At 38.7% G+C, this 126,508-nt stretch overlaps 1 protein-coding gene and 1 pseudogene across 4 annotated transcripts; both read left to right on the top strand.

Annotated features, from left to right (window-relative positions):
- Positions 1 to 62,229: 62,229 nt before the first annotated feature.
- Positions 62,230 to 63,029, top strand: LOC112631157 (annotated as a pseudogene). The gene has a single exon (XR_003121082.1). The product of XR_003121082.1 is annotated as a cytochrome b5 pseudogene (transcript).
- Positions 63,030 to 87,148: 24,119 nt separating this feature from the next.
- CR2 (complement C3d receptor 2) lies at positions 87,149 to 125,946 on the top strand. 3 transcript variants are annotated; one of them, XM_025396274.1, is made up of 20 exons: positions 87,149 to 87,385; positions 101,907 to 102,296; positions 103,903 to 104,091; positions 104,176 to 104,275; positions 104,525 to 104,607; positions 105,074 to 105,481; positions 106,122 to 106,298; positions 106,379 to 106,469; positions 106,804 to 106,880; positions 108,464 to 108,871; positions 109,239 to 109,415; positions 109,495 to 109,579; positions 109,930 to 110,012; positions 110,500 to 110,892; positions 111,941 to 112,126; positions 113,587 to 113,772; positions 114,964 to 114,987; positions 115,690 to 115,765; positions 121,187 to 121,295; positions 125,191 to 125,946. In XM_025396274.1, the coding sequence occupies exons 1-19, from the start codon at positions 87,328 to 87,330 to the stop codon at positions 121,275 to 121,277; spliced, it is 3,282 nt and encodes a 1,093-aa protein (XP_025252059.1). In that variant the 5' UTR covers positions 87,149 to 87,327; the 3' UTR covers positions 121,278 to 121,295; positions 125,191 to 125,946. The 3 variants fall into 3 exon arrangements, with proteins under 3 accessions (XP_025252059.1, XP_025252074.1, XP_025252064.1); XM_025396279.1 differs by lacking the exon at positions 109,239 to 109,415 and having other exon boundaries at positions 87,215 to 87,385; XM_025396289.1 differs by lacking the exons at positions 109,239 to 109,415; positions 111,941 to 112,126.
- Positions 125,947 to 126,508: the final 562 nt, after the last annotated feature.

The raw sequence follows: 126,508 nt of genomic DNA, 5'->3' as shown, positions 1-126,508 counted from the left end.
TTGCCAAAAATCGTAATCTGAATCAAAATATGAGAGAGTATTAATCAATATAATTCACCATATTAGAATAAAGAAGAAAAACCATATAATCATTTCAATAAATGAAGGAAAAGCTTTTTATAAAGTTCAACACTAATTAGTGATTTTAAAAAATCTATCGGCAAACGAAGAATAAAAGAAAAATTTCTCTTAATCTAAGTAAAGGCATCTTCAAAAACCTACATCTTTCACTGTACTCAATAATGAAAGCCTCAAAGCTCAAAGATAAGGAACAAGGCAGGGATATTCTATTCTGCCACTTCTATTCAACGTTATACTGGAAGTTTTTGCTGGCGCAGTAAGGCAAGAAAAATAAATGACAGTCAATAAATTGGAATTGTAGAAGTAAAGTTTTTATTGGTAGATGACATGATCATGTATTAATACATAGAAAGCTTAAAGAGTCTACTAGAACTAATAAGTGGATTTATTGAGCTCAGAATACAATGTTAATGTACAAAAATTATAATTTTGTCTATTAGCAATGAACAATTACAAAATGAATTTAGAAAACAACTCCATTTCCAACAGCACCCAAAAACATGTTAGAGATAAATTTTACAAAACATGGAAGATACTTCTTTTCCTATGCAGAAGTTCTTTAGTTTAATTAGATCCCATTTGTCATAAAAAAGAATGAGATCACGTCCTTTGCAGGACATGGATGAAGCTGGAAGCCAACATTCTCAGCAAACTAACACAGGGACATAAAACCAAATACTGCATGTTCTCATAAGTGGGAGTTGAACAATGAGAACACATGAACACAGGGAAGGGAACACCACACACCAGGGCCTGTCAGGGAGTGGGGGGCAAGGGGAAGGAGAGCATACGGACAAACACCTAATATATGCAGGGCTTAAAACCTAGAGGATGGGTTGATGGGTGCAGCAAACCACCATAGGCACATGTATACCTATGTAACAAACCTGCACGTTCTGCAGATGTATCCCAGAACTTAAAGTAAAATTTTTTAAAAAGGGAAGAATTCTATTTTTAAAAAAAAGTATAAAATTTTGCTGAGAGAAATTACAGACAAGTAAATGTTATTAATATATCATTTTCATGGGTTGGAAGCCTCAATAGTGTTAAGATAGTAATTCTCCACATATCAATTTATAACTCTAATAGAGATTTTAAGAAAGTGATTCTAAATTTATGTTAAAATGAATTGCCTCTCCTAAATCTCCCTTGTAATTTTTTTAAAAAGATTTCAGAAAACAAAAGACTGTATTACTCAGACTCCATTGAAGCTAGGAGTCTAGGAGAAAATTTGATCTACAGTGTAACAAGCAGTTATGTGATATTTGGAGGTCAGAATTAAGGTATGGGCCAACTTCCCACTGCTCCTTCTATTTCCGGCAAGATAAGATCAGACATAGGTGATTGTTTGTGGTGGTCTTCTTCTACTTTCATTTATCTAGTCATCAACTTTATGGGAATAAAAATCTGTGGTAGGAAAGCGATTGTAGCAGCAGCAGATTCCTGAACTCCATGACTTAGATAGTGTGATCCTGAAGCCAGTAGTTCAAAAAGGCAGTTCTCTAACTTCTAATATTCCCAGCTCTTTCTTTCAAAGCAACTAAGAGGGATTTTTTGTTTTCTTCACTGAAATGTGGCTAATCAAATATTCCACAACTCTTAACTATTTTTATTTCAATCAGTTTCCTTCCCCTTAGCTAATCAATTAAGTTAAACCATTAAGTTCATCAGTGCCTTCCAGTCCACTGATTCTCTCTCAACATTCACTTTTGAAAGGGCCATGGAGGAAAATGAACCAGGAAGATCCTCCTGGGGCAGAGCTACCACACTAGAGGCACACAGTATTCAGTACAATGAGACTTACAGAGAAGAATATAGCAATCCGGGGAAAGCAGACCACACATACTGAAAGTAGCACGACAGAAGTAATGCTTATTAATTTATATTGTAATTTGAAATTGCCACATTATTCATTTCTAAGATTTCAAATTACTTTATATCTAACAGTTTGTACTTCAGACCTGCCTATTTTTGTTTTACTGGTCCTATTTAGTTACTCATGGATATTAGTCCTTTATTTCCCAGATTTATTTTGATATCTTTATCACATTTTTTCTATTAAAAGAAATTTCACTTAGAGTCAGTTCCTTTCCAAAGTTGATTTTGTTGGCTGTCTCTCATGGCATTGCATTTCTTCACATTTTACAGTTATGATTTGCAATTTTTTTTTTAAGTAGACTTTTTGGTTTGTTCCATTCTTTGGTAGATTGTATTAATGTTTCCAATTCTTTACTCCTTCCCTTTTACAGAATTATACCTGGACATCTTTTGCCAGGTGACTTTTCAGTGCCTTCCACTATAGTAGATGGAATATACTTCTGCACTCCATAGAGCCCACTTTTTGTTGGCTTACCTATAGTATTAAGATTGTAATTTTTAAAATCCAGTTAACTTGGTTGCTTTTATAGAGTGATGAGGCCCAATAACTTAGACCACCATTGTTTAAAAATGGAATTCCTAACCACAATGTGTTCACCTCATCATAGGAAGGAACACAAATGGGGGAGCAGAAGAAAACAGAAATGAATAGGTGACAGTATTTCAGCTTTTTTTTTTTTTTTTTTTTTTTTTTTGAGGCGGAGTCTCGCTCTGTCGCCCGGGCTGGAGTGCAGTGGCCGGATCTCAGCTCACTGCAAGCTCCGCCTCCCAGGTTCACGCCATTCTCCTGCCTCAGCCTCCCGAGTAGCTGAGACTACAGGCGCCCGCCACCTCGCCCGGCTAGTTTTTTGTATTTTTAAAGTAGAGACGGGGTTTCACCGTGTTAGCCAGGATGGTCTCGATCTCCTGAACTCGTGATCCGCCCGTCTCGGCCTCCCAAAGTGCTGGGATTACAGGCTTGAGCCACCGCGCCCGGCCTAAGTATTTCAGCTTTATGTGTAATGTTTTATTTCTTATATTACAAAGTAAAAGACATGAAGCATTTGACTAAAAATGTTAATTTATATAATTTGAATGATGGGTGCATGGGCAGTTGTTTTATTTATATATACTTTTATGTATTCTAATTTTTTTTCTCAAAATAAAAAAGAGAAACAGTCAAGGGTTAGTATTGTGTCATCAAACTCATTACAGACCTCAATTCATTTTGTCTTATTTTTTTCTGAACAACATAATTTGAGGAAGTACAGCATACTTTAAGGAAATCTGTAGAAGGGCAAAGTAAGAGCATTTTAAAAAGTCTCATCACCTGAAAAGGGCAGAGAAAAAAAGAATAAAAGGAAGAAGTGCTCTAGCGGTCTCATCTAGTTTGTATAGGAAAGAAAGTTGAGGTAATACAGCTGTGTGGGAAAAGGGATAGATTCATATACACTTGATCTTGAGAGCAGACATGTTGTTAACAATGAATGAAATGGAAACACACAACTCATCTTTGAAAGAATGGGATGAACCTGAAAAACAGCCACAAAAATAAGAAAAAAAGGAAATAATGATTTAAAATAGATAATGAAGAAACTAAGATACAGACATTAAATAAAATGTAAATAGATTATTTTATTTCACTAAAGCTTAAAGACATAGTTTGGTTTAGAAAACAAAAGCTGTGTATGAGGGACATGGTGAAATAGTAAAGGGTGGAAAATAAAAGATAAGTAAAGATAAAATGTAAGGTCACACCAATTATAAAAGGCAAAAATTTATGAAAAAGGTAACATTTATAAATATGTATGTATCAACCTACATGCAACTAGCTAAATACATAAAGCAAAATCATTAGGAATTTGATAAGGCTAATAAAATATAATTATGAATGAAGATTTCAATACATCTCTGCCAGAATCAAACAGATTTGGTAGAAATAAAGAAACCTGGGACAGGGAAAAACAACCTTATATTATCTAAAGACAATATGTTGGCTTTCCTCTACACTAAGACGCTTTGATACCAGTGCTTTCTTGATTTCTTGATCTTACCAGAATATGTCAAGTGAAGGTTTTACACAAGTGCAATGCCACTACTATGGGCTAACAGCTCTAAAGAGATGCACCCCAATTCTAGAAATGTTAACATGTGAGAAAAATGTTTCTTAGAATCAAAGATATGAGGGGTTATTCCATATATCAATGAAGCGTTTGCTCAAAAACATCATATACTTGGCCATAAAGTATATTCACTTTTTTAAAAGGCCATGTTGATAAATATGAAAAAGAAAGAAGGTGATCAACAAAATCTTAACCACTTAAAAATTAAGATGCTCCTAGATCACCCTTATATCAAAGATAAAATGTTAAAAATTAAAAACTATTTAGGAAAGAGTGAAAAGAAGTTCACAATAAGTTATTTGGAACACAGAGAACTTTTCAGTGGAACTTGAAAGCTTTAAATGCCTTCATTATTAAGGAAAAGAATGAAAATAAAGGAACTGGAACTCATCTGTGGAAACTAAAGGGCAACAAACCAAATCAAAAGTTTTAACATAATGTATTAGTCAAGATACATATATAAACATAGAATATCAAGACCTAAGACCTCAATCTAAGGTCTGTAAAAAACTTTAAAACAAAGATTCGAATCCTAAGAGTTACATAATGAAATATAGACATTTTTGACAATGCGAAAATTTAAATATAATGAATGACTAGAAAAACTGGAAATAAATTGCTAAAACACAAAAGAGAGATTAATGGTTTGTGTCTATAATGGACAAAAAGCTCTTACATTGATAGGTAAATGGCATAAAACCCAATACAACATGGACAGGTACACCAATAGAAAATTTTTAGCGAGGTAAATCAGATTGATCAAGAACATATGAAAAGATGTTGACATTCACTAGGAGTCAGAGTAAAGAAAATCAAAATAATTTTCAGAGGCGTGAGACATTAGAATGAACACACAATAATGGCATTTCAGGGCTAAGGCTGGATATGGCCCCTCTTAGTTGTCATGGGAACTGAGTAAACCTGGCCTTAACCATGTATTGGAGAAGGAATCGATCCACAAACCAGGGAGGTGTATGGGTGCGGGTTGGGACTGGGCTGACCAAAGGCCGCCAGAGGGGAGGAGGCCTGGGGATCACGAAAGTCTTGAGGATGGCACTGCTTGGGATAGGGGAGGAGGCCACTTGGCAAGGGGCGGGTAGGGGAACAAGCCTGGTTGGACCCCTGCGCCCTGGGTCTGTACAATATGGTTTCCCATAAAACTCAAAATCTTCTAGCCAAGGTAAGAAAAAAAATTACAAATTCAATGAATAACTACCTAGACAATCCAATTAAACTCTAACAAAATACATGGGATTAAACAATGGACCTAATATTAGGTAAATAGTGACAATAATAAATTGGATATGATAATGCAAAAATAACCCCGTTTATGAGTGGTAATCATTTTAAAATATCGAAGAATGTAGGTACCCAGAAAGAGTCTTCAAATATGTGAAGCAACTATTCACATTTCTTTTAAAATTATAAAAACAGCTCTGAAAATTTGAGGTAAATCATTTTCTTGTTGAAAAATGTGAAAATAACTAGTGATCACAAATTTAAAAATAAAATCAGTGCAATTCCAAACAAATTCCAATGAAGTTTTTGTTGAAGTGAGCTGGACAAAAGATAATCAAGGTTTGTATGTGTTAAAGAAATAATTCAATTGTATTATTGATTATATAAGGAAAATTCATTATTTCCAGAAAATTATAATTGACTTTAATCGTTAGCTTTTTAATCATAAGTGTTACTACTATATGAACAAAAACAGGTGAGGTCGTTATTCATAACCCCAAGAAATGACATTGAATTTTGTTAGTTCTCAAAAAAAAGTAACTTTTAGGAATGAAGTCCACGCAGTGTTCTAATTTATAAAACAAACATGGTTTGTTTTCAATCAACCATTGGCATATGACATGGTGCCCAGATATTCTAATTGTAGTAATTTGTTAGTGCTACATAATATGTAATATACTCTAAGATTGATGAGAAATAATTTAGAATGACACTGCTTATGTAAATTGTTAATCATTTTAGTTGAGCATATATATTAAATTTACATAAATTCAAATAGTATTATAGATAACATCAAATATTTATGTTTCATTTAATTTATGCTTTTTGATGAAAAAAAAGTCTTGGCACATACTAAAATCAAGACCCGACACATAATTTGTAGAGCCCAGTTCAAAATGAAAATGCAGAATCTCTTGTTCCAAAATCATTAAGAATTTCAAGATGGTGACTACAGGGCACTAAACCAAGGGCTCTTGTGAGCATGAGTCCCAGTGTGACTATATGAGTTGCATGCCCATGAAACCAGCCCTGACTAACACACCATGCATTGATTTTTACACTGAAACATCTGAGAGAATACCTAGAGCTTTTTCTCATATTCCAAATACATAAAATATAATTTATCCAAGGGTTTACCTTAAGGATATGATGAACTTGGATTATAAATGTAATTATGTTTATTTAGCATGTAAGAGTAAAGCTTTGTAATTCCTGGTTTAAAATACTTATTTCAGAAGTTTTCAGTCTTTAAATATACAAATTTAGGTTTAAAATTTATTTACCTTTTTACAGAAAAAATGGATGAGAACTTAAATTTCCATTTTTCTTGTTTAAATACTTTCTGAAGGACAGAAAGAGTTTAAGTTTGGGAAAATAAATTTTCAATTAATCATTTAGATGTTTTCATGCATAGACTTATGAGTATTTTTCTTTTTTCTTGTCAAAAATGTAACATCTATTTTTAACTCAATATCATTAACTAAAGGGCTTAAAACTCAATTGAATAATGTCCTTTTAAAATGAATTTGGCAGGAGCTGTTTCCAAGGAGAAAAGACTTTTCAGATACAGTTCTCCGATACATTAATTAGTCTATTTTATGTATAAAAACTACATTGACCTGGTGACTATAGAGCCTTTACTTTTTCCCCAGCAGGTGTGTTTTCTTATACCATGACCAAATATGAAGAATTAGAAAGTTTTGCTTTGTTTCTTAATTTTTTGCAAATTTTTATAGTCATTCTGTATTTGGACAACTATTAAGTGATTTTTAATGCCAATTAAAACAGGGATTCCATTATTTAAGGGACTTATCAGAATTATCTAAAAACACACAAACTAGTCTAGATTTTAAAAATCCTCCAATCACAACCTGTGCCTACCTTGGAATTATTTCATTTCTGGAGAACTCTGCAGTCATAGGCGCCTCATCATCAAATGGGAAATCTCTTTTTGGAGTTCTGGGAATTCCCCATTCTTCAGGGAGGATTCCAATTTTGTTGGAACTAAAAATTATACAAATGTTGAAGGCAGGGATAGTTTTTAAGAAAAAAAATACAAAACCATGAATTCAAATTTAGTTTCTACTGCCTTGGAATGAACTATACAAGGAAAGCCCCCTGCAGCATTAGCGTCAAGGGTAAACCTTCCTCTGGCCACATCCCACCCCTCAATTCAGATTGGCATTCATAAAGGGTAGGGGGTAATTACCCTTAATCAGTGTCTACAATACTTTTCTTCTACGGAAAAGAAGGAACTGTACATATTCTGAATAAGTTTAGGTAAGCTGATAGAAGTTGTCTTTCTGCCTGCCTGCTTGACACAAGGTTCAAGTGGGAAGCACATACTCAGAAGGAAAAAAAAAAAAATCCTTCCATTCAGCTACCCTGAGCTTCCACTTCTGCTCAACCAGACCTTCATCTGCCCTATTCTCCAGATGGTGGCAGTTCCTTGCAATGAGGAACAGCCATCGATCTACTAAGGAGAGGACTCTGCTTTTTACTGAAATGTCATATTGAGGTGGGAGAATAGAGTCTGGGGACAGGGAGCCTAAGGCCAACCCACTGCTGACTTTTTGGAATTGCACCAAAAGGAAAACCCCACCTCTTCATGCCCAAGCGATAAGGGGCCAGAAGTCCCCTTACTTTACAAAACCCCCTTTCCCCTTTGTCACTGATAACAAATGCCTCTAATTAGTCCCAGGCCGAACCTTCACTTCATCCTCTGATTAGTGGGGGGGCCAATCCTTCATTTGCATAGGGTGTAACCAGTTGGAGGCCTCTAAAGTGTATCTAGTGGTGTTACCAAATTCTTTTCGTTTAATAAAAACTAAAGAATATTGCAATTGGGGCTCTTGAGCTGCTTGTTTGAGCCCGCTCCCACTCTGTGAAGTGTACTTTCTTTTCAATAAATCTGTGCTTTCATTGCTTCCTTCTTTCATTACTTTGTCTGTGGGTTTTGTTTATTTGTTCAACACGCCAAGAACCCGTCTTGCAGTCAAGGCTTCCCATCCAGTAACAATATTTTGTTAGCTGACTTACTTATGTTAAATGTTGCTCACCTTCAATCCGTGAGTTTTATTTGACGACATTTTAAGATTCACCAATTTGGCAAATTTTTTAATTCCATTTTTTATTTTTGTTATCAACAAATGTATTTTCACAAAATTAATTTGATTGTTTTTCTCTTAAAATTGATTATTTAATTCTGTTCTAGAGTATATCACATGTATTTCTGTCAATAATAGCTTTTACTTATAATTTTCTGTTTTATATGTGTATTTTTATTGAATTAATCTTTCATTTTGATAACTATATTCTTAACAATAAAGGACTTTTGGACATTGCTTTTAGTGTATCACGTGTTAAAGCTAAATTTCTTATTTATTATACTTTTAAGTTCTAGGGTCCATGTGCACAACGTGCAGGTTTGTTACATATGTATACATGTGCCATGTTGGTGTGCTGCACCCATTAACTCGTCATTTATATTAGGTATTTCTCCTAATGCTATCCCTCCCCCCTCCCCCAATTCCACGACAGTGATGTTCCCCACCCTGTGTCCAAGTGTTCTCATTGTTCAATTCCCACCTATGAGTGAGAACGTGGGGTGTTAGAATTCGTTTTTTAGATGTTTACTGCTCCCATTGCAAATTAGTATGGACGTGAATTCACAGAGCTCGAAAGACTTCCAAGCTGCATTTTCAGCTCTCGCTCCTCAGCCTGCTCACCAACATCCAAATAATCCTTTAATTTTCATTATTTAGATGTCTGCCTCTTTCTTTTGTCATTATTTTATATAATGCTTATTGGATTGTGAAAATGAATAAATAATTGTTGAGAAATGATTTGTGGTGCTTTGTTTGATTTCAGTTTCCTATTGAATCATTCAGAAACAATTAAATATATTGGCTTTTAGTGCCAAAGTAAAATATCTGAAATTTTTCTAGAATTTTGGCCAAAGTTCCAGACATTTCTCCTAGCATGACACTGATGACACTAGTTCTCTCTGTATAGAATTCAGTGACATTTTCAAATAAATATTTCTAATTGACACCACTTTTTGTTTTAAGAATATGTGTGTGTGTGTGTGTGTGTGTGTGTGTGTGTGTGTGTGTGTGTGTTTTAAGAGACAGGGTATCACTCTGCTGTTGGAGTGCAGTGGTGCAATCATGCTCACTGCAGCCTTGAACACCTAGGCTCAAGCAATCCTCCCACCTCAGCCTCCTGAGTAGCAAGGACTATAGATATGAGCCACCATGACCCGCTAATTTTTTTATTTTTATTTTTATTTTTGTAGAGACAGGGTCTTGCTGTGTTGCACAGGCTGGTCTTGAACTCCTGGCCTCAAGCGATCCTCCCACCTCATCCTCCCAAAGTGCTCAAATTACAGGCATAGCCACCATGCACAGCTCAAAACTATTTTTATCAATAAATAAGTATAAATTTTGCTTTAATTCAGATGTTACATTAATTGCATTAATTTTAGCACTACCAAATCATTAAATTACAAGGAATTTTACATTTAAAGTACATAAAAATATATTTATGTCAAATAAAATTTAGGAATAGATTCAGTTCTATAAGAGATTTTAATATATGATGAAGAAATAATAGATTTTGGTATGGTTTGTTAATAGTGCTGCCATAATTAATAATTGATTAAAACAATAATCCCTTGCTTTGTAAGTTTTCATAAAAGTTATTTTCTACCCGGCTGGGCGCGGTGGCTCAAGCCTGTAATCCCTGCACTTTGGTAGGCCGAGACGGGCGGATCACGAGGTCAGGAGATCGAGACCATCCTGGCTAACATGGTGAAACCCCGTCTCTACTAAAAAATACAAAAAACTAGCCGGGCGCGGTGGCCTGCGCCTGTAGTCCTGGCTATGCGGGAGGCTGAGGCAGGAGAATGGCGTAAACCTGGGAGGTGGAGCTTGCAGTGAGCTGAGATCTGGCCACTGCACTCCAGCCTGGGCGACAGAGTGAGATTCGGTCTCAAAAAAAAAAAAAAGAAACAAGTTATTTTCTAATTTTAATAGACTATACATTGTGGCAAGTGGTCCACAACCTAGATAACAATGAAAAACCCATATCACTATTATTTTTTGAAATGATATTAAGTATTTTACTCTGAAATTGCTTTAGTCAAAAATACTAAAACACTAAAATTTAATTAAAAATAAAATTTGGTTAAACATGCTAAAATACTAAAAACACTATAATCATAGTGTTTAAATTATGATGGTTTATTCTAAGTTTTAACATTCTTTTCATCAATACATTGATGAAAGATTGTTTCAGAAATTTTATTTAAAATATTTTAAGGTAGAACTTATTTAATATGTGCTTTTAATTATGTCTCTTGATGATTATAACTATTCTTTATTTGAGCATGAGTTTTACAAAATTTTAGTCCTGTTTTGGTGAATCTATGAATGTTTCCACTTTTCATAGACATTTAAGTGCCATTTGCATCTATTTTCTTTTTTAGTATTTTTTTCCTCAATATGAAAGGATACTTAAGAGTTTTCTGGCATTTCCTGATGTTTCTGATTTAAGACTTTTACTGCACTTTATTTTTTATTTTTTATTTTATTTTAATTTTTTGAGATGGAGTCTCACTCTGTCGCCCAGGCTGAAGTGCAGCGGCACGATCTCAGCTCATTGCAACCTCCACCTCCTGGATTTAAGCGATTCTCCTGCCTCAGCCTCCGAAGCAGCTGGGACTACAGGAGCATGCCACCAAGTCTGGCTAATTTTTTTTTTTTTTTTTTTTTTTTTTTTAGTAGAGAGATGGTTTCACCATATTGGGCAGGCTCGTCTTAAACTCCTAACCTTGTGATCTGCCCACTTCAGCCTCCCAAAGTGCTGGGATTACAGGCATGAGCCACCGTGCCCAGCAACCTTTTCTACTATATCAGGTGTACATCTACTGTATCAGGTGATGTTCCAGGCTGTAGTACATTAATATAATCTTATTTTCTCAGAGATTCAGAAGATTGATATTAATAACAGTAAAAAGAGGAACATTAAGAAACATTCAGAATTTGTTGGATGTTTATTTTCAATATTAATACATATTATTCACTAAGTATGAAAGTACTACATATTTACTAGTCACATAAAAATCTCACTCTAAGAACCATAATATCAAATCAAACTAGTTAGAAATTGAAGACATGACATAAGCCAAGAATAGTGGCATGAGGATGCACTAACCATAGAGTCTGAAAAGAGCAAGCAGCTCCATCACTCCCTGCCTGCTGGGCCAAGCCCCTGAAGCACCCCACATCCTATAACCATTAGCTTAACAAATGGGGTTGTAAGAGAATTTATATATTATATAAATATATATATATATATAATTTACCTCTTATTGCAGGTCCAATTAGATGGTATTGTGTTCTTTCCCACTGGCACTGAACTATTTACATGTCTTATTGCTGCTATGGCTATGCTGTTGTAAATTGGTTCTCTGTAGTCATTCTCTTTAGTGTGACTCCTGGTCAAATTCACAACAACGTATATATTGGGTTGGTGCAAAAGTAATTGCGGTGTTTGCCATTACTTCTAATGCTGTTAACATTAATTATATTAACACATTCATTGACTCCTCTTTAGGGAAATTTTAAAATACCAGTGCATTCCTTTACCTTATAAGAAAGAGACTCAGATTCCTTTTTAGGGGAAAAATGATAATGGACCCCTCTATATCTACTGAATCAGGAATTTTTTGTGTCTGGTCCAAAAATCTGGTTTAACAAGCTCTCAGGGTGCCTTTGATGAAAGCTAAAGTTTGAGAAGTATCAAGTTTAGTAAAGATTAAAATTGTATGCAGTAAGTGTAACTCAAATGATACAATGTCAGGAGATAGTCACAATACATATGAGAGATAACAGATTAATATATCTAAAATTACTGATAAGTCATGGGCAATTTATTATGCAAAAGGCATAATTTTTAGTTAAGTGATATAGAACTTCCGAGGGAAATATAAAAGCAAATGACTGATAACTGTCTTCAGCAGTAAGAGCAGGGTCACATTAGTGAAGAATCTGAAGCTGGATGGTTGACTGCCCTAAATCAACTGTGGGAGCATTTTCTGTTATTATGGCAAATTTTTATTTTCTCTTACTTGATGTACTCTCTCCTTTGCCTTCTTCACTTTGCACAGTAGTTGCATAAGGCAGATGTATCTATGGCAAGCACTTTTTGTCAAATATTATATACATAAAACGAGCCATTCGTTTTTCTTTCAGGAAGTTAATTTTGTAATTAGATTTTCTTAATACCTCTATTTCTTAATAGATTCTCAAGAGACTTGTCTTTGTAAATGAACATATTGATTTATAAATTTACCTTCAGGTCACCAGACATATTTTAACTTACTTTTCTTTTTCTTTCTCCATTTGGGTTAGCCAGTATGTATTTGGAACAGTCTTGCAAATAAGTTGATTTAAGGAACTAGAGACCATGCAAATTTTTTATATTCAAAACTAATGGAAGACACCTAGAATTGCTGCATGGCTCAGGTATGAGCAAAAGAAGTGTTATGATTTAAATTATCATTAAAAAGACAGTAAATATGCATATTGGATAAATATCAACATTAGAACAATTTTAAGAGTGAGGCAAATTGAGTTTTAAAATTTTAACAAGCCATTATTTTATGACACAGGAATCTTATTCCTGCACCGAGGAGAAAGGAAGCTCAATTAACTCATTCGGAACTTTTCTTCCTTAAGTTCATGTGACATTACTTCAATTATATCATGAATTTAAAGGAGGACATCTCAAAATATTACTCATAGTTAACAAATTCCAGGTCATTGGCATTATTATATGCCTCTATATTCAATACAGGTTATTCTATAGATTTAATTTGCTGAAATGTTTTCACTCATTCAAAATAATGACACATTGAAATTAAATATATCTTATCTGAAGAGAATTGACCTATTTCCACTAAGGATTCTTCTTTTCCAAGAACAGGAATAAGGACAGCTTGACACTTTGATCTTCTTTAGCAATAACTGGTCTGTTAAAAATACCTTGGGTACTACGCTGACTACATGGGTGACAAAATAACCTGCACAACAAACCCCCATGACATGAATTTACCTATATGACAAACCTGCACATGTACCCTGAACCTAAGATAAAAGTTTAAAAAACAAATAGTTTCAAAGGCTGAGGCAGGTGGATTGCCTGAGCTCCGGAGTTTGAGACCAACCTGGGCAAAACGGTGAAACCCCATCTCTACTAAAATACAAAAAATTAGCCAGGCATGGTGGCATGTGCCTGTAGTCCCAGCTACTCAGGAGCTCAGGAGGCTGAGGCAGGAGAATTGCTTGAACCCGGGAGGTGGAGGTTGCAGTGAGCCGAGATCATGCCACTGCACTGCAGCTCTGGGTGACAGAGCGAGACTCCATCTCTAAAAAAATAATAAATAAATAAATAAATAAAAATAATTGGTCTGTTTACACATTTTTTCACTTCTTACATAAGGTTTGGTAATTTATTTTTCTTAGAAAAATCACTTTTGAATCCCAGTTTTTTCATTTATAAGAATAATTTGTGCCTGTAATCCCAGTACTTTGGGAGGCTGAGGCAGGCAGGTCACTTGAGGTCAGGAGTTCAAGACCAGCCTAGCCAATATGGTAAAACTCTGTCTCTACTAAAAATACAAAAACTAGACAGGCATGATGGTGCATGCCTGTAATCCTTGCTACTTGGGAGGCTGAGGCAAGAGAATTGCTTGAACTTGGGAGGCGGAGGTTGCAGTGAGCCAAGATCACACTACCACATTCCAGCTTGGGTGACAGAGAGAGGCTCCGCCTCAAAAAACAAAAAAACAAAAAAGAATAATTTGTTACTTTATAATTATTTCAATTTCCTCCATTTTTTTGCTCATTTGTTTTTCAGTGAAAATCTATTGAGGGCATAGCAAGTTTCTAGGTACTGTTCCAATATTTAGTATATATCAGTGAATAAAATGCATGAGGTTTCTTCTATTATGGGGCTTCAATGTTAGTGAGGAAAGACATGGGAAAAAGCAGTAAAGTGATTTCAGGTAGAGTAAGTGCCATAAAGGTAATATAGCAGTGTAATAGGAGAAAGAATAAATGGGAGAAGGAATTTTTTTTGGAGTGGTCAGAAAAGGATACTTTGAAAAAGTGACATTTAAGCTGAGACCTGAAAGATGAGGAGGAACCAGCAACACAGTATGGGAAGATCTAGTAAAATAATATCTCCAGAGGAAAGAAAATACCAAAAGCTCTAAAAATAAAGAGGTTAAATTATATTTATTTCTATATTTTCTTTGCTGATTCACTATATTTGTGGTTTGCCTCTTTTTTCTCATTGCTTGTGGTTTAATTTTTATTCCTAAGTCAGAGAGTTAGCTTTGAATTTATTTCTGAGTTCTACTACTTGTTTTCTTTTTATTTTAAGGTGTTATTAAAATGTGATTGACAAATTGCACTTATTTAAAAAGTACAATCAGATGCATTTTTACCTATTTATACCCCCATGAAATCATCATCTTCTGTTACTATGAAGATACCCTTTGTGCTCTTTTCCTAAGCAGTCCCTCCACTTGGTGCAATCAATGCCATCCACTCTTGCCTGCTCCAGGAATGTGTTCTTGCAATCATTCCTCCTCTTTCTCCTCTGGAATCAATTTCTTGTTTCTATATTCTCCTCCACTTGCAGCCCCAGACTTTCCAAAGCAGTTCTCTATTGTCATCATCTCTGATTTCTCACCTGCCTTTCTCTCTTGAATCCAATCTAATTAGCCTCCCTTTCCCATCACCTCACCAAAATGGCTCTTGTCAAAATTTCTGATAACTTCCATGTTACCAGACTGGATGGCCAATTCTTGAGATTCAACTCTCAGCAGCCTTTATTATATATGAATTTCTTTATTTGTTAGTTGTTACAACCCATAGAATATAAGGTCTTTGTATCATTCACTGCTATATTCCTAAAATCTATTGTAAAATCTATCATAGTTCGTAGCACATAGTAAGGGCAAGTTACCTATTTGCTGAATGAATTGAATCTCCTTCATGTGTAGTTTTCTAGTGTATAATCTTCTCTATAATATTTTATGTTCCCTTTCTCCATTGGGAAGGGGGTGCATGTCAATATCATTTCATAGGTCACATGAGTTTTTTTTTTTCCTAGTTACTAATATTCTTAAAAAGATTTGATCTTTAGGGCATATACTGAGTGGGGTGAGTCAAGGAGAGTGCTTCAGTATTGTTTGTTGACTCTAATCATCTCAGGAATTTTTTGTTTGTTTGTTTGAGACAGAGTCTCACTCTGTCACCCAGGCTGGAGTGCAGTGGTGCTATCTCTGCTGACTGCAACCCCTGCTTCCGAGTTCAAGTGATTCTCTTGTCATAGCCTCCCAAGTAGCTGGGATTACAGTAGAGATAGGGTTTCACCATTTTGGCTAGGCTGGTCTCGAACTCTGGGACTCAGGCATTCTACCCACCTCAGCCTCCCAAAGTGCTGGGATTAAAGGCTTGAGTCACTGTGCCTACCCTAATCATCTCAGTAATTGGACTGTAGGCTAACAGGAAGTCTTTCTAGGTCATAAAGTATTGTTGTACGGTATGTTTCCTCATGGAAATTTATATAACAGTTATTTCAAAGCTGTCTGCTCTTCACTTTTTCTCCTTCACTCTAATGTACTCAAGCCTGATTTTTGCAAAGAAGGCATGACGTTACCTTTTGTTACTTTTGTTACCGCTAAGTCCTTCTTCCCTTGATATTCCAAGGTCTTAAATGGGCTATTGATACTCCCTACTCCCAATCTATTCTATTTATTTACCTGAAATATTATATTTTTTGTTTACTTGCTATTTTATGTATCCCCCAACTGGAACACAAGCATCATGAGGAGCTCTGTTTATTTTATTCATTGCTGATTTCATTGTGCCTAGAAAAGTGCCAGGCATGTTATTGGCTTAGTAAATCAATGCATGAATCAACTTAAATATCAGGTGTTATGTGTGCCTCAGTAAGGAATATGAAAAGGCCACAGGTGTGAACCATCCAAAATTACTTTCTCTCATCAAAAATTCCAACTTGGCATCCATAGGTTTATTTGAGTTCTTTACACATGCATTTTTTTCAATACTGTTCATTGAAAAGAAAGCTTCAGTTAGCCTTTCTACCTTCTTTATTATCTATGAGATTTGTTATACTTCCACTTTTGGAGGAACATGGGTGATTTTTACATAATTTGTTACCCATTGTTTTGTTTTCAAAATAATGTTTTCTTTTGTTTCTTGATTTAAAAGGTATAAATAGGTTGGAGTTTAATAAGATGAACAATGTATATTTCTTAATGGGGGGAAGAAGAAGACAATTAAACATACAGGTATGTTTGTGTATTTCATGGTGTGAAAATGAGAGTATTCTTCACTGTTGCCTGCCGTTTTCTTAGTGAATTAGAAAATTATCACCTGAATGTGGGACATTGTGGAAAAGAATATGATATATTTTAGAAGAACAATGGCATGATACAGTAATCTAATGAAAACCTTAGGATGCATTGTCAATGCTGAATGCCAGTTTAAGGTTTCTAACCATTAATTCGTAGTGAAAACAATCAACCCAGATGTGTGGAATTTTTTTTCCAGCAATGTTCAGCCACTAGAGTCCACATATGTAGAAAGAGTAGATTATTGAATTCATCCAGGGTTAGAGCATATGTATGCTAGAGAGAAACTGAGACAACTAATGCAAGCAAATTTGCAAGAGTGACTATGATGTACTACACCATCAAAACTGAGAAAGAAGAGTGTGTAAAAGGGACTAATGGATGGTGAGTAAATTGCTGGAATCAATCTAAAAGTCTTGTTTAGGTTTTAAAAAATGTCTGAGGTGGAAAGTGTTTTATTGAATGAACTGGAAGTTTGAGAGGTAGTAGATGTAGGATGTTTCAGATCACAAGAGGTAAAGAGTCAAGAAACTTTAAGGTCAGGATATTCAATGGATTATTAAGTGAACAGTGAAAGCATAAAGATATTTCCTTGTCCGTATACAACCTGTCAAATCTTGCATGTTCTGGCCCCATCTCTCACTCAAGATTTATCTTAAGCACCTTATTCTTGCTCCATAAGCTTTGGCCACATCAGTTTATTCTCAGTTATTTCCCTCCTAAGCACCTTCTCACAAGATGCTAGTTTTATTGTACAGGTTTCTAGCTTAGAGGGCTTTTATGACCTGCCTCTCTCCCCCGCATCTTACCTCTCACATCTTTTCTCTGTGTCTCTTAATTTAAGCTGTGTCAAAAGCAAACTCTCACATCCCACACACACTATTTTCTATTCAACTGTCATATTACATATCACTTCTTATTGTTATAATTATATATTTTGCTTCATATAGATATTTGTGATATTTATCCTATTTTGTTGTTGACTGCATATGCTAGTTTTACAGCTGAAATTATTAAAGGATCTGTTTTAAATTCTTATGGTGGTAAGAATTAACTCATTATTTTATAAGCTAGTTTCATGAGTTATGAGTAAATTTTTAATTGTTACTTTATTTTTTTGTGAGATCCTGAATTCTACTGTTGGTTTCCTGATAAATATTTCTTATTTTATTTTTCAGATTATCATATCTTCCTTTGCATTAATTTATCAGACTTAGCCTCTTCTTCTGCTGGTAATATTAATCTCAAGGACAAAGTCAAAAGTATTTATAAGGATTCAAAGAGGTGCTCGTAGAGCTATTGAGAATTTTTTTATTTATTCCTAGCATTTAGAAATACTCTAAAAGGTAAGATAAATAAAAGAAGAGATGAGGCCAGGTGCAGTGACTCACGCCTGTAATCCCAGCACGTTGGGAGGCCAAGGCGGGCGGATCACGAGATCAGGAGATCGAGACCATCCTGGCTAACACGGTGAAACCCCTTCTCTACTAAAAATACAAAAAAAAAATTAGCTGGGCGTGGTGGCAGGCACCTGTAGTCCCAGCTACTCAGGAGGCTGAGACAGGAGAATGGCCAGGAGGCAGAGCTTGCAGTGAGCTAAGATGGCACCACTGCACTCCTGCCTGGGTAACAGAGTGAAACTCTGTCTCCAAAGAAAAAAAAAAAAAAAAAGAAGAGATGAAAAAGGAGACATTACAACCAATACCATAAAAATTAAAAAGATCATTAGAAGGTATTATGAGCAACTGTATGCAAATGAATTGGAAAACCTGGAAGAAATGGATAAGTTCCTAGACATATATACGTACTAAGATTGAATCATGAAGAGATAGACCACCTAAATAGGCCAATAAGAAGTAATAAGATAGACACAGTAATAAAAAGTGTTCCATCAAAGAAAATCCCAGGACCTTGTGGCTTTCCTGCTGAATCCCACTAAACATTTAAAGAAGAACTAATATCATTCCTACTCAAACTATTTCAAAAAATTGTGGTGAAGAGAGTACATCCAGATTCATTTTATAAGGCCAGCATTACCCAGATACCAAAAACAGACAAAGATACAACAACAATGAAAAAACAAAACGAAATGCCAATATCTCTGATGAACATAGATGGAAAAACTGTCAAAAAATACTCACAAACTGAATTCAACAACACATTATAAATACTATTCATCATGATTAAGTGAGATTCATTCTAGAAATGCAAGGATGTTTCAATACATGCAAATCAATAAATGTAATACATCACATCAACAGAATGAAGGAAAAAATGATTTCAATAGACACCAAAAAAGCATTCAATAAAATTTAACATTCTGTCATGATAAAAAAAAAAAAAAAAACAACTCTCAACAAAGTAGGTACAGAAGGAAAATACCTCAATTAGTTTTATCTAATTACGAACCAACCTGCTGTGACTCTAAGACTAGAGTCACATTACTAGTGCCAATAACCTTTCCATACCATGGACCACCCAGTCTGTGTGTATGCCCCAAATTATAAGTCTTGCTTCCCAAATAAAACATTTTAAATTTAGAGATTCATCTCTAGTTTTATTTGACTTTGACACTAGTCATAGATCCAGATCACCTGAGTTAGATTTTCCAGCGGTGAAAAATAAAACCCATAATTTGTAAAAGGTCACAGGTGACTCACATATAGCCAAGTGTAACAGCCACTGTTTTAGACATGAGTATATGCACAGAATGAGTAGCTGTTTACATGTAATGAGTATAGAATGAATAGCTGTCTAAATGAGTAGAATGTTTTAATGTCTTCTGTTAAAGTCTGAAATATTCTTGTAGGTTTACCAGAGGCTAACTACTCTAATTTCTGGATACAATATGCTGAATTACAATAAATCAGTATTTATGATGTCACTGTAATTGAGTTTGAAATCTAATTAACTTTACATTTTTACATTTTGCCAAATATTTCCAAGTCTGTTTTTAACATTAAATGCTCCTGGCTCAGTGATATGGAGAAAAATAGCATCTTAAATCATTCAGTACAACCTAATTATAATTTGAATAAATACATTGTCACTTTTATCAAAGTAGGTTATTCACTAAAATTTTAACCTTTATTAGTTTGCTTAGAATCATAATGAAATAATAAATCAAATGTAGTATTTTACATCTTAAAACTTTTAGTATTTTGAAAATCTTGGAAGCAATTAATATAAGAAAATTTTATATGTTGTTGACACCAATGCTTTATAATTATGGGATTTTATTTTTCTTGACTTATGATTATAATAAAAGAGGCTTAGTAGTAGTGATCTTCATTGTTGTAGTTGTGGATTTGTTAAAACTCATTTCTGGTAGGTGAAATAAATCAGCGCATTGTGGCTTTAGGAAAATTCAATGCATATGTATGTGAAGGGTGTTTTATAAGGACATAGGAGTCTCACAGGCCCCACTGAAGGGGGGGTTCTATAGCAGTGCTATAGCTGCCTTCAGATGGGCAGTGGAGCCAGGCCCTGGACGACAGTCAGGGTCTTCTCTCCATCTTTCTTCTTTTTTCTTTCTGGGTACCTGCTTACATTTTGGTTGTTTGTTGGTTTTGGTTTGGGTTTTGTTTTTTGATTTTTGTTTTTGTCTTTCTTTGGACTGTTCTGCTACATTGTCTGTATACAGCAGGAGACATAACCAACTGTTTCCAGGTTTTGCATTTCTATTCAGGAGATACATCCAGACAGAAGCTAGAATCTCTTAGACACAGCCAGATTCCAGGAATTAAACTCTGGTACTGGTCAGTTAAGGGCAAAGCCACCCTTAAGTCAGTTTCTATGGCTAGAGTCATAGGTCATCATGAAAAGATATTTCATCCAGAATCCAATCTGGTAACCTTGTAGATTGCCTAAGTCAGTTTCCAAGGAAGAAGATTACTAGGCAGAAAGTTTAGTAGATATCCACTTGTATTAGTCTGTTCTCACACTGCTATAAAGAACTACCTGAGACTGCATAATTTATGAAGAAGGAAGTTTAATTGACTCATAGTTCTGCAGGTTTAACAGGAAGCATGACTGGGAGACCTCAGGAAGCTTACAATCATGGTGGAGGGTGAAGGGGAAGCAAGCACATTCTCACATAACAGAGCATGAGAAAGAGAATAGGAGCAAGGGGGAAAGTGCCACACACTTTTAAAACCACCAGATCTCATGAGAACTCACTCTCTATCATGAGAACAGCATGAGGGAAATCTGCCCCCATGATCCAAACACCTCCCACCAGGTCCCTCCTCCAACACTAGGAATTACAATTCAACATGAGATTTGGGTGGGGACACAGCCAAACTATATCACCACTTCCAAGCCTAACTGAACGCATGTGGCTAAAGGGGACCTTTTCTTCATGTTTTGTGTATACTTCGTTATTTAATGCACACATTGATGCTGGATTAAGAGGTAGAACTTAGGGGTAGAACTTCAACAATGTTACTCTTATTTTCAGAACTTTTAATAAATTGAAGATTTCTCTACTTAAATCTCTTGAACTATCTAGAGAATAAATTTCAGAACTGTATCCTTATTTAAGAATCACTAAAATCTGGCCCTAGCCTTCCAATCAAGTACTATTTTGCACTCCTCCTTGATTCTTCAGCCAAACTGGAGAACTTCTCCTTAATTACAACCCACTCTCCATGCTTTTTGCTATCTGTTTAGTTCACTCAAGGGGTCTTCCCACTCATATACGAATATGCCCAAATCTTATACATTTTTCACAGTTGAAATGTCGGCCCCTACAGTGACCAACTCCTCACACCAAAAGGTGGCATTATTCTATCATTAAACAAACAGTAACTTTCCTACTGTGTACCTTAATGGCTGCACTAAGGAAACAGTACTGAAAATGATACGCTCCTTTCTTCAAGAGGCAAATGTTAGCCCTGTGAGCATGGGTTCAAGAAAAGGAGCAGCACATGCAAAGCCCTGGGGGTCAGAAGAAGCAAGCATAGCAAGATAACTCAAAATGTATGAACCAGGCTACAGAGTAGGTCAGAGATGTAAGCAGAAACTATTAATACATAAGTCACTAGGTAGTCTGTACTTTGTCATGAAGATAATGGTATAATCAATTATAGAATACTTTGATGCAGGAAGGTAAAATGTGCCCTTGCAATGGTTTTCAAACTATCTACACAAACTACTCTAACAATCATGCATATTCTGCAAATTATAGCTTGATCATCACTTTAAAATACTTAGTATGAAAATAATGTGCATTGTCACAATAACCATATTTGTCATTACAACAAAAAGGAGAGCTGGTAAATTAAGTGTGATTTCAAGTGCTATGACTTGTCGATAGTTTAAAACAGTCTAAATTTTGCAAAAAGAATGTTTCATTGACGGTGACCATCAAGAATATAAGATCTCCATTGAAGGCTCTTGATCAGGAATTATATGGAGCATTTTAAGCACAAAACTGTATATGAAAAGTCACATAGAACTTCCAATTTCTAGTTCTATATATAAGGAGACTGGAAGTTACCACTTGGTCCTAATAACAAGTAAAACATATCTTAATAAATCTAAAAGAATATAAATCATATAATATCCGCTCTCAGACTGCAGTGGAATTAAACTGCCATTCAGTAACAGAAAGATAGCTAGAAAATCCCAAAATATTGGGAGATTAAACAACACACTTCTAAGTAACACATCAAAGGACAAAAAAAAGAGCGCGGAAAAAAGACATCTCAAGGGAAATTTTAAAATATTTTGAACTAAATGAAAATGAGAGCATGACTTACCAAAAACAAGCCAAAGGCCTTACCAAATGCTTTACCAGAGAATATATACAGACAGCAAATAAGCATGTGAAAAGATGCTCCACATCATATGTCCTTAGGAAAATGCAAAATCACACAAGAAGTTGTCATTGCACACCTATGAGAATAGCCAAAATCCCGAACACTGACAACACCTGATGCTGACGAGGATGTGGAGCAACAGAAACTCTCATTCATTGTTGGTGGGAATGCAAAGTGGTACAGCCACTTTGGAATACAGTTTGGCAATCTCTTACAAAACCAAACAAACAATCCAGCAATTGTATTCATTGGTGTTTACCCAAAGGACTGAAAACATATCCACACAAAAACTTGCATACAGATGTTTATAGCAGCAGCTGTTGGAGGCGGAAAGAATGAGGGTTGTGATCAACTCAGTATGCCACTGGAGGCTGTAGGAGTAAGCAGCAAACTGTTACTCATAAATGCAGAATGTTGGCAAGCTGACAAACTGCATATGTCACCCAGAAGGAATGCTGAGGGCAATCACACCCCTAATCTTGTGATTAGGTACATCTGAAGTCTGTTAGTAATAATATGAACCTGTGATGAATTAATCAGCTGACCAATCGTTACCTTCTCCTCCCTGCTCTTGCTATCCAATAAATACGAAGGGCTATAGAAAGCTCAGGGTTGCTGCCTTTGCTCACTAGAAGCTGGGAGCTCTCTTGTTCTTCTCCTGGCCCCTGCCTTTAAAACAGTTTTCTTTTCTTTTCTTTTCTTTTCTTTTCTTTTTTTTTTTTTTTTTTTTTTGAGACAGAGTCTCGCTCTGTCCCCCAGGCTGGAGTGCAATGGCACAATCTCAGCTCACTGCAAGCTCCACCTCCCGGGTTCATGCCATTCTCCTGCCTCAGCCTCCCGAGTAGCTGTGACTGCAGGCGCCTGCCACCACGCCCAGCTAATTTTTTGTATTTTTAGTGGAACGGGGTTTCACCCTGTTAGCCAGGATGGTCTCGATCTCCTGACCTCGTGATCCGCCCACCTCGGACTCTCAAAGTGCTGGGATTACAGGCATGAGTCACTGCACCAGCCTACAACAGCTTCTTTTGTCTTACGTTTCCATTTCTACGTTGGTCTCTCTTCATTCAGTCTTGAAGGTCTCAGGTAGTAACAGTAGTAACTGTAGTAATGGCAGTCTCGAGTAGTAATTGTGGCAGTCAGCCACAAGGAGCTTTATTCATAATCGTCAAACTTGGAAGCAACCAAAATGTTTTTCAGTAGGTGAATGGATAAACTTTGGGACATCCAGACAATGAAATATTATTCAGTGCTAAAGAAACGTGCAGCATGAGAGTAAATGGATCCAAATCTTTGAAATGAAGGGTTTTTTTTTCTATCAACTAATAAGCAAAAATGTTGCTTTTCAACCATTTATATTCATTTCTGAGTCTCATAAACTTCACATGTTCCTTATGCATTAATTCAACAATGGTTAAAAAAAAAAAAAAAAGAAAAGAAAAAGTAAAAAAGGAAGGAAGGAAGGGAGAAATGAGTTACCAAACCATGAAAAGACATTGAGGAAACTTCATTAATTTAAAGACCAATTCGAAAAGGCTACATGCTTATGATTCCAAGTATGTGACATTTTGGAAAAGGCAAAACTACGGAGACAGCAAAAAGGTCAGATGTTGTTCGGAATCAGGAGGTAGAATGAATAGGCAGAGCACAGAGAATTTTTAGGGCAGTGAAACTATGTGATACTATAACGAAGGGTTTACTATCCGGTTTGCATGGTTTTGTTGGATCATTAGCTGTTGTCATGTAGATAGAGGCTCACATGTCATTACACATTTGTCCAAATCCATAGATGGTACAACACCAAGAATCAACCCTAATATAAACTGTGAACTTTGAGTAATAATGATATGTCCATGTAGGTTCATTGATTGGAACCAATGTACTACTCTGGTGAAGAATGTTGATAATAAGGAAGGCTATGGATGTATAGAGGCAGGAAGTACATGGAAACTCTCTGTAACTTCTGCTCAATTTTGCTGTGTACCTAAAACTACTCTAAAAAGTAAATCTTATTTTCCTTTTGCTATACAAAGCAAATAAAAAGTTACATAAAACTCTACGTAAGTGAGAAAGCTGATGCTTCTCATTTAAATTTTTTAAAATATTGGAAATTTTTAATAATTTAATATATGAGGCCTTTCCTAATTCATGGTTAAAAAAAAAAAGGCAGGCCGGGCATGGTGGCTCAAGCCTGTAATCCCAGCACTTTGGGAGGCCGAGGTGGGTGGATCATGAGGTCAGGAGATCGAGACCATCCTGGCTAATACTGTGAAACCCCATCTCTACTAAAAATACAAAAAAATTAGCCGGGCGCGGTGGCGGGCGCCTGTAGTCCCAGCTACTCGGGAGGCTGAGGCAGGAGAATGACGTGAACCCGGGAGGCGAAGCTTGCAGTGAGCCGAGATCGCGCCACTGCACTCCAGCCTGGGGGACAGAGCGAGACTCCGTCTCAAAAAAAAAGAGGCCGGGCGCGGTGGCTCAAGCCTGTAATCCCAGCACTTTGGGAGGCCGAGGCGGGTGGATCACAAGGTCAGGAGATCGAGACAATCCTGGCTAACATGGTGAAACCCCGTCTCTACTAAAAATACAAAAAAACAAAACTAGCCGGGCGCGGTGGCGGGCGCCTGTAGTCCCAGCTACTCGGGAGGCTGAGGCAGGAGAATGACGTGAACCCGGGAGGCGAAGCTTGCAGTGAGCCGAGATCGTGCCACTGCACTCCAGCCTGGGGGACAGAGCGAGACTCCGTCTCAAAAAAAAAGAAAAAGAGGCCGGGCGCGGTGGCTCAAGCCTGTAATCCCAGCACTTTGGGAGGCCGAGGCGGGTGGATCACAAGGTCAGGAGATCGAGACTATCCTGGCTAACATGGTGAAACCCCGTCTCTACTAAAAATACAAAAAAAAAAAAAACTAGCCGGGCGTGGTAGCGGGCGCCTGTAGTCCCAGCTACTTGGGAGGCTGAGGCGGGAGAATGGCGTGAACCCGGGGGGCGGAGCTTGCAGTGAGCCGAGATCGCGCCACTGCACTCCAGCCTGGGAGACACAATGAGACTCCGTCTCAAAAAAAAAAAAAAAGCTATATGTTATTTTTAACATAATGAATTTTTTCATCAAGCCCAAATAGGGGCGCCAAAACACTTCCAATTTATCCCAGGATGACATAGACATATCACTGTTTTCTACTTTTGCTCAGATTGAAAACAGCTGAAGTATTTGGGGGAAGAAAGAAATCCAGACCCAAAGGAACATACTATTTCATAAATATAGAATTAATTGATTTTGTTACTGAATAAAACAAATATGATTCAGGTGGAAATGCATGTAGGTAGTCAGCAAATGGCTACAGATCTACGGAGTATTGTCTGTTTTTTTAATACAAAATTTGAGTTATTTTAATGAACTGAACTCTCACTCATACGTGATGCCTTTCTCAGGATTCAAAACTCCTGGGTTTTTATACTGTCTTTCTCTTTGCTAATTCAAATGCAAGAAAGGTACATTCCTCCGACATCTTGCAGAAATCCTTAGGGCGTCGGAATCACAGCAGGTCAAACGGCAAATGCAGAAGCCAGAGACCGAAGGAAGATGGGTGTGTTCAGCGGCCTGTGAGAAGGCAGGTGGCTGATTGTCTCAGGTATTAGAGGGGAGTGGAGTGAGCCCAGGGAGGTGGTGGGGGCTTGAATGTCACCTTAAGAATTCTGAAAGTGATAAGAAGGTTTTCAAAGTCATGCAGGCAGATGAGCCCTCAAAATTGGGGCTTAGCCCAGGAAAGAATTCAAGGGCAAGCCGGTGGTGTTAGACAGCAACTTTTACTGAAGTGGCAGTGTACAGAAGCAGCAGAGGTACTGCTCCTTGCAGAGCAGGTCTACTCCACAGGCAGTGTGCCCACAATAGCAGTTCAGAGGCAGGGCTGCAGTCATATTTATACCTATTTTTAATTATACACAAATTAAAGGGTGGTTTATGCAAAATTTCTAGGATAAGGGCAGTAACTTCTGGGTTGTCAGGTCATTGCCATGGGAAAGGCTGGTAACTGTTGGGTGTTGCAGTGGCAACAGTAACTTGATGCACTGATGAGGTTCTTATGGAAAGCTGCTTCCACCTGGGTCCCGTTTTAGCTAGTCCTCAATCTGGTCTAGTGTATGAGTCCCCAACTCCAGAGTAGATGCCCACCTATTATCTTAAAAGGGATAGTTCCAGGGGGTTACAGGATAACATTTGACTTTTAGATTAAAAACAGAGGTTGTTCTCTTTCACCATATAGCCCTCAGATGGTGATTTCAGTGTCAGAGGATTGGGTCACTTGAGGTTGTTATAGTTGATTGTTAGTGTACTGGGAGTAAGGAGGTATTTAGTACACTGGCCAGTGAGGAAAAAGACCCCAGCAACAGAATGTGGGCTAGTTGAAGACTTTTTTCCTTACAAACACAACTCCCACCTCTCTTTCTTGTATGTAGAGTGTATCTGTAGACTGGTATCTTGGCCACTTTCTAGTGCCTGCAGAGAAACATAGCCCTGCCAGCATCTTGATCTTGGACTTCAAGCTTCTAGAATTGTGAGACAGTAACTTTCTGCTGTTTAAGTCCCCCAGTTTGTGGTACTTTGTTATGGCAGCCCTAACAGACTAATACAGTGACAGCAAACCACAGTACTATTTGCAGTATCTAGGACTTCGTCCTCAATATAAATCAGGAATATTTTTTAAAAATGTTCCAGGTGTTACAGATATTTCAAAATATCACTTATGCGTATCAGTACTTTGAAATCACAGTTATTAAACCACTGCTAAATCGTATTATTTAAGGTGTTAATAAAGGAGTGCATATATTATTATATCAAATACAATTAAGGCTACAGTGCTTATACATCATCCTAGTTTTAGTAAATGATCTGCAGATACTTACTTTGCATCAATGAGGCTTTTTCTGGCACTCTGTTCTTTTGTAATTCTTTATCAGGCTTGCTCTGACATTCTGTTCTTCACAATTCTTTATCAAAATCTCCTATATTTACCCCTGACAGTGTAGCTAACAGACATGATTAGTCATATCCTTCAACATTCCTCAGTTAGTGAAAGTTAGATTAATCTTCAATTTCACTACAGAACCACTGTTTAGGGCAGCTGCTCTGAGCCCAATTGCTAAGTGACACAGGAGAACAGGCTCAACTCCCTGATGTGGAGGAGCACCCTTCCCTGGAATGTGTCACAGTTTTTACCCATGGCTTGGTAATTGCCACAAACACTGTAGCCTACTGAATGAGGTGCCAGCAGCTGCCAGCTTTTGTTGACGTTTTGGAAGAGAGAATGCCTGTGGAAGCCTAGTAGGAATGATGCAGAGTAGGGGGAGCTGTAGCTCAAACATGCACAGAGACAGCGGTGAGGAGCCACTCTTCCTGGAGGAAACTACAGAGATTCCCATACTAGAGATGGCAGGCAGGGATTAGGGGACCGGGAAATGGAGCAGAAATCAGGCTGATCAACGAAAGGACTCTCCACAGAGCTTGATGCTGCGGTCCCCCTTCTCTACTGCACCGAAAATCAGTGGGGTAGAGACGCAGCATTGACTTTTCTGTAGACAGGGCCATCCTTAGGGCATGCAAGGCCCCAGCAAAGTGTGTGTGTGTGTGTGTGTGTGTGTGTGTGTGTGTGTGTGTGTGTGTATTCTTTGTCTATGAAAACAATTTGATTTAAAAATGCATTACAAAACTCATGGTCCCATGTGAGGTATAGTCATTTATAAATAAAAATTTTTTAATGAGTATCAAAAGACACTAACTTTTTCATTGCCCAATCGTTGCACATGAAGATTCTTCATAGTGTCCAGGCACCATCTCTCCCTTTTTGGAGTCTGGATCCTCCATGTTTTTTATTGTCAAATGTGCACAATGTGCTGTTCTTGGCTAATTTTGTATCTTCTCTGACCAGACAAAGATGACAACACTGCTATTACAATGCCATGGCCCTTTAGAACCTGTTTATACAAGTTGAAATGATAGAGATTTTCTTGCCCTTCTGGTTTCCTAATACCATGTATTCATTGTTAAGTATGTCATTACCCACAGTGTTGATCATCTATTGTACCACCACGAACAATGGCTTCCTTCCAATGACCCTCGAAGGTTGCTTCTGTGCTTCATTGATGAGAACCACAATTACAAATATTATCCAAGCGGGAAAAATCTAAATAATATTTCCTCTTCTAGTCTTGTTAAATTTACCATTTGGAATCTATAATATGTCTTCATCTGAACTCTTTAGGCCATAATCAACACATGGCTAAAATGGGATTTCTTTCCGTGGGGCCTGCATCCCTGCTTTCTACCCCTTGTACCCAGTGGGAGGTCAGATCTTGTGAGGAGTGATAGAGCAGCTCCATCCCCACAAGAAATGTCCACCCGTCTGTTGGCATGGCTTAAGATGAGCCCAGGAGAGTGCCCCATTTCTACATGCATTGGAGGCAGGGCATTGAAAGGAGGGGCCCACTGGTGTTTTAGAAATCTCTGGGGAGAGAACAGCCTGATACATGGGCTGGAGCCAGTGGTGGGGCTTGGGTTGGGAGTGGAGGCTGGGAGACTGGAAGAGGAGGTGACTGGCCTGGGTGCCATAGTAGGAGCACACAGTATAAAGGACATCTGTTACCACCCTCCCCATCCTCATGTGTCATAGTCCACAGGTGCCAGATGTGGCATCACAGTTGGAACACCAGGCAAGGGCTGTCACAAAGGCCCACACATATTTGCAAGCCCCAGAGTTGGGAATGAACAGTTGGTAGCCTAGAGCCCTGAACTGGAAATATGTAATAATCTCTAGTAAATCTAACAAAAAAAATAAAAAGAATCTCAGTTGCTTTAATATAGTATAATAAAAAGAAATACCATTTCATAAAAACCATACCCCAAAATAATTGGACCTTGGTGGATTCAGGAGGAGCTGCCAAATGGAGTAGGGTCATTTCATTGTATGTCAAAGTATCACTTGTAAGATGGCTGGGATAGACTGAATCCTGCCTCCCCCCTCCCCGACAAATTCATATGCTGAATCCTGAATCCTCAGTGTGATAGTATTTGGAGGTGGGGACTTTGTGAGGTGATGAGGCTTAGCTGAGTTCATGAGGGTGGGGTCCTCCTGATGGGATTAATGCCCTTATAAGAAGAGACCTAAGAACTTCCTCTCTCTCTCCGCTCCATATGAGCACACAACCAGAAGGTGGCCATCTGCAAGCCAGGTTGTCTGTCAATAGCTGTAGGATGCTTAGAACAGTTCCTGGCATGTAGTAAGCTACGTGTTTATTAAATTAAATATACACAAATAAAAGTAAAGTACCTTTTAACTGCCTTTTATGTGTATATTATCAGTTTAAATATTATTTTTTGATGACAGAAAACAGTTTAGATCTAATGCCTCAGGTGTTTTTCTCCTTTTCCTTTTCTGTACTATTACTGGGTTGTTGTTCATTTATATATTATTTTTCTCTGTCTTGTAATTCATCAGTGACACTGAAGCCTTTATGTCATAGTTGGTTTCCCTTTCCTCATCCAAAAACTTCCTAAAGAATAGAAAGCATTTATACTACAAAAGAAAAACATTCATTAATAATTTAGATTTTCCTATACACCTATGTGTAGGCATTTTATTTTTCCTTTTGTCAGAGGGAAATTTTATCTTTAACCAATGATATTATCACACAATTGAATAAGTCAGCATTTTTATTTAGAAGACAACATTTTTCAAGTAGAGAAAACTTGATCCTCTGAATATTTATTTCTTTATCTTAAATAAATAATGATTATCTTTGCAAACACAGTGATTGCAAGATATGTACTTCTGGCTTTCTCTTAACCTAGAGAAGTTTTGTTGTTATTTCATTGGTTTTGTTGTGTTTCAGAGATAGCACATTTAGAACATTAGGAATGTTATCTTGATTTTGTCCAAATCTTTGAAGGTCCTCCCGGATTGATATATGCAATTAGTGGTCTTTTTATACTATACTAATACTATGGAAATGGCATTGCATTTGAGAGACATTATTGCCTTTGTATTTAATAATTAAATATACAAACTGATCTTCATCAACTTTTTCTCTATGGAAACTGGGTTCTATTCAAAATATATCAGGGTTATTTTCAATATATTCATTTCCCATCTCAGGAAATATGGAGATGCCAAACTGCCTCTGTGCCTGAAAAGCTGTAGCCCCTGTTTAGGATACCTGGATTTCACTTGTACACCCCATTCCCCATCTTTTAATTCATGGGCTTTTATTTAGTGGAGAAGAACTGATTGTCTTTAGTGAGAGAATTTCACTAAAAGTGAAGCATCAAATGTTTGGGCAAAGTGGAGGTTATAGCTATCTTTTTTTTGTACAAGGAAAAGAAATAAAAGAAATAGTGTATTAGCCTGTTCTCACACTGCTATAAAGGAATACCCAAGACTAGGTAATTTATAAAGGAAAGAGGTTTAATTGACTCACAGTTCCACATGGCTGGGGAGGCCTCAGGAAACTTACAATCATTGTAGAAGGGGAAGCAAGCACATCTCACATGGCGGCAGGAGAGAGAAGAAACAAAAGTTCAGGTGAAACTGCCATTTATAAAACCATCAGATCTCATGATAACTCCATCACTATCACAAGAACTGCATGGGGGAAACTGCCCCCATGATCCAATCCCCTCCCAACAGGTCTCTCCCTTAACACCTGGGGATTACAATTCAAGATGAAATTTAGGCAGGGACACAAAGTCTAACCATATCAGATAGGAACCTGAACCAGATCTGGTAGAGGCTGGTCTTGGGGACTGTCTCATCCAGAGCTCCCTGACTTCCCTGAGTGAGCTTTGGGGAATCAGAACATGGCTTTGTATTCATCCACCAGAGGGTGGCCATACCCTGTTACTGATGGAAGAATCTGGGGAGGTCAGAGATTTGCCTACAGAGCTGCAGGGCTCTGCTGCTGGTCACCCACACTGCAAAACCCAAACCTCCCTCTACTGGGCCCTCAGTTTGCGCACAGAAAGAAACCCGTTGCCTTCCTTTAATCAGACTAGGGCTCTAACCTAGTGAACTATCAAACCAGAAGCATAGACCACTCTTCCTTAAGTTTGAAGGTGTGCAGTCTTCCTCCTGTCATTAAAAAAGAAAACCTGTGTCCTAAGGATCCAACCTTGGTAACAACCAGCAACAGCCACACATACATGAAGTTCTCTTTATTCTCATGGCTCTGCAGATCTTCTCAAGCATGGACAGTTCATTGTCAATGATGTTCTCAGCAGGTTAGGGACAGATGGCAGGGGGCGTTCCTCCTCCTGAGCCACAGGTAGAGGTTAACTTTACCTCTGTTTGTCATTGTATATGCCTATCAGAGCTGAATTATGTAGTCCTCAGACAACTATTAATTTAAAAGAGACAAGGAATCTTTAATTCTCTGAATAAGAATTCAACAAAGCAGGGCCAGGGGCGGTGGCTCATGCCACTGCACTCTAGCCTGGGCAACAAGAGCAAAACTCCGTCTTGGGGAAAAAAAAAAAAAAAAGAATCCAACAAAGCTATGGATTTTATCTTATCCTTTTTGTTTTTGTTTAGAGACAGAGTCTCACTCTGTAACCCAGGCTGGAGTGTGATGTCGCGATTTCGGCTCACTGCAACCTCTACCTCCCGGGTTCAAGCGATTCTCTCGCCTCAGCTTCCCAAATAGCTGGGACTAGAGACGCCTGCCACTATGCTCAGCTAATTTTTGTATTTTTAGTAGAGACAGGGTTTCACCACGTTGGCCAGGCAGGTCTCAAACTCCTGATCTCAAGTGATCCTCACGCCTCGGCCTCCCAAAGTGCTGGGATTACAGGCGTGAGCCACTACACTGGGCCTTATTTTATCCTTTGAAAATGAGAAAGAAAAATCTAAAGCTCTTCCTTAAATCTAAGACTCGCAAGAATTTATGTCTTTGATGAAACAGATATGTGAATTTAAATATTTTATCCAGGGCTAAAAGTATTAAAACTACCAATCAGAAACCCGTATTTTCAGGAGACATGTTACCAGCGATGGGATGACTTTGACACAATAGTGGTTCTCGAGAGTTTGTGGGAGGAACGGGGAGAAACACAGTTTAACTAGGCTAGCATACAGTTAAGCAGCCACTAGCAGGCTTTCCCTTACTGGAAGTCCCATCCAGAGAAAAAGGCCTTTGAGCTAAATTTAGGTAATTTGCAATGAGACAATATGTCACACTACTACCAAGGAAACAATGATTTATTGTAGGGAAAAAATTCAAATCAAAACAATAGAACTATTCATTGTGGAAAAATTATTAAAACAAAAACCTCTGTGTTATGTTTCGGTTTCAGGAAAAATAGTAATCATCTCAATTTATAACTTCTGATGCCTCAGAAAGAGGAACAAGTGATAATTGTTCATCTTTACTATGGGAAGTACAGGAATCTTACTAAATTTGAGAGTTCTGTCATTAATTTTTAAGACTACTTATTGTTTCATATCTTTAATTCCTTAAAACAATATATCTCAAACTGTAAAATAAACCATAAAGGGTACTAACATATATTTCATAATAGATAAGTCAAGAGTGAAATAATACAATACAAAAACAGATACAGTGATATATGAAAACTTAAATTAGGATGAACTCGATTTATTAGAAATTAATGTTATATTTTAAAAATGAGGCCAGCATAAATGTATACAGTTTTGGAAGAAAGATTGCTGCACATACCATTTGTAAAAGGAAAATCCAGGTGGACTATATACTAAAACTTAAATAGACGTATATAATTTTATTCCCTTTTGTGTGTGTGTGATACAGACACACATGGTAAAAATTGAAAATAACCATTGGATAAACTTCAACATAACAAAACTCAGAAAATATAAAGAAAAATAATAACATAATATTAAAAATTATGTGGCAAAAGTAAATGCAAGCCAGAGAGAAAATATTTGCAACTGATTAATAGTCAATATAAATTCTACAAACTGAAAAGAAAAAGATATTCAAATAAACAATTGGACAAAAACGAAGCAATAGACAATTACAGAGGGAAAATTGCCTATTGCTAACAAATACATGGAAAGAAGTTTAACCTCACAGGCATTTAGAGATGTGAAAATGGAAAATTATAAATTAGTCTTTATTTATCAGATTGGCAAAATTTTAAGCATTCACTGTTGAAAAGATTTTGGTGAAACAGACGCATACATCGGTGGTAGAAGTATGAATTTCAACAATGGCAAAGTAATTGGAAAGTAATCTGGTGGTTTCTGATAACATTTAAGTACATATAATGCTTAATCTATAAATCTCACTTTTATGATACACATTCTATAAAAATATAGATACATATAAATTTACACATACATGTATGCATGATATAGTTTGGATATTTGTCCCCACCCAAATCACATGTTGAATTATAATCTCTGATGTTGGAGGTGAGACCTGGAGGGAGGTGACTGAATCATGGGGCCAGATTTCTCATGCATGGTTTAGCACCATCCACTTGGTAGTGTTCTCATGATAGTGAATTTTCATTAGATCTGTCTGTTTAAAAGTGCATGGCATCCCCCCATCACCACTCTCCCTCTTGCTCCTGCTTTTGCCATGTGACATGTCTTTTCCCCCTTTGCCTTCTGCCATGATTGGAAGTTTCCTGAGGCCTCTTCAGAAGTAGATACCGCTCTGCTTCTTATACAGCTTGCAGAACCATAAACCAATTAAACCTCTTTTCTTATAAATTACTCATTTTCAGGTATTTCTTTATAGCAATGCAAGAACGACCTAACATAGTACATATATAAGTACATCATCACATACATAAAACATTTTCATTGTAGACAATAAATATATAAATAATAAAGGAAATTGTCCCTAGTTTGAAGATAACCTTGAATCTATAAAGTGAATAGGGTCACAGACTTTCAGGCAGAGTTGATAAAGCAAATACATCCACCTAGGATTATTCTGGGAAAAAAAATCTCTGAATTCAGAGGCAGAAAGTTGTGCTTTACAGAAGTTTTCTACTGGGTTTATTAGATATTTTCATGTTCCCCAATAGAAAATATATTCTTCACGCTATTCTAAAAACATATATATACTTTTTTACGTTATTTTGCTTTTATAACTGACTGTCTTCTGCTACCCAGTTCCAGAGATTTGAGGTATAAATACGCCATCTAGAAAGTACTTGGAACCTTCACAGCTGACAATATTTCACATTTCTGAAATATTAAAAATTCAAGCAAGTGTATCAAAATATCAAAGAAAGTTAGTATTGCTAATGAATATGTACTTTTTCATATATGGTTATTGGAAGGTAAGGTATTTTTTTATTTTAAACAGCTAAATGGCCTTTGATCAGTTATGGTTATGTCTCCATCTAGTGGTAGGTAAGTACTCTAAGGATTTGCACAATAAGTGAGGCCATTGTCACACTGAAACAGCTGAAGTGCTGAATACATAGGAAGTCTGTGGTTTTTATTGGGTACACATCATCAGGGTCACCACAATTTGTCTTTTTTTTTTTTTTTTTTGAGACAGAGTTTTGCTCTTGTCACCCAGGCTGTAGTAGTGCAATGGTGCAATCTTGGCTCACTGCAACCTCCACCTCCCGCGTTCAAGCAATTCTCTTGCTTCAGCCTCCTGAGTAGCTGGGATTACAGGCACCTGCCACCACGTCTAGCTAATTTATTTATTTATTTATTTATTTATTTTTATTTTTATTTTTATTTTTATTTTTTTTAGTAGAGACGAGGGTTTCACTATGTTGGCCAGGCTGGTCTCGAACTCCTGACTTCAGATGATCTGCCCGCCTTGGGCTCCCAAAATGCTGGGATTATATAGATGTGGGCACCACACCTGGTTTTGCTTTTAATACAGGAATGAAATAATATTTTCTGCTGATAACTTTCATTTGAATTCCTACTTGCAAATTTAGTAACATCAAGTTTTTGAGGTATTCACAAAGTCTTTTCAAACATTAACTAAAATTCAAAATTTTAGATATATATTAAAAACACTAGTGGCCCTTATTTATGGATTCGTTAGCTATATAGGCCATTTATCAGTACTTCCTGAACTTCAGAGCCAAGACTTCTTATTCACACTTATTTATAGCCTTCAGACCTTTTTAAATATGAAGAGTCCCAGGTATAACATTTATATACCTTTGGGATGACTCTCCATTTACTAACTAAACCTTTTGAGCCTTCATTCTGTCATATGTAACAATGTCAATAAACACTTCACAAACCCATAATACTTTCTGCAATTATATACATTGTCTCATGTAATCCTTCCCACCACTCCCTGAGGGCAATAGAGAAAGTGTTTACTGTCTCTATCTTATGATGAGGAGCATGTAGTCCAAAGAGATCTTATAACTCATCCAAACTCAATAAACTGGCAAATGGCAGAGTTAGAAATTTATATTAGATTTCTTGATTCCAAGTTCAATGCTCTTTGTAAGATTTGCCCCATTTACAACTATGATGATTAAGGGAGCTAATGTTTCTATAAATGCTTAAGTCCAATAGAACCATAATTTATTGTAAAATTACATAATAAAGATAATGAGGTCCCTCAGTGTGAGACATTTAGGGGGAGATCAGACAGAGAACCCTTCATAAAAGCATATACATCAGGCTGAATTTAGCTGACCCTCAAAATGAAAATTCTCTAGAAATTTGAAGCCTATATAATTTATTCAAATATATATTTTTCTATCTTCCCACTCTCTTTCTGTGGCCATCATCTTAAAACATTAGTAGGTGAATTATTGCTAAGTTTTCTTACATAAATTAGATTAATAACAAGAAAAAAGCTACATAATTTAACAAATGTATGTCTATAAAAGCAAACAACAACAACAAACCCAAACTAACTAAATGCCTGCATGTGTTGGTTGTATATATAAGGTGCTGTATGTAACAAGTGTGTATGTTGGAGCTGGAGTCTGCTATAAAGAACAGTAATGTCAGGTTCTTTCCCTTGAAGTTTTTGTTTCCCCTTCTCCAGCACTTCCCTTTCCCATTTCACTCTGTTCCCATCAAAAGGATTCTGACTTACATAAAATGACAGAACCACAGGAATGGGAAAGGGAAATAAAAACTGAGTCTTTTTTTTTTTTTTTTTGCTCCTGTTTCATGACATCTGCACATAACATCTGAACAAGTCACCTTCCAGTCTTTAAGTTCAGTGGTATCTTTAAGTACTTGTTGTATGTCTTTGTAGAAAAGCAGATTTTGAGTATATGCTCTATGTAGAAGGAAAGCTGAATTGCAACCTCAATTTCTCCAAATTTCTGCCTCCTGAGCACCCCCTCCCCACCCAATCCATGAACATCTTTACAAGTAACAGAAGCATGTCAGGCATAGTGGCTCATGCCTGTAATCCAAGCACTTTGGGAGAACAAGGTGGGAGAATTCCTTGAGGCAGGGAATTTGAGACCAACCTGGACAACATAGAAAGACTCCCCCGCCCCACCACAAGAAGTTTTCTTTTTCTTTTTTTTTTTTTTTAATTAGCCAGGCATGGTAGTATACATATGAGGTCCCAGCTACTAGGGAGGCTTGGGTAGGAGGATTGCTTGAGCCCAGGAGTTCGAGGTTAAAGTGAGTTGTGCCACTGTACTTTAGCTTAGGCAACAGAATGAGACCGTGTCTGAAGAAGAAGAAGAAAGAAGAAGAAAGAAGAAGGAAGGAAGAGGAGGAGGAGGAGGAGGAGGAGGAGGAGGAGGAGGAGGAAGAGGAAGAAGAAGAAGAAGAAGAAGAAGAAGAAGAAGAAGAAGAAGAAGAAGAAGAAGAAGAGGAAGAGGAAGAGGAGGAGGAGGAGGAGGAGGAGGAGGAGGAGGAGGAGGAGGAGGAAGAAGAAGAGGAGGAAGAAGAAGAGGAAGAAGAAGAGGAAGAAGAGGAAGAAGAAGAGGAGGAAGCAGTAGCAGCAGCAGCAGCAGCAGCAAAACCCAAAGAACTAATATAATACTTGCTCTCTTCCTTCTCTGCCACTACAGAAAACAGAAGAGGACTAGAATTACCTGTGGTCCTAATAATCTAACCAGGCATACTCAAAACTAATCACAAATGTTTCTTTTAGGATGAATACAAGGCCTAAAATTGACTTTGGAAACATTGACTATCTTCCCTTCCCATCACAGGCAATAAACAAATGTGGGCTGCTGCACATCTTTTCCTGCCCCGGAGAAGGTTTTGTTACATCTAGACAAGTGATTTCCTAACCTGAGGTCAATATTATCTTAATCATATTTCACAGATAGACCAATGTTTAGCATATTCTCCAAACCACAAGAAATTTTGAGTTGTACTTAGAAAAGACATTGGGTTGAGGGTCAGAAGATCAGATTCCAGCCCCAGCTGTCATTGGCAGATAGGATCCTGGGTGGGTCATTTACCACTCAGGACCTTAATTCCCTCTTTGAGAATTTAAGGGGTTAAAGTAGAGAATCTTAAAGCTGTCTCCTAACATGATCATACTTTAAGCAAGAGCTGGAGATGAATTGCTGACCTTTCCTTCATAGTCCGTGGTAGTGAAATGAATCGATTCTCTGAGCAATCCTTGCAGAAGAACCTGCTGTGAAGATAACTGAAGCAAGCTTGTTAAAAGCTCTTCCAAGAGTGGATCCCACCTTTCCCTTACATTTAACATGTCATTTAACATAGTTAATCTTTGTGTTTTCAAGAGCCAAATGGATAAACACTCAACTTCAGAGGTGTTTTTTTCTGCCTCTTGAGAATCACAATTATCATTGCTGGTCTTCCTTTTTCTTTTTCTTAGTAAACTTTAATCTAGATTTTAAAATTTCATGGAAATAGATACTTGGGTTATTTCAGTTTTTTTCCGATATATAATTTGAGTTTTTTTCCTTTAAGGTACTCTTCTGGGCTCCCTCTCTGAAAGAGGAGTTGCCTATGGATAGAAAGTTGCTCTTTGTCCTCAATTAGCCAACAAGGCCCATCAAGGTTGCCCTGTTCAGTGTGAAGGCCATCTCACTCCCAACCTGCCCTCACCCCTTACTACTTGCCCCTCCAGTGATCCTGGATCCTTTTGGAGAGAGGCTGTCCTAACAGCCCAATAGAGGAATCAGGCACCGGGATCAGCTGTTTCCCTGCTGTGTTCCCTAAGTTAATGTCATGCTCTCCTATACCCACATTTTTGTCCCCCCGACTTTTACAAAAATTCTCAAAAACAATATCCAGAGTGCCATGGTTTCCAAATGATTTATTCCTTTGCAGAAGACCCCAAGAAGTCCCGTCTTCTTCAGGGAAATCTGGGACAATCCAATTGCATAAATTTCCAGCTAGGGATATCTAGGGATTTTCTTAAAGCAAGGAGTTATGAAGTGCTTCCAACTACTCCTGAAGTTTCCAGCTATGAGGCCAACCAGAGACTCTTTCAGTCCCACATACACGAACCCTCTGGGAGACACCCACTCCTTCTGGAGCCATAAGCAAGCAGGAAGCGGTTTTAGGACACTCACCAGCCCCCACTTCCTTCTCACAGAAGGGTCTTTCTGCCCCTGCATCCCACTCTGCTGTGGCTCCAGATTCTGATACTGTCCCTGGGTGGTCCCATGACAGCCACATGAGAGTGCCACCGTTCATTTCTTCTCCATTCCTACTCCCATTTATAAGGTTTTGTTTATTTCGCTGGCTGTTAGATGTTTATTGTATCAGTCTCTATACATCTTTGTATATCTGAATTAATTATAACAAATAAAATGGAAAAGGATTGGAACTATTTTATCATTTTCCACACTAGCTAATGAAAGCACTGCTTCTTCGAGAAGGTATAACTTCTTACTGAGTTTTTCTAATGCTATATTTCTAATCGGATTTAGAGAAAATAAAAAATAGCTGCTAGTTGAGAGATCATTTACACACTTGAATATATAACAATTATGTGGAGGCAAAAAGGTAAAATTTTGTCTTAAGTTTCATTTTAAAGAAATTAAACTGGCCAGGTGCAGTGGCTCATGCCTGTAATCCCAGCACTTTGGTAGGCCAAGGTGGGCGGATCACCTGAGGTCGGGAGTTCGAGATCAGCCTGACCAACATGAAGAAACCCTGTCTCTACTAAAAATGCAAAATTAGCTGGGAGTGGTGGCACATGCCTGTAATCCCAGCTACTCAGGAGGCTGAGGCAGGAGAATTGCTTGAACTTGGGTGGCGGAGGTTGCATCATTGCACTCCAGCCTGGGCACTCCATCTCAAAAAAAAGAAAGAAAGAAAAAGGAAAAGAAAAAGAAATTAAACTTAATCAATATCATTTCTTAATAAAATTTTAGAAAGCTTCTGATGTTCTTTTCAACAGATATTTATTCATCACTGTATTAGGCTGGGGTTCCATTAGGAGCCCTGGAGCACACAAATTAAAATAGCATGCTCCATGCCAGTAGTTTACAATCAAATAAGGAGGTAATAAATTCCTATACTAGCACTTAAAATTTATTTGGGAAACAAAGCATAAAATAAATACTATATTCATGGAAAGTTAAAGACTAATGGGAGAAAGTACTTACAAACTATGCATCCAACAAAGTTCTAATATCCAGAATCTATAAGGAACTTACACAGTTAAACAAGCATAAAACAACCCCATTAAAAAGTGGGCAAAGGGCAAGAACAGATACTTCTCAAAAGAAGCCATACAAGGCCGGGTGCGGTGACTCACGCCTGTAATCTCAGCACTTTGGGAGGCCAAGGCAGGTGGATCATGAGGTCAGGAGATTGAGACCATCCCTGGTTAACACGGTGAAACCCTGTCTCTACTAAAAATACAAAAAATTAGCCGGGTGTGGTGGCGGGCGCCTGTAGTCCCAGCTACTCGGGAGGCTGAGGCAGGAGAATGGTGTGACCCAGGAGGCAGAGCTTGCAGTGAGCCGAGATCGTGCTACTGCACTCCAGCCTGGGCGACAGAGCGAGACTCCATCTCAAAAATAAAAAGACATATAAGTGGCCAAGAAACGTATGAAACAATGCTCAACCTCACTAATCAACAGAGAAATGAAAATCAAAACCACAATGAGATACCATCCCATACCTGTCAGAATGGCTATTATGAAAAAGTCAAAAAAACAACAGATGCTGGCATGGCTGTGGAGAAAAGGGAAATCTTATACACTGTTGGTGGGAATGTAATTTTACCCACTGTGGAAAGCAGTTTGAAGAGTTCTCAAAAAATTTAGAACTACCATCTGACCCAGCAATCCCATTACTAGGTATATATCCAAAAGAAAATACATAATCCAACCCAGCAACCCCATTCCTTAGAGAGATATATATATATATCCAAAAGAAAAGAAATCATTTTACCAAAAGACATGTGAACTTGTATATTTATCACCATGCTATTCATAATAGCAAAGACATGGAATCAACCTAAGTGTCCATTAATGGTGGATTGGATAAAGGAAATGCGGTACATATACACCATGGAATACTACACAGTCGTTAAAAAAATGAAATCATTTTCTTTGCAACAACACAGATGCAACTGGAAGCCATTATACTAAGCAAATTAATGCAGGAACAGAAAAGCAAATACTGCATGTTCTCATATATAAGTGGGAGCTAAACATTGAGTACTCATGGACATAGACACTCGGGACTAATAGAAGGCGGAAGGAGGCAAGGGTTGAAAAACTAACCGTTGAGTATTATGCTCACTATCTGGGTGATGGGATCGTTCAAATCTAAGCATTCCATAATATACCCATGCAACAAAACTGCACATCCCTTGAATCTAAAATAAAAGTTAAAATTATTTGTAAAAAAGAGAAAAGAATGTAACCATTAATAATAAAAAAAGAAGTTGAAGACTCTACGGTTCATGAAAATGTATGACTTGAGAGGTAGTTTGCTGTACTTAGCACTACAGATACGTACACATCAAGGCAACATCATGACAAGGCTGACTTTTGAAGCCATCTCCTACCACACAAAATAATTAGAAAAATGGATACAATGAACCAAATTAAATTTTAAATGTATCACTGAAATATGTAAAATTATGTGTCAATTATAAATTTAAAACTTAATTTAAAAATACATAACTGAGATTGAAATTAAGAAAGAGAAATCCTGGGCCAGGTATGGTGGCTCACGCCTGTAATCCCAGCACTTTGGGAGGCTGAGGGGGGCAGAGTTCGAGACCAACCTGAGCAACATGGTGAAACCCCAACTTTACAAAAAATACAAAAAATTAGCAGGGCATGGTGGCACATGCCTATAGTCTCAGCTACTTGGGAGGCTGAGGTAGGAGGATTGTTTGAGCCTGAGAGGTTAAAGCTGCAGTGAGCTGAGATCAGGTCACTGCACTCCATCTAGCCTGAGAGACAGGGTGAGACCCTGTCTCAAACACACACACACACACACACAGACACACACACACACACACACACACACACACACACACACAGAGAGAGACAGAGATCCTCAGGGCGAGGAAATAAATAGAATATTCAAAATCAATGTAGTGAGTAAGAGCTAAACCAGGTAAATCCCTAGGGGGAGCCCATGATTTTAGCACATACCAGGGTTCTGGATTTGAGTCTAAAGTCCCATGCAACACTGGCACCTAGAAATGGGCTCTTTAATAAATCTGACAGCCAGTCCATAAAATGAAAATTAGAACACCCTTACCACTAAGCCAATGAAGCAGCAAAGAAGCAAGTCAACCACTCTGTGCTGTGGGAGAAAAAAAGACATAGGAAGCACATCTCTGAACCTTGCTGATGCTATTGTATGAATTTACATTATCCTGTCTATGTGGAAAACCCCCACTGAGAAATTCTTGTATAAATTGAAACTACTGTGCCCGTGGTAGAATCAAATGTGCCCCTTGCAACAGGAAACCGCCACAAACCAGTGCACTTGATGCCTGTGGAAAAACTCCCACTGAAGATGAGTTCCTAGAAAAAAATGTACAATCCTCAAGAGGAGACATAGAACTAGGGAAGAGAGGTATCTGGGATGCCATGAATTAGAGAAACCACATCTAAAGAAATACAGAGAATAGAAAAATATGAAAATGGTTTAAGGATGTCTACAATATTCAAAGAGAAGAAAGCAGGAGAAAGCATAATAGACATAATGAAAAGGATCAGGCACGTTTAAGAAAGAACACAACAGAAATTCTAAAAGTGAAAAATAAAGTAATTCACACTTCCACATCCAGACAGCATAATTAGAATCAGACTCTCCCTGCTATCATAAACAAGTAAACTGGATAAAATATAAAGTGATTTTTTCATACATTAATTGCCCCAACAATTGTCTTGCTTTCTGCATAGAGATGAGTTTTGGACCACAACTCGACAGGGAAGGCCCAAGCAGAGCACAGTGGGTTCCTAGACTTTAAGAGATAGAGATCAAGGTTCAGGGAGTCTGAGGTGGCAGGACTTTCCTGGGGAAAGTACATAATAGAGCCAAAGACAGAAAGAGCTGCAGAAATCTGTCTAAGGGCCACCTGAAGCCATTATGTAAGAGGGAGCACAGGACTGTGACCTTAGGAGAAGGAAAATAAACAAAGTGAGCTACGTGCATCACAGGAACAACTCATTACCTGGAGACAGTTACCAGGTTACAGCCCAGAGAGGCAGCAGTCTGGAGTTGAGGGGTCAGAGGCTGGGGTTTAGTGGACAAGGGCAGAAGATCAGAGAGGGAGGTGCTGCACAGAGACCTACAGAGGGGTACTCTCAAGTCTTTAGACGAGTATATCTACATTTGTATAGGAAGTTACCTGGGGCCAGAGACATAGTCACCAGGAAGACATAGGCAGAAAACTCTCGAAGCTCAGCTAGGTTGGGAATAATTGGTGTTCTCACTAGCTAGAGTGGAAAGGACTCTACACATGCACATGGGGCATCGGGTAGAAAACTAAAGGGGTATTGTCTTAGTACTGAGGCTATGTTCACTCTAGACCAGGGGTGTCCAATCTTTTGGCTTCCCTGGGCCACACTGGAAGAAGAATTGTCTTGAGCCACACATAAAATACACTAACACTAATGATAGCTGATGAGCTATTTTTAAAAAAATGACCAAAAGAAAGTTACAAACTTATGTTGGGCTACATACAAAGCCATCCTGGGACACCTGTGGTCCACGGGCCATGGGTTGGACAAGCTTGCTCTAGACTAAAGGCTGTTCTGAATCTCTTTAACAAACTTCAGAACAGGGGGGAAAAAAGCTAACATTTAAGATTTTTAAATTGTGGTAAAATGCATATCACAAAAAATTTAACATTTTAACCATCTTTAAGTGTATAATTCTATGGCATTAAGAACATTCACCATGTTGTGAAACCACCACTGCTATCCATTTCCAGAACTTTCCATCATCCCAAAAAGAAATGCTACCCATTAAACAATAAGTCCCTGTTCCCACTGCCTCCAGCCCCTGGTAACCTCTACTCTAGGTTCTGTCTCTATGAAGTTGTCTATTCCAGCTACCTCATATAAGTGGAATCATACAGTATTTGTCTTTTTGTTTCTGGCTTATTTCACTCGGCATGTTTTCAAGGTCCATCCATGTTGTTGCATTTATTAGAATATCATTCTTTTTAAGGCCGAATAATATTCCATGGTACATATACATCAGATTTTAATCTACTATCTGTTGATGGAAATTTGAGTTGTTTCCATTTTTTGGCTGTTACGAAAAATGTTGCTATGAACATTGGTGTCCAAGTATCTGTTAGAGTTCCTCTTTCAATCCTTTTGAGTATATACCTAGAAGTGGAATTGCCGAATTATATGTTTTTTCTGTGTCTAACTTTAACTTTTTGAGGAACTGCCAAACTGTTTACCACAACAGGTGCACCATTTTTAATTCCTATTAGCAATACATAAGGGTTCCAATTTCTCCACATCTTTTTAGAAAATGCAAGTTAATTTAAGTGTTTAAATTTTTCCTGTTCAGATGGTGAAGAATTCCATTTCATTCCTTCTTGTGCCCTCCACACCCAACCAAAGGTTGTGTCAAAGTTCAAGGAACTTACACAAAGTGTTGGGGCTTGAACCCTTGGGTCCACAAAAGTTATCACTGAAATGTTATTTTCTGCTGTCTGACGCTTTCAGGGTTGGCAGGTTTCTGTGGCTTCTACACCACACGTGACACATGAGACATTCTCATAAGGCAGAGGCACCCAGCACCTGTCAATTCTACTTTCCAGCTGTAGCATGCTGCCATTTCCCTGAGAGGTCATGCAAGACCCACCACCACCAGAAAGTCAATCTCAGGTCCCCTCTACTCTGAAACACTCAAGCCTGTCTCTCAGCCCCTGGGAACCATTTTGTTCTCCAGAGGGAGTTTCACTGACCCCCTTCTGTTTCTTCCAAACTCCCAATTTCTTTTAAAAAGTTTGAAAACATTTATACTCACAAATAAAAGACCGGAAACCTTGCAGATAACTTCTGCTTTCTTACCAACCTTATACCTTCCCAGAAGCTATGAAGTGCAGTCACAGTGATCAATTGAATGAGGAAGGAAATGGGGGAAATTGGTAGGGCAGGGGTAAGGAGGTCATTACACTCAAAATATCTAGACAAATAACAAGATTTTAAGCAAATACAAATATAAACACTTGGACATGCTCTGGGAGAAAATTTGAGAAATGTAGCAAGTATAAAGAAACAGAAATTATTCCCAATCATACCACCTGAAGTTAACATTTTGATATATAGTCTTTCAGTCTTTTCTGTAAGAACAGAGATGTGCCTTAAAACTTTGAGTTCAGGACGGGTGTGGTGACACACATCTGTAATCCTAGCACTCTGAGTGACCAAGGTGGGAGGATGGCTTAAGGTCAGGAGTTTGAGACCAGCCTAGGCAACACAGCAAGACTCTATCTCCAAAGAAAACCTCTCAGACAGCGGGTTAAGGAAGGATTTGGCTTTATTTGGCCGATGTCTGAGAGGTTTTGTCCGCGGCTGGGCTATGATTGTGCCACCACACTGGGCAACAGAACGAGACCCTATCTAAAAAAAAAAAAAAGGTTCATACAATATATATTACTTGTCTTTCAACATTTTAGAGTCACCTTTTCTTAAGTAATTGAAGAAAATATTTTAAGCTTCTATTTTATGTGATTTCCAGAAGCCCAGTGTCCTTTCTACTAGCTTTGAGTTTTCTGAATGGAAGAGAACATGCTTACCTTCTTCTGATTCCTCATTTTTTACCCACTGCTTTTGATTTTCTATAGATGTCGTATGCCCTCCAATACAAAGCCATAAGTTACATGTGGCTATTTAAATTTGAGCTAGTTAAGTCTAAATAAAATGGAAACTTCGGCTCCCAGTCACACTAGCCACATTTTAAATATTCAGTAGGCACATATGGCTAGTGGCTATTGTATTAGGTAGTGCAGATCTAGAACGCCTCATTGTTGCAGAAAGTTCTATTAAACTGTGTGTTCTAGCTGACCTCAACTCAATCTGACTCCTCCTCTGCACCTGCTATCATTTCCTTTTACCATCTAGTTCCCATTCCTGTATTTCCTCAAACATCAAAAACACATTGCTGCTGGATGTGTTTTTTTAAAAGCACTTTATAAAGATTTAGCAATAGCAGATTATTGCCAAAAGAAAACAGAAAAACAACTTAAAAACAAATAGTAGGTGCCAATATTGCACAAATTTGCTAACCTGCACTGACCCAGTGTATAAATCCAACCAACTAGTTAACCAATTGGGCCTCAGTTCAGCAACTGATAGGAAAGATAATAATTATTTTTTATCCAAGAATTACCGGACTTGGAATATCTGTCATGCTCTTTGCTTCTAATTAAAAACATCATCTAATAGGTAGAATATAAAGTTAACAATCCAGAGCAGGTATTCTCATGCAATTAGGAGATGTTTATTGTCATTACAGAAACAACCTTTTCCTGGTCCCTGGCCTACTACAATTTTGTTGACCTTTTTGTTGGCTCTCTTTCCTGATCACGTGCTCCAGCATTCTATCTTTTAGGCCATCAACGTAAAAACTAAAAACGCTTGTTATTCTGTCATGCTGAACAATTTGGCTCCTGATTTTTTGAAACTCTCCCTATCTAGACTGGCCTGTGGCCCTGCCTCCTAGAGCAAAAGGACTTCCTTCATCAAGCTTCCCTAAACAAAACAGCAGTTTTTCCCCAAGAAGAATTTTGCTATTCTGTCATTGTTTTAAAATGCTGAAGTAACCACTGGAAAATTTGGTTTTATAAATGACTTTTTCTTGTTTCACGCTGCTTTTTTTTTTTTTTAACTCCTCAATGTTTCATAAATATTTTATTATTTTTTGTAAAGGTATGTAATAATATTCCATAGCTATACGCTACTTTTCTTAACTATCTCTTATGGTTGGGTACGGTTTGCAGTGAGCTATGATCACACCATGACACTCCAGCATGGGCAACAGAGCAAGACCCTATTGAATGGCTTTACTGTTGAAACATGGTAGTAACAATCCACAGGAAGATACCTAAATAACTTTGCTACAAACCCTACCTACTTAGCATACAGTGGGCAAACTGAATAATGCCATATTTAGGAGTTGTATGAATAAGCACAACACCTACGACTGTGAGTAAAATAAATGTTGTTCTCATCTTGGCATCTGCCTATAGAGCTAATCTTAATGGAAATGAAGATAATATAAATATAAGGAGTATATGGTTTACTAACCAATTCTGAATCAGAGAACTTGGAGAAAGTAAATTATATGCTCAAGACTTTAAATTCTCAATTCAAGCTTGAATAAAGAACAAGAAATTTTTTGAAGGTCCCCCAAAATTATTTCATGTAGCTGAGTAAACATTTCTTAAAAGAAAAACAAAACAAAACAAAAAGAACTAAAGTTATATCCTGTGGGTAACTGACTTACAATGAGAAATGTTTATTTTGAAGAGGCTTTAATGAACTTCCCAAAGAAGTTACCTTGGAGGGGAATGCTGATCCTCATCAAGACCCACCTCCAGCAGCTCTCGTTGCTTCTAGATCTATAATTATTTTTAAGTTCTCTCAGCTCCCCAGGCTTGATTGTATGTGTGACCTGGGAGGCAGTATTATATGCATGGAAAGAATTTCCAGATTTCTCTATTTGTGTCCATAGAAACCTAGGGAATATAAAAGGGAGTGGATCTTAAACATGTTAGATCAGAGTGAAAGAAATGTCATATTTTTACCAGGTAAGTGCTAGCATTAATGCATTTTTAGCATAAGAGCACTAACAAAAGATTCTGGGTTTGATGCATTAGCTTAGACAACTGGGAGTGGTTCTAAAAATCTGCTCCACTGGTTGACTAAAACCTAAATGCAAAGGTGACCTATGTTGAATAGAATGGAGATGTCAGAGCTTTCTAGGTATATTGTAGAGGAAGGTATCTAACCGTAAAGGAAATTTCTGCTTCCAACAAAGGTGGAAAAGAGGAACTGGGTTTTCCCTTCCATCTATATAACAAAAAAGTAGATAACATATGGGAAACAATTATATGAAAGACATTGGACATCAGAGAATGAAGGACCGGGATCCCTGTGAGATGGGAAACAAATGATGTAAGACTTATGATTGCCCTACTTTGCAGTCTTCAAAGAATCTCTAGACTGCTGCACAGGGAAGGGGAATCAGTGAGGGCAGTGGAGGGCAGTGAACTACCTGAGTTGAGACAATACTGAGAGTATGGGGAGGTCAAGGAAGCTAGGAAGGTAGAGTTCACAGGACGGAGACATAGAAGAGAGAGAACTGCAGAAAAAAGAGAACTTTGGAGATCTGCAAAAGGTGCTCTTGAGTATTTAGCTGAATATTATTCAATGCATTCATGTGAGAAAAATACTCATGGCTAGAGAAAAGGTTTAGCTGTGACAGTGCTTACCATTCACAAAAGGGCAGTGATATGGTTTGAATATGTGTCCCTTCCAAATCTCATGTTGAAATGTAGTCTCTAGTGTTGGAGATGGGGCCTGGTGGGAGGTATTTGGGTCACGGAGGTGTATCCCTCATGAATGGCTTATCCCATTCCCTTGGTGATGAGTGAGTTCTTGTGAGATCTGGTTTTGTAAGAGTTTGTGGCAGTCCTCGGTCCCCCACTCTCTCTCTTGCTTCTGCTCTGGCCACGTGAGACATCAGCTTCTCCCTTTGTCTTTCACCATAATTGAAAGCTCCCTGAGGCTTTACCAGAAGCCAAGAAAATGCCAACACTATGCTTCTATAAATCCTGCATGAGCTAGTTAAACTTCTTTTTTTTCCTTTCTTTTCAGACAGGGTCTCACTCCTGTCACTCAGGCTGGAGTGCAGTGGTGTGATCATGGCTCATTGCAGCCTCAACTTCCCAGGCTCAGGTGATTCTCCCATCTCAGCCTCCTGAGTAGCTGGGACTACAGGTGCATGCCATCATGCTTGGCTAATTTCTTTTGTATTTTTTGTAGATACAGGATTTCACCAGGCTAGTTCTGAACTCCTGCACTCAAACAATTCACCCACGTCGCCCTCCCAAAGTGCTGGGATTAGGCTGAGCCAATGCACCCAGCCTAAACCACTTTTCTTTATAAGTGATCCACTCTCAGATATTTCTTTATGGCAATGAAAGAGCAGCCCCTAACACAGGCAGTAACTGTGCCTGTTCTCACCAGCTTGACTGAAAATCTAACAATTCATGGGGGATTATGTAGCATGCCAGATGATTTTGGCTCTGGAATTGGAATAATTATCTCCAGATTGAGCACTGCTCTGGCCTCACCTAAAAAAATCTTAAAATCAAGACCCCAAAAGATCACATTTTTAGGTAGACTGCACAAAAGCATGAAGTGCAAGAATGTTTACAGAAGTACAAAAATATTCAGCACCCAATAAGGTAAAATTCAGAAAGTCTACTATCCAATAAAAAAATTAACAGTCATGTGCAGAGGCAAGAAAATACAGTCCACAATGAGGGGATAATCCATCACTTGAAACCTACTCAGACTGTCACAGATGTTGGAGTGAGCAGATAATGACATTACTCAGTTATGACCATAGGTTGTATGTTCTAAAAGATAAGTAAAGGTATGGAAAGTACAAAAAAAAAAAAAAGACCTAAATTGAACTTTTGGAAGTGAGAACTACAACATTCAAAAACAAAAAATACACTAGAGGATCTGCACCAAGTTGGCCAAATAGGAATAGCTCCAGCCTCCAGCTCCATGTGTGAATGACACAGAAGACGGGTAATTTCTGCATTTCCAACTGAGGTACCGTGTTCATCTCACTGGGACATGTCCAACAGTGGGGGCAGGACAGTGGGTGCAGCCCAACAAGCAAGAGCCAAAGCAGGGCGAGGCATCGCCTCAGTCAGGAAGCGCAAGGGGGAAGGGAATTCCCATTCCTAGCCAAGGGAAACCCTGACACACAACACCTGGAAAATAGGGTCACTCCCACCCTAATACTGCGCTTTACCAAGGGTTTTAGTAAACAGCACACCAGGAGATTATATCCCACGCCTGGCTTGGAGAGTACCATGCCCACGGAGCCTCCCTTATTGCTAGCACAGCAGTCTGAGATCTAACTGCAAGGCAGCAGTGAGGCTGGGGGAGGGGTGCCCACCATTGCTGAGGCTTAAGTAGGTAAACAAAGCTGCCAGGAAGCTCGAACTGGGTGGAGCCCACCGAAGCTCAAGGAGGCAGGCCTGCCTCTGTAGACTCCACCTCTGGGGGCAGAGCATAGCCAAACAAAAGGCAGCAAAAACCTCTGCAGATGTAAATGTCCCTGTCTGACAACTTTGCAGAGAGTAGTGGTTTTCTCAGTATGGAGTTTGAGATCTGAGAACGGACAGATTGTCTGCTCAAGTGGGTCCCTGACCCCTGAGTAGCCTAACTGGGAGATATCCCCCACTAGGGGCAGATTGACACCTCACACCTCACACGGCTGGGTACACCTCTGTGACAAAGCTTCCAGAGGAATGATCAGACATCAACATTTGCTGTTCTGCAATGTTCACTCTTCTTCAGCCTCCGCTGCCAATACCCAGGCAAACAGGGTCTGGAGTGGACCTCGAGCAAACTCCAACAGACCTGCAGCTGAGGGTCCTGACTGTTAGAAGGAAAAATAACAAACAGAAAGGACATCCACACCAAAACCCCATCTGTACATCACCATCATCAAAGACCAAAGGTAGATAAAACCACAAAGATGGGGAAAAAGCAGTACAGAAAAGGTGGAAATTCTAAAAATCAGAGCTCCTCTCCCCCTCCAAAGGAATGCAGCTCCTCACCAGCAATGGAACAAAGCTGGACGGAGAATGACTTTGATGAGTTTAGAGAAGAAGACTTCAGACAATCAAACTTCTCTGAGCTAATGGAGGAATTATGAACCCAGTGCAAAGAAACTAAAAACCTTGAAAAAAGATTTGATGAATGGCTAACTAGAATAACCAATGCAGAGAAGTCCATAAACAAACTGATAGAGATGAAAACCATGACACGAGAACTACATGACAAATGCACAAGCTTCAGTAACCAATTCGATCAACTGGAAGAAAAGGTATCAGTGATTGAAGATCAAATGAATGAAATGAAGTGAGAAGACAAGTTTAGAGAAAAAAGAGTAAAAAGAAATGAACAAAGCCTCCAAGAAATATGGGACTATGTGAAAAGACCAAATCTATATCTGACTGGTGTACCTGAAAGTGATGGGGAGAATGGAACCAAGTTGGAAACCACTCTGCAGGATATTATCCAGGAGAGCTACCCCAACCTAGCAAGGTAGGCCAACATTCAAATTCAGGAAATACAGAGAATGCCACAAAGATACTCCCTGAGAAGAGCAACTCCAAGACACATAATTGTCAGATTCACCAAAGTTGAAATGAAGGAAAAAATGTTAAGGACAGCCAGATAGAAAGGTCAGGTAACCCACAAAGGGAAGCCCGTCAGACTAACAGCAGATCTCTTGGCAGAAACTCTACAAGCCAGAAGAGAGTAGGAGCCAATATTCAACATTCTTAAAGAAATTTCAACCCAGAATTTCATATCCAGCCAAACTAAGTTTCATAAGTGAAGGAGAAATAAAATCCTTTACAGACAAGCAAATGCTTAGAGATTTTGTCACCACCAGGCCTGCCCTACAAGAGCTCCTGAAGGAAGCACTAAACATGGAAAGGAACAACCAGTACCAGCCACTGCAAAAACATGCCAAAATGTAAAGACCATCGATGCTGGGAAGAAACTGCATCAACTAACGAGCAAAATAACCAGCTAACATCATAATGACAGGATCAAGTTCACACATAACAATATTAACCTTAAATGTAAATAGGCTAAATGCTCCAATTAAACGACACAGGTTGGAAAATTGGATAAAGAATCAAGACCCATCAGTTTGCTGTATCCAGGAGACCCATCTCATGTGCAGAGACACACATAGGCTCAAAATACAGGGATGGAGGAAGAAATGGAAAACAAAAAAAGGCAGGGGTTGCAATCCTAGTTTCTGATAAAACAGAATTTAAACTAACAAAGATCAAAAGAGACAAAGAAGGCCATTACATAATGGTAAAGGGATCAATTCAACAAGAAGAGCTAACTATCCTAAATATATATGCACCCAATACAGGAGCACCCAGATTCATAAAGCAAGTCCTTAGAGACATACAAAGAGACTTAGACTCTCATACAATAATGATGGGAGACTTTAACACCCCACGGTCAATATTAGACAGATCAACAAGACAGAAAGTTAACAAGGATATCCAGGAATTGAACTCAACTCTGCACCAAGATGAACTAATAGACATCTACAGAACTCTCCACCTCAAATCAACAGAATATGCATTCTTCTCAGCACCACATCACACTTATTCCAAAATTGACCACACAGTTGGAAGTTAAGTACTCCTCAGCAAATGTAAAAGAACAGAAATTATAACAAACTGTCTCTCAGACCACAGTGCAATCAAACTAGAACTCAGGATTAAGAAACTCAATCAAAACTACTCAACTACATGGAAACTGAACAACCTGCTCCTGAGTGACTACTGGGTACATAACGAAATGAAGGCAGAAATAAAGATATTCTTTGAAACCAATGAGAACAAATATACAACATACCAGAATCACTGGGACACATTTAAAGCAGTGTGTAAAGGGAAATTTATAGCACTAAATGCCCACAAGAGAAAGCAGAAAAGATCTAAAATTGACACCTTAACATCACAATTAAAAGAACTAGAGAATCAAGAGCAAACACATTCAAAAGCTAGCAGAAGGCAAGAAATAACTAAGATCAGAGTAGAACTGAAGGAGATAGAGACACAAAAAACCCTCCAAAAAATCAATGAATCCAGGAGCTGGTTTTTTGAAAAGATCAACAAAATTGATAGACTGCTAGCAAGACTAATAAAGAAGAAAAGAGAGAAGAATCAAATAGATGCAATAAAAAATGATAAAGGGGATATCACCACCGACCCCACAGAAATAGAAACTACCGTTAGAGAATACTAGAAACACCTCTATGCAAATAAACTAGGAAACCTAGAAGAAATGGATAAATTCCTGGACACATACACCCTCCCAAGACTAAACCAGGAAGAAGTTGAATCCCTGAATAGACCAATAACAGGCTCTGAAATTGAGGCAATAATTAATAGCCTACCAACCAAAAAAAGTCCAGGACCAGATGGATTCACAGCTGAATTCTACCAGAGGTACAAGGAGGAGCTGGTACCATTCCTTCTGAAACTATTCCAATCAATAGAAAAAGAGGGAATCCTCCCTAACTCATTTTACGAGGCCAACATCATCCTGATATCAAAGCCTAGCAGAGATACAAGAAAAAAGCACAATTTCAGGCCAATATCCTTGATGAACATTGATGCAAAAATCCTCAATAAAATACTGGCAAACTGAATCCAGCAGTACATCAAAAAGCTTATCCACCATGATCAAGTGGGCTTCATCCCTGGGATGCAAGCTGGTTCAACATACACTCAAATCAGTAAATGTAATCTAGCATATAAACAGAACCAAAGACAAAAACCACATCATTATCTCAATAGATGCAGAAAAGGCCTTTGACAAAATTCAACAGCCCTTCATGCTAAAAACTCTCAATAAATTTGGTATTGATGGAACATATCTCAAAATAATAAGAGGTATTTATTACAAACCCACAGCCAATATCATACTGAATAGGCAAAAACTGGAAGCATTCCCCTTGAAAACTGGCATAAGACAGGGATGCCCTCTCTCACCACTCCTATTCAACATATTGTTGGAAGTTCTAGCCAGGGCAATGAGGCATGAGAAAGACATAAAGGGTATTCAATTAGGAAAAGAGGAAGTCAAATTGTCCCTGTTTGCAGATGACATGATTGTATATTTAGAAAACCCCATCGTCTCTGCCCAAAATCTCCTTAAGCTGATAAGCAACTTCAACAAAGTCTCAGGATACAAAATCAATGTGCAAAAGTCACTAGCCTTCTTATACACTAATAACAGACAAACAGAGAGCCAAATCATGAGTGAACTCCCATTCACAATTGCTTCAAAGAGAATAAAATACCTAGGAATCCAACTTACAAGGGATGTGATGGACCTCTTCAAGGAGAACTACAAACTACTGCTCAATGAAATAAAAGAAGACACAAACAAATGGAAGAACATTCCATGCTCATGGATAGGAAGAATCAATATCGTGAAAATGACCACACTGCCTAAGGTAATTTATAGATTCAATGCCATCCCCATTAAGCTACCAATGACTTTCTTCACAGAATTGGAAAAAACTACTTTAAAGTTCACATGGAACCAAAAAAGAGCCCGCATTGCCAAGACAGTCCTAAACCAAAAGAACAAAGCTGGAGACATCATGCTACCTGACTTCAAACTATACTGCAAGGCTACGGTAACCAAAACAGCATGGTACTGGTTCCAAAACAGAGATATAGACCAATGGAACAGAATAGAGCCCTTGGAAATAATATTGCACATCTACAACCATCTGATCTTTGACAAACCTGACAAAAACAAGAAATGGGAAAAGGATTCCCTATTTAATAAATGGTGCTGGGAAAACTAGCTGGCCATAAGCAGAAAGCTGAAACTGGATCCTTTCCTTACACCTTATACAAAAATTAATTCAAGATGGATTAGTGACTTAAATGTTAGACCTAAAACCATAAAAACCCTAGAAGAAAACCTAGGCAATACCATTCAGGACATAGGCATGGGCAAGGACTTCATGTCTAAAACACCAAAAGCAATGGCAACAAAAGCCAAAATTGACAAATGGGATCAAATTAAACTAAAGAGCTTCTGTACAGCAAAAGAAACTGCCATCAGAGTGAACAGGCAACCTACAGAATGGGAGAAAATGTTTGCAATCTACTGATCTGACAAAGGGCTAATATCCAGAACCCACAAAGAACTCAAACAAATTTACAAGAAAAAAACAACCCCATCAAAAAGTGGGCAAAGGATATGAACAGACACTTCTCAAAAGAAGACATTTATGCAGCCAACAGACACATGAAAAAAATGCTCATCATCACTGGCCATCAGAGAAATACAAATCAAAACCACAATGAGACACCATCTCACACCAGTTAGAATCGCGATCATTAAAAAGTCAGGAAACAACAGGTGCTGGAGAGGATGTGGAGAAATACAAACAGTTTTACACTGTTGGTGGGACTGTAAACTAGTTCAACTATTGCGGAAGACAGTATGGCGATTCCTCAAGGATCTAGAACTAGAAATACCATTTGACCCAGCCATCCCATTACTGGGTATATACCCAAAGGATTATAAATCATGCTGCTATAAAGACACATGCACACATTATGTTTATTGTGGCACTATTCACAATAGCAAAGACTTGGAACCAACCCAAATGTCCATCAATGATAGACTGGATTAAGAAAGTGTGGCACATGTATACCATGGAATACTATGCAGTCGTAAAAAAGGATGAGTTCATGTCCTTTGTAGGGACATGGATGAAGCTGGAAACCATCATTCTCAGCAAACCATCGCAAGGACCAAAAACCAAACACCGCATGTTCTAACTCATAGGTGGGAATTGAACAATGAGAACACTTGGACACAGGAAGAGTAACATCACACACTGGGGTCTGTCGTGGGGTCGGGGCATGGGGGAGGGATAGCATTAGGAGATATACCTACTGTAAATGATGAGTTAATGGGTGCAGCACACCAATACGGCCCATGTATACATATGTAACAAACCTGCACGTTGTGCACATGTACCCTAGAACTTAAAGTATAATAAAAAAGAAAAAGAAAAAAAGAAAAATACACTAGATACGATTAACAGATTAGACATTTCATGAAAAAAGATGAACAAACATGAAGAAATAGTAATAGAAACTATCCAAAATGAAACATAGAAAGATAAGAAAAAAGGACAGAGCATCAGTGAGCTGTGGGATAATTTCAAGTGGTCTAATATATATATATGGAAGTGGAGTCCTCAAAGATAAGGAGAGAGAAGGGAAGGCAGAAAAAAATAACTAAAGAAATGACGGCCAAATATTTTACTAATTTGTTGTAAATCATAACACAGACCAAAGAAGCTCAACAAATTACAGGCACAAGAAATATGAAAAAAAATTCACCAAGTCACATTTTAATCCAGTTACTCAAAACCAATTTAAAAAATTGTAAAAGTAATCAGAAATACTTATGTATCGAGGAAAAATGATACGAGAGCACATTTATTGTGAGACACAATATGTATTCATCTGTTTCCACACTGCTATGAAGAAATATCTGAGACTGGGTAATTTATAAAGAAAAGAGCCTTAATTGATTCACAGTTCCACATAGCTGGGGAGACCTCAGGAAACTTACAATCATGGCAAAAGGCAAAGGAGAAGCAGGCACCTTTGTCAGATCCTGGGGTCTAGATCTAGCCCATGCTGAAGTATGAGGGAAGTGGGTGGATGGGCAGAAAGAACACTCAGGGGGCCTTAGGCAGGTGAATATGGTTTTATTCAGCAGCAGCTCTCATTAACAACTTTCCCACACTAACTCTTTACACTGTCTTCTCTGTCTCAGCTGTTTAAGCTAGTGGCTCCCACATACAGCTGCACAGCTGGCTCTCCCCTGCCTTCGGGGTCAGCAGCTTAACTCTTTCTGTCTCTGGACACAAGCCAGTCGAGCTGTGTCCTTGCTCCCTCCTGTTTGTCTGCAAGACAGATAGCTCTGACTCTCTCTTTCTCTGGGCACAAGTGCACCTGCCATGTTGAGCCAAGCCAAGCCCACAAGCCCCTGTATAGCATTAGCAGGGCAATTATACATTTTACAGGCAATAGTGGTTCAGAGCAAAGTATGAACTTACACAAACAGGTTATATAACAAGTGGAGGTTTGCGCCTGCACGCCAAACTTGCTGATTCCTGCAGGCCTGGATATCCACATTGGTCTTTTCTTTGACCAAAGTACATCCATGTACCTTACACTCCATCCTCTAGGCCGAGAGAGACATAGGCCTTGGACACACAGGTTTGATACACAGGCTTGGCACACAAGCCTGATATACAAACTTTGGGCACACAAACCCAATACATACACATAGGCTTGACACATAAGCCTGACCCATAAGCATTGGGCACACAGGCCCGATTTATACACACAGGCTTGACACATACATAAGCTTTGATAAACTGCCCAGCTATTGGCACTGATTACCATAAGTGTTACCTTCTTGGTGACTGCCATTTACATTGCCGTGAGTTTAGCTCATTAGCTACTTTGCCTACACTGGTTTTAAACCATATGGTGTCAGTACTAGGCTGGACTGCAACAACAGTCCAGGCAGCAGTAGCACCTTGGCTAGACCCATCTGTATACCATGCCCTATTAGGAATGGGGGGACGCTCTTCCTAATGGTGAAAGCATAGGATCTAGGGATGCCTTAGGCCCCACAGCCTTATTTTGCACTAGGACTACAGGTCCCAAGACTTTTTGCAACTTTGCTGCCAAGGGACTTGTACTTGGCATACTTTGCTGCTCCAAGTAGGCACCCCACTTCGCTAAAGTGAATGTCTGTGCCTTCTCTGTCTGGGGGGTTGTTCCCCATGAACACACCCCTCCTGCTACTAGGTGAGTCATCCATATGACGACTGTAACCCATCCTGCCACACTTTTTTGAGCCTAAAGGGCAGCATATGTACTTACTGTTTTCCCAGTTCAGGGAGTGGTTACCCATGAACATACTCATCCTGCTATTATTAACTGCTTCTCTACCAAGAAATACTGGAGCTCAGCTCCCTTCCATAGTTGGGACCAAAAACCTATTGGCATGCTCAGGCACTCCATGTGCTGCTAAGCCCTAACTGAAACTTATCTGTGGTGACATGCACATCTAGCTTAAATGGGCACCTCTAGTCGACTACCCATAGGGCTTGTGCCTGCTAAATAACCTATGTGCCAGAAAGACTGTTTCAGTCACATCATCCAATCCCAAGCAAGAGGGGTGTTGCTGCTTCTAAATCTGCAATAGAATCAGAGGTTAGCATAACATCATTAATAAGACCGTGATATATGGTGGGGCTATGCATATAGCCCTGCAGCAACACTGTGGAGGTCCATCATTGCCTTCTTATGAAGACAAGCTGTTCCTGGCTCTCTGGAGCAATGTTTATTGAGAGGAATGCGTTGGTCAAGTCCACCACACAGTGGTACTGTGCCAGTTCTGTTGTCAGGCAGTTCATCAAACCTGTGATGGAGGGTCCAGCTGCATGCAGTGGGGGTGTTACTTTACTCAGTTTCCAATAATCCACTGTCATCTGCCAAGTCCCATCAGGCTTTCTTACTGGCCATACCGGGGAATTGTAGGGGCTATGGGTACCACGCACTATTTGCACCTCTTCTAACTTCTTGTACCTCTTCTAACTTCTAAATAGTTTCAGTTATATCGGCATGCCTCCCTGGCAAGAGGTATTGACTAGTGGAGGTAACCCACTGGGGTTGTGGCAGAACTTGGGGCTGATGATGTGTATGTCCCCGCAGTACCAGCTTTACTACATGAACTGGGAGTCTGAATTCTCTGGCCATGGTGTGTAAGTCCAAATCATGCAAAATGTTCACCCCCAGAATATATTCAGGTATAGGAGAGACATACACAGTGTACAGGCCCGGGGGCGCCAAGAGGCCAATGCCAAGATGCAGGAAGGCAGGTTTCACTTTCACCAGCTGGCCCCATAACCCTCAGTGAAAGCAGCTTTGCCCGGAAACGTATCCGGGTTCCCATAAACAAGACTGCAGTGTGCACCAGTGCTAGGACCCGCTGTACATTAGTAGGGGACCAGTGGATTACCAGCTCCACATATAGACTCCGGTCATCAGCCCCCCGCTGGTGCCCGGCACCTCGGCCAGTTCCCTAATCAAACAGGAAAGGCCCTGTATCTCCGCCTGTCTGCAAATAGTCCTTGAGTTGCAGTGTCCGGGCGGGAGTAAGTTGAACAACATTGTTTTGCCCCATCTTGGGCATTCTCTGAAATTGTTGCTCTGGGGACAATTGCCTCCACAGAGCCAACAGCATTCTATTGAGTCGCCTGTCAGTTTTCTCCCAAGCAACCCCAGCTGCAATTAAATCAATCCACCTCTTCGTGCAAGCTGCCCACTGGGGCCCCTTTTGATCTCGTGGGGTGGCTACCTGTGGGGGGCAGGTCACCTCTCCTTCTTTACCACGCGGACTTTCCGGTTCCACGGACGGGCCTTGTGCCTCCCCAAGGGCTCCTACAGCAGTAGTCATTGCATGTATGCAGCGCCCCACATATGGAGTGAAAATAGCAGCTAGAGAGCCAAAAGCACTGGGGAGCGCCGAGTCCAGCACAAGAACCCTCATGTGGGAGGTAAAGCGTTCATTATTTGGCCCCTGGGTATTCAGATCAAACATAGCCTGCCGCATCTCCCAGAGTATCTGCACCAAATCAGTACATGATTGCCGTTTACTCAGTTTTTGTTCTCTCTCCGGCATTATTCTTAGCAGTCTGTATGGCTGTCATTAACCACCCAATTAATGTGTGGTCACCTTGCCCCTGTGACAACCGTTGGCACAGGTGTAGCCGCTGATGAAAGGAGGGGTGAGTTGTGATAGAAGCCAGATTCTCCTTCCTGGAGGAGGCGCAAGAAATGCTGTCAGCTCCTTGGGTCGCTGCCGGCACTGTTTACCTAACTCCCATAACTCAGTAGGGGTATAAGCACAATAAGAGGTGTGTTCAGGCGGGGTGTGGTGGCTCACGCCTCTAATCCCAGCACTTTGGGAGGCTAAGGCGGGCACATCACCAGAAGTAAGGAATTCAAGACCAGCCTGGCCAACGTGGTGAAACCCTGTCTATAGTAAAAACACAAAAATTAGCCGGGCATGGTGGCAGGTGCCTGTAATCCCAGCTACTTGGGAGGCTGGAGCAGGAGAATCGCTTGAACCCAGGAGACGGAGGTTGCCATGAGCCAATATTGCGCCACTGCACCCCAGCCTGGGAGACAAGAGCAAAACTCTGTCTCAAAAAAAAAAAAAAAAAAAAAAAAAAAGAGGTGTGTTCCACCTCTTTGCTGGGATGGGCAGGGGGTGGGGGGTCGTCCCTGGGTTCTCCACTGGGGTCCCATCGGCTGCTTTTGTTTTACCTTCGGGCAGATTACAGGGTGACCCTGCAGTGGTGGAGGCGCCTTCTCCCTTTCAGCATCAGAGGAGCGGGAGTCTCTGGCCAGGAGGACAGGCTCAAGGTTGAGCTGACAGCTGTTTCCATCCCCTGCTTCAGGCTGTTTATCTGAGCCTCCAAGTGCCCCGTTTGCACCTGAAGGTCCCCTACCCCTAGGTCTTGCTCCAAGCTGTGCACCTGGGGCCCCAGGCGTGGGCTTGTGCCGGGAGGCCCCTTATCTGTGGGACTGAGCATGTACTTCCCTCAGTGCAGTCAGAAAAGCCCATCTGACTCTGCCATCGAAGGTGTGTTCCTTCTTGGTTCTGTATGCTTCCAGCTGCTTTAGAGCTTGCTCCACACTCGAGGAAGACCTATCCACTGCCTCCCTCATTTCTACTGGAGCTTATCCAAGCAGCACCTCCGCCACCGGGTACCACAGCCCATGCTGCTGCCACATAGCTGACCCAGGAGTCCTCAGGGGCTGAACATCCACTCACTTCATCCTGCTGAAGTTGCCAAATGTCAGGTCCACGACTACGCCAACTGTCACGCTGGGGGGACTGTAGGCAGATGAATATGGTTTTATTCAGCAATAGCTCTCATGAACAGCTTTCTCACAGTAGCTCTTTACACTGTCCAACCTGCCTCCACTGCTTGAGCTTTTGGCTCCCACATACAGCTGTGCTTTTGGCTCTCCCTTGCCTTTAGGGTCAGCAGCTTAACTCTTTCTGTCTCTGGGCACTAGTGGGCCAATCTCTGTCCTGGCTCCCTCCTGTCCATCTCAGGACAGACAGCTCTGACTCTCTCTTTGTCTGGGTGCAAGCGTGCCCATCATGTCAAGCCATGTTATGCCAAGCCAAGCCCCAAGAGCCCCTGTACAGCATTAGCAGGGCAATTATACCTTTTACAGACAATAGTGGCTCAGAGCCAAGTATGAACTTACACAAACAGATTATATAACAAGTGGAGGTGTGCACCTGAGCGCCAAACTCACTGAGTCATGCAGGCTTGGATATCCACCTTGGCCTATTCGTTGACAAAAGCACATTCATGTACCTACAACCTTCTTCACAGGGCAGCAGAACAGAGCGAGTACAAGCAGGGGAAATGTCAGATGCTTGTAAAACCATCAGATCTCCTGAGACTCACTATCATGAGAACAGCATGGGAGAAACCGCCCCCATGATCCAATTACTTCCACCTGGTCCCACCCTTAACACATGTGGATTATGGGGATTACAATTCAAGATGAAATTTTGGGTGGGGACACAACCAAACCATATCACATATTCAAAAACTGAACTAACCACCAGCAGATTTACCTCACAAGATAATATTAATAGTAGTTAAAGAAAGTTTTTTAAGGAAGAAGGAAAATGCCAGATGGAAATATTGACCTATCTAAAGGAATGAAAAGCACCAGAAATGGTAACTACGTAAACATATAAGGCTTTTTTTCTTATTATTCAAACACTAAGGGATATTGGAATTCTGAAATGAAATATGTTCAAGCTATGCACCTGCTACCTAATTTTGCCTCATGAAATCCAAAGGCTACAATCTTCCCAAGAGTTTGAGGAATACATTGAGAGGAATTCCAGCATTCTTTAAGTCCCCTGTACTAGATTTCCTTTGCAGGCCAGAAATTACAGTGGGAAATTCTGTCATTGAAAGGCCTCTTTGGCTGGGTGAGGTGGTTCACACCTGTAATCTCAGCACTTTGGGAGGCTGAGGTGGACTGATTGCTTGAGCCCAAGAATTCCAGACTGGCCTGGGCAACATGCCAAAACCTGTCTCTACAAAAAGTACAAAAAAAAAAAAAAATAGTCAGTCATAGTGGCACTCCCCTGTGGTCCCGGCTACTCACAGTCCTGACGCAGGAGAATCACCTGAACCCAGGAGGTCTAGGCTACAGTGAGCCATGATCATGCCTCTGCACTCCAGCCTCAGTGAAAGCACAAGACCCTGTCTCAAAAAAAAAAAAAAAAAAAAAAGAAGAAGAAGAAGACCCAGCCCCCAGTGCTGTGTCCGGCATGGGGAATGTCCTGGGTGGAGCTGGCGGAGTGGCGCGCTCTCCTCCACCCGACGTGGCTGTGTGTGCTGGGCCTGGCTCGTGGCAAACCGAGGTGGCAGAGCAGTTGGAGGAGGCTGTGAAGTACTACACCCTAAAGGAGATTCAGAAGCACAACCATAGCAACAGCACCTGGCTGATCCTGCACCACAAGGTGTACGATTTGACCAAATTTCTGGAAGAGCATCCTGGTGGGGAAGAAGTCTTAAGGTAATAAGCTGGAGGTGACACTACTGAGAACTTTGAGGATGTCGGGCACTCTACAGATGCCAGGGAAATGTCCAAAACATACATCATTGGGGAGCTCCATCCAGATGACAGACCAAAGTTAAACAAGCCTCCGGAAACTCTTATCACTACTGTTGATTCTAGTTCCAGTTGGTGGACCAACTGGGTGATCCCTGCCATCTCTGCAGTGGCCGTCGCCTTCATGTATCACCTATACATGGCAGAAGACTGAACACCTCCTCAGAAGCCAGCACAGGAAAAGCCTGCTTTGGACATAGGAGAAAAAAAGCCAATGCTAACCACTTCAACTGACGGAAACCTTCACTTGAAAACAATGATTTTAATATATCTCTTTCTCTTTCTTCTGACATTAGAAACAAAACAAAAAGAACTGTCCTTTCTGCGCTCACATTTTTCGAGTGTGCCTTTTTATTCATCTACTTTATTTTGATGTTTCCTTAATATGTAATTTACTTATTGTAAGCATGATCTTTTAAAAATATATCTGGCTTTTAAAGTAAAAAAAAAAAAAAAGGGAAGGGGAAGGGAGGGGAAGGGAGGGGAAGAGAGGGGAAGGGAGGGGAAAGAAGAGGAAGGGAGGGGAAAGAGGAGAGGACGGGAGGGGAGGGGAGGGAAGGGGAAGGCCTCTTTGAATCCAGTGGAGATAATTTGATCCTGAAGGGATGAAGACCAAGTGGTAGCACTTACTCAACAGACCAGCTGGAGGAGGTTATTGTAATTAACACCCAGGCAAAAGGGCAGTACTCAGAGTGGTTGATCCACAGATATACTTGACATTGGCCAGTTGAGTAACTTGTCCCTTATGATGAATGGGCACATGTGGTCCCTGAACACATTTTATGGCTATTTTGCAATTCAGGAATGCAAAGTTGGAATACATATGCTCAATAACTTGCAGACTACAAATATTGTTTTCCTACTCAGTTTATTTTCCTGGTAGGGAAGGACAATGGAAACCCTTAGAACTTTCCTGTACTTACCAAAAGAGTAAACCAAAAGCAATACTACTTTCCTGGATAAATTGCACAGATTAATGTAACCATCATTTATGATTTCTACAACATCATTCATCTCACCTGCTTGGCCAATGCAGAAAAGAAACGGTCATGAAAATGATATTGGCTTAACATTAACTTAATGAAAGCCTGACTCCAATTGATAGGGCCAATGAACACGTACCCTTCTACCTGCAATGCAGCTGTTGATTCAAAAAAATATTTTTATCTTGACCTGTTAATAAAATACACCAGAAACAGTTTATTTTCACCTGGCATGGTTATTAACACATCTTTTCTGTTCTACTTAGGGTTAGATCAATTCTCTATCTGTCTTAATCTATCTGTAGGAACCTTGTTCACCTCTTCATTTCAAAGAATATTATAGCCCTAAGCATGACTAGGGCAGAGAGAAACTCAGGAGGATAGTAAAAGGAGCGCTATGATGATCATCAAGAGCCATACAATGCAGCTTCTTGGAACCAAGAACTTTGAGGATATTAAGGATGTTGGTCCATAGCTTAAAAACAATGGAAAGCCTTTAACAATTTTGAAAGCTTCAGGGATAGGTAAAATTGTGTGTGCATGGGGAGGGGTGGTGACTTTTTTGGTATTTCAATAACAAGGAGGAATTTATTCTATCAAATAGAACAAAATGAGACTTGTGTTTTTAGATATCGCTTGTCAAAAATGAATTCAAATGGGAGGCACAGAAATTGAAGGGACATCAATTAAAAGACTAGTGCATTATTTTAAGCTACAGTTGGTGTAGCTTGGAATATGCTGGCAGAAGATTTGGGAAGTATGAATGGATAAAGAGGTATTTTGAACAAAAAACAGATGGATCTCAAAGATGGACTAGATATTGGAGAATGAAAAGCATAAGGTGTCATGGATGAACCTGAGATTTGTAAATTAGGTGACTGTATGCATGATGGTACTATTCAATGAGATTAGAAACATTGGCAGGAACCAATAACTTTGGAGGGAGTAAGAATTAAAGAAAGAGGAAAGAAACATGAAAGGTGGCTTGACAGTTAAGGACAGGTTTATTTTAGAGAAAACAAACATGAGGGGGCTTCTGCCCAAGTTAGGTTAGAGCCAACTTTCTTACAGACTAAGAGTTTTTAAGGATTCAGGTTGGAATCGTTTATCAGAGACTTGTACTGCTTCTGTGTTTCTTTGTTGTGCTTATCTGGGAGGGAGAGTTTTGTGTCTGTTCCCATACATCTTCCTGCAGCTGCAGGCGCACCCATCCCCCCGCCCTCCAAGTCTACTTTTAGCTTCCCTGTCTTAGCGCACTTAAAGGGAAAGGAATGTGCTTATTAAGGCTCATTGTTTTACTGGGGCCTGTTGTGTGAGGGTGAAGTTTGGCAGTTACCTAAGAGACTTCCCCACCACCTCCCTCTGTGCCCAAGCTGTCTTATCTGTATTTTATTGTCTGCTCTTTCTGGCCGCTTGTTGTTAGAAGAGAAGTGATTTCCTTGAAATGCATGAGGCTAGAAAAAGAGCTGGAACTTAAAGTGGTGGTGTTTGTCCAAGATGTGGTGCTCCTGCTCTGTCAGAGAGGACTGAGTTTGGTGTTTGACATATTGATATTAAAGTATCCACATGGAGAGGCAAAATAAGGTATACAGGGTCTTAGGTATAGAAGACAGGTGTGAGCTCAATTTAGAATTTTTCAATTCATATACTTATATGTGGTAATAGATATATTTGCCTGTGGAGATACAATAGAATGTGAAAAGAGCCCAGGATTCCGCCTTGAGAAACTCCAACATTTAATCACCAGCGAGAGGAGGATAAATCTGGAAAAAAAGATATATATGTATATAGAGAGGAAGAATGACCAGAGAGCTAATCAGATAAGTAGTTGATAATGATATGTGGGGAAGACAGCAGAACAAATTGTTTCAAAAAGAAAAGAGTGGTTAATGTCAAATTCCACCAAGAACTGAAAAATGTTCATTGGCTTTGGCAATATGAAGGTGATTGTTAGTCATAATGAGAGAGATAGAGGCTAAATCAAAGTAGGTTGAACATTAATAAAAGGTGTTGAAAAGGACAGACCATCTGTAATTCTTTCTAGACATTAAGAAATTTGGCTCAGGCTGGGCACAGTTGCTCACGCCTGTAATCCCAGCACTTTGGGAGGCCGAGGCGGGCAGATCACGAGGTCAGGAGATCAAGACCATCTTGGCCAACATGGTGAAACCCCATCTCTACTAAAATACAAAAAATTAGCCAGGTGTGGTGGTGCGTGCCTGTTATCTCAGCTACTCGGGAGGCTGAAACGGGAATAGCTTGAATTCGGGAAGTGGAGGTTTCAGTGAGCTGAGATCACACCACTGTACTCCAGCCTGGGGGACAGAGCAAGACTCCATCTCAGGGAAAAAAAAAAAAAAAAAGAAAGAAATTTAGCTCTGGAAGTGCGGAGAAAGGGCTAGCTAGAACAGAGTCTGAGGAGAAGAAGTTGGGGGAAGAAAGTCTGTTGAGACATTTTTTAGCTCTTTAAATGTCACGGGGAATGATCCAATGTTAGAACACAGTTGAAAATACAGGCAAGAGCCGGGCGCGGTGGCTCAAGCCTGTAATCCCAGCACTTTGGGAGGCCGAGACGGGCGGATCACGAGGTCAGGAGATCGAGACCATCCTGGCTAACACGGTGAAACCCCGTCTCTACTAAAAAATACAAAAAACTAGCCGGGCGAGGCGGCGGGCGCCTGTAGTCCCAGCTACTCGGGAGGCTGAGGCAGGAGAATGGCGTGAACCCGGGAGGCGGAGCTTGCAGTGAGCTGAGATCCGGCCACTGCACTCCAGCCTGGGCGACAGAGCGAGACTCCGTCTCAAAGAAAGAAAAAAAAAAAAAAAAAAAGAAAATACAGGCAAGAGTGGAATTGTTTGATAGTTAAATGTTTCTGAAAAATCAGGAAAGAGTAGAATCCAAGACCTCATGTGAAAGAACTGACCTTCAATAAGAGAAGAGATAAAATGGAAAAAAGAAAAGAATGCAGATGGAGGGTCCTAGAGTTGCTAGCACGAAATTGGGAGACTAGATCTCCGACAGCTTCTCAGCTAGGAAGGAGGAGAGAAGGCAGGCAGAAAACGGTCAGTTATGGTTGGAAGGGTGAAGAGTATAAAGAAGATACAAAGTAATCATTGATAAAGTGAATTAAAAAGAAGAAAACAATGTAAGGTTGCCACACAAGGTTGAGAATCCATTTGAAATTGGTTATCCTGAATTTATCTACTAGTGCAACCTGCCATGTGACTCTATCTCAGTGCTTAGGTAAGGAAAGCAGAAAGTAACAATGATTGAGGTTTGGGATTTTCTAAACAGTTGCAATAAGGAAACAGGCAAAGGAGTTTGTTATTGGCAGGAGTGCTATTGAACTTGTGGTATAGACTCTAGACTGATTAAGGAAGGAACTGAAGATAGAGTGGACAAGTAGATTAGAATGGGGGAAAGGTGACAGAAAGTTCTCATGAAGTCAATCAAACAAAGGTCAAGTAGTTTGACATTGGAATAGGTAAGCTGAATGCAGATGAGGTTGCATGTAGACAGCAGGATGTCTGAATTAGTGATTTTGGAAGTGGTGCCATATTAGGACATGACAAAGTCTAGGGTGTTACCAAGGGAGTATTCTGTTGGAAATATCTACTTGAAATCATGCTAAATTTGAACCTCACTCTTCAAAGTCTGTATAATTATATTTATAATTTTTAACCCTGGCATTGGCATTTATACTGTCAAAAATAAATAAATCCAATAGGGATAAGTTTGCATATTCAGTCTCTAAATCCATTCGCGCAAATTGCATTTACATGTCTTCAACTGATAGCAACTGTAACAATTTATATTTAGGGTTGCATACTTCCTCTTGATGACATTCAAATTTTTTACCCATTTATCAGAATTTCCTAAAACTGTGGTTCACAACCTTGGTTGGTTATCAGAATCACCTGGGGAACTTTTAAATTCATAAATTCTCAGCCTGTTCTGATTCAGTGAACAGTGAACCTGATTCAGTAGTTCCCAGGTGGGGCATGAGAATCTGTACATTTAAAAAAAAAAAACCTTCCCAGGTGATTCTGACAGTCGGTCAGGGATGACAACCATTGCCCTCAGAGATGGGTAAGAATTCCTCAGTAGATCTGCCACTGACTTCTCAATTCCTCAATACAAATTTCTGGAGCTACACATCCCAAAGGAACCAGCTTGAATGCTGGAAGAAGGAACCACAAACTATAAACTAATGGAGATAAAATTTTCCTTTTTAGTGCTAATTTATGGGTTTTGAATACTTTTAAAATATTAAGACAATTCTATTATGTTACCACCTGTTTTTTTTTAAAGGGGCTACCTATTTCATGATTTCTCTTTTATAAGAGTAACACTTAGATGATAATTTTATTGCAAGACTATTATAATTGTGTGATAGACTTTACAGTAAAAACGGCATAATTATTTGTAACATCAATTGCGAAGTTTTCTTGTTTTCTTACCTATGCTCCCATATCTGAGTTTTGGAAATGGAAAAAAGAAAGAGAACTTGGGAAGCTATTGTAGAAGCCTAGGTTAGTGGTGACGATGGTGAAAACTACAAAAATAGCAGAATGGGCCCGAAAAAAAGAAAAAGGTTGAAAGTGGTTTATAAGATAGGATAGAAAAAGTTGGGATTAGTAATAATATCTTCACATTTCTATAGGAGTTTGAAAACTAACTTTCTATTAATCATATCTTTAAGTGCTGCAAAGTAGAAGTCTTTTTAATTTTGGTTTGGAGACAATATATTTAGTCTTATTTCAGATTATACAATTATTCCTAATATTAACTTATTTTTGAACCAAAAAATAATCAGAGACTTAAAACCAACTTTCAAATTTGCAGTTGTACCACACATACTTTAACCTAAAAGAAGAATTGAAAGGCAAGTGCAATGTACCTTGGTTCCTATTTCCTATGGGAACTCTTGTGAGAGTCTAAGACAAAACCCATGGGGGAAGGGAGGAAGTGAATTCAATTACGTAACACAGACAAACCAGAGAATAGCAGATTAAAATAGTTATAAAATTCACCAACTCTAGATGAAGGAAATTAAACCCTTTTGAAGTCCATATGTTTAGGAATAAAGTTCAACTACAAAAACACTACTGGAGCCTACATGCGATCTATAAGTGTGTGCTTTCATTTTTCTTTTAATCTCACAAAATAATTATTCCTAGCAATTGATAGTTTATTCCAAAAAGAAACCTGACTTTGGCCCTCTCACTGACCTGGAAGAATTTTTGATGACACATGTGTTAAATGTGTGATTGAGGTGAGGTAGGGATGAATAGCCAGAGCTGGTTAAAAGGATAAGCATCCAAAATAATATTGACCTAAGAAAGCTTTAGGTCAAATCTACCATATAGAAATACTACAAATATAACTATTTGTTATATATAAGTACTGTTGCATTATTAATTTTATAAAAATCTTCAAATGTTCAAATGTATAAATTCAATATGGATATCAAGATGGCTTATGAAGACCACGTATGAAAACAACTTCTCAATGTAATTAACTCAGTGAGTCAATAATGTGGTAGAACTGTCTAAATCGCTTCTGTCATCTTGGACCACATTAGTACAAGTTTAGTGTTCAGTAAAAAAGACGACAATCTCATGCTTTTCTTTGCTGATTATAAAGTACAATGTTGAGGTCAGCTTTGCCTCCGCATTTTAGAAGGAGAGTAATCTAAATATGTTGTATCCAACAGCAAGTGAAGAAACTGGTACAAGAACTTGAATCCATAATATAACTAATGCAAGAAGTAAAATGCTTGGCCTATGGAAGGACATGATAGCTGGTGTCAGATATGGGAATTAGCAAATGGCGGAATTCAGTAAGGTCAATGGTTGAAAACAGCAGGTGGGCCAATTTTGTCTCCATGCCAAAGCAAGTAAGGAGAGAGGTAGGGCACAGTGACTCACGCCTGTAATCCCAGCACTTTGAAAGGCCGAGGCAGGTGGATCACGAGGTCAGGAGATCAAGACCATCCTGGTTAACACGGTGAAACCCCATCTCTACTAAAAATACAAAAAATTAGCCGGGCATGGTGGTGGGTGCCTGTAGTCCCAGCTACTCGGGAGGCTGAGGCAGGAGAATGGTGTGAACCCAGGAGGCGGAGGTTGCAGTGAGCCAAGATCGTGCCACTGCACTCCAGCCTGGGCGACAGAGCGAGACTCTGTCAAAACAAACAAACAAACAAAACAAACAAAAACAAAAAAATTACAAGTAAGGAGAGAATGCCTAAATAAATTTCTAGTCAAGAGGGGACTAATAAAGCTCTTTGCAGATAATGTTAAAACAGAGTGTATTGGTCTCAAAAATATAAAATAAAATAAAATAAAATAAAATAAAAGAGAGTATACTGCATAAAGCACAGGAAGGAAATGTTCAGAAGCCCCAAACATTTTCAAATATGGGTGCCAAACTGACTGTGTCAAAATGACCACCTGGAAAATCATCAAAAACACAGGTTCTAGATCCTTCATCTGGGAGCTTCTAAGTTCTTTAGCCTAGGTTCAGACACAGAATCCATTTTTAACATGTTCCTGGGTGATTGTGATGGCCAGCCATGTTTAGAAATCACTGGATCATATTGTATGTAAAATTCTATTCCAGTCTAAACTCTGTAATTCCAAATGCTTATGAAAGATTATGCTATTGGCCAAATGGCCTGAGAAAATATTCAGTGAGGTTAATATTTGATTTATATTTATTTTGTTATACTTAATTTATAAGAATATCCTAAAAATATCACCTGAAAGAGAATTTGGAAGCATGAAGAAAAAGAACAAACACTAGTTTGTTTATTGTCTAGTTATTCCAGTAGATTGACTAAGAACACTGATGTTTGTCAGATGTCATGGAAGTCCCAGGGTCAAATCTAATACCCCTTTACCATCCTGCAGAAAGCACCGGTCTTTCTTGGTTTGATTAGAGGGATTTTCCAAAAAGGAGAACAGGGTCTTTTGTCCAAATATCCAACTGTACTGTCTGATGAGCACTCATTTAAAAAACATATTAGAAAGAATATTGCTTATGATTAAAAGTTTTACAAAGCACAAAAGTCCTTTAGTCAGCATGAAAATTAGCCAGCAACACTCAAGAATTGTTTCTGTGATATCTGTTATCTAGTTCTGGATTCTTCTTTCACTGTGTATACTCAAACATGTGACACTGGGTTTTGGAGAGTAATTTGTTTCCTTAGAGCAAGGATTGCTGAACTGAAAAAGCAGGACAAAGGCAGAGTTTCTATAGGTGAGGCTGTAGGCCCGTTTTCAATAGATCAGTCTTGAAAGTGCTAAGGAAGAGACTTTATAAAATCATGAGACATAAGAGCTGAAACAGCCCTTAAGAATTTTAGAGTTCAACCCCTCCTTTTATAAAGGAGGAAATGAAGTCCAGAGAAAGAATGTGAATTGACCAAAGTCCTTCCCTTAGTGATGGAATTGGCACCATCACTGGGATAAAGATTAAGAATGTGAGCATCCATTCTCAGGCAAGTAGTAGAAGAAATTCCAAGAGTATTGACCTCAGACACCACTCAGGAAAAGTAGCCCCATTAAAGTGAAGGGAGGCAGTGGTGATGTGAGATGTAATTAACAGTTCATTTAGCCTGTGCTGACAATGAGAACTGGATGGCAATTTGCTCTGCATGTAGAAAACATGTGCATAGGATGACAGTGGTAGGGAATCAATGATTGTAGTAATTCATGAGCAAAGCACTGGAGAAAGACAATGTAAGAAAAGAACTAAAGGCTAAATTCAGGTTATTGGGATAAAAATTAAACCTGGGATCTCTAGATTAGTATTTCCTGAGATACTGTTTATTTCATAAATAGAACATAAGAACTAGAACAAGAACCAGAAACAGCATATAAAGAAGGCAATATTGCAAAGAAAGAGATTTAGATGCATAGAACATGCTGTGGATTTAGGGGAAGCTACAGAAGGAAAGATAAAGACAACACCTAGATAGAAAGCAATGGCTTCCCCTCCAACACTACCCTGGGATCACATTATTGGCACTAAAATAATGTAAAGTCATAGAAAAATGTTTAGGTTAGGATAAATGTTAGAAGAGTCCTCAAATGAACTCGTGTCCGGGAGGAAATATTATGGCACACATAAGAAGGAAATTGGGACTTTGGTCTCCCTATTAAATTGGAAAAGAACAAAGCCTTGAAGAATAAGACTGTATACAAAGGATATAAAGCTAAAATGTAACTAGTTGTGATTCAATTTTTTCTAATAGGAGTCTGGAATCATAGTTAAGCTGGGTAAATGATTAAGTAAATTTTGTTCAGTAGAATATGATGTGATTATTAAAGTGATACATATGAGGACTTTGGAAATACATTAAAAATTTATGACCTAAGGTAAGTGAAAAAAACATATATCATACGGTGATTGTGATAATCGATATGGAAATAATTTTAAATGACACAGTGTATTTATACTACGTAATATATAGAAAATTTATTTTTTCATTGGGATAAAGATTAAGAATCAAATAATCAAGATTAATGTCACAGAACACATGTAGCTGTTGTTTTAAGAAGAGTGGTTTATGGGTCTAAATTTTTATCAAGAGGTTCCAATAATGGGCATTAAAAAATACAGTTAAATCAGATTCTTGGCTAAGATTGAGAACCCATATATAAGGTAAACTTCAAAGCTTGGTAGAAGGAACTTAATGAATAAAATATGATTTTACAATACCATAAAATCTTTACACAGAATGATGGTTTATCAATAGGAAACACACAGGAAAAATATACACTGTAATTGTGTAATGGGCTTATTGAAAGTGAAGGAACTGTGGAATATTTTTAGTGAAACCTCTTTAAAGTATAGAAAAAAGATCAGAGAGCACTTGACTGGGAAAACAAAGTAGACTCCCAAACTCCAAATTAGTTTGGAAAGGCTGAGAAAAGTGACAAGATGTAGAATATTGATTTTGTATGAGATAAATGGCAACTTCCAAAATCAGGTGATCAGAATCACAAGGAAAGAAATTCACACACATGTGTGTTCAGTTTTGCTGAAATAAGTCTTCCTTCCTTGTCTTCTCAGTATCCTATCACAGTAAGTGCTCAGATAGAAGTTTTTGAATAGGAAGTCCTTTCCCCATTGCTTGTTTTGGTCAGTTTTGTTAAAGATCAGATAGTTGTAAGTGTATGGCCTTATTTCTGGGTTCTCTATTCTGTTCCACTGGTCTATGTGTCTATTTTTGTACCAGTACCACGCTGTTTTTGGTTACTGTGTTCCTGTAGTATAGTTTGAAGTCAGGTAGTATGATGCCTCCAGCTTTCTCATTTTTGCTTAGGGTTGCTTGGTGCTGGGATAACTGGCTACCCATATGCAGAAGAAGATTGAAACTGGACTCCTTCCTTACACATTATACAAAAATTAACTCAAGGTGGATTAAAGACTTAAGTGTAAAACACAAAACTATAAAAACCCTGGAAGACAACCCAGGCAATACCATTCTGGACACATGAATGAGCAAAGATGTCAAGACGAAGATGCCGAAACAATTGCAACAAAAGTAAAAACTGACAAATGGGATTTAATCAAACTAAAGAGCTTTTGCACAGCAAAACAAACTATCAACAAAGTGAACAGATAGAATGGGAGAAAATTTTTGCAAACTGTGCATCTGATAAAGGTATAATATCCAGAATTTATAAGGAACTTAAGCAAATTTACAAGAAGAAAAACAACCCCATGAAAAAGTGGGCAAAGGACATGAACACTTTGCAAAAGAATGCATACATGCAGCTAACAATCATATAAAGAAAGCTCTACATGACTGATCATTAGAGAAATAGAAATCAAAACCACAATGAGATACCATCTCATGCCAGTCAGAATGGCAAATATTAAAAAGCCAAAAAACAACAGACATTGGCAAAGTGGCAGAGAAAAAAAGAACACTTATATACTGTTGGTGGGCATGTAAATTGACTCAGTTATTATGGAAGACAGTGTGGCAATTCCTCAAAGATGGAAAACAGAACTACCATTCGATCCAGAAATCCCATTACTGGGTATATACCCAAAGGAATATAAATCATTCTGCCATAAAGACACATGCACATTAATGTTCACTGCAGCACTGTTTATAGTAGCAGAGACATGGAATCAACCTAAATGCCCATCAATGGTAGGCTGGATAAAGAAAATGTGGTACATATATACTGTAGAATACTATGCACCCATAGAAAAGAACAAGAACTATGCACCCATAAAAAAGTATAAGATCATCCTTTGCAAAAACATGAATGGAGCTGGAGGCCATTGTCCTTAGCAAGATAATGCAGGAAGGAACAGAAAACCAAATACCTCATGTTATCACTTGCAAGTGGTAGCTAAACAATGAGAACACACGCACACATAAAGGGCAAGAATGCACAGTATTGGACCTATTGGAGGGTGGAGGGTAGCAGGAGGGAGAGGATCAGGAAAAATAACTAATGGGTACTAGGCTTAATGCCTGGGTGATAAAATAATCTGTACAACAAGCCCCCATGACATAAGTTTACCTATATAACAAACCTGCCCATGAACCCATGAACTTAAAAGTAAGAATTAAAAAAAAAAAAGAAGAAGAAGAAGAAGTTTTTGGGTTGTCTTTCTCGTACTACGAAAACCCTATGCAGTTTAAACATGACTAAGGACATTCTCCTTTTTAATAATATTTCTCTAAGTCACAGATATCTCAACGTTCCAAGTTTCTAAATTACCCTTACAAGCTTCTTTCATTAGCACCGGTTTTAATTAAAAGCAGTTGCACAAACTGCAATTCCTTTTGCACCAACCTGATAGATCAGAATCTCTGTGAGTGAGCCCCAGTTTATTTCTGTGAGCCTCTTCCATGATTCTAATCCTCAGCCACTGATCTCACCAGCAAAGCTGTCTCATCAGGTTAAGGCAGGGCCCAGATCAGTAGCCAGATCAAAACTGCAATTACTTTTGCACCAACCTGATCATTGGTCTTGGAAAGGAATCGGTGACTTTAAAAAGCTCCCCAAGTGATTCTAATGTACAGCCAGGGTTAAGAGTCACAGCCTTGTGTGAAATTGGGCGAAACCTCTCTCAATATACTTTCCTTGTGTCTTTTCTTTGATTCCAAATTGAGAAGTAGCCTTCTGATGCCTAGATGCTGGTTAGGAAAAAAGAGGACAGGTTCCATGTAGGAGTCATGAAAGTACTGGTCACTGGAAAAGCCATACAATTTATAAAAATGGTTGCTTGGAAGTTCTGTTTCTGTGAATCTCTCCACTAGAAAACAATCCATGGTCCTTATGCTGATGGAAGTCACTTTCTGAAACTGTGAAGTCAGGGATCAGGCTTGGAACATGGGGACACATATGTTAACCTTGAGAAATCTTGTGTGGGTGACTAGCCAACCTGGATACACAATGCCAACTTTCTTGTCTCTGGCCCCAGGTTTTCTAGTTTCTGTTGCAAACCACCTCTGTTCCATTGAAATATTCTTTCTTTTTTATTATAAAATATTTCAAATATACAGGAAAATCAGAAGAACAATGATCAACTATAAGCCCACTACCAAACTTTGCCACATCTCATCATTTTGTACATGTGCTTCAGAATTTTTACAATAAAATAACAGCTACAAAGCCCCTTGTCCAATCCAAGTTCCCTCCTTCTACACTTAGAGATAAGCACTATCCATAAAGTGGCAATCATCCTTCCTATGAATGTTTTATCATTTTACCAAAAGTAGATACATTTTAAAACAAATGCATTTTATTAAAAATGTATGCAAAACAGTAGTTTTGTATAGCTGTAATTTTTATATAAATGGCATCATCCTGCATGTATCCTGCAATTTGCCATCTTTGCTTCAGTACGACTTTGAGCACCATGCTAATACATGCAGCTTTAATTCAATCATTTTCACTGACAAAATCATTAAAAATTGTATAAATGCTTGAGTTTCTCTTGGGTGTGTATAGAGCTGTAATTGTTGGGTGAATACATATATACATCTTTAAATTTACTAGATACGAACAAATTATTTTCCAAAGTAGTTCTAATTTTATGAAACTCCTTGATAATTCTCAAAATTCTGTAAGACTTTCCCTTCTACAATATGTGAATGCTGGCAGAAATCATTTGTAAAGCAGCATATACAGGCACAGAATATTGACACAAGGAAAGGGACTAAAAGTAAGTTAGCCATTAAAGATGTTACGCTAAGAGAAATAGTGTACTACATTATTGCATGATGAAACTGGAAAGTGCCTTCCAACTCAGTGAAAGCATCCTTATTTTTCCAAACAGACCTAGAAAGTTTGGAACTGTTTATAAAATAAAGGTTTTATTACATATATTGTTGCTGTTGTTTTTATTGCTTTTAAGTTTAGAGAATTTTTTTGTCACCTTCAAATCATGTAAGCTAAAGTGAACATACTCATTTGGAGCCTTTCCCAATGTGTTAAACTTGCTTTAATAAGTTTATCAACTTTTAATGTATATTGTTACTCCTGTAACAAAGAAACTATATTTTTAGCTTGGTTAGTTGTGTTATTTGTCACATATTAATAAGTAACTTTACAGCTTATTAATTCTGAAGAAATTCAAAAGTACTTCACTGTCTTATTTCCAGTATTGAGAATAATTCTTTCTAATGCCTCTTAATACCCAAATTGAACTCCAACATATGAAAATCATTTTGCTTCCTCTCAGAATACCAAGTACTCTTGTGCTTTAAAAATGCCTCTTCAAGTTCTTACTTTGGGCTGGGCATGATGGCATGAGTTTGAGGCCAGTCTGAACAACATAGCAAGATCTCATCTCTAAAAAAATTAATTTAATTAAAAAAATAAATTTTTACTTTGCAAAATTGTAAAATTTCACTTGATAAACTTGTATGTATATTTCAATTAACTACCAATTATCTGGATATCTTGGCAGTGCCTTTTCTCAATCTTCAGTGACGAAGTTTTTAAAAACTTGATTGCTGATAAATTAGGGAAGGGAAAGTAATTTATTTTTACTAAAATACTATTCTAAGTGTTTCAGATTTAGTTTTGTGTCATCACTAAATTACATTAAGTTACATCACTAAAGTAAATTTGTTTATTAAAGTTCTTTTTAAACTGAAGTCTCCATAAAGAAGGTCAACTATAGGACTTTTCCACACATCAGGGAGAAGTAGAAATAAAGATGAAGAGACATGACTAATCCTGTGTCTTCTTGAAGCCAAAGATATTTGTTTAAATGAATATTTGGATAAACTCCAAGAGAAACAAAAGGGCTATTAAGAAAAGGTAGGGAATTCTGGAAGGAGTGTGAAAGGACACCCTCTTCCACTACTTACTGGCCCCTCACTGTTCCTCAGAATCACGGCCACGTCTGGAGGCAGACATAGGATGCCCCTGATGACAGCAGTCCGTCTCTGTTCCCAAAGGGTATTCTGCATCCCTTAAAACAGTGAGGGTTCAAGTCTTTGTTTCAGTACCTCATAAACACAAAATCTGAAATAAGTAAAATACAGTAAAATATGATATGCAAATCCATGAATTTTGCAGGAAGACAGGTCCAAATGGAAGGAAAATCTTTTTCTGCTTTGACTGGAAGGAATGAAAACAGAAATGGTGATGAAATGCCTGCAAAGCATTAGGCAGTCTGGAAAGTCCCTGCAAATGTCCCTGTCCCCCATCCTCCAGACCACCCCACACCATTATCACGACTAGCAACACGACCAAGTCACAGAGATGTTCGACCATTTTTGTGGACTGCTCATTGATTAGCACTATGTGACAGGAGTATTCTGAGGCAGCTTACTGCTTACTGTAGAGGGTGCTGGTTTTCTTTTCTTTTTTTTTTTTTTTTAATCTTTTTTTAAAATTATTATTATTATACTTTGAGTTCTAGGGTACATGTGCATAACGTGCAGGTTTGTTACATATGTATACTTGTGCCATGTTGGTGTGCTGCAGTCATCAACTCGGAGCACCCATCAACTCGTCATTTACATCAGGTATAACTCCCAATGCAGGGTGCTGGTTTTCAACGAAGATAGTCAAGTGGTTTGGAAGGGGAAGGGATTATCTTAGCCGGAATCTAGACACTGATTCTACTCATTCTGATACTACATTAATTCTGCTTTGCAATGGGGAAAGAATATTCTTCTTATGTGACTCCCGAATGAACTTCTTTCACTATTGAGGGCCCAACATCCCACACACCCCAGGCCAGTGTGGAAACCCCCTAAAGGAAGCAGTTCCTCTTCTGCTTTTTGGATAACTGACCAGATTTTTTTCCAGGAAATCTCTAGGATTGATTTTGTTTTTTTACATATGACTTTTGTGTTGTATTCAAGATGCCCAAATTCTAAGTAATGTAAATTTAATTAGATTGCAAAACATTGCAACTGTTTTAAAACTCCATGTTAGTGTCATGACAGGAAACCATAACTGATTTTTAAAATACTTGAATTGGGAAAAATTAAGTCTCATGGAGAGTGATTCTCTTATCTTGCAGCCACCTGCATGGTCTCTACCATGCCCCTACACTTGCTATGTGTTCTTGGCAATGCCCCAGGAGGTTCAGACAATAGCTTATCAACACTGAGAACCACAACTTGCAGATGTGGTAGCCCCATTTACACAATGGCAATTGCTTTGTGCTGAAGCAAGGATCTTATCCGCAACCTATGGTCTGAGGGTAACTTGTGCATCAATAGAATTCTGCTGTAAGGCAGGAGGACAAGAGATGGTTTATAATGGCTTGATATCAAACTTCTTCCTAGCTTCTATAATTCACCAGAAGCTAGGAAGTTCCAAAACTGATCATAGAAACAGATAGTATCTTTGGATAAATCACAGATTGAGAAACATTTTGCTAAGGACTTCTGGTTGGTTCATTCTGGTTGCTGTTGACGGCAAATATACCCTGTCTTCTTGATCAATCTGCAGTAATGATCCCTTATACCTTTGTAATATTCATCATTACTTTTATTTTTATCCTTCTCTTTATTCTTGATCATTCTTACTAGTCATTTGTCAAATTAATTCGATTTTTTAAGAACCCAACTTGGCTCTTGTTTGTGATTTCACTGATTTTTTGTTTCTCTCCCTCTCTCTCTCTCTCTCTCTTTCTCTCTCTCTTTCTCTTTCTTTCTTGATGGAGTCTTGCTCTGTCGCCTAGGCTGGAGTGCAGTGGGGCCATCTCGGTTCACTGCAAGCTCCGCCTTCCGAGTTCACACCATTCTCCAGCCTCAGCCTCCCGAGTAGCTGGGACTACAGACGCCCGCCACCTCGCCCGGCTAATTTTTTTGTATTTTTAGTACAGACGGAGTTTCACCGTTTTGGCCAGGATGGTCTCCATCTCCTGACATCGTGATCCACCCACCTCAGCCTCCCAAAGTGCTGGGATTACAGGCGTAAGCCACCACGCCCAGCCCCTTTCTTCTATTTTTTTTGGATTTTTTTTTCTGACCTCTTAAGACAAGTGATTTTCAGATTTTCTTTTTTTCAACATATCTAATATCTCTTTCTAAAACATTAGAAAGTATCCCATAAATTTTAATATGTTATTTTCTCCTTTGGCTCAGTTTGAAAGACACACTAATATATGTTCATTTCTATTATGATTTTTTTCTGCCCTATGTATAATTTAGACATGTCTATCTTAATTTTCAAACATACAGTTTTTTAAAGTATTTATAGGATATTAATTTCTAGCTCAATGGCATTGAGATCAGAGGACATATTCTGCCTGATTTCGATCTTTGAAGTTTTTAGAGACTTGTCCTATGATCTAGCTTGCAATCAATTTTTGTACATTAGCTTTCTGTACCTGAAAAAAGGTGTCTTCTGCATTTATCAGGTGCAGTGTTCTATAAGTTCCCTATGCCTGGCACGTTAATCATGTACAAATTTTCAATTTATTTGGGAATTTTGTCGACTTCTTCTATCAATTATCAACAGATAAATTAAAATGTATCTGTGAGTTTAAATTTGCATTGTAAATTTGTCTGTTTCTTCTTGTATTCTGTTGAACTTTGTCTTAAATGTTTTGAAGATGCACTATTATATGCAGAAAAACTTAAATTATATCATCTGAGTGAGTTCTTAAATTCTCTTTTGTCAACAATTGATATAATTACATATATCTTTTACTACTGTTTATATACTGTATCTTTTTCCCTTACTGATTTTCAAGTTTTCTATATCTTTAGGGTTTTTTAAATAGTTTTATTAAACCATAATTCATATACCATATAATTCACCCATTTAAAGTATGCAATTCAATGGCTTTTAGTGTACTTACAAATACATTTAGTCATTATCAGAGTCCATTTTAGAATATTGTCATCACCTGAAGAATACTCTTTAGTGTCACCCTCTATCAACTCCCTATTATCCATCCTCCCATTATCCTCCCCTCCACTCTAAGCAATCACTGATCTATTTCCTGTCTATAAGTTTTCCTGTTGTAGACTTTCACATGAATGGAATCATATAATGTGTGGACTTTTGTGACTGACTTCCTCCACTTAGCATAATGTTTTCATGTTTCATGCAAGTTGTAACATATCAGTACATTATTCCTTCCTATAGTTGTTTCCATTATATGGATGTACCACACTTTGTTTATCCATCAATCAGTTGATCGACATTTGAGTCATCTCTACCTTTTGGCTGTTACAAATAATGCTGCTATGAACATTCATGTACAAGTTTTTGTGTGAACATATGCTTTCATTTCTATTGGATATATACCTACGAGAGGAATTGCTGGGTTTAATCATTTGAGAAACTACCAGATTGCTTTCCAAAGTACCTGCACCATTTGACATTCCCACCAGCAGTGTACAAGGGTTTCAATTTCACTACATCCTTATCAGCACTTTTTATTATCTGATTGTTTAATTTTAGCCATCCTAGTGAGCTTTGATTTCTATTTCTAGTGGTCCAAAATTCTAAAAGTATCAAAGCTCAAATTCTCCCACACCCCTAAAACGACCTAGTGGATTTCCACTTTCTCTTTTATATTGCCCTAATAATTTCACTTATACATTCTGATTATATATATTTATGGGGATATCTAGATAGATAGATAGATAGATAGATAGATAGATAGATAGATAGACAGACAGGATAGATAGATAGATAGATAGATAGATAGATAGATAGATAGATAGATAGGATAGATAGATAACATAGATGGATAGATAGATAGATAGGATGAATAGATATATAGATAGATCTAAACACACACACACACACACACACACACACACACACATTTCAGCACTTAGGGTTGTTTTCAGTGGAATAATTCATCCAGTTAACCTAGGACATAATATTACTGAAAACAGAATTCCATTCTTTTACCCATTTTAATTGGTGTATCGTTTCTATGGATATGCAGCAGTTCTTCATATGTTCTACATAACAGTCTCTTTTTAGTTATATGTGTTGCAGATGACTTATGTCTTATGTAAGTCATGTGGTTGTGCTCTTGTAATAATATATTTTAACAAATGAAGTTTTTAGTGTTAATATACTTGAATCCATCAAATTTTTCCTTTATCATTTGCATTTTTACATCTATTATAAGAAATATTTTACCCCAAGGTCATAAAAGTACTGTCATGTATATGTTCTTCCATATTTTTAATGTCTTACCTTTCACATTTAAGCCATCATCCACTGGAAATAGAATTAATATGTATGGGGTTGGGATCGATTTTATTATTCCATTATATGTAATGAACTGTCCCCAAATTATCTGTTGAATAGTCTAATCTTTCACCAGCAATCTTCAGCACTACCCATGCCATGAAGCTAGTTTCTATATATGAGGCCTTTTTCTTTTTTCCTATTAATCTATTTTTCTACTCGTTCATCAATACCACACTATCTTAAATATTAAGAATTTAGGTCTTGATACCTACTAGAACAAGTATCAGCAAGTGTCAGTTTAACTGTTTGTGTCCCTTTGCTATCATGTATTTTAGAATGACATTGCCAGGTTCCTTTAAAAATGTTAAATTTTGACAAAAATTGCATTGACTACACATCTGATCAGTTTGTAGAGAGCTCATATATTTTTTAATCAAGTTGTCCTATACATGAATGTACTTATTTATTCATTTCTTTAGGTCATATTCACTTTACCTGAACAAAATTTTAATTTTCTCCATATTCTTCCACTATTCTGTTAGATTTATTCCTATTACGTACTTTTAGTAAGCATCTCATCTTCTTAAGATTTAAAATGAGCTCAATTTTAAAAAGATGCTTCGGGTATTTTACCATAAGGAATGATATTTGCTGAGGTATTTTTTGTAAATATCTTTATAGGGCTAAGGGAGCTCTTTTCTATTTCCTTTAGTTAAAAGGGCTTTTAAAAATCAGTTAAATTTTATTACATCTTTTGTGAGTTTATGTTTGTGGTAGATTTTAATCTGTTGAAAATCTGTGTTTGTAATGCTAGCACTTTGGGAAGTCATGGCAGGAGGATCGCTTGAGGCCAGGAGTTTGAGACTAGCCTGGGCAACAAGTGAAACCCTGTCTCTACAGAAATCTTTAAAAATAACCATGCATGGTGGCATGTGCCTGTAGTCCCAGCTACTGGGGAGGGTGAGGCAAGAGGGTCACTTGAGCCCAGGAGTTCGAGGCTGCAGTGAGCTATGATAGTGATACTGCAACTCCAGCCTGGGCAACACAGCAAGATACTGCCTCTAACAAAACAATACAAAAAAACTGAAGGTTGCTTCCTCTGAGAAAGAATGTGTTTCCTTCTGTCAGAAGCCAGAGGATCACAACAGTACCCTTCTGGGTCACTTGGCTTAATTCAAGTATCTTAAGTCAAATTACCTACCTTGTGCAACTCCCTACATACAAAGCTTAGTCAATTGTAGTAAAAATTAACACAGAACAACCTCCTTTGTGTACACCTACAAATCACTGCCCCAATTTTAGTTCCATTTACCTTTTTTTAATTGTCCCCATTGGCACTAACATGTATGTACTCTGGATTTTGTTTATTATAAACAACTACAAAATCCTTTTAATGTATATCTAATGTCTTAAGCATATTACAGGATGAAAACCCTGTGCAGAATCCCCATTTTCTGATGAGATTTGTGGATTTATTCATTCAAAAAAATTCTATGGAGTGTCTACCATGGATCAGGCAATATTCATGGAACTAGGAGGTTTGAACATAGAGAAACAGACAGACAAACAAACAAAATCTTTCCTTCATGGATCTTACATTGTAAGAGAGACAAACACAAATGAGGTCATTGTAAAATATATAATGTGTTCAATGGAGCTAAGTAGTAAGAGAAGAAAAACAGACCAAAGAAGGGGATATGAATGGAAAGGGAGGTAAAAGTGTAAGAGGATATCTAGGAAAGATCTCACTGAGAAGGTATCTTTGAGGAAAGACTAGAATGAAATGAGGGAGCTGGCCACTGGGCTATTCAGGAGAAAAACAATCTGGGAAGAGCAAACAAGACCCTCCGAGGGAAAATGACCCCAGTCAGAGTACAAAGGGTGAATACTAGAGCAGCAAAGGCCATTGTGGCCAGAAGGAGAAAAGGCTCAAAGATGAACTCAGAGAAGTTAAAGGAAAGCAGATCACATTGGACTGAATGGATCATAGTTATGACATTGTCTTCTACTTTGAATGAGATAGGAAATTATCGGAAGGTTTGGAGCAGAAAACAGAGATTTCTTTTTTCCTAACAAGCATGTGAACAGGATCACTGCAAGATACTAGACACCAACACACTAATCTACAGAGGAGTTGAGTTTTCGTGTTGGTGAGAAGTGTTTATTCATAAAAATATATTTGGGAAATTTATGAGGGCGGATAAGAATAAGCATCAAAAAAAATCATGAATCTAACTGTAAAATAAACGAAACAATACAAGTGCAAGAAGAAAACATGGATAAATTATTGTGTAACTTGGGTACAGAGAATGGTTTTTAAAACCATGGCTCCTAATCCAGATGCGATAAAAGAAAAGATTCATCAACTTGACTGCATTAAAACAGACAATGCTTACAAGGCAAAACGATGCCAGAAACAAAGTCAAAATACAACTGACAAACTGGGAGGAAATATTTGCAAAATACATCCAGAATAATAATCTTAATGTATATAAATAAGTCTCAAACATTGAGACAGGAAAAGGCAAATATACATGATAAAAATATGTTTTATGAATGTTCAGACTTATAAGGAATGCAAATTAAAACTACACTGAGATAAAATGTCTCACTTATTAGATTGACTAAAATTTAAAACCATGATGACAGCACATTAGATTAATGAGGTGCTCTCACAGTTTTGTAGGAATATAAATGGTACAACTCTTATTAAGAAAATTTGGCAATATCTAACAAACCTACATATGTGTTTACCATTTGACCCAGCAATCCCACTTCTAGGAATTTGAACTGAAGACATGCTTCTAACAGCAGAAAAATAAATATTCACAAAATTACTCTTTAGAGTATTAAAAACAACCAAACTGTCCATACAGAGAGAGATGGCTGAATAAACTATGGCATATCCACACAGTGAAGTATTGCATGCAACTGTAAAAATGAATGAGGAATATTTGAATTTGTAGGAAATAGTGGATTCCAGCATATTCATTAAGTTAAAAAAGAAACGTGCAAACGAATATCTATAGCATGCTTTTAAAATGTAATAAAAAAGGAGAACTAAGAAGACAAATGTGTAGCAGCTCATTTGAGCAAAACTAAAGATAAAGCAGAAACTACTGAAATTGAGTACCTATGGTGGGAAGGATAGAAGTGATGGAGGGAAGTGACATTTCCCTTTTATTGTGTCTTTTTATATCAATCTGACATTTGGGACTACGTTAATGTTTTATTTAAGCAAAAAAAAAAAAATCAAAAAGATTGAGGGGAAACTAAAATAGAATACAAAGAGAAACAAATTAACAGTATTTTGAATGAATAACAATCACACTGAAGAGGGGGAATAATCTGAGTAACTTCTGAACAAACAATGCTGTTTTATATTTTTCGGGCTATAAACAAAACAAAACTTTAAAAACGAGTAGATTTGATTTCCATCATGGTATGGAGTTAGCAATTTTAAACTTCCTTCTGTGTATTCTAGGATTAGGCAAATAAGTAAATATATTGTGGATGTAGGTGTCTCACTGTTGAAGAAGGGAGTTACACATATGGAAAGAGGGAAGAATAGAATGAACTCTATGCTAACAGACTGAAATTGGAAGAATTGCTATGAATTCATGACATATATAAATATAGATATGGGAATGGATATACGTAGATTTAATACATATCCTTGCTCTGTCTGCTGAGAGGGTGCAGAAGCAATGATACTCCAATAAAAACGAACACACTTAGCATCCAATCCTGGCATCTAAATGCCGTTCTCTGCCAGAAAGAACCAGCATTCCTTGGAGAAACAGCAAATTCCAGTGTCAGGTCTAGAGGTGAGTCTGGAGCATCTTTGTGTGTGTGTGTGTGTGTGTACCAGAAAGTAAGGAAGTGCTCAGAGAACAATAAGAACAAGTCAAAATGACACAGGAACTATTTCGAGGGCTCCCACTGGCCCAATCAAGGAGAATTTAAGCATCGAAATAAATAATGGTAGCCATGAATTATGACCCATTAAGTAAATAAATAAAATTCATATTGATATAGTTTATGCTGATATAGATAAACGAATAAATAGAGAAGGGTAAACTTTTATTTACAGTAAAATGCCAACAGATGAATATAGAAATAATTATTAAATCAGAAAAAAACACCCTTTGACAACCATCATAGTAAAAATTGATTCAAGAAAGGATCATCAATAGACACTAAAATTTGTGGGTAAAAATTTGATGAAAAAATGAGGAATTTACATAGTTTTAAACTATCTCCCTATAAAATACTTATTAATTACAAAGGGAAAAATACTGGGTCTACACTAAGAAATATGGCAGGCACCATCTTAACTAAGTGATCAAAGTTACCACCACCAGTAATAGGACAAATAGACAACATATGCCTCCCCATAAGAATACGACATCCTTTCTGGTATTCCTGTCAAATAATTAGATTCAATAACCTGAATCTATCATGAAGAAATGATAGACAAACCCAAATTGTGGGGTGTGATCCTGTCTCCTGACATTCTCATCCACGGATACTGCCCTCCTACACTGAAAAGGGCAGATCTGTATAATCAATAGGATATTCTGGAGATAATATATTGTGATTTCTGAGGGCAGCTCACAAAGGACATTGTGGCTTCTTCTTTCTTGTTCTCAGAGAAGCTAGCTGCCATATCACAAGGACACTCAACATACAAGCAGCAAGCCCTATGACAAAATCCACTTGGTGAAGAATGAAGCTTCCAGTCAAGGTTTGGTAAGTGAGTCATCTTAGATGTGGATTCGCCTGTCCCAGTTAACCCTTCAGATGACTGCACCTCCAGCTGATGTCTTAATTACAATCTCCTGAGAGATCCCAAGCCAGAACCACCTGACCGACCCACAGAAACTGTGAGATCATAAATGTTTATTCTTGCTTTACACCACTAACTTCAGGGTATTTTGTTATTATAATAGATAACGGACTTAAAAGTCATTCTCCAAAAATAATTGCAGTGTATTCATCAAAAATGTAAAGGTCATGCAATACCAAAAAGGCTGAGGACATTTTTCCAGATTAAAGAAGTGGGGGGGTGGGGGTATGGCATAATGATCAAACACAATACATGATCCTGAAATGATTCTGGACCAGGAAAAACAAAGGTTGGTTTCTACTGTTGTTATTGTTTTTACCATAACACAGGTTATTGAGATGATTGTCAAAATTTAAATACAGATGGTAGCTTATAAAATAGCCTTGTGTCAATGTTAAGTTCTTATTTTTGATCGTTGCACTCTAGTTATGGAACAGAAACTCCTTAGTGAACCATTTAGAGTAGGAATAAATGCTAGATGGTTCCAAAGTAATAATTATATAATTATAATTATATAATCACATCTATGTACACATATGTCTATAGAGAAAGAATAGAGAATAGTAAAGAAAATATAGCAAAATGTTAACATGCAGAGAATCTGGATGACAAGTATATGGGAATTCTCTGTAGTACTCTTGAAACTTTTCTGTAGAGATTACTTCAAAATAAAAAGAAGAGCAGAAGTGGCTGCAGTTCCTAAATTCCCGAAGTCAACTTACATTGTTTTTTCAAACTGGGAGATGAATCCACTAATAGATTTTGAAATGAGTTTGGTGGATTTCTAATATATTCTTATTAGAAATAAGAATTAGAATAGGATAGCCTAGCCTAGTCTAGCATAACACAGCATGGCACAGAAGACGAACATTGCAGTTACTAAGGGTGAGTACTAATTTCTGAAAGTTTTGTTTAAGTTCTAGAAAGAGAAACAAGTGTGGTGGGTTGTGTGGTCAAAAAAGTGGGGAAGCCACCGCAACGAGGGGCGAGTCTGAGCCACAGTGGCTCAGAGCTCCCCGCCCACCTCGTGCCAGGAGGCCCCTCCCGCCTCTCCCACCCTCACCGGCGCCGCGTCAGCCCCCAGGCCGCCTACAGGTGTGCGCGCAGAACTAGCAAGTGTGCCGGACAATATTTAAGGGCCCGCCTCTCCTGGCTCACAGCTGCTTGCTGCTCCAGCCCTGCCCTCCCGGAGCTGCCGGACGCTCGCGGGTCTCGGAACGCATCCCGCCGCGGGGGCTTCGGCCGTGGCATGGGCGCCGCGGGCCTGCTCGGGGTTTTCTTGGCTCTCATCGTACCAGGGGTCCTCGGTGAGCTGGGAGGGGGAGCACGGAGGTGGGGACGCGTCCCGGGCAGGGAAGGCTTCTGTGCCGCGATGCAAACCAGGGGGCTAAAAGCGAGACGGTGGGTACAGTCCTCCACGCGTGTCCTCCTCCCGCTAGCTTTAAGGGACTCCTGCAATAAACCGCCTGGTCGTGATTGTCCCCACTGGCTCCTCCGGGAGCTGGGACCTCCAGAATTGGAGGCTGCGCCACAGAGGGGCGCTGTCTGGTTGGCCCCGTGTGGCTGGCGGCGTGCTGGTGCTGGCTGTCTCCTGGCTCCCCGCCCCCGAGATTCTGCAGGTGCTCATCGCTCTCTGACCGGCGGTCAGGGCTACCGCTCGCCGCAGGAAATCTATCCACGGCGTGCGGCACTAACTAGCCACGTGAGGCTGTTTCTGTACACCCTGAACTGCGCTCCTGCCCAGCAAAAGCGGCAGAGCCTCGGCTCCCTTCCCTAAATAAGAGTAAGACCTGGTTCCCAAGCATGGGTCTCAGATTTTCTGAACTCTGATGTGATATTGGTAAAGAGAACCTAAACATTAACCATCCGTAGTTATTTTTGAGACATGGATTAAAACTGTTGTTTTCTTCTTGTTATTAACCTTCTGTAATGGTGTGGACGTCCGCAAAGGTCTCATTCACCGTTTATTATATCTTTTTTCCTCCAGATTGGCTTGATTTTAAAGAAAGATTATAATTAAGATTAGCATCTCTTGGCTACAGGATGGGTCTAAGTTTCTAATTATCTCCAGGGTACCATGCATTCCTAGTTTATAAGACGTTTACTGTATGCAGACCTCAATAACTGGGTGACTTTTGGCAAGTCATTTAGCTCCCTGATCTTCAGTTTCTTCATCTGTAAAATGAAACTAATGATTACCTGGCCTTCCACCTCACTAAGCTGCCCTGAGTACAAATGAAACTAAGCAAAGAAAGTTGGATGTTAGTTGTTACTACTAAATGTCAGTAATAAGCCTCCTGTACAAACTTGTTTATATGGAGCCAGCATTTAAGCTAACAAGCTGGGTATCCAATTGTTTTTATGGACATCCAGCTTGTTAAGGTGTCTGGAATACTGCACATATTGGTTTATTACAACTTACTGTTTGCTTTCCTGACATTTTACTGTCTCCTGACCCTTAAACCTCTCTCCAGACCCTTATCTTCATCTCTCTTCTCTTTTTCTGCATATTAAATCCCTTTGAACAAATGCGCATTCACAAGTTTTTCTAAGAGCAGAATACAGTCCCTGACTTCTCACCTGTTTCTAAATTTCAGAGAGGATATTATCAACTGAAAATCAACTTCTTCACAAGTCCTGCCAATTCAGGGCCACAGCATCAGCATCATGTAGGTCACGTAACTGAAGACCCATGAAACACCGGGTCTACCTATCTGTCAGCCGTTCAAGCTCCTGTGCTTCTGTTGTTTGTCCATTTCTCATTTTTGTACCAGTATTCCCCTCCTAAGCATTATAATTACCTGTGTAACAACCTCATCTCTTTTAAGAGATTTTGGTTCTCATGATTGGAAAGGTTAAAGAGTGACCTATAGGTCACTTTTCAATTATGAAAACAACAAATTAAGAAATATATATATATATATATTTGAGACGGAGTCTCGCTCTGTCGCCCAGGTTGGACTGCAGTGGCCGGATATCAGCTCACTGCAAGCTCCGCCTCCCGGGTTTACGCCATTCTCCTGCCTCAGCCTCCCGAGTAGCTGGGACTACAGGCGCCCGCGACCTCGCCCGGCTAGTTTTTTGTATTTTTTAGTGGAGACGGGGTTTCACCGTGTTAGCCAGGATGGTCTCGATCTCCTGACCTCGTGATCCACCCGTCTCGGCCTCCCAAAGTGCTGGAATTACAGGCTTGAGCCACCGCGCCCAGCCGAAATATATATATTTTTATTATTTCACTCCATTGTTCAAAAATCTAAAAGGCCTCCGGTGGAAGAAAATCTAGTTTCTTCAGCCTTTCTAGCCCTTTGGAATGGGATCTCACTGAAGCTCACACCCCCTGATTTCTCCAGCTCCCTGCCATGTATGTGCTGCTCATGGTCTTCCCCACCTGTCTCCTGTGGCTCACACCTTACCCAGTCTCCACTGCTGACTTTTACTGCTACTGTGTGCTCTCCACGGATCATCTCTTGGCTCTTGGCCAGTTCCTGCACTTGAGTGTGCTTAAGAAACTACTAAAGTACCTTTATAAAATGTAGGTTTCTGGTTCCACCTCCCCCTCCAGAGGTTCATAGGTTTGGAGTTAGCACAGGAAAGCTGAGGTTTAACAATCACTCTAGAAGATTCTGCCGCAAGTATCTATAGGGCACACTGCTGTAAGCAAAGTCAATGGGAAGCAAATTTCCTTTTTAGTGTTTTCCCATTTTTCCGTTTGTCTATTTGCATAAACAGATTCAAACTTCCCACACTTCTAAATTTTACTTAAGCTTTCACTGGTCATCTAAATTTGTCCTATGCTGAGAAAACAAAACCATGAAACAAGAATGCTCCCATTTTCTAATCAGCTACAAACCTACTAACTTACAAACTTACCTCCATCTGGGATTAGATTTTGTTCTCCACTGCAGAAAACCTGCTGAGGCCTTCCCGTCACATTAGAATAAAACCCACGCCCCTTATTCTCCAATCTGACGCCTTCTGCCTCTCCCTGAAATTCTCTATGCCCCGCTTACTCTCTCTGCCCCAGCCATACTGGCCTTCTCTTTATTCTTTGAGCACAGTTGCACTAGGTATTCTGTCTTTTGAAATGCTCTTCCTACCAATTATTCCTTGCCTGGCTCCTCCTTGACATTCAAGGCTCAGCCCCCTGTTGTGCTTCTCTGACTCTTGTCTGAAGTATCCATATTTCAGGGCACTCTCCGATACAAAACTGTGTTCTATTTTCTACAGACCACCTATCACCATCTAAAACCTTCTTGCTTATTTATTTACCTGTTTATTGTTTGTTCCCTCACTGGAATACAAGTTCCATGAGTGCAAGACCTTAATCTGCTTTATTTCCTGATTTGAGTTCCTATCAATCGCCTGTAACTTGGAAATTAATAAATATGAATTGAAATCTTGGTATGTTTCCTCCTATAACAATGAAAGAAGTATCCTTTCTGCTGACAATTTCAGCTCTTCTTCCTGTATTCATTATCATGTTCCATACCCTTTTGCCTTTGCAAGGACTTTACTTCTGCAGATATCTCCTGCCTTGCATCATCTGTGTGCTTTTTTCTGCATGATCATCCCCACCAGCATTTAAGTATACCCAGGAAATCCTTTGTGGACTTTCTCATGACCCACTGGAACTCCATTTTCCTGTCCCTCTTCTTGTCCTTCTCAGCAAAACTTCTCATTGACTACTTACTCAAATTTCTTTATCTCCTTCTCCACTTCAGACAGGCTTCTTCCCCACCTGTCTCCTGGAGCTATTTCTTGCAACGTCACTATTGACCCTTGTGCTGATAAATCTAATGGTCATTTTTCTATCTTAATCTTTCTCAGTCTTTCAGCAAAAGCTGATGATTTCCTTTCTCTTGAAACTGTTATTCTCATCTTCCAAATCAAGATACTCTTACCTGTTTTTCCATACTTCTCTGGTGACTCTTAGTCTTTTATGTTCTATCTCTAAATATTAGAGGGTCTTGGGGCTCAGCCCTGAGCCTCTTCTGTCTTTCTTCATTTCTTCTTCCTAAAAGACCTCATCTCATCTTGTCTCATGGCTTTGAATACTATTTATATGTTAACGACTCATATTTATTATCTATAGTTCTGTCCTGTCTCCTGAGCTGCAAACTTGTACATCCATCTGCCTACTTGGCATCTTGATGTGGATGCCTAGTATGTTAGATATACCAAGTCTGAATGGAAATTATTCTGAACACAATTCCCTACCTGAAGGCCACAATACACACCACACACACACACACAGTCCTTTTTCAGGCTTTCCATCCTCAGAACAGGGTAATTCCATCAATTGTGTAGCCCAAGTCAGAAGTCTAGAAGTCAGGAATCCTCCCGTTTCCTCAGCCCCACATGTAAAACAACAAAAACTCTTGCCAATTCTATTTCTAAAATATATCCACTGCTCACTACTTTGGTCCAAGCCTCTTTTTTTTTTTTTTTTTTTTTTTTTTTTGGCCCTAAACTGTACTCTTTGCTTCTAAAAGTAGCAGTTCGATCCACTCTCTACCCAAATGTCAGAATATTCCTTTAAAAAAGTAAATCAGGCCATGTGATTCTCCTACTTGAACTCGCCAATGACTTCTACTCAGGATAACATTCACATATCTGTGGCCTAAGAAGCCCTGCATGTTCCCTTCTGCTGAGTTTTCTGTCTTGATCGTGTACCATTCTGCTTAGCTCATTGCATCCCAGCTACACTTGCCTTCTGTCTGTCCCTGGAGCATACCAAATTCATTCCTCCTGTTAGGCCTCTGCCTAAAATACTTGTACTCAGCAATTTGCCTGGCTGCTTCCTTCTTCCTGCTTGTCCTTCAGTCACAACTTAAATGTTGCTTTTTCACAGGCCTTCCTTAACCATCCATAACTGAAGTTGCATGCCACCCTGTCCCTTCTCCTTCCAGTGCATTACGTTGTGACATATCACTCTATTTCATATTTCATGTTCAGCACCTTCTTATTTATTTCCTGGTATCTACAGTCTATCTCTTTCTGTTGGATTATATATTCTATGAGGGTGGGAACCTTGTCTCTAATGTTCACAGATACATCTCCTGTGCTTAGGACTGAACTTTGGTTAATATGCATAACTGTTGTTAAACTAAATAACAAACAGAGAAAGACTCTCTAAAAGAAAAAGATATTTGTTTGGGAATAGAACATTGCAATGGGAATATGTGTGTGATCATGAACTGTGTGTATATTCAAGGAAGGAAAGGAAGACAAAGGTTTTTAAAGGAAAAATAATTGTTTTAGAATAATTATCCTTGGCTACAAAGGCCAATAACAAGGGTGATGCCAGTTTGAGGTTATACAGGCAGATGCTGGAAGGATGTTCTCATAGAGTTGCAGTGGCCTTTGTGCACGGTTGTGGTTTTTCAGTCTTTTATGATAGTTTGGGTTAACAGGCATACAAGCATGAGAAGGTTTTCATGGCCTTCCCTGGCTTTGTCAAGGTGTTTTTTTGTTTTGTTTTGTTTTTACATTAGTGACTCTGTTTTGATCCTGACAACTTTGACATCATCATTCAAAACTTGCTTATCAAATAGCCAGGAAACCCAATATTAAGGTATTTGATTATATGAATTATCATTCTCAATAATGATTTTTCCCTCCTACCTGCTTTCTAAAAGTTTGGTTTTATTTTTATTGTCCTATATGTTTGTTTTTCATCCATTTCAAATGGATTTCCAAGCCATTCCTGGTAAAGTCCCTGGGCCCAAGTAATTAAATATATCCCTGTTGATTTAACTCAGAAACTGCTTCGCCTGGTTGTTTTTAACATGGTACATGGTTGGAAGGATGTGTGTCTGAATGTCAAGTCACCATCTTTGATCTTTGATCCAGTCATGGTCTCCTCTGAGTTTTACTCCTGGCTACAGAAAGATGTGAAGAGGGTTCAGTGACCTTCAAGAAAATTTGTATTATTTTATGGCTCATGGATTAATCTTCCCTTTTCTGATATGATCTGCCTTGTGACCTGGGATTTTGGCTTTCATTACTAATGAGGATTGATGTTCCCAAAGGAAGATAGCCCTTAAGTCTCCTTATTGGAAATGAGACCTTCCCATTTTTTCCCATCCAGAAAGTGTGATCTGTATCTCCTTTCATCATGGGAAGTTATGCTATGAAGCACCCTTCTGCTTTTGCTGTTTCCAGATCTTCATTCCATCTTCATCCAGGTCATTGCCACTGATTAAATCTTGTAAATTTAAATTGGTTTTCCAGTTTGTGGAGGATAATTTGATATTGGCCTTATTTACATTTGATAATTACAGATTAAGTCACTTGACTAGAGACACTAGTACAAGTAGTATCAGGATCATGAAGTTTGTCTCCATTGAGGTCAAACCCTGATATTCCTTATAGAATTTTGTTATTTTGCACAGAGTAAGCACTTGGAGACTTTTGTAGTTGTTAATGGAGAAAACTAAGTAACTGAGGAAATAAATTGAAGGGGACCTATAGTGATATCTGGCTCCCAATAATGATGCCTATTCTTAGAACCAGTCTTTGTGACTTCTCCAGTAGCAATGTAGGGTCACAGCTAAGGTCTGGCTGTGTTTTGGGAGCTTTGTGTGTGACCTTGTGTCAACTGGTTCATGTTTATGCTTTGACTTTCACCTGTACCTGTCTCAGACCTGTTTGAAAAAGAAGGAGATTATAAATTTGATATTTAAATACACTGCTATTCTAGGAGGGCCTTACAACTGTGTCCTTTTTTTGCCTAGACTACCATCTGATCTGGAAGAAGAGTTAACTTCTTGTTTTCTGCTTGTCAGTTTAGGGCATTGAAACTTGAGCTTGTTCTCATACATAGAAAAATGACTTTTCCAGCTATATCCCTAAGTATATCATTGCTATAGTTTCTTACCTAGCGCCTAAAATAACTTCTATTCCATTATTAATAATAATATTGTTATTTTAAGTTACAGGAAACTGTCTTGAAATGACTATCCCTTTATCTAGTTCCCATCAGAAAGTATTTACTGAGTTCTCTTTGGGGGCATGTTACTCTACTAGATTAACAGAATAAAATAATAAAGAATAATAAACATGTTTTCTCCTCTCTAGGCATTAAAGGTTTAATAGCTAAGATAGTTATGTAAATTCATTAAAGTAATTTTACAGGATCATATGTGTACTGAGCTTTTACAAGATCTCTTATATACTTTAGTTTCTTATGCTATCCTGGGAAAGTTTGTGTTTAAAATTTTTACTTTTTTGTCCCACAAACTCACCAAATAGCATACATTAGTTAAGTGAAGTTTTTTTGCATACAAATAATACCTCAGTGAAACTGGGAAAACATTAATATCCACTCCCCCTACCACCCTTATAAAAAAATCAAAACATATGTACTCATCCTTCAAGGCCCTTGCCACATGCCTTTCCTGTTTTCCCCAGTCTCTGACCTCACTGTGAAAAAACAAGCAAACAAACTAAAACCACTAACTTTTACTTGTAAGGGTGAAGGAGATAGCACAATTCTGAGGATTTTCTGAAATTTTATGAAAAATTACTTTCTCCATCTCTGAAGTCTACCCTAAAAATTCTCTGAACCTCTGAGCTTATTTCTATGTATATTCACCCATGCTGCAATGACATGCGTTCTTCATTCCACAAAATATTGCCCTATTTTAGACTTACATTCTAAAGATCAAAGTTTTCAGGATAATTGGTAACAAGGCAGAAACAGAGAAGAGGTTTTAGCCTCTCTTGGTTTTTATGTTTCTGTGGCCTTTGTCTCTAGGTCAGGGTAAGTTTCTGCAAGGTTTCCTTTTGCTAAGCCTAAAATTCAGAGTAACCAGTCTTAAGTTTGCTGTTGGGATGTCTTGCAAATACAAATGCTTTCTTGGGTATATCAAGAGGCATTCTTTTTTTTTGAGACGGAGTCTCGCTTTGTTGCCCAGGCTGGAGTGCAGTGGCGCAATCTCCACTCACTGCAAGCTCTGCCTCCCGGGTTCATGCCATTCTCCTGCCTCAGCCTCCCATGTAGCTGGGACTACAAGCGCCCACCACCACACCCCGCTAATTTTTGTATTTTTAGTAGAGACGGGGTTTCACCATGTTAGCCAGGATGGTCTTGATCTCCTGACCTCGTGATCTGCCCGCCTCGGCCTCCCAAAGTGCTGGGATTACAGGCGTGAGCCACCGCGCCCGGCCTCAAGAGGCATTCTTTATCACCTCCCTAGAGATCTTCAAGTGGTCAGATGCTCAACAGTTCTATAACCATGAGTAATCCTGTAATAGAGGCATCTTTGGGTCTGTCACTGTATCTGGATGAGATAATGTGTTATGTTTAAGATAAAAGACCAGTAAATTCACGTGTCATCTCAAGTGAAGAGGGCTCCTAGGTGCTACATTCTTCCTTTTACTCCTAGGGGCACTGGGTGTGAGGGTTAAGTCATGATAGCTGGCCAAACCTATTCATCCTGTGATCTTTATGACTTTGATCTATGGTCTCCATACTGTGTTAGGGTGAGGTTAGAAGTTAGAGTACAAAGAATGTTAATATTACCTCATTCTCATCCCATTCAATTCAAAAAATGCTTTTAAGTAACTACTAGATACGAAGCTCTAGACCGGACAGTGGGACCTGGGAATTACATAAAAGCTAATCTGATAGTCTTTGCCTTTGAGAAACTCCTACAGTAGTTGTAAAGACTGACTCTTAAATATACGTTGTACTATGATGTAGTTCTCTTATTTATGAAGTGTTATGAGGTCATAGAGAAATAAATCATAAATGCTACCTAGAAGAATTAGAGAAATATAGGCCTTCCAGGCAGAGGAAACAGCATTTGCAAAAGCATAAGTGTGCGAGAACATAATGTCTTTGGAAAAAAATCAGTGTCATTGCAGTATAGGCTACATAGTGATGAATGGTAATTGACTAAATGGATTGGAGCTTACTTGTAAAAACTCTATGCATTTTTTCCCTATAAACAATGGTAAGTCATAGTAAATTTTTAAATGTGCAGAGTGGCATGACCACATTTGTGTATTAGAAAGATAATATGTGCAGTGGTATAGAAGATGTACCAGCCCAAGGGAGAACAATTAGAAAAGTAAATTATGTCATTCAATGATCCAATGAGAGACTGCTGCAATGACAAAATAGTTCGTTTGGGGCGAGATTTCTGGAATCCAGTCACTAAACTTTGGTAACTAATTGAATGAAGAGCAGAGAGTAGAGGATGAGTTACAAAAAGGAAATGGTTAATGTGAGTTTTTTTAAGGCAGAAGATTTGGTAGATGATACCATAGATTAACAGAATATATATAAAAATGGAAAATGAAGACTCTAAGTTATAATTGACCACAAATAAAGTTGGCGTCCATGCACAGAAATACAGACTGTGTGCATTAAATAAGTAGTGTTCTAGAGTTGACTGATCCTTTGGAAAGTTTTGTAAATGTAAGAATTTCTGTGAGTAAACATAAGCAGGCCTGTCAGCAAGTCCAGTCAGGTTGAGATCTAATATAAAACACAAAAAATCTCCAAAAAGTCTCCTAAATCCCAGTCTGGAATTCTGTTTGGGTTGGTTTGGTTTTCCTTTGTAGGTAAATCATGTATGATTCATAGAGAACTCCTTTAGGACTCTGTGATTACACACATGGGTATTGCATTTGGGTCGACAGTGACATAATTTTGTAATAAAGGGTGGGTTGGCAGGAGACATTTCCAGGGTACATGGATACCAGAACAGCAGTTCCAACCAGAAACCGTCACTCTTCCAAAAGAGATCTGAGTAATTGCCACATACTTTTTAAAATAAATAAGGAAAAAGGAATCACCTCCCTGATCTATTCTAGAGACACTGCTTCAAGATTACCAGCTAGAGAGGATTCTTAGGAGACAAGAAAGTTTTGGCTACTCTCTTCCAATTTTAAATCTCCAGTGCTACTGCCCAGGAGCTTGAATTTCATTTGGCTTTAAATTGTATGAGTCCTTAATCTATCACCCCTACTTGTCATAAATGATATTCTATTCTTTGCTATTCTTTCAGTAGAGAAAGAACTAAGCTTTTCTAAAATGTAAGTCTAGCTGGGAGATGATCACTCATCTCTTTTTTATTTTTATTTTAAGTTCTGGGGTACATGTATAGGATGTGCAGTTTTGTTACATAGGTAAATGTGTGTTGTGAGATTTCTCATCTCTTTGTGTTTAGTGACTCATCTGCTATATGTATTATCTCAGACAATATTGTAACCTGGGATAATGACATACATTTTTAGGAATGTAAGTAAAACAATCTCTTTATTGCACCCTATTTAATTCCTCTTGCCCCTTCCAGAGGGAAATTGGGCATCTGCACACCAAAGTGAGTAGCCAGGAGGGTTACACTTGGTTTGAGTAGCTCTAAGCACACAGCTATGACTTACCCATCTTCCTCATGGCCCCCAATCCTACCACACTTTCCTTTGTTTACTGTCCTTTGATTATAAGTTATTTCATAGTGAATAAATGCTTACATCTAAAACATTCCAGGAGATTACACACTGCCAACTTTATTCCATGCAAAAAGTAAGCTACCCCAGGTCCCTTCTATAACAATTTGTCTGTGGTCTGGGGTGGGGACTGGTGACCAGCTCATAGCTTTTTGGTTTTTACCAGCCAGTTCCATATATCTTTCGACCTTGCTACTTCCTATTTAGAATCATCTTTGAGATCAGGATACAGAATTTCAACAAAATGGGTAAATTGCAGGCTGAGTTGCAGTTTGGATTGCAAGAATGAAGAGAAAATTCTCAGAAAGTATAATATTCTCTCTTTCTCCACCTACTCCTTAAAAAGGTATTCCTTGTAAGTCACTCCCAGCCATCCCCAATGACAGCAGCAACAGGGAGAGAGGTTTACTATGAAATCATCAGTGCCATATTGGATATAATAGGGAAAAGCTGTTTGACCCCTTGGTTGAGAGTCAATGCATTGCACCAGCAAAGGTAATCAAGTTGATATCTGGAGCTCTGCAGCAACCCTCCTCTTCAGTGTATTACTCTTACCTGAATGCTCAATTATAGAAGTTGAAAATGGAGTTGTGGAATCTGGATTATGTTCATTTTTTAAAAATGATACAGTGATACTTAAGTGTAAGCTTGGTTTTACCATGAAAGGCAGCAATGTAATATGATGTCAACTAAACAGCAAACAGAATCCTCTACTGCCAACGTGCCTCAGGGATGAGTTGGGCTGAAACTTCAGGATCTAGAAATAAAACAAGGTTTTTTTTGGGAAACAGGTATATGGTACCTATGGAAAGATCAGAAGGAAGATAGTATATGTGGTTGCGTTTTCTAGTTAAAGAGGTTTTTATTGTTGTTGTTTGTTTTTTGTTTCTGTTTTTGTTTTTTTGAGATGGAGTCTCGTTCAGTTGCCCAGGCTAGAGTACAATGGCATGATCTTGGCTCACTGCAAACTCCACCTCCCGGGTTCAAGTGATTCTCCTGTCTCAGCCTCCCGAGTAGCTGGGATTACAGGCACCCGCTATCATGCCTGGCTAAATTTTGTATTTTTGTAGAGATGGGGTTTCACTATGTTGGCCAGACTGGTCTTGAACTCCTGACCTCAGGTGATCTGCCTGCCTCAGCCTCCCAAAGTGCTGGAATTACAGACGTGAACCACCACACCTGGCCTAGTTAAAGAGTTTAAAAGTAAACTTTGAAAGTAATATCTAAATGTTGCAGATGTAGGACTTACTTTCTCTTTTGTATTTTGGGGCAGTACTAGATCTGTGTTATTGTAGGGGAAATTAAAAGATGCTTTTTTAAAAAGCAGATAGCACCAAAGTCAATGATTAGAGATTTTTGTATACACACACACACACACACACACACACACATATATATATATGACTAGATTTTATTCAAAGGAAGATAAGATGAACTCTCAATTCCATTGGCTGAACTCTCAATCCCATTGGCCACACCAATGGGGGAAATTGGCTGAGATCAGAATTTGACTCAAAATACTGCAGATGGGCACATGGCTCAGGACATCCTGAGGCTGTGTCACAGGCACAAAATTAAAAATAAAAAAATACTGTGGACATTATACATTTTCATACTGAAAAATGAAGCCTTTATGAAAGAAGGCTAGTCGTCAGGTTGAGTCTGCACCCTCCATTCTCCCCTTCTCCTCTTCTTTTACTGGGAAGTGTCTGACTCTCTAACAACCTGGCAACATTGAAAGCTTTGTCCACAAAGCTCAGAAACCTCGTTAGCCTTGTTTTTGGAGCAGGAAGGAAGAGGTAGATTTTGGTGGTGAAAATGTGTTGCAAAAGTTTAGTTTCACTGGCTACGATATTGATGAGAGAATGGCTCAGACCCTTTGAACTGAATGAAATGGAAAATGATGAGTAAGGTAATGTTTCCTGTCATAAATCAAGATAAAGAAAACAGATAGTTATAAAGTTCATCATTTCTGAAAAAAATAATGCATGCCAGCTCTGTTCTATGTCACCCAAAGGACTCTCTGCCTTACCTTTAGGACAGCTTATGGGAACACCTTCATCCCATGCCTACTAACCCCAAGCTGGTGGTAGAGAAGATTGCTCTTATTTTAGAAAGAGCTTCTCTATGCTGCAGAGAAGAATGTCTTACTCTTTTCTCAGGGAATCTGCCACCTCCACTTATCTACCATGATAATTATAACAAAAGAGATAAGGAAGTGTCCTACAGATATAAGCCTGGCTACACTCTCATTGGAACTAACTCTGTGCAGCGTATGTCCTTGGAAACCTGGAACCATGTAGCACTAAAATGTGCAGGTGCCCAAAGTTCTACTCCATCTAAAGAAAACTCAACAGTTCCCTGCTTACGTATCAACCTTGTCTCTTTTTTTCAAGTGAAATCATGGGATGCCACTCCAAACCAACTTCTCAATGGTTATGTAGCTCCTACTCCTAATCTTTAACCTGGGACAGAGGTTTCCTTTGTGATGAGAGGTGAGTGTGAGGTGATGGGGCCTGAACTGAGACCTAGAACCCATAGTTAAACATTGTGAAGTGTGATCTCTAAAGACAGTTATTTATTTTCTGACTTTTTCTCTCTTTTTCTTTGTCCTTTATGACTTAAAGCTCTGTCATTAACCAAGCCCTCTTTAGTTTCTCCAAATGTATGTATTACGCATGGCCAGCCAAAGCTGGGAATTGTCCTTTCAGCAGTTGAAAGAGCAAAGCTTTAGATTAGAAGTGAAGGCTCCAAATATGGAGAATGAATAGATGATCCTGGGTTCAATAAGAGGGACTCTCTGGAGTAAACTTGAGGATCAAGATGTTTGATGTTTTCTTCACTAGAAAAGGAGACTATTTTTTTCTAGATGGTCACAAGAATCTTGATATTTGGATGCAAAAGAGGGGAGGAAGAATGTTAAAAGGAATATGATTTTTAAGATTTTATTTTTCTATATGTTTTTTCCTAGTCTGAAGTTATCATGTAGTTGGGTCGATCACAAATAACCTTGGACTTTTTCCCTGAAGTCAAAAATCTTAAAAATATAGATCCCATTAATACCATCAACTTGAGAGAAGTGACTAATTTGACTGAGAATTGGTTTGTTCTGGTGATGACTTGTTACCCTTTATTGTTTAATGTTCCAGTTAAATGGCAAATCTTCTAGTCAGTATGTCCCAGAAGGAATGACAACACCCTGGAATAATAAATTTCTGTCTAGGGAGTGGAAAACAAAACAACCAAGTATGGATCTTGCCTTTTGATGTTTGGTGTATTCCCACCCATATATCAATTATCACATCTTATCCATATGTGTGCTTTGAATATATATATGCCACTCTTCTCTGTCTTCTGGAATGCAGACCAATATTATATTGCAGATTCTATATATATAAAGATAACAGTTCTCGAAAGTTACCCTTACTGAAACCAAGTATAGCACTGATGTGATGAAACAGTTTGGCTATATCTTCTTATGCCAGTTCTCACTCAAGACCTCCTCTTGGAGCCAAAAGAAAGTTAACTGAAAGTTCTAGAGGTTGGCAATTTTCCCTTAATTCTGAGACTGCCTCAGAAAAGGTGTGCGTAACAAAGTAACTGTAAACAATATCCTTCATGGTTATTAGGACAAGTAAATGAAGAATATGAGGCCATTATTCAAAACCTCTGTTCACTTCCTGTGGCTTTTTCAAAGTGTTCCAGCATCAAGTCATGACAAATCACCTGTAGTGAGGCTCTAGTATCTTCAGCAGCAGGACCAAATGTGGTAATCACAGCCTGTACCCCCAGTTGTGTGTTTGAAATAGCCATTGAATAATTAGTATGTTCCAGGTATTGTACTTTCTCTGTTCATGTACTTTTAGCACTGGATTCTCACTGCACCTTATGAAGTAGTTTGCATTATACTGTAGACTAAGAAACTGAAGCTTAAAGAGGGTAAGACTTGCTTGAAGTCACACAGCTATTGAATGACTGTGGGGATTTGAAACTAGGTCTGCTGAGCTCAAATTTCCTTAATACATGGTACCTTCCCACATGTAACTAATGTGCCAGTAATATGTTATTTTCATGTGGTAAATTTGCCTTTTATTTCATTATTAAAATTGATTAGATTCAGAACTTTTGGATACATTCTTTTCATTATTATTGTTTGATCAAGATGATTCATGTTGATCTGTTTGCTGAGGATGAAGAAAAAGATAAGAATTTAGGAGCTTGGGAGTAAGCAGGGAAGAAATAAGCTATACGTATTTCTAAGTCTGTTTCTGAAAAAGTTGTGTGATATATATTTGGATATTTTACCTATATTTGAATATTTTATCACCATGATCAGTATGCTTACCAAATTCCTTTTCTACTTTTCAGGAATTTCTTGTGGCTCTCCTCCTCCTATCCTAAATGGCCGGATTAGTGATTATTCTACCCCCATCACTCTTGGTACTGTGATAAGGTACATATGTTCAAATGGCTTCCGCCTCATTGGAGAAAAAAATATAATTTGCATAACTAAAGACAAAGTGGTTGGAATCTGGGATAAACCTGCTCCTAAATGTGAATATTTCAATAAATATTCTACTTGCCCTGAGCCCATAGTACCAGGAGGATACAAAACTAGAGGCTCTGTACCACCCTACAGACATGGTGATTTTGTGACATTTGCCTGTAAAACCAACTTCTCCATGAACGGAAACAAGTCTGTTTGGTGTCAAGCAAATAATAGGTGGGGACCGACACGACTACCAACCTGTGAAAGTGGTGAGTATGAAAAGAAAGCTGAGTTGGGAGGTGGGGTCTTGCTTTTCTATGCAGACCACGCTTTGTACCCTCCTGAAGGACAAACAGTGTGAACATGTAATGATGGGGGTGGAAGAAGGAAACAAGGGAAAAGGTGCAAGTTATGGCTTCTTCATTTTTCTTCATGGAGGAATATAACTGCTCATTCAAAAAACATCAGTTGAGCAAAGGAATTTAAAGTACAATGGAAAAATGTAATTAAACATACCTAATAATTGAGTAGGGTAAGTTTTGCAAGGATGGAGCCAGAGTTTGTTGGGGTTGTAGGAATAGGGTGATTTTCAACTGTATATCTGTGTTACTATTAAAATGAGAAGAAAGATGGGATCTTATAGCAAAAATATACCCAATGGATTTGAAATTAATGTATAAGTATCTGCTAATACAGTCTGGCACAGGTGATATCCTTCTCTCTATAGTCTCTGTAAACATGTTTTGAAGTTATCCACTATTTCCCCAAGTCATCTTCTGAGCCATCACATTTCAAATAAATGCCTTTGAAAATAGGGACCTATGTAAATTCTTCATTCATTTTCCTTTGGTTTGGTTTATGTTGCTGCTGAAATATAAATCTGAATTTGAATTTCACAATTACAAGAATTGGCAATATTTAACAAAAATTATACTATTAAATTAGGTATTTATTTTCTTAATAAAGAACAATGTTGACAAATTTTAAGCAGATTAAAGAGCTGACAAAACTGTTAAATTAGTATAAAATGGGATTGTATTTATTGATCAATTGATAAATAGATAGCGTTGGAGAAAGGAGATCTTATGATAGTCAGAAAGCTTAATGACTGTTGAAAACAAGCTTTTGTAACGATTTAGACAGACGTATATGTATGAACATGGAAGGATATTGTATACATGTTGCTAAGTAGAGGAAGTAAGGCATAGAATATGTATTAGTTGTACACACACACTATATATGTATCATGCGTAGGATCCCAATAAACTATATTACTAATATCTACCAGGATAGCCCTTGAAATGATAGCATGCTACTTTTGGAACAGAGAATAAGCTTAAGGATAGGGTGAGAATATAGGTGAAAACTGACATTTTTGGTAATTGAAGTTTTTCACAAGGCAAATGTAATTCACATAGTGTAACTAAAAATGAAAAATAATGTACTATTCATGGCTATTTATGGCATAAGATGGATACACTTAAACCATACCTGTTTGATCTTTAAAAGACTAGGTCAAAAGTTAATAACAACTGGCTACCATAGATCATGTGTTATTTATTTAGATCTGTATCCTAAGTCAGCATCTAGATCAAGCTTGTCCAACTTGCTGCCTGTGGACAGCATGTGGCCCAGGATGGCTTTGAATATGGCCCAACAGAAATTCATAAACTTTCTTAAACCATTATGAGATTTTTTTTGCAATTTTTTTAGCTCATCAGCTATCATTAGTGTTAGTGTATATTATGTGTGGCCCAAGACAATTTTTCTTCTTCCATTGTGGCCCAGGGAAGGCAAAAGATTGGACCCCCTTGATTCTAGATTGTGAAGGATGCATCATCTGATGGCTTTTTTTCCTGGTATGTGTGTGCAAAGTTTTCCCTCTGGAGTGTCCAGCACTTCCTATGATCCACAATGGACATCACACAAGCGAGAATGTCAGCTCCATTGCTCCAGGATTATCTGTGACTTACAGCTGTGAATCTGGTTACTTGCTTGTTGGAGAAAAGATCATTAACTGTTTGTCTTCGGGAAAATGGAGTGCTGTCCCCCCCACGTGTGAAGGTACCCTAAATTTACAATCTATTTTAAGAATCTGGGCTGTTCTGTTATTTGCCACACATTTCTCATCTTTGGTTTGTTTTTTAGAGGCACGCTGTAAACCTCTAGGACGATTTCCCAATGGGAAGGTAAAGGAGCCTCCAATTCTCCAAGTTGGTGTAACTGCAAACTTCTTCTGTGATGAAGGGTGAGTGTCAGGATTATTTATGAGATTTAATTCATTTGGCTCGTGTGTGCATGGTGTGGACTATGAAACCTGCAGAAGGTTCCTCTGTGAGGATTTCTGGGCAGCCTGGGGTAGGGTTGTGAGAGGTAATGCTGATAAAAGGAACAGGTGCACACCGATTGAATGAACTTGTCTTGAACTGTAAGTAGAGGCTGCTGTTCTTCAGCACAAACTGCCTAATAGTTCTGAATGACAGTCTTCTGTCTCCAGGTATCAACTGCAAGGCCCATCTTCTAGTCGGTGTGTAATTGCTGGACAAGGAGTTGCTTGGACAAAAATGCCAGTATGTAAAGGTAGGCTAGGCAACGATGGTCTGACAGCACTGCATTCTCAGCTTAACTAAAAGCTTTTGGTTCAGTCATTGCGTTACGGACTCTTACAGAACACAGAACTCCTAGAGATCTTTAAGGACATGGTCTTCACCAAAGCATCCTTATATTTTGCTTCCTCAATTAAAATAGGGTTCCTAGGCTTTCCCCCTTCTGAAAGCTATGTAGACCTTCTAAGTAGGTAGCCAGACCATGTACATAAAGAAAATTGTATATCTGGTAAAAGAAATCAAAGGATCAGTAGAGTACATATACTCAGGAATGAAGCTTGAGAATCATACTTCTAAATTATGTTGCTTTAGCTGCCTTGATTGATTCATTATAGATTCAGATATCACTGTCCTAGGATAGTGGTATCAAGGAACATCTGGGGCATTCTTTGTTTTCAGTACATCTATGATCTTGTCATTTCTTTCTGCAATTTCCCTAGAAATTTTTTGCCCATCACCTCCCCCTATTCTCAATGGAAGACATACAGGCAACTCACTAGCAAATGTCTCATATGGAAGCATAGTCACTTACACTTGTGACCCGGACCCAGAGGAAGGAGTGAACTTCATCCTTATTGGAGAGAACACTCTCCGTTGTACAGTTGATAGTCAGAAGACTGGGACCTGGAGTGGCCCTGCCCCACGCTGTGAACTTTCTACTTCTGCGGTTCAGTGTCCACGTCCCCAGATCCTAAGAGGCCGAATAGTATCTGGGCAGAAAGATCGATATACCTATAACGACACTGTGATATTTGCTTGCATGTTTGGCTTCACTTTGAAGGGCAGCAAGCAAATCCGATGCAATGCCCAAGGCACGTGGGAGCCATCTGCACCAGTCTGTGAAAAGGGTGAGTGTTCTGGTACTCAGAAAAGGTGCTTCTGATTTGTTTTCTTGAAAAATTAGAAGAAGGGGTTATGGGCTTTAAGTAGGGCCTTGTCCAGTTTATATTCCCCTCAAATCTACTAAATGGAATCACTATAAATTTTGTAGAGGGCATTCTTATCACCAGCCCCCCACCATTGTTTTATTTTATGGGAATATGCTTGGGAGAATAAATGTTAGGAATCACTAAGTTTCCCATTTCTATAGGGGAAAAAGCCAGGAGAAAAATGCTTGTTTGTCTTAATAGTGACTTCTTAAAAGAGAAGTCATTCAATCCCTCATTCCTAGGGATATATCAGAATCTCCCATAAAAACATACAAGGTGATTCCTTATGAAGGAAAGAGACAGGAGAGGAGTTGCAGCACCCAGTGGAAACTGAACAACATCTGCAGCAGCCTAAGTGCAGAAAACAACAACAACAACAAAAGATTGGGAAACGGTGACCTAAAATTACCCAAAGTTGGTCTGCAACATATGTTCTGTATCATACAGCGGCAACCAGAGTGGAATTGTAGCACGAATGTCAATTTCTTTGGCTCAGTTTCTTTCTGTGATTGTTTACTTAAGCAGTTATGTTTTGTTTTGTTTTTGTCCTTTCGTTTAGAATGCCAGGCCCCTCCTAACATCCTCAATGGGCAAAAAGAAGATAGACACATGGTCCGCTTTAACCCTGGAACATCTATAAAATATAGCTGTAACCCTGGCTATGTGCTGGTCGGAGAAGAATCCATACAGTGTACCTCTGAGGGGGTATGGACACCCCCTGTACCCCAATGCAAAGGTGCCAGGCCTCAAATGTAGACGTTTTGTTCACTTTAAGATTGCCTTGTATTAAATTCTCATCCTAGTTTCTTTTCTTAGTGGCAGTGTGTGAAGCTACAGGAAAACAACTCTTGACAAAACCCCAGCACCAATTTATTAGACCACATGTTAACTCTTCTTGCGATGAAGGGTGAGTGAAGGTTGACTCAGTCTGACTCAAGTCTGATGTATCAGCACACACTGCAGGCTCTATGTAAGAGTTTGTGTCAGTATACCCTGCAAGCTCTGTGTAAGAGTTTGTCTCAGGTGCTTGCCTGTCACGTGGTTATGGAAGTGTCTGTCATACTATTTTTCCATGCATGGAAGTTATGCCTATGCAATGAGAGGTTGGTGCTGATGTTGGCCACATTTTTGTTGTTATTGCTTCTTGGCCTGAAAGTAGTGAGTCTGCTTGGGAGCCCATGACTCTTGCTTAACTTAGTGGTCACCTGATGGCAAAATGACATACATGACTCTGTCTCTAGGTACAAGTTAAGTGGGAGCGTTTATCAGGAGTGTCAAGGTACAACTCCTTGGTTTATGGAGATTCGTCTTTGTAAAGGTGAGTAGCAAAAATGATACAGGAGCTGAAATAATGTAAGATCTATACACTTCCTGGGAGATTTTTGTTTTGGGACATGTTAGGGGAATTAGAGTATTAGATTATGTTCTATTAATTTTGCCAATAGTTATGGTTGCAGTTTTGCCATGCCTTTCTTTTGCTACCTTTTTCTTCACCAATAACTTAAATGTACTTGGTTATTGATTCTATTTTGTGATTTATGATTATGGGAATAATGACAGCAGTGAGTATATGAGCCATCATCTTAATTTGGGTATACACAGTTTAATGTAGAGAGTAAAGGATTGGTGTCAGATCTGAATTCACATTCTGTCTCTACTGCTTACTAGTGTGAGACCTTGAACCAATTGTACAACTCCTCTGAAACTCTAGCCTTTCTTCTGTAAAATCTGCATAAGACTACAGACTAGGAAGTCCAGAGAATGTAAATAAAAAGTAAAAAGGGCCAGGTGCGGTAGCTCACACCTGTAATCCCAGCACTTTGGGAGGCCGAGGGGGATAGATCATGAGGTCAGGAGATTGAGACCATCCTGGCTAACATGGTGAAACCCCATCTGTACTAAAAATACAAAAAATTAGCTAGGAATAGTGGCATGTGCCTGTGGTCCTAGATACTTGGGAGGCTAAGGCAGGAGAATCACTTGAACCCAGGAGGTGGAGCCTGCAGTGAGCCGAGATCACACCACTGCACTCCAGCCTAGGCAACAGAGCAAGACTCCATCAAAAAGTAAAATAAAATAAAATAAAAATAAAATTTAAAAAAGACTACAGATTTCAAATTATTCAAATTAAATTGTACCATTGCTACTTTCTAAATGAGGAAACTGCTTATCACAAAGTAGGTGCTCATTTAACAATAAGTTTTCTCAGCTAACCATATAAATTATATCAGCTGTGCACGGTGGCTCATGCCTGTAATCCCAGCACTTTGGAGAGGCCGAGGCAGCCGGATCACAAGGTCAGGAGATCGAGACCATCCTGGCTAACACGGTGAAACCCTGTCTCTACTAAAATACAAAAAGCTAGCTGGGCATGGTGTTGCACACCTGTAGTCCCAGCTACTCGGGAGGCTGAGGCAGGAGAATGGCATGAACCCGGGAGGCGGAGCTTGCAGTGAGCCGAGATCGCGCCACTGCACTCCAGCCTGGGCGACACAGTGAGACTCCATCTCAAAAAAAAGAAAAAAAGGAAAGAAAGAAAGAAAAACTATCATATCACCTCAGCCCAAAGAGAGTACTCAAGAAAGCCTAATTCTATTCCCTTGTGTCTTTTATTCTCCTATTGCCTAGTTAAGAAGAATTCTTCTTTTAATTAGCAATTTACTATTGGGCCTAAACTCATAATGTGATATTAATCAACCACATTCACTTTTAATAAAGATTTTCTTTCCTATGAAATGTGTCTAAATTGAATGTTACATACTTAATGAGCTTTCACATAGCTCACATCATGAAAATGTACCCATACCATCCAGGAAACAATAGATTCATAGCCAGCATCATTTCTGTTCTTTGGTGTTTAATACAGGAACTCAATTCTACAGTATCTTTTCATCTCTCTAGAAATCACCTGCCCACCACCCCCTGTTATCTACAATGGAGCACACACCGGGAGTTCCTTAGAAGATTTTCCATATGGAACCACGGTCACTTACACATGTAACCCCGGGCCAGAAAGAGAAGTGGAATTCAGCCTCATTGGAGAGAGCACCATCCGTTGTACAAGCAACGATCAAGAAAGAGGCACCTGGAGTGGCCCGGCTCCCCTATGTGAACTTTCCCTCCTTGCTGTCCAATGCTCACATGTCCATGTTGCAAATGGATATAAGATATCTGGCAAGGAAGCCCCATATTTCTACAATGACACTGTGACATTCAAGTGTTTTAATGGATTTACTTTGAAGGGCAGTAGTCAGATTCGTTGCAAAGCTAATAACACCTGGGATCCTGAAATACCAGTTTGTGAAAAAGGTAAAAACCCAATAAGGGGGAAAGAAAAGGAGAGATTTACTTAATTATTCTTGTTTATTATCTCACACCCAAAACCGCATCATGGAAAGAGGCAAGAGGGGCACAGATTACTTTCCATTTCTTCCATCCTGTAATAGATGTTCTCTGTGGTGTGTGTGTTCATGCGAATGCCCACTTGGATCTGGGATCTATTCAGGGTAGATAATGAGAGAGCCTTCTTAAAGAGCAAACAGCATTCAGTGGTGAATTTGAGCTTCATGATCTTTGGCAGCAGAGTTTCAGATTGTCTGTCCAATGTTGTACACTTAGTGTTCTTCAGTAGAAATTCCTCCGTGCTGGTATTTATGTAGGGAGTTTTTCTCTTCAGGCTGCCAGCCACCTCCTGGGCTCCACCATGGTCGGCATACAGGTGGAAATACGGTCTTCTTTGTCTCTGGGATGACTGTAGACTACACTTGTGACCCTGGCTACTTGCTTGTGGGAAACAAATCCATTCACTGTATGCCTTCAGGAAATTGGAGTCCTTCTGCCCCGCGGTGTGAAGGTACTTTCAGTTCCAGAGTTGTCCTTCTCTTTGATATGAGACATCTATAAATACTGTAATTCCATCCTTGCTTCTCCAGAAACATGCCAGCCTGTGAGAGAGGATCTTCAAGAACTTCCAGTTGGTTCACGTTTGGAGCTAGTTAATACATCCTGCCAAGATGGGTGAGTATGAAATGTTCTATTCTGAGAAAAGGTCTCCACCTCGTTTTGTGGATTAACTCGACCTTCAACTTGTCTTGGTGGAATCCTTTAGAGGCTCCTCATTGTCACATGCATGGAGAATATGAGGTTCCAATGGCCTAACTAGCAACTCTGACTCTTCAGTCCTCTCTTGACATGGAAAGGGCTTTGCTTAACTCAAAAGTAATTTATTTTTTTTTTTTTTTACTTGGAGGACCAAGAATTTCAACTCCTCTCTGCCAAAGTTCTTATTTAGAAGTCCCTTTGTGCATGTGGTTTGAAGAGATGTGATATTGGGAACAGGAAATGCATTATAATCTGTCTCTCTGTAGGTACTGGTTGACTGGACATACTTACCACAAGTGTCAAGATGATGAAAATGGAATTTGGTTCAAAAAGATTCCACTTTGTAAAGGTAAGTTAGAAAAAATAAAAGCCTGACCATGGTAATGGAGGACTAGAGAGGGCAGGTTGCTGAAGAACTAGTCTACCACTGCTTTGGCAGTCTTAGGGATCTCCCTCATTGGAGGTTAGATATGAAAAATCTTATGGTGTTGGTCAGCATGGACACTGAGAAACATTGTCAAGTAGAAAGTATTTTCCATGCATCTGCTAATTTTGCTAATAACAAAATACATAGCCCATATTCCTAGGTCATGGGAACATAGCTGTATTTCTTTCTTCCTTTACACTTTATTTTCTGAATGTTTATGGAGTATATAGTACTCATATAATCACATTGAATAAAGTTGTTTTTTAAAAAAGCATAATCCATATTCCAAAATTTAAGTTATTTTTTGTTATGTGAAATATATGCAGTTGCATATTGTCATTTGTACCTGAATGAAGACCGCTTACTTGAGGTAATAGCTGAGGCAGAATTCCCTAAATCTCTTCCGCAGTTATTCACTGTCACCCTCCACCAGTGATTGTCAATGGGAAGCACACAGGCATGATGGCAGAAAACTTTCTATATGGAAATGAAGTCTCTTATGAATGTGACCAAGGATTCTATCTCCTGGGAGAGAAAAAATTGCAGTGCAGAAGTGATTCTAAAGGACATGGATCTTGGAGTGGGCCTTCCCCACAGTGCTTACAATCTCCTCCTGTGACTAGCTGCCCTAACCCAGAAGTCAAACACGGGTACAAGCTGAATAAAACGCTTTCTGCATATTCCCACGATGACATAGTGTATGTTGACTGCCATCCCGGCTTCATCATGAACGGTAGTCGCATGATTAGGTGTCATACTGATAACACATGGGTGCCAGGTGTGCCAACTTGTATCAAAAAAGGTAAGATACTTGAAGAAATAAATTATGGGATGTTGTACAGAGTAAAGAAAAAAGGTTTTGAATCTGCACTTGACATTCTGCCTAAAGAAAAGCATCTAAGAGCTAAGGCCATTATATTGTTTTACAAGGTATCTGCCTTTTCCTATCTTCTCACTTGATTGTTTGTTTTCTCTTTCCTTTCTCAGTGTATTGAGCAATAAATAGTACATGAAAGGATAATGGCTAACTTCCAGATTGATAGAGTCTCCAAAACTGTTATTCTTATGACTTTAGTATAAGAAAAATGCACATACATTTTTGGCAAATGATTGGCAGTAATATTGCTAATAATTTGATATTTAAGGCTATGTTGCCAGCCAGAAAGAGAACTTTGGGTGTTCTGGAGAATTAATTGGCCCTCCAACCCATTGAGTTGTCTTTCTTGTCATTGTAGTTATCATTTGGCAGCCTTATTCCTGTCCATGACTATCTACAGCAGAGGCTGCTGATTGGCGACCCAAGAATTGGAACTCAGCTCCACAGAATGGTTGTCTTTGGCCAGCACAGTAATCTTAAGTGAAACCCATCTTCAGTGGAAGATAAATAGTGAGCTTGTGAGCCAAGAGAGCCCCCTTTGCTTCCTGGCAAGGCACCAGTAACTTGACCTGAGCAGTGGCTGCCACTTTTAGAAGGACAGGGGCTCTCTGACTTGTCGTATCTGGTGGCTTCACTTCCTAGCTCTCGTAGACATTTGAAGGTGTAACCCTGTCTGCTATTTAAAGGGAAAAGAAAAGAAAACTGTTGGCTGATGGATTACCATTGTGAACTGTATCCGTTAATGTTTCATTACCTTATTTTTTAACACTTTTCTTCAAATCATGTTGGCTGTCAGTAGGAAATGCAGGTCTCCGTCCAGTGTTGCCGGTCTGGGTGGAATGAATGAGTGTTTCTGGACACCAGTTAGTTGGTTTGTTGCCTCTGGCCTTCCTGTATCGCTATCACCCAGAAACAGTGCAGGCTATGTGTTTCTCTGTGCTGAGTTAAAGACCCTTTCTTATTGGTGTCTAAGCCTTCGTAGGGTGTCAGCCTCCGCCTAAGACCCCCAACGGGAACCATACTGGTGGAAACATAGCTCGGTTTTCCCCTGGAATGTCAATCCTGTACAGCTGTGACCAAGGCTACCTGCTGGTGGGAGAGGCACTCCTTCTTTGCACACATGAGGGAACCTGGAACCGACCCGCCCCTCATTGTAAAGGTGCTTTGTCTATTTTTTATTCTTATTTTTATATCAAATTTGTGCCAAAGTTGGGTACTTTCAACTTAAAATAGCCAAAGAAATGTATTAATTGCCTCATTACATTAAATGCTTTAATTAGATCAATACAGTCATTAATCTAAATATTTCAAAATAATAAAAAATGTCTCAGGCTGTAGTCTATCCGGTGAATGACCACTTATGTAGTCATTTACACATAGAAAGTTGGAGTATGTCTGTAAATTAAACAACTATAGCACGGATTGTATTTATACACTGTAGTTACAGTTATGATAAGTGGGTATTTGATAAAGTACCAATAAAAAGCACAGCAATCTTTTGAGAATATTTACTGAGCGTTGGTGGGATTATGGGTACATTTTTATAAAAGTTTCAGAAAGTCATTTTCATTATCATAAACAGTGCTTATGAAATATGACTAGTAAATTAGTATCTAGTATTTGTTGATCACTTTTTACTCTATGCCAGACACTGTGCACAGCACCTTACATGCATTATTTCATTTAGTCTTCATGAGAGCCACATGAGGTTGGTGCCATGATTATCCATGTTTCATAGATGAGGTTTCAGTAGCATGGAGAGATTTAGAACTCACCCAAAGTCACACATCTAGGAAGTACTAGAGCCAGGCTTCAAATCCAAGATCTCACTGTATGAGTCCATTCTCACACTGCTAATAAAGACATATCCGAAACTGGGTAATTTATAAAGGAAAGAGGTTTAATGGACTCACAATTCCACATGGCTGGGGAAGCCTCACAATCATGGTGGAAGGTGAAGGAGGAGCAAAGGCACATCTTACATGGTGGCAAGCAATAGAACATGTACAGGAGAACTGTCCTTTATAAACCATCAGATCTCATGAGACTTATTTAGTATCACAAAAACAGCACAGGAAAACCCACCCCCATAATCCAATGACCTCTCACCAGGTCCCTCCCATGACACATGGAGATTATGAGAGCTACAATTCAACATGAGATTTGAGTGGGAACACAGCTAAACCGTATCACTCACACTAATGATGACTATACCAAAAAGATGAAAGAAATGAGAAAGCATACACTTGTATGAAGAATTAGAGAGCAAAACTAGAAGCAGAAAAAAAAAACGGTAATTCAGAATAATTAGTAATATTACCAATTCAGCCCTCACCATTTCTCCAAGAAGCCATTAAAATTATCCATCACTGTTTGGATAGAAACTGAAGCAAAAACTAAAAAATACAATCTGGCTTAAATTATCCAGAGGTTATTGAGATAGAGGGCTGACAGTAAAAGATTGTGTTGAGGATATTGTCTTATCCTATTTCAGTGCAGCTTTCCTTACTGAGAGTGAAACAGGTTGGTTTTGTAAATCTTTCTACTAAGGGAAATCTCTGTTTTCTTGGTAAAAGACCAAAATTTGACTGTGCTTGAATTAGGTTTCTTTAATTTCAGAGGTAAACTGTAGCTCACCAGCAGATATGGATGGAATCCAGAAGGGGCTGGAACCGAGGAAAATGTATCAGTATGGAGCTGTTGTAACTCTGGAGTGTGAAGATGGATATATGCTGGAAGGCAGTTCCCAGAGCCAGTGTCAGGCAGATCACCAATGGAACCCTCCCCTGGCGGTTTGCAGATCCCGTAAGTACCACGGGCTTCACCGCCGCTTGTAACTGGCTAAAGGAGAGAAGAGAGTGAGGGTTTCCCAAAGTGTGGAGAGTCCTGGGTTTTAAATTGACATAGGTTTGTGACCAGTGGTATAATTACAGAGGAACTTGAAGTCGGTGGTCTATTCTAGAAAAAACACAGCTTGGCCAGGTGCGTGACTCCTGCCTGTGATATCAGAATTTTGGGAGGCTGAGGCAGGAGGATTACTTGAGCCTAGGACTTTAAGACCAGCCTGGGCAATGTAGTGAGACCTGGTCTCTATAAAAAAATAAAAATAAAAAAATAAATAAAAAGCCAGGCATGGAGGTGTGCAACTGTGGCCCCAGCTACTTGGGTAGCTGAGATGGGAGGATCACTGCAGCCCAGGAGGTCAAAGCTGCAGTGAGCCGTGATTGCACCGCTGCACTCTAGCCTGGGCAACAGAGTAAGACCCTGTCAAAAAAAACAAAAGGAAAGGAAGGAAAAGGAAGAAAAGAAGGAAAGAAAATAAGAAAGAAAAAGGAAAGGAAAAAACACAGCTTTCTTAGGAAGGGGAAAGTGAAGAAAAGAAAATAGAGAGAAACATTAATTTAAAAGGAGCAAAAATGTGAAACCAAGCAACCTGACATTTTGAAAGGAGTTGCCGCATAGACCACCCTACATGATGAATCTGAGTTAATAAGTGCTTACAATTTGACAGGGAACAGAAATAGGTTAAATAACTAGTTGTTACAGTTAATATTTGCATTCTAACCTGAGAAATCTCTGATTATAAAGTTGAGTATTTTGGTTTTGTCATTGGTGAATTCCCCCAACCTACTTAGAGTGGGGAAAAAAAAAAAAAAAAAAAGCCCAGTGAGTTGTTACATAAAAAGCAAGTGGGTATAACTCAAGGTTCCAATACATCTTTTTTATCTGTTTGTTTTTTACAAAATGGAGACAAGGTCTCATGATGTTGCCCAGGTTGGTCTCAAACTCCTGAGCTCAAGTGATCTTCCCACCTTGGCCTCTCAAAGTGCCAGGATTACAGGCATATGCCACTGTGCCTGGCTCCAATACATCTTTTAAATCGACTTGGAAGGGAGCTAGAGTGTTGATTTCTGGGACACTACCATGAAACATGGGGCTACATTGAATTATGACACTAGACTGATAATCATTTTCATGATTTTGTATTATTTTTAGGTTCACTTGCTCCTGTCCTTTCTGGTAAGTCTTCTTAAATACTGGAAGAAAAGCTCTTATAATGTTTTTTAAAAAATTGTAATGCTAGAAGTCTTATATCCTATCTGACGATAATATTTAACTCATAGGGGATGTTCTTTTTTTGGTGTTTTAAAGATATTTCAATGTACATGTCACATTACAAAATGTTACTTTGGCATAGAGTTGGATAAATTATTTGAACAGCCAGCTCTTTCTTCTTTTTAAATTGATACTTTAGTTTTTATTAACTCTTGGTCTTTGGCTTGATTTGGTCTGTTGAAATAGGCAGGCTTCTTCTGCTGTAGTAAAATATATTTCACAGCTGAGGGTTCAATGTTGTTATGCAAAATTACAAGAACCTGGTATCCTGTGCTCCTAATTTCTATTCTTGAGATTTCTCTCTTGTCACCTCAGTGACAAGATTGTTACTAATAAAACTAAAAGGAACAGAAAAACTCAGTGAAAAGTTGACTGGAACCTTGTGGTCATATGCTTGGTGCTCTAGATTAAATGTGGACTGGGTCAAATCAGAAAAACCTTAAACTCAACTATGATTATTCAAGAATTCAGTGTTTATGTCCAAGAAAGGCTAAGTATGAGTCACATAACATTTTCCTCTCCACTAGCAATAGACCCCACAATCAGCTCAGAACAATGTAGGTGATAGTCTTCTGGCATTTGATACTTGCTGGATTTTTCTTCTAGGTATTGCTGCAGGTTTGATACTTCTTATCTTCTTGATTGTTGTTACCTTATGCATGATATCAAAACACAGAGAACGGTAAGTTCAGATGCAAATGCATGCTTGACCAACATGCACAAATGGTTTTGGCTTCTTATCTGAAACTAAACACAGAAGCACAAGTTATGTGAAATAAATACTGCAGTGTGATAACTAAATGAAGTATCTCGTGCTATACAAAAGGAAGACTTTTCTGTAGTACTTAAGAGATATCAAACACTTAGCTTATTTTATTGAATGATGTTTATTCATACAGTATATTGTAAATAAATCTAGAGAATAGGAAAAAAATCCCGGTGGGAACAACTGCAAATATTTTGGTGTATTCCTACCTGATCCTTTTCGTATATTTTTTCTCTCTTTAAACTGAAATTTTGTGATTTTCATCTTCTGTCTTGACTTTTTTCATTTAGACTCATGTTTATATTTTTATGTCTTTAAGTCATGTTTTCAGTTACTAAATAGCATATTATTCTACTCTGTGTATTTATGTGTGTTAAGTTGCTTCCAAATTTACTTTGATAATATACAAAGATATGAGTAACACCTCTGGCTAAACCTTTTTTCACACCCATTTATTTCCTTAGAATAGATTTCTAGAATTACTAAAGATAAGTGCATGAGCATTTAATATACTTGATAACTATTGTCAGATGACTTGCCAGAAAGTTTGTTCTTAGTAATAGTTAATGTACCTGAATATGTTGTGTTTCTCAACCCCTTTTCCTGCTTCATTGATTTGCCTGTTCTTCCATTACAAACCACTTTGTGTTTAATTAATACTTTTATGTTATTATATCTGGTAGGGCAAGAATTCACACTACAATTTTATCGGACTTTCCTCCTGTTCTCTTCTGTTTGTTCCTATAGGTGATTTTTAGAATCATTTGTAATTTCAAAAAAATTGTGATTAAAGTCGATAGATTAATTTGTGAGAAACTGGCATCTTTTCTGTAATGTCTTCCCATTCAGAAACATATTAGGTCTTTCCATTTGATCAAGTAATCTTTTCTCTCCATTAGTCATTTTCATGATTACTTAAATATTAACTGTATTACTAGGTTTCTATGTTTTGGTATGTTGTATTTTCTTATCCAGAAATTAGATATATTTTACATATTATTTTTAATTATTTTTAAACACCTGAATCCATTGGGAATTTATTTTATGGTATGGTAGCTGAAGTAAACCTACTTGTACTTTTTTTCTCTATATATTCAATTTTTTCAAAACCTATTTTGAGTAAACCATCCCTTCAACATTGGTTCGTAGTTTTCTTTATCAGATAAAGCACGCTTATTCAATTCTTATGTACACTGGGGCTTATGTCAGAGATATCTGACATAGATATGCAAGATAGATCATATTCCACTGATCAGCCTGTCTCTTTGAGCCAGAGCTACTCTATTAGTAAATGTAGCTTTATAATAGCTTTTTCTGAGATATGTTCCCCCTCTTTAAAACTATTTTGAAATTTTCTTCTATTTATTTTTGCAGATAGGCTATAGAATTATTTGCACCGCAACTACACCTCCCACACCCTAGAAAAATAAAATAAAATGTTAGATCATTGATAGGAAGTGCCTTAAACGTACATATTTATTTGGGAAGAACTGACCTTTTCATGATATTCACTATTTCCTTCCAGAAACACCAGATGACTAATTATTCAGATGTTTTGTTATATCTCAGTTAAAATTTAATAGATTACTTCATATAAGCTACATAGACATAAAAGTATCTTATTTTTATTGCTTTATAAATAGAATCATTTTTGGTTATGTCTTATAAGTAATTGCAAATGATATCTAGGAAAGTCTGTCTTTATACAATCATTAATTCTAATAGCTTTTCAGTGAGTTACCCAATCATCTAAGTAGAAAACTGTATTTTCTACCAATTATTATTATTGGTAGAAATAATTTCTTCCTCATATCTACTGATTATACATTTTCCTCTATTGGTTTTTGTCTCATTTTACTGAGAAGAATTTTAAGGAAAATCTTCAATACTATTAGGGAATGTTGGCATATTTTAACCTTTATTTTTAATATAAAGCCTCCTGTGTTTTATCACTAAAAGTGATACTGCATCCTTTTTTCTTTTCTATGTTACAGAAAGTGTATTTCTAGTCACAAATACTGTTTTTCCCTATTTAAAATCACTGAAAAATCTTGTTTCCCTTCTTTAATATATCTTTTATATCACTATAAATATTTGCATACGTTTTTAAAATACAAAAGTAAATATGCTTGTTGTAGCAAATTAAAAAGTTTATAAAGAAATTGAATAGTCTCTTCCACTGCACAACTGCTGCTGCCTTCAAGTCCAACATGTTAAGTTGATAGATATCAGCGATTTGCTGTAGACACTTTCATATGTTGCTCTATCTTATATATACATGCATGGCTTTTAAAACATTTGAGCAGTAATGTTAGAGAAATAGAAGTCACGTGAAAAGAGGTAATGACCACGTCCAATTCATTCTTTTCTTGCACAACAACAGCTGAGTGCCTACTATGTCTTAGCACTATACTAGGCTAGAATAACAAAGCCTAGTAGCATATGGCCTCTGTCATCAAGGAGGTCACAGCCTGGTAAAGGAGGACAAGCATGTCACTAAACAAGTACCATAAAATAATGTCGCCATGGTGGATTATATGATATTTGGTGAGGATGCAAAGCAAATGGTTAATATTTGGGAGTTTTAATCAGGAAAAGTTTCACTGTGGAAGAGATGTTTCCGGTGAGCCTCAAGAGAGTGTAGACAAGGAGAGAAAGGCATTCCAGACAGAAAAAGCAGTTTGAATAAAGGCCCAGAGGCTTGGCTTTCCATCATGTATTGTAAGAACTACATAACCCATTTGAAATGGCTAGGAAATTGTGTGTGTGATGGTGATTGAAGGTAAAAGTGGCATAGCTTTAGGTGGAGGCATGCCATTAAAGGAAGAAAAAAAAAAAACTCTGACACATAAATCTTGTGGAAGCTATAGAATACTGATATGTGCAAAGGATACATTTTTAGCAAAGCATACCGTCAGGTGTTGGCTTCGGATGTTATATGTGCATAGGTTCGTGAGTCTTTGTGCATGCTAGTGTTAGGGTGGATAATCCAATGAAGTCTTACCAACTCTCAGGTAGCTCAGACTGGGGAGATGACAAAGTCATGCCACCTAAAACATGTCACCAAAAAGCTTCAGCAAAATTCATTTAGTGTGCCAAGTCCTCTGGATCTATCATTTACCCTGCCACCAGTGCCATCTGATGCCATAGCTCAGTTATGTAATTCCTAGTCTAGGCTCAGACATGAAGGGGTTGCACTGAAACTATGTACTGAGGGTATCTACAACCTGGGCAGTTTGTTCTAGGCTGGGGGCGCGAGGGTAAGGGCTGCCTATGGGGTTCTGGCTGTGCTGTACAGTTAGCGTGTACTTAGAGTGTAGAGTTTACCAGAGTGTGTGCCACACAACCCTGTTTTCATGAATGACTTCAGAAAAAAAAAAAAGGTGTTCTATGGCAAATAAGATTTGGACATACTGCACACTGTATTTTTTTCTTGTGGAGACTCACAAGGACCATGAGAATATTTAATAAGAGGTTCTTTGCTATCAAGAGGACAGGATTTCCAGGACTTGGTGACATGCTGGATGTGGGGAGAAGGAGGCACATAGAATGGCTCACATGAAGGTGATGACGTGGACTCCCTGACTCATTAAAAGAGGAGGGGGGCAGGTTTGTGGGGGAAGATGAGGAGTTCGTTTCTGACCTGTTACTTTGAGGTACTCATGATTTAGGGTTGGGAGAAGGGTCTGGACCCAGGTGGGTGAGACTTAAATCAAAATGGAAGCTGTGGGACCAAAAAGGACAGAATAGATAAAAATTGGGATGAGAACAGCCCTCAGAAGAACAGTAATGTTCAAAAGGCGGAAAGTGAAAGAAGAGAGGCAGGGGGAAAACTAGGAGAGAGTAATGTCACAGAATTCAAGGAGAAAAGGGTCTCAAAAAAAATAGGGATGTCATTTGCAGGGTCTTCCTCATAGGAAGTCATAAGATAATTTCAGCCAAGAGTAATTAGAAACATAAACACATAGAAAATACAGTCTCTATCTCTTTCTTTCATGCTACTGAGTTTGCTCTCAAGAGCATTGCATGTGTATAAAAATTTGCAAATTTGGGGAATGCTTACAAGTGCAAATGATTTATAATGTTCCAGTCTAATTATTGTTTATTAATATGATTATATCATGTACTATACTTAAGTGCCTCAATTGATATGAACCAAACATACCTGTTGAACCAGATTCCTAGGTGTCATTCATTTGTTTTATTTCCATTTGCTAACCCACTTCAATTGATTTTCCAATAATTGATATAGACGTTTGAGTAGCCTGAAATGCTTTTTGTAAATGAGATGAGTAATCATTTAAAAATGAATGTCTAGTGACAATATTAAATATTTTTAAAAGCCATCTAAACCTTTGAAAGATACTATGCTATTCTTTTCTAGTCATCTAAGATATTGTAACAAAGCTTAAATCTCACATCGACTTAAAAATTACTGTTTTGTAATCTTCTTAACGTATCTCCTATACACGAAACTCTTCAATATTGTAGTGAGTGACGTGGTGACAGTATCCTTAGCGGTATTCTTTCTTCCCCAGTAATTTTGTATTACCTTATTTCAGAGCTCTACATGGTAGTATAATCACATTTTATTGTCTTTTAGTAATTCTGGCAAAGTGGTTTTAGAAACACTATGAAATATATGTACTTTCAAAGAAGGAAAGTAAAAACATTCTCTTCAAACTCGTTTAAAGCTTTTAAGTTGGACTAGAAGATTGAGTCCCAAAAGGGCAAAGTTATGATCAAATTCTAAAATAAGAACGTATTTTTGCTTCTTTTCTTCACTTTGGAAGTTGTAGTTGTTAGTCATTAAGCGTCCTGGTTCTAGGGTAAAGCTGTCTAGTGTCAGCCTCTGACTTGAACACTTACAAGCCTAGATCATTAATTTTTTATGTGCCTTTCCAAAAAAATGGAATTACAGTGTTTACACCTCATAGGATAAAAACAATAAAAATGAAATCATCACAGAAAACCAAACATTGCATGCTCTCACTTATAAGTGGAAGTTGAACAATGAGAACATGTGAGCACAGGGAAGGGAACATCACACACTGGGGCCTTTCACCAGGTGGGGGGTCGGGGGAGAGATAACAGTAGGAGAAATAACTAATATAGATGACAGGTTGATGGGTGCAGCAAACCACCATGGCACATGTGTACCTATGTAACAAACCTGCACATTTTGCACATGTACCCCAGAACTTAAAGTATAATTTTAAAAAATGAAATCATCCACAAAAGTACTTACCATGTGTTGGGAATTATGGAAAGCAAACAACTGCTACATTGAATCATGGTCAATGAGTAAAGATACTACTTTTTTCTTCTTCTGTTTAGCAATTATTATACAAATACAAGCCAGAAAGAAGCTTTTCGTTTAGAAGCACGAGAAGTATATTCTATTGATCCATACAACCCAGCAAGTTGATCAGAAGACAAACTGGTGGTATGTAATGAAATGGAGATATTATTAATTTACGTATAAAATTTCCTTCAACTTGTATTTATCAATAAGCATAGCACTCATGGTATATATACGTGCTTCTTACTATTGCACAAGTCTTCAGTAATCATGCATAGCAGTTGTTCATTTACCTACTTCATATTGCCAACTAATGTTCCAATTTTTTAATCCATTCATCCATTCAATAAATATTAAACTAAATAGCAAAACAACTAAGAATAAAATAAATAAGATGATAAGCATTATATAGAGACATAATAAAGTAGGCAAGGGGGATAAAGAGAACAGGGTGGTTGCAAGGGAAGCTCTTATAAGAGAATGTCGTTTGAGCAAAAACTCAAGGGAAGTAAAGAGGCAGGACCAGGCATGGTGGCTCATGCCTGTAATACCAGCACTTTGGGAGGCTGAGGCGGGCAGGATCACTCAAGGTCAAGAGTTCGAGACCAGCCTGTTCAACACAGTAAAACCCTGTCTCTACTAAAAATACAAAAATTAGCCAAGTGTGGTGGTGTGCACCTGTGGTCCCAGCTACTTGGGAGGCTGAGGCAGGAGAATCACTTGAGCCTAGGAGGTGGAGGTTGCAGTGAGCCAAGACTGCGCCACTGCACCCCAGCCTGGACAACAGAGCAAGACTGCATCTCAAAAAAAAGTAATAAAATAAAATAAAAAGCCATGCGACCATATGGGGGAGGAGGATTCCAGAAAGAACAGTAGGTGCGAAGGGCAAAGGCCATAAGGCAGTTTGTGCCAGCTGTTTTGGCGGCACAGTAGGGAGGCCAGTGTGGCCTAGAGTTGTAGAGATGAAATCAGAGAGATGGAGGTGGGATGCAGGGGAGAGGATGATCATACAAAGTCTTGCTATGTCATTGCAACGGGATGGTGGGCAGGAGAGGATGATTGTATGAAGTCATGGTAAACAGATTTGTTTTTATTTGGAAGCTTTTAAGGAGAGGAGCAACACATTCACCTTAACTGCTGTGTTAAGAACAGACTGTAGGAAGCCACGGGTGGAAGATAGGAGTCAATGAGGAGGCTGCTGCAATCATCCAGGCAAGAAATTGTCAGTGGCTACCACCAGGCTGTGAGAAGAGGCCAGATTCTGCATGCATTTTTAAGACAGTGACAATAGGATTTGTTGATAGTTTGTATCAGAATATGAGAGGAAGAGAGCTATCAATAATGACAGGAGGGCTTTTGCCTAAGCAACTGGAAGGATAGAACTGCCATTAATTAACATGATTGAGAATGCAAACAGCAGAATTGGGGAGAAAAATCAGGAGTTCCACTGTGGAGATGTTAAGTGTGGGTGTCTAATAGACTTGGCAAGAAGACAGCTGATGTACAAGTCTGTATTTTGGGCAATTGGTCCAGGCTGGAGATACAAATTTGGGCTTTGTCATTGTGTGGATGTACATAACAATGAGACTGAATAAGATCTTCGAGGAGAAGTCAAAGAGGCTATAGGGAAAAGAAAAGGTCCAAGTATTGAGCCCTGGATCCTCCAACGTTAGGAGTCATGGAGTGAGAAGGTGCCCACTAAGGAGTGAAGGAGCAGCCTCTGATACTATCCAGAGAAGAACCTCAAAGTCAGGTGAAGAGAGAATTTTAGGGAGTAGGGAGTGATCAACTCTTCTGTTCAGTGTTGCTGGTAGGCCAAGAAAGAAGAGCCCTGAAAACTGACCATTGAAATTCAGTAGCACAATTTTTTTTTTTTTTTGAGACAGGGTCTCGCTCTGTCACCCAGGCTGGAGTGCAGTGGTGTAATCTCAGCTCACACTTCCTGGGTTCAAGTGATTCTCATGCCTCAGTTTCCTGAGTAGCTGGGATCACAGGCAAGCAGCACAAAATTTGCTGGTGAACTTGACAAGACAGTTTTGGAAGAGAGGAAAGAGGCAAGAGCCAGACTGGACTGAGCTTAAGAGCGAATGAAAGGAGAGAAATTGCAGCTATCAAATAGTGACAACTCTTACCAGGATTTTTTTCTATAAAATGGAGCAAATAAATAAAGTGCTAGAAAGAGTAAAATGTAAAGTCAACAGAAATATTTTTTAAGATTGGAAAAATAGGAGCTATGCTCTATTCCTATATGCTGATGGGAAAGATCTAGTAGAAAGGGAAAGAGTGACAGTGGAAAGAGTGGCAAGAATTGCTGGAGTAAGGTCTGGGTAAGCTAGGAGGAACAGACTAAGCAGAGGAGCTGACCTTAGCTGTATGGGCTTAGTAACAGGAAGGAGGGCAGAATCTGCAGGTGCAGATGAAGGCAGGTGGGGAGCTGTGATGGGGAGTGAATGTGTGGAAGTTCTCTTCCGATGATTCAGTCTTCTCAGTGAATAGAAAGCAAATTGTTCAGCTGGGAGTGAGGCTGGGAAAGGAGGTATTAGAGAGTTAAGAAGAAAAAGGAAGGCATTAAATCATCAACTAAGAATTGAAGACTGAATTATAGGGAATACAGAAAGGCGGACAGGCAACATGAGGTGTGCACCTGAGGTTCCCATGAGAAAATGGAGATGAACATTTGAAGGTTTACTCTGTCCAGGGATTATGCAACAGTCTTTCATGCCCTCTCTTACTTAGCCATCAATACCACTTTGAAAGGTGGGTGTTCTCCCAAGATAATACCAAGATGAAGAAATAATATCCAAGAAAACCTAGGCTAAAAGATTCTCTTGGGCAAGGTCTCAGGATCAGTCATTGGCAAAGGTGGAATGCAAGATGTCTGACTTTAAACTGTTTTCTCCTACATAATCTATAAAATAAAGATACCAGCTGGGAGCGGTGGTTCACGTCTGTAATCCCGGCACTTTGGGAGGCTGAGGCAGGCAGATCACGAGGTCAGGAGATCGAGACTATCTTGGCCAACATGGCGAAACCCTGTCTCTACTGAAAATACAAAAATTAGCTGGGTTTGGTGGTGCGTGCCTGTAATCCCAGCTACTCTGGAGGCTCAGGCAGGAGAATTGCTTGAACCAGGAAGTTGGAAGTTACAATGAGCCGAGATCACGCCACTGCACTCCAGCCTACCAACAGAGTGAGATTCCATCTCAAAATAAAATAAAATAAAATAAAGATACCACCTTTGTCCTCTTGGAATTTATTTTAGTAAGACAAATAAGACCCATACATATCACAGGTAATAATACATACCATACACAAGGTATAGAAAATCTGTGATGGCAGTTGAGGAAGAAAAGGCAACTTGCTGCTGGTGAGTCATGACAGGGAGACCATACTAGTGACCTTTAAATCCAAACCAGTAGGGGTGCAGAGTACAGCTAGCACGTAAATATTTGTTGAATGAATATATGAATGAGAAACATTATTACTTTCATTTCTCACTCATTTAGATTAATTCATGTTCATATGAATGTATATAAAATGTAGTTATTTGGCCGGGCACGGTGGCTCACACCCGTAATCCCAGCACTGTGGGAGGCCAAGGTGGGCAGATCACGAGGTCAGGAGATCGAGACCATCCTGGCTAACACGGTGAAATCCCATCTCTACTAAAAATACAAAAAATTAGCAGGGCATGGTGGCGTGTGCCTGTAGTCCCAGCTACTCGGGAGGCTGAGGCAGGAGAATGGCATGAACCTGGGAGGCGGAGCTTGCAGTGAGCCAAGATCGTGCCACCGCACTCCAGTCTGGGCGACAGAGCGAGACTCTATCTCAAAAAAAAAAAAAAAAAAGTCGTTATTTGTTCCAGATCATCTTATATGAAGAAAGGCCTTTCAATAGAATGATATCTTCTAATAGATTTGTTGCTTTGTTGGTTATAACAGTTGTAACTGGTATATAAAGAGAATGTTAGCATTATTGAAACTTCGAGTTGCACCGCTGCTATTCATGCTGCCTCCTAAACAGAAATGATCTATTTCAGTGTGCCTTGTTGCTTGGAATTCAACGGACCATTGATTAGAAAGAAACTGCTCTAACATCAGCAAGTCTCTTTATATGGTCTCAAGACCAAGGAAATTATGTCGTAAGCAATCACTTCCTATGTGCACTTATTCTCAAGAAGAACATCTTTATGGTGAAGATGGGAGCCCAGTTTCACTGCCATGTATTCTTCAAGGACTTTCTGAAACCTCACTTGTGAGATGCCTGAAGCCAGACCATGGCTATAAACAATTACATGACTCTGAAAGTTTCGCCCTTTTTAAGGAAGGCACTAAAAAGAGCTGTCCTGGTATCTAGACCCCTCTTCTTTTTGTAAGCAGCATACTAGTGTTGCTATGTGCTTTTGGTTATAATGTGGTTTTAATTATACAAATAAAGTATGAAGCATTTTCTGGGGTTATGATGGCCATACCTTTATTAGGAAGAATGGTTTTATTTTGATAGTAGCTTCCTTCTCTGGTGTTGTTGATCATTTCATTTTTACCCTCACTTAGTTTGAGTTTTTCTCACATTACTGTATATACTTTGCCTTTCCATAATCACTCAGTGATTCCAATTTGCACAAGTTTTTTTAAATTATGGGAATCAAGTTTTAATCCTAGAGATCTGGTATACAGTTCAAGCTTTGGATGTTTCCTTAGCAGTTTTGTGATAAGCTCTAGTTGCTTGTAAAATTTCACTTAATAATGTGTACATTAGCCATTCAATAAATTGTAATTGTAAAGAAAACATACAACACTTGCCTTATTTTGTTTTTTCTGGAGTCAATGAACTCTTGAGTAACAGAGAGTCTTTGGGCTTTAGAGTTCACGATTTAACAGTTATTCATTCAGGATCCCATCACTTGGTCATTTTAGTCAAACTTTCAACCCACAAATTCAATTTCCTCACCCTCAAGACTTTCTCTTATATTTGTCCAGCCAATACCTTCCCCGGCTCACTCATCCTCTCCCACCACACCCTTGATATAGATATAGCTGTTAATTTTCTCTGTTCCAACATTTAAACTATTGAGAAAATAAAACTTTGCTCACTGGTGACCACAAATTTACTCTCTACCTTCCCCTAGACTAAGTATGCTGTTCAGCATCTTTTTTTTCTCTTTTTAAAAATTGTGATTAAAAACACATAACATAAAATTTACCATCTCCACCATTTTTAAGTGTACAGTTCAGTAGAGTTAGGTACATTTACATTGTTGTAAAGCAGATCTCCACAACTTTTTCTCTTATAAAACTAAGACTCTGTATCTATTATATAATAACTCCACATTCCCCCATCCCTTCAGCCCCTGGCAA

The sequence above is a fragment of the Theropithecus gelada genome, chromosome 1 (genome assembly GCF_003255815.1).
Source record: "Theropithecus gelada isolate Dixy chromosome 1, Tgel_1.0, whole genome shotgun sequence".
Lineage (NCBI taxonomy): Eukaryota > Metazoa > Chordata > Mammalia > Primates > Cercopithecidae > Theropithecus > Theropithecus gelada.
Note: the sequence above shows the minus strand (reverse complement) of the source record. Positions and strands in the feature narration are given on the sequence as shown.

What these genes read in the sequence shown, in the direction of transcription:
- CR2 (XM_025396274.1), top strand. Translation starts at nt 87,328, where the DNA reads ATGGGCGCCGCGGGCCTGCTCGGGGTTTTCTTGGCTCTCATCGTACCA. An exon ending in TGTCCCCCCCACGTGTGAAG is followed by an intron (nt 104,092 to 104,175) that starts GTACCCTAAATT and finishes TTTGTTTTTTAG; the next exon opens with AGGCACGCTGTAAACCTCTA. An exon ending in GGAGATTCGTCTTTGTAAAG is followed by an intron (nt 106,881 to 108,463) that starts GTGAGTAGCAAA and finishes TCATCTCTCTAG; the next exon opens with AAATCACCTGCCCACCACCC.